Consider the following 144,179-nt stretch of genomic DNA (forward strand, 5'->3'; position numbering starts at 1 on the left):
CAGAAAATCAAAAATATCTTTTTAAAAATCTAGATTATTTCTATTGCTTTCTACTTATTCAGGGTTTCCATTAGTATACAGTAAATTTTATGATGTATGCTATTAATTATAAGTATTGAAACTCACTTCCTGGGCTATCTTTATCCTTTGCTCTCAGATTGACTGTAGGAGTAACGTTGTCTGTAGATGTTTTGGAGTAGTTGTCTCTGAGATGGTCATGATTCTGTTGGTTAAAAATCTTTGAAAAAGGTTAATTAGGCAGGGTGAAAACATTAGTGCTAGGCATATTATTAGGAGATGGCCCAGTGAAAGTTAAATATTTTTTGTAAAATATATTTTGTAAAAGTTACAAAGTTTAAGATATAGTGATTGCAATTGATGTATTTCATTTTCTTTTTATTTAGTTACCAGAAAAAGAAAGTCAAAAATTTTTTTTAAAAATCTAGATTATCTCTATTGTTTTCTACTTATTCAGGGTTTCCATTAGTATACAGTAAATTTTATGATGTATGCTATTAATTATAAGTATTGAAGCTCACTTCCTGGACTATCTTTAGTTATAGTTGTTAAGAGCAATTATTTACTAGACCGAAAATTGCTCAAAGACATCTTTTCTGTGTGTTGTGTGGAGGGAAGAGGGAGTGGAATCTTGATGTTATTGTACCTATACAGCCTTAAAGTATATTCTTTCATTCATTTTATAGTACTAAGTTTAGATAACAAATAGCAATTTAACCTTCTCCAATCTCTATTTCTTCATCTGTTAAAACCACCCGGAACAGTTATGCAGACTAAAGAAGTTAGTATATGTGAAGACACTTGAACCGGTTTCAGGAACAAAACAGTTCCTAATATACCTAATCTTTATTGATTCATTAAGTGCCCACTATGAAGTAGGCAAGGATATATTGGAATATTTCATACTTTAAATTTCTGAGGCACATTCATGACTAGGTCAGTAGCAGAACCCGAAGCATGACCCAGTAACCTTGTTACATACTAGTATTCTGTCCCTAACAATGGTTTGTGAGAAGTCCTTTATGTACTTCCTACCTAGGCTATCGGGAGCCTTTCTACCAGAAACTCAGAACTATTACAGCACTGACTAGTCAGCAATACCAGCATCATCTGCAGCACATGAAGATTCTTGCTGGGCTAGAGGTCTGTATGAGGCACCCTGGCTCTAGTTCCACCATGTTTCTCTTCCCTGACCCATGGTGCTTCACTACCATTCCAGTCATGACTTTGCTTTTCCGCATAGGAAATAGGAGCCTCATAATAAATATGCCATAGAACAAAATGACTGACAGATAATATCCTGCTATAGGAACTAGGGGGATAAGTAACCCATTTGCTAGATTTGTGTGACAATGAGTGTAATTTTTGTGATTTATTTAAGGTAAGAATGTCCATATCTTCTTTAAAAGATTAGGCAACACAATAAAATAAATGTATGTGTTATGCTAGCATCATAAGGACATCTTGACATTTCTTTTCATTTTATGACAAGTGTTTTACAAGTTTCTCTCTAATGTTTTCAGAAATCAGTAGTTAAGTATATAAAATTATGATTCTATATCTCTGGAAAAAATTACAGAAACCTTTCTTTAGGTGATTAACTTCAATATTTTCAAAGTTCATAGATCTTAAATGTTAGCTTAAATTTTAAGCCATCAACCTTCTGACACTTCCAGCTTGCCCTATACATGACACAAGCATACTCCCACAATCAGAGACTCAGGGACTTTCCTCATGGGATGAACTGAAGGGATATGGTTGGGCACTGACAGTATCTTGGTAGAGTAAGGAATGCTTGTAAGAGTTAAAGAAAGAGAAAAGAAACATGAAAAGCAGCTTAACAGTCAAAGACAAGTTTATTTTGGAGAATAAATCTGAGAGGGTCTTCTGGCTGATTTCGATCAGGAGCATTCTCTCTTACAGATTAAAGGTATTTAAGGGTTTAGAGGGTGGGAACTTACTGCAGGCTCGGAATGTTTCTGTGTGAAGGACAGTTTGATTGTGGGGTTGGAATGTCTCTGGTCAGAGGGGAGGTTATCTCAGGATTGGCATGTTTCTGGTCACAGGGAGGTTTATCTCAGGGTTGGAATGTTTCTGGCCATGCTGACATTAGCCATTAGGCTGTTTTGGGGCTGGATTTAGACGGTTTTTAATCAAAGGGGAACTTAAAATGATGGTGTTTGCCCAAGATGGTGATGCTCCTGCTCTGTCAATCCACACCCTATAGTTATAAAAGGACAAGGGGCAGTGTGTTCTTTCCGGCTACTTCCTGCTGAGGTGGGGACGGAGAATTCTTTGGTCTCAGATTGACTGTAGGAGTAACGTTGCCTGTAGATGTTTTTGGGTAGCTGTCTGTGAAATGATCATGATCCTGTCGGTTAAAAATCTTTGAAAAAGGTTAATTAGGCAGGGTGAAAACATTAGTACTAGGCATATTATTAGGAGATGGCCCAGGAATGGGATGACCCATGATATGATTTTGTTCCCAAACCAAGAATCTATTTGGTTGTTTTGGTATTCTTTTAGCATTTTAGCCCTTTCTTTAAGTTTTTCAGCAGCATTTCTTAGTTGGTCCAATTGGATGAGATAGAAGCAACATTCATGGCAATGTTCCTGCTCTGTCAATGCTAATGAGTCAAAAACATTTAAGATTGTTTCAATCTGTGTGACTGAGAGGCAAGTAATAGAATAAGTAAAGTCAAAAAGAACAGCAGTGTTTGGACTCTAAATCTAGTCTTGGTAGCACTGGGCAAGTGAGGCTATTGGGACAATCAGAAACGTGTCTGAAACCTGAGAACTGATGTGGGTAATACACAGCATGAACAAGGCTGAGGTTGGTAACAGGAGAAAAATTGACATCTAGGAGGCAAGAAGAAAAAAGACCCCCTAAAAAATAAGCATAAAGATTGAAAGAGAGCCAGATTTTAGTGGCATTGAACTAATAGCATTACGCTAATTTTGTAACATAGAATTTTTATCCAAGTTAATTTTCTTTGAATATTATTAGGTTGGGGCAAAGTAGTTGTGGCTTTTGCCATTGAAAGTAATAGCAAAAGCCACAATTACATTTGGACCGATAATAATTCAGAGATGTACCAAAGTTTATGGAATATTAAATTTTAGGATATTAAGTTGCACCTATTGCTGATTTAAGAGTGGCAATAAGATGAAATATACAGATTAATATTTACTAAAATAGACACTGTTTCCTGAGATTCAGTTTTCTAGTACTGCTCAATATTTTTCCACTTTCAGAAATATTATCCTCAGGACAGCCATAGAACAAACGTCAAAAACTTACAACTAGATTTTAACTCGATTTTATTTTAGTTAAACAAGGTTTTAGCCACTCGGAATTAACTAAATTCAAACCTAGTTTTAACACCACCTTAAAAGCATTATTTTAAATCACTTGAAATTAACTAAAAAGAGAGAATTTTGTATAAATGCCTGCATAAAAAGGAAACAAGGCCTCAAACAACCTAAATGTTTACCTTAAGGCACTAGAAGAAAAAACTAAGCCCAAAGCTAGCAGAGGGAAAGAAATAATAAATGTTAGAGCACAAATTAATCAAATAGAGAATAAAAAAAGAATAATCAATAAAACTGAATATATTTTTTAAAAAGATAAATAAAATTGACATAACTTTAGTTAGACTAAGAAAGAGGACTCAAATTCATAGAATCAGATATAAACGAGGCAACATTACAACAGATGCCTGAGAAATATGAAGAATCATAAGAGACCATTATTAACAAACACATGCCAACAAATTAGATAAGCTGAAAGAAACAGGTAAATTCATAGAAACACACAACCTACCAAAACTGAATCCAGAAGAAAAATAAAGCTTGAACAGACCAATAACAAAGATGAAGACTGAATTAGTAATTAAAAATCTTCCAAAGAAGAAAAGCATAGGGCCAGATGGCTTCACAGCTGTATTCTATCAAACATTCAAAGAAAAATTAGTACTAACCCTTCTTAAATTCTTTCAGAAAATAAAAAAAGGAACACTTCAAAACTTACTTTATGAGCTTATCCACTACAACCAAGTCGGCTTCATCTCTGGGATACAAAGCTGGTTCAACATATACAAATCAATAAATGTAATTCATCACATAAGCAGAACTAATGACAAAAACCACATGATTATCTGACTAAATGAAGAAAAGGCCTTTGATAAAACTCAACATCACGTCATGTTAAAAATTCTCAATAAACTAGGTATTGATGGAGCATATCTCAAAATAATAAGAGCCATTTATGACCAACCCACAGCCAATATCATACTGCATGGGCAAAAGCTGGAGGCATTCCCTTTGAAAACTGGCATAAGACAAGGATGCCCTCTCTCACCATTCCTATTCAACACAGTATTGGAAGTTCTGGCCAGGGCAATCAGGCAAGAGAAAGAAATAAAGGGTATTCAAATAGGAAGAAAGAAAGTCAAATTGTCTCTGTTTGCGTACAACATGATTCTATATTTAGAATATCACATCATCTCAGCCCAAAATCTCCTTAAGCTGATAAGCAACTTCAGCAAAGTTTCAGAATACAAAATCTATGTGTAAAAATCAAAAGCATTCCTATACACCAACAATAGAAAAGCAGAGAGCCAAATCACAAATGAACTCCCATTCACAATTGCTACAAAGAGGATAAAATACCTAGGAATACAGCTAGCAAGGGATGTGAAGGACCTCTTCAAGGAGAACTACAAACCACTGCTCAAGGAAATAAGACAGAATACAAACAAATGGAAATATGTTCCATGCTTGTGGATAGGAGGAATCAATATCGTGAAAATGGCCATACTGCCCAAAGCAATTTACAGATTCAATGCTATTCCCATCAAACTACCATTGATATTCTTCACAGAATTTGAAATAACTACTTTAAAATACGGAACCCAAAAAGAGCCTGAATAGCCATGACAATCCTAAGCAAAAAGAACAAAGCTGGAGACATCATGCTACCCAACTTCAAACTATACCACACGGCTACAGTAACCAAAACCGCATGATACTGGTACCAAAACAGACAGATAGACTAATAGAACAGAATAGAGATCTCAGAAATAAGACCATGCATCTACAACCATCTGATCTTTGAGAAACCTGACCAAAACAACCAATGGGGAAAGGATTCCCTATTTAATAAATCATGCTGGGAAAACTGGCTAGCCATATGCAGAAAATTGAAACTGGACCCCTTCGATATACTTTATACAAAAATTAACTCAAGATGGATTAAAGACTTAAATGTAAAACCCAAAACTATGCAAACCCTAGAAGAAAATCTAGGCAATACTATTTAGGATATAGGCACAGGAAAAGATTTCATGATAAAAACACCAAAAGCAACTGCAACAAAAGCAAAAATTGACAAATGGGACCTAACTAAAAAGCTTCTGCACAGCAAAAGAAACTATTATCAGAGTGAACAGAAAACCTACGAATTTGAGAACATTTTTGCAATCTATCCATCTGACAAAGGTCTAATATCCAGAATCTGCAAAAAACCTTAAATATACAAGAAAAAAAACATCAAAATGTGGGCAAAGGACACGAACAGACACTTCTCAAAAGAAGACATTCATGTGGCCAACAAATATATGAAAAAAAGCTAAACATCATTGATCATTAGAGAAATGCAAACCAAAACCACAGTTAGATACCATCTCACACCAGTCAGAATGGCAATTATTAAAAAGTCAAGAAACAACAGGTGCTGGTGAGATTGTGGAAAAATAGGAACACTTTTACACTGTTGGTGGAAATGTAAATTAGTTAATCCTTTGTGGAAGACAGTGTGGCAATTTCTCAAGGACCTAGAACCAGAAATACTACTCAAGCCAGCAATCCCATTACTGGGTATATACCCAAAGGAATATACATCATCCTATTATGAAGATACATGCACGTGTATGTTCATTGCAGCACTATTCACAATGGCAAAGACATGGAATCAACCCAAATGCCCATCAATGATAAATTGGACAAAGAAAATGTGGTATATATACACCATGGAATACTATGCAGCCATAAAAAGGAAAAGGATTATGTCCTTTACATGGACACAGATACAGCTGGAAGCTGTAATTCTCAGCAAACTAACTCAGGAAAAGAAAACCAAACACTGCATGTTCTCACTCATAAGTAGGAGCTGAACAATGAGAACATGTGAACACAGAGAAGGGAACAACACATACCAGGGCCTGTCTGGAGGGTGGGAGAAGGGAGAGCATCAGGATAAATAGCTAATGCATGTGGGGCTTAATAGCTAGGTGATGGGTTGATAGGTGCAGCAAACCGCCATGGCATACATTTACCTATGTAACAAACCTGCACATCCTGCACATGTATCCCAGAACTTAAAATAAAATAATTTTTTTAAAAAAACTTTTTTTGTGAAGCTAGCATCATTTTTATACCAAAACTAGAAAAAGACAACACAAGTAAATAAAGCTAAAGGCCAATATCCCTGATAAACATAGATGCAAAAGTTCTCAATAAAATACTAACAAGTCAAATTCAATGGCACATTAAAAGGATCATAACCATGACCAAGTGGTATCTATTCCTGGGATACAAGTATGGTTCAACACACACAAATCCATCAAGTGATACATTACACTAACAAAACAAAATGGGGAAAAATCACCTCAATAAATGAAGAAAAAGCATTTGAAAAGTTCAATACTCATTCATGATTAAAACCCTTAACAAAATAAACACAGAAAGAATTTACCTTAACACAACAAAGGCCATATATAAAAAGTACTGCTAGTATAATCAATGGGGAAAAATGGAAAGCTTCTGTCTCAGATTCGATACTAGACAAGTATGCCCACTCTCACCATTTCTGCTCAGCATAGTACTGGAAGTCCTAAGCAGAGCAATCAGACAGAAAAAAAAAGAAACAAAAGTTATCTAACTCAGAAAAGAAGAAATAAAATTAACTCAGAAATAAACTCAGAAATTAACGCAGAAATGACTCAGAAATAACTCAGAAATAAAATTAACTCAGAAAAGAAGAAATAAAATTATCTTTGTTTGCAGTTGACATAATAATATATGCAGAAAACCTTAAAGACTAAACAGAAATTTTATTAGAACTAAGGAAAATTCAGTAAAGTTCCAGGATACAAAATCAGGATACAAAAATCAGTAGCATTTCTTTCTTTTTCTTTTTGAAACAGTCTCACTCTGTCACCCAAGCTGGAGTACAGTGGTTCAGTGGCACGATTATGGCTCACTGCAACCTCTGCCTCCTGGGTTCTAGCAATTCTCCTGCCTCAGCCCCCCCAAGTAGCTAGGACTACAAGCGTGTGCCAACATGCTCAAGTAATTTTTGTAATTTTGGTAGAGATGGGGTTTCACCATGTTAGCCAGCCTGGTCTCGAACTCCTGGGCTCAAGTGATCCACCCACCTTGACCTCCCAAAGTGCTGAGATTACAGGTGTGAGCCACCATGCCCAGCCAATCAATAGCATTTCTATACAATAATAACAAACTACAGAAATTAAGAAAATAATTCATTATAGCAACACAAATAATAAAATAGGAATAAACTTAACAAAAGAGGTTAAATACTTGTACAATGAAAATTCTAAATTTCATTACTGAAGGAAATTAAAGAAGACACAGATGAATAGAAAGGCATCCATTGTTCATGGATTAGAATTAGTATTGTCAAAATTTCCACACTACCGAAAGTGGTCTACAGATTCAATGCACTCCCCATCAATATCGCAATGCCATTTTCTACAGAAATAGAAAAAAAACCAGCCTTGCATCCCAGGAATGAAGCCCACTTGATCATGGTGGATAAGCTTTTTGATGTGCTGCTGGATTCGGTTTGCCAGTATTTTATTGAGGATTTTTGCATCAATGTTCATCAAGGATATTGGTCTAAAATTCTCTTTTTTGGTTGTGTCTCTGCCCGGCTTTGGTATCAGAATGATGCTGGCCTCATAAAATGAGTTAGGGAGGATTCCCTCTTTTTCTATTGATTGGAATAGTTTCAGAAGGAATGGTACCAGTTCCTCCTTGTACCTCTGGTAGAATTCGGCTGTGAATCCATCTGGTCCTGGACTCTTTTTGGTTGGTAAACTATTGATTATTGCCACAATTTCAGCTCCTGTTATTGGTCTATTCAGAGATTCAACTTCTTCCTGGTTTAGTCTTGGGAGAGTGTATGTGTCGAGGAATTGGGATGCAAGGCTGGTTCAATATACGCAAATCAATAAATGTAATCCAGCATATAAACAGAGCCAAAGACAAAAACCACATGATTATCTCAATAGATGCAGAAAAAGCCTTTGACAAAATTCAACAACCCTTCATGCTAAAAACTCTCAATAAATTAGGTATTGATGGGACCTATTTCAAAATAATAAGAGCTATCTATGACAAACCCACAGCCAATATCATACTGAATGGGCAAAAACTGGAAGCATTCCCTTTGAAAACTGGCACAAGACAGGGATGCCCTCTCTCACCACTCCTATTCAACATAGTGTTGGAAGTTCTGGCCAGGGCAATTAGACAGGAGAAGGAAATAAAGGGTATTCAATTAGGAAAAGAGGAAGTCAAATTTTCCCTGTTTGCAGACGACATGATTGTATATCTAGAAAACCCCATTGTCTCAGCCCAAAATCTCCTTCAGCTGATAAGCAACTTCAGCAGTCTCAGGATACAAAATCAATGTACAAAAATCACAAGCATTCTTATACACCAACAACAGACAAACAGAGAGCCAAATCATGAGTGAACTCCCATTCACAATTGCTTCAAAGAGAATAAAATACCTAGGAATCCAACTTACAAGGGATGTGAAGCACCTCTTCAAGGAGAACTACAAACCACTGCTCAAGGAAATAAAAGAGGATACAAACAAATGGAAGAACATTCCATGCTCATGGGTACGAAGAATCAATATCGTGAAAATGGCCATACTGCCCAAGGTAATTTACAGATTCAATGCCATCCCCATTAAGCTACCAATGCCTTTCTTCACAGAATTGGAAAAAACTACTTTAAAGTTCATATGGAACCAAAAAAGAGCCCGCATTGCCAAGTCAATCCTAAGCCAAAAGAACAACAGCTGGAGGAATCACACTACCTGACTTCAAACTATACTACAAGGCTACAGTAACCAAAACAGCACGGTACTGGTACCAAAACAGAGATATAGATCAATGGAACAGAACAGAGCCCTCAGAAATAACGCCGCATACCTACAACTATCTGATCTTTGACAAACCTGAGAAAAACAAGCAATGGGGAAAGGATTCCCTATTTAATAAATGGTGCTGGGAAAACTGGCTAGCCATATGTAGGAAACTGAAACTGGATCCCTTCCTTACACCTTATACAAAAATCAATTCAAGATGGATTAAAGATTTAAACATTAGACCTAAAACCATAAAAACCCTAGAAGAAAACCTAGGCATTACCATTCAGGACATAGGCATGGGCGAGGACTTCATGTCCAAAACACCAAAAGCAATGGCAACAAAAGACAAAATTGACAAATGGGATCTAATTAAACTCAAGAGCTTCTGCACAGCAAAAGAAACTACCATCAGAGTGAACAGGCAACCTACAAAATGGGAGAAAATTTTCGCAACCTACTCATCTGACAAAGGGCTAATATCCAGAATCTACAGTGAACTCAAACAAATTTACAAGAAAAAAACAAACAACCCCATCAAAAAGTGGGCGAAGGACATGAACAGACACTTCTCAAAAGAAGACCTTTATGCAGACAAAAAACACATGAAAAAATGCTCATCATCACTGGCCATCAGAGAAATGCAAATCAAAACCACTATGAGATACCATCTCACACCAGTTAGAATGGCAATCATTCAAAAGTCAGGAAACAACAGGTGCTGGAGAGGATGTGGAGAAATAGGAACACTTTTACACTGTTGGTGGGACTGTAAACTAGTTCAACCATTGTGGAAGTCAGTGTGGTGATTCCTCAGGGATCTAGAACTAGAATTACCATTTGACCCAGCCATCCCATTACTGGGTATATACCCAAATGACTATAAATCATGCTGCTATAAAGACACATGCACACGTATGTTTATTGCGGCATTATTCACAATAGCAAAGACTTGGAACCAACCCAAATGTCCAACAATGATAGACTGGATTAAGAAAATGTGGCGCATATACACCATGGAATACTATGCAGCCATAAAAAATGATGAGTTCATGTCCTTTGTAGGGACATGGATGAAATTGGAAATCATCGTTCTCAGTAAACTATCGCAAGATCAAAAAACCAAACACCACATATTCTCACTCATAGGTGGGAACTGAACAATGAGATCACATGGACACAGGAAGGGGAATATCACACTCTGGGGACTGTGGTGGGGTTGGGGGAGGGGGGAGGGATAGCATTGGGAGATATACCTGATGCTAGATGATGAGTTAGTGGGTGCAGCGCACCAGCATGGCACATGTATACATATGTAACTAACCTGCACAATGTGCACATGTACCCTAAAACTTAAAGTATAATAAAAAAAAAAAGAAATAGAAAAAAAAATATTAAATTCACAGGAAATCTATAGAGACTTGAATAATGAAAGCAGTCCTGAGTAAGGAAAACAAACCTGGAGGCATCACACTTTTTGACTTCAAAATATGTTACAAAGCTACAGTAAAGTAATCAAAACACTATGGTGATGGCATAAAAACAGACACATAGACCAACAGAAGAGAATAGAAAGCTGAGAAATAAATCCACCTAGTTACAGTCAATCGATCTTTGACAAGGATGCCAAGAACACACAAGGGGAAAAGAATAGTCTCTTCAATAAATAGTGTTTGGAAAATTAGACAGCCATATGCAAAATGAAATTAGACCTTTATCCCAGACAATATACAAAAATGTATTCAAAATGTATTAAAGGCTTAAAAGGAAGACTGGAAGCCATAAAACTATTAGAAGAAATTATGGGAGAAAAATTTCTCGACACTGGTTTGGGCAATGATTTTTAAAATATAACACCAAAAGTATGAACATCTAATGCAAAAATTGACAAATGGGATTGCATCAAACTAAAAAGCTTCTGCAAAGCAAAGGAAACAATTAAAAAACTAAAGGCAGCCTATGAATGGGAGAAAATATTTGCAAGCCTTACCTCTGATAAGAGTTTAATATCCAAAATATATAAAGAGGGCTGTGCACAGTGGCTCACGCTTGTAAATCCAGCACTTTAAGAGGCCTAGGCAGCTGGATCACTTGAGGCCAGAAGTCCGAGACCAGCCTGGCCAACATGATGAAATCCAGACTCTACTAAAAAGACAAAAATTAGCCGGGTGTGCTGGTACACACCTGTAATCCCAGCTACTCTGGAGGGTGAGGCACAAGAATTGCTTGAACCCGGGAAGCCAGGGTTGCAGTGAGACAAGATTGCACCACTGCACTCCAGCCTAGGTAACAAAGCAAGACTCTGTCTCAAAAATACATACCTATGTTTTATTAAAATATACATATATGTATACATTTTTATTAAAATATACATATACACATATATGTATGTGTGTATGTGCGTGTGTGTGTATATATATATATGTAAATGGATCTCACAAAGCTCAATAGCAAGAAAACAAACATCTAATCTTAAAATGGGCAAAGAACTGGAATAGACATTTCTCCAAAGACATACCAATGGCCAACAGATTTTTGAAAAGGGGCTAATCATCACCAATTATCAGGGAAATGCACATCAGATGGAAGTGAGATATCATCTCACACCTGTTAAAGTGACTATTATCAAAAGGAAAAGAAAAGATGTGTTCCAATGATGTGGAGAAAAGGGAACCCTTGTACACCGTTGATGGAAATGTAAACTGGTACAGTCATTATAAAAAAACAGTACAAAGGTTCCACAAAAAATTTAAAAGTACAACTACCTTATAACCCAGGAATCCTACTTCTGGGTATAAATACAAGGAAAATGAAATCAACATCTTTAAGAGATATCTTCACTCCGTGTTCATTGCAGCATTATTCGCAATAACCAGGATATGCAATCAACCTAAGTGTCCATCCATGAATCTATGGATAAAGAAAGTGTGGTATATATACACAATGGAACCTTATACAGTCTTTAAAAGGAAAAAATCCTGACATTTGTGACAATATGGATGAATCCAGAAGCCATTGTGCTAGGTGAAATAAACCAGACAGTAAAAGACAAATATTGCATGATCTCACTTAAATGTGGATTCTGAAACAACCAAACTCACAGAAATAGAAAGTAGAATGGTGATTTCCAGGGACTGGTAGTGGAAGGGAAAAATGAGGAAATGTGAATGATAGGTCTGAACTTTCAGTTATGCAAGTCTCAGTTATGCAAGTTCTGGAGACCTTACATGTAGCAATGTGAATATTGTTAACAGTACTGTATTGTACACTTAAAATTTGCTAAGAGAGTAGACCTTAAATGTTCTCATTACACACACACGCACACACACACACATACACAAATCAATGATTAGGAAATTTTTAAAATTAAAGACAGCATATTTTGTGAAAAGCTAGTTTATAATCCTAGCTATTGTATTCATTATTACATACCCGTAATATAGTCATTTGGTCCAAACAACTTTTGCCTTTCTTTAATAAGAAAGTTGTTTCCATTTTTTCCTAATTCAGAAAGAACTTAAAATGGCACTGCCACTGCAAAGTTAGCTATTGTTGGGATTGCAAATGTTGCTCTCCTAATCGATACCGTACTTCAGGTCCAGGTGCCTAGCAGTTTTGTGACTACAGAAAATATAAGGCAATAAAAGCATGCCAGAAATGTGCTAGCAGGAAGACAAAGGAAAAAGACAATGAGGTCCTTTTTGAGAGATTCTTCAGGCTTATTATCTCTCATTGTAGTATCTTAGCAGCATAAAGAACTGGTTTTCTTTTTTTGTTTAATGTTAAAACTTCTAATATCCAGATATCAAATGAACTCCGTGATAATTTTAGTAGATTAGTTCTCATTTTTTCAGCCTTTTAGCTTAAGCCTGCTTATCAGTAATGGAAAAATGATGATTACTTTCTTCAGAGTGTTTTACGGTAACTTATCCACAGATATTAGGTTAACAAAGCCATGTGGAGCACATAGTTCTTAAAGCCCATATTGAGCCAAAATTTATCTCACATTAAAAAATCACAGAACTTGCCTTTCTGACCAATTCCTGATTATTTTCATGCCACAAGCTGACAATATTTAGTTTTCTATCAAATAAATTTAAGGTCGTGCTTCTGACCATAAAGTATTCTGTCTCCACATATTTTTATTACTTTGTTTAAAAATGTTTACTCCCATAGGATTTTGTGTGTATGTACAAAAGCTAGAAGTTATAATATTTAATCAATTACAAAGCAGATTTACTTTCAAAAACTTTTGCATAGATGCTAGAAATGACTAAATGCATGTCTATAAAAGACTGAAAAAAAACTTGGCAATGAGACAAAAGACTTTTTGCATTCCCTTGATTGCCTAAATTCTTCACTTTGGAGCTGATTATTCTGGCATCATGTAGAGTGTAGACAGAATATTAGTATTCTGTCTATTCTAAATTTCCAGACAAATCACAGTTCTCACAAATTGGCACTTGGACAATGTCTTCAAACTCCATGTTTCACTTTGAGATCCATCCATTTTTGGGCAACCTCATCTTACGTACACAGGAGAAGTAGAGTGAAAGAGGATATCCTACGAAAGGTGTCTCAAAGCTTCAGCAATCACAACTGAAGGAACATTCTAGATATTGCACTAAAAAATTCACTAAACCCTTGTAAGTCATTTTTCCCTTTAAAATAATCACTTCTGCTCTAAGAATCAAGAGGTTGTTTAACTTTTAGTCTTTATCAAAAAATATTCAGTTTGAAATGTCAAATAGTTCTGAAAGCGTAACAAAAACAAGTTTTCACGTATCCCTACCTCTTCACCTCTCCCACACACAATCACCATCCTACTTACCATAGGCAACCATTTTCATGTTTATTGCCTATTTCATGTTATTTATTTACTTCTCTATTACTAAATAATATATTTGTTGTCAGATCTTTGTTCATCAATTCTAGCTATCATCCTTTTGCTTCCCATTATAGTAAGTGAAAATATCAGGTCCCTTACAATCTATCTTGCCCTCCACTGATCTACCCAACATAATATAATTTTTGCCTAATCTCTATTTATTCATGTATTGTTTGTATTACCACATATTTCTTCACCAAATAAGTATATTAAAATTATGTGTCTTTCCTGTCAATCCTTGTGTAGTGTTTGCCTGGCAATTTTTTTTACTTGCATGTTACTTATTTTTGAACCACAGGCAGTTTTTCCTGAAACAGGACCATTTTCCCATAATGAGCTAAAAGCGCTACTTGGGAAAATGTAATTAAAATAAAATCTCGTCCCCGTCCAGAAAACTTCTTCACAAAGGTAAAAGAGAAATAAAGCAATTTTATTATCTAACAAGCATTAAAACCAGAATGTGATGTGCATCATAGCATAATCCACTAAAGAGATTGCAAGAGCAGAAAGGTTTATCGCACTGTTATACAGCCAAATAGATACAACTCACATGCATATTCTCTGAATAAACAATAACTAGTTCCCCAGTAAGAGGACCTATCAGCACCATCTGTCATACGTAGAATTAAGATTTGTAAATTTACTTAATAACTGAATTGGCTTTATCCAAAGGAAAAATAAACTTCTCATATCTTTATAACAGGAGGTAGTTTGAGACCAAGGACCTGACTACCTTAGGTTCCTTCCCTTCCACACAACCTAGGAGATAGGGGCTTTATCTTCCTTGATGATTACATTTCAAAGAGATGGTTCCCAGGTTTTGAAGAAAAAGACATTCCTGGGTCATTAAATGGGCAAAAGGCTCTTTTGGCTTTTGAAAAGATTTACATACATTTCAAAGATACAGAAATAAGTTACAATTACAGGTTTTCTAAAATAAAAGCTCTAAGCAAAGGGAGGGGAGAGAGGTCTCTTACCTTATTTTCAACAGGAAGAATTAAACCTTTTATTTTTAATTTGCATTTGCCTTTACACACCCCATCGTGTAGTAGCAAACTCATAAAAGCCCTGTGGAATATTTAAAAATTTTTAGAAAAGCAAAGCAATACTTCATATCTGTTGAACTTTGTACAAACTGCTAGATTGAGGAATTCAGAGTCTTAACATTTAATTGTACTGTATTCCTTAGGTGACGTTGTATCTTTGCAAAGTTGGGTCTTCAACAATCGCTATGATAAAAAGAAATTACCTGTGAAAATCAATGTGAGATATAAAAGGAGGAAGTCGGTATCCAATCCAGTTTCGAGGTTTAAGTTGTGCAGTCTCCGGAAGGTACACACATTAGTAATTGTGATTATTTAAGAATGAAATAAAAATATATTAATATACTTTATGAGTATTGCTTTCGTATAATTATCTAATTTTAGGAAATAAATATTTACTAATTTTTGGACCTATTTAGTTAATAAAAAAAAATGTTAGCCATTTCTTAGGGTCTAGGTATTCCAGGAAAAAAAATTACGGAAACATTAAGTTTGCTGTGAACAGAGAAAATGTGGTAACCCCTGGACTAGTATCTAATCTATGCAAAACTGCTGTACTAATTTATAGGGTTACAGTAAACTCACCTCGGTGTGTACACCTTTTCTTCATTTTTTTTTCTTTGAGACGTAGTCTCCTCTTTCACCCAGGCTGGAATGCAATGGCATGATCTCGGCTCACTGCAACCTCCGTTCCCGGGTTCCAGCAAGTCTCTTGCCTCAGCCTCCTGAGTAGCTGGGATTACAGGCACCCGCCATCATGCCCGGTTAATTTTTGTATTTTTGCAGAGACAGGGTTTCGCCACGTTGGCGGGGTTGCTCTTCAGCTCCTGACCTCGGCCTCCCAAAGTGCTGGGATTACAGGCGTGAGCCGCCGCGCCCGGCCCCTTTCTTCACATTAATGGCAGAAAGATATTTGCTCCCTCCTATCCTCTGAGAGTTAAGGCTATATTCATTAGAATGGGAAAAATTTGAAGTCAATCTTTTTACCTAGGAGGAAAAAAACACAAATCCAAGATGGCGCCTAACTTATGCTTTGTTTACCCTCCCCACCCCCAGCAGGGGTCCGCTGCTCTATTGTCATAGGAATAACAAGGCTTATTATTCACATTTATATGTGCATGAGAGTGAATTTATGAAAAAATAACTTTCCACCAAAATAGAAACATCCATCCAACAGAGCACCAGACCACCTGGGCCTATTAATTCACTGAAAATTGGGAAAATGCTCTCAAAACACATCCCTTCATAAACCAAATAGTTATTAAAGTACAGCAGTTTTGTGACTGGTGAGGAGGATATGACATTGGAAAAGTCCAATCTTCAGCTAGATAAGTATAGCCCATTGCATTTCCATTCTTGGTGATTTTATGTATACACATTGTGTATCTGCAATGTAGCTAATTATCCAACCCATAAAGGGAAATAGATAAGGAAAGAAACAAGGAAAAGAAAAAAGTTGGCCAGGCGCGGTGACTCACGCCTGTAATCCCAGCACTTCGGGAGGCCGAGGTGGGCGGATCACAAGGTCAGGAGATCGAGATCATCTGGCTAACACAGTGAAACCCCGTCTCTACTAAAAATACAAAAATTAGCCGGGCGTGGCAGCATGCGCCTGTAGTCCCAGCTGCTGGGGAGGCTGAAGCAGGAGAATGGCGTGAACCCAGGAGGCGGAGCTTGCAGTGAGCCGAGATTGCGCCACTGCACTCCAGCCTGGGCGACAGAGCGAGACTCCGTCTCAAAAAAAAAAAAAAAAAAAAAAAAAAAAGAAGTTAACCTGTATGCCATCAACTATTGTATGACTCTGTGTTCTTTTATAAATACTAAATTCATGAACCATTTCCAGAGAAGGTCATTCACTTTAACTGGAATAAAACACAATAGCAAAGTAATTTTCTTAATCCCCTGTATGAGTTTCCTTTCGTGCATCACATTTCCATCCCTCGTTTCTTTTGTCTCATTTCATGTCTTCCATTATAGTGGTTTTAATATGCTTACTCCCCAGTCTCTTATTGGCCCACATTCAAACCATTTACTTAAGTAGCTTTAGTGTGTCTGAGCCTGTGTTATCTCAGCCTGCTCTGTTCACATCAGTCTTTTATGAGTACCCGTCTTATATCAGAATTCAAAGCAGAAAAATAGGATCAATGTCTGTTGAGGACACTGTGGCTTAGTTTTGCAGTTTCTAGCAACTAATTGGTCTGTTATACTCATTTGATTAAAACCACAAATCCATTGACAGATATGCTGTTTAATGAAAAAATAATAGGCTAAGCCTGACTGAAATTTCAGAAGGACTTCTATGTTAGTGAGTCCCAGAATCCAAAATCAAATACCTAGCAACCACAGGATAAGCTACACAACACGTGCTTAGAGAAACTTTAGACAAATTGAAACCAAGTGAAAGAATTTGCACCCCCCTTACTCTCTTAACAGCTTTCACATTTCCCTCAGTTTGACTAAATTTTAGACTTACTTTTTCCTGATTCTAGGCACCTGACATCTCTTTTCCTAGAGCACTTACTCTGAAAAACTTGTAATTCATTCTTTCCCTGCCCCTGCGAGATGTAAATACTTTTAAAGGTCTCTTGCTGATTTTACAATTCAGAAATGTCTTTCTCAAATAGCTAGGGGCCATCCCGTGAAAATTCAATCATCAAGGAAAGTAGTACCCCTATTTCCCAGTTTTTGCAAGAGAATAGGAGCCTAACTTCAGTGGGCTCCTCGCTCTAAGTTGTAAAACTACCTCCTGTCTTGAATATAAAAAAAAATAAAAAAGTTTACTTTTTCTTGGATTAAAGCCAGCTGGCAAACACAGGTGGCCTATGATCTTTCTCTTACTCCACCTCCTAAACACTCTACCTGCTTTTGTTTGAGCAGAGTTGAGTTCTGGTCTTCCTCTTCTATTGCAAATAACCTTGAATAAAGTCGTCCTTGTCTATTTAACTTTGCCTGATGCAGTTTTTGCTTTGACACCCCAAGGCTGGACAAAATTATAAAAATGTTTAAAACTACAAGTTTTACTTTATAGCTTTTTCTGGGACTGGTTCTGGGCTATCAGCCAGGTATTGTAAAGCTGGAAAATAAGAATTCAAAAAGAGCAAGCATTTCCATTTTCAGTTTACATCAAAAAGTGATTCATATTGAAGATTATTAAGTTGTCATATATTCATGAGAGAAATAATGCTTGAAAATAAAATTAAACCAAGAAATTAAATTAAATATTTTGTCACTCTTGATTTTTCTCTAATTATTTCTTGAGAATATATATATATAGGTAATACAGGAAAATGTTTAGTCTATATCTACATACGGCATTCCATTTATTCTGCTTTTACATAGTAAAATCCAATATCTATTCAATGAAGAAATTTTAAATGATGTTTATATATTATCCTTTCTTTGAAATTATAGTCACTACATGCAATATTTGATGCTAGTTTATAGTTCACTGTTGACATAGGGATTGCTGATGGGTTTAGAATGCAAAGGCAACAGGTAAGGTACTGCCATTACTCAAAAAGTAGAAAGCAAGCAAGGTAGAATGGTGGGAAGGGAAGTTAGATGTTGAGTTCAGTTGCTGACAAATTGAGTTTATGATGCTTATGATTTACCCCAAAAGAGATGTCTGCTATGAGCAAAGACATGAGAAGACAGATTAGGCTTGGAATTGGGCATTTGGTAAGCATCGGGGGAGGGGGAAAATATTCTACAGAAGAGAGAACTTGAAGTCTTCAGATGGAAAAAGATGAAAGAGAGAAGAGATTAATATATTCTAGAGAGCAGAGAGAATTTAACTGAGCAAGGTCGCAAAGAAGATCATCACGAAGATTCATAATAGAATGAAAGGACTAGGTTAGTAGATGACCCTGAAAAAGAAGGGGCCTCTTTGCCACTGAGATGAGATGAAATAATAGATATATGTTAATTTGTAAATGGGAGGTAAAGTGGTGTAAATGAAAGCTGAGAATGATCCTATTTAATAATCTGTCTTTTCTCTCTGAAGTAAGAAGTAATACCATCCATGGCAAATAATATTAGGATGCAAAGCACAATAGAAGCTTCTAGATGTCTGCTCCATTATGGAGACAGCTCTAACCAAACCAGTTTCGGCATAGGGCTGTGCAAGTCATTTGTGATCAGGCATTGCTTTGTAACATTATGTCAGTTCATCACTTTCTAAATCACTAACACAGCTGTCACTGTCCTGCATAAAAATCTCAGAGTTGGTGAGTCACTTTCATCATGTGTTGTGGTGACAATTTGAACACTCTCTATTGTATGCTTTTACTGCTTTATTGACTGTATGTAAGCACTGGCTGGCAGGGGTGGAGTATACTTCTGTATAACTGGTGTTAAGCTTGACTCTCTAAACACCTCCTCAATAAGATACCTTGTGAAAAATTGAATTGTTTTAATAAAATTGACTAATTCCACATCTGCAGACATATCTTCCTTACTGTGCTTCACTTTATCATGCTTTGCAAGTTTTGCAATTTTTACAGATTGAAGGTTTGTGGCACAAACCTGTGTTGAACAACTCTATCAGTGCCATTTTTCCAACAGCATAGGTTCCCTTTGTGTCTCTGTGTCACATTTTGGTAATTCTCACAATATTTCAAAATTCTTCATTATTATCTGTTCTGGTGATCTGTCGTCAGTGCTCTTTGACGTGACTATTAAAATTTCTTCTGCAGTTTCCTCACCTCTCTTAGCCTTCAAAAAATTAAAGAGAGTTTGAGCCTTGCCCTGGGTTAGGCTTTGGCTTAAGGGAATGTGGTGGCTGGTTCGATCTTCTACCTAGAACACTCAAACTGTCTCTATATCATTAATAAGGCTGTTTTGCTTTCTTATCATTTGTGTGTTCACTGGAGTAGCACTTTTAATTTCTTTCAAAAGCTAATTCTTTTTGCATTGACAACTTGGCTGTTTGGTGCGGGAGGCTTAGCTTTCAGCCTATCTTCACTTTTTGACATGCCTTCTTCACTAAGCTCAAACATTTCTAGCTCTTGATTTAAAGTGAGAGATGTGTGACTCTTCTTTTCACTTGAACACATAGAGGCCATTGTAGGGTTATTAATTGGCCTATTTTCAATATTGTTGTGTCTCAGGGAATAGAGAGACCCGAGGACAGGGAGATAGATGGGGGAATGCCCTGTCATGGAGCAGTCAGAACACACACAGTATTTGTTTATTGTTTGCCATCTTAGAGTTGTATGTTTCAAATAAGGCAAAACAGCCTTATTAATGATATGGAGAAAGTTTGAGTGTGAAGGCTAAGAGAGGTGAGGAAACTGCAGAAGAAATGTTTGAAGGTCTTTGCCTAAACCAATGTCTAGAAGGTAACAGATATTGGTTATTGAGGTTTAAAGAAATAAGCCATCTTCCTACATAGAAGTGCAATATGAAGCAGCAAGTGCGTGGAAGCTGCAGCAGGCTACTCAGAAGATCTAGCTTAGATCATTGATGAAGGTGCCTAAACTAAACAACAGATTTTCTTTTCTTTTTTTAACATCTAATAATTCATTTTTTTTTATTTCAATAGGTTTTTTGGAATCAGGTGGTGTTTGGTTACATGAATAAGTTCCTTAGTAGTGATTTTGGAGATTTGGGTACATCCATCACCTGAGCAAACTACACTGTACCCAATGTGTAGTCTTTCATCCCTCACCCCTCTCCCACCCTTTCCCCCAGGTCTGCAAAGTCCATTGTATCATTCTTATGCCTTTGCGTCCTTATAGCTTAGTTCCCACCTATGAGTAAGAACATATAGTGTTTGGTTTTTCCATTCCTGAGTTACTTCACTTAGAACAATTGTCTCCAATTCCATTCAGATTCCTGCAAATGCCATTATTTTGTTCCTTGTTATGGCTAAGTAGTATTCCATGGTATGTATATACCACAATTTCCTTATCCACTCATTGATTGATGGGCATTTGGGCTGGTTTCACAATTTTGCAACTGAGAACTGTGCTGCTATAAACATGCATGTACAACTATCTTTTTTGTACAATGACTTCTTTTCCTCTGGATAGATATCCAGTAATGGGATTGCTGGATCAAATAGTAGTTCTAATTTTGTTCTTTAAGAAATATCTACACAGTTTTCCATAGTGGTTGTACTAGTTTACCTTCCCACCAGCAGTGTAAAAGTGATCTCTTTTCACAATATCTATGCCAACATCTATTTTTTTTTATTTTTTGATTATGGCAATTCTCACCAGAGTAAGGTGAGTGTTATTTGCATTTCCCTGATTATGAATGATGTTGAGCATTTTTTCATATGCTTATTGGCCATTTGTATATCTTCTTTTGAGAATTGTCTATTCATGTCCTTAGCCCACTTTTTAATGTATTGTTTGTTTTTTCTTGCTGATTTGTTTGAGTTATTGGCAGCTTCTGGATATTATTCATTTGTCAAATGTATAGACGGCAAAAATTTTTCCCACTCTCTGGGTTGTCTGTTTCCTCTGCTGATTGTTTCTTTTGGTGTGCAGAAGCTTTTTAGTTTACTTAAATCCCATTTATTTATCTTTGTTATTGTTGCATTTGCTTTTGGGTTCTTGGCCATAAGGTCTTTGCCTAAGCCAATGTCTAGAAGGGTTTTTCCAATGTTATCTTCCAGAATTTTTATAGTTTCAGGTCTTAGATTTGAGTCCCTGATCCATTTGAGTTGATTTTTTTAGAGACACGAGGATCCAGTTTCAGTCTTCTACAAGTGGCTTGCCAATTATCTCAACACCATTTGTTGGATAGGTTGTTCTTTCCCCACTTTATGTTCCTGTTTGCTTTGTTGAAGATCAGTTGGCTGTAAGTATTTGGCTTTATGGGTTCTCTATTCTGTTTCATTGGTCTATGTGTCTATTTTTATACCAGTACCATGTTGTTTTGGTGACTATGGCCTTACAGTATAATTTGAAATCAGGTAATGGGATGCCTCCAGATTTGTTATTTTTGCTTAGTCTTGTTTTGGCTATGCAGGCTCTTTTTTGGTTCCATATGAATTTTAGGATTGTGTTTTCTAGTTATGTGAAGAATAATGTTGGTATTTTAATGGAAATTGCATTGGATTTGTAGATTGCTTTTGGCACTATGGTCATTTTCACTATATTGATTCTACCCATCCATGAGCATAGGATGTGTCTCCATTTGTTAGTGTCATACAGGACTTCTTTCAGCAGTGTTTTGTAGTTTTCCGTGGAGAGGTCTTTCACCTCCTTTGTTAGGTACACGCCTAAGTATTTTGGAGTTTGTTTTTTTTTTTTTTTTTTTTACAGCTATTGCAAAAGGGGTTGAGTTCTTAATTTGATTCTCAGCTTGATTGCTATTGATATATAGCTGAGCTACTGATTTGTGAATATTTATTTTGTATCCTGAAACTTTGCTGAATTAATTTATCAGTTCTAGGAGCTTTATGGAGTAGTCTTTAGGATTTTCTATGCATACAATTGTGTCATCAGCAAACAATAATAGTTTGACTTCCTCTTTACCAATTTTTATGCCATTTATTTCTTTCTCTTGCCTGATTGCTCTGGCTAGGATTTCCAGTACTATATTGAATAGAAGTGGTAAGAGTGGGCATCCTCATCGTGTTCCAGTTCTCAGGGGGAATGCTTTCAACTTTTCCCTATTCAATATAATGTTGGCTGTGGGTTTGTCATAGCTGGCTTTTATTACATTAAGATAAACAACAGATTTTCAATGTAGACAAAACAGCCTTCTATTGAAAAAGATGTCATCTAATACTGTACTAGCTATAAAGAAGTCAATGCCTACCTTCAAAATTTCAAAGGGAAGGCTGACTCTCTTGTTAGAGGTAGCCAGCATCTTTAAATTGAAGCCAATGCTCATTTACCTTTCTGATTTTTCATAAAGAATTTCATAATTTCATGAATTTCATAATTCTTTAGGGTCCTAAAGAAGTATGCTACATCTACTCTGCTTGTGCTCTACAAATGGCACAACAAAGCCTGGATGACAACACATAAACAGAAAAAGCTCTTGGTTTCTGAATATTTTAAGTCCATTGTTGAGACCTACTGTTCAGATAGTTTCCTTTCAAAATGTTACTGCTCATTGACAATGCACTGAGTCACCCAAGGGCTCTAATGGAGTCACCCTCATGAATGATTTTGAGACGTTCAAGATTTCAGTGAAGGAAGTAACTATAGATGTGGTAGAAACAGCAAAAGAATTAGAATTAGAAATGGAGCCTGAAGATGTGACTGAATTTCTATAATCTCATGATTAAACTTGAAGGAATAGGAGCTGCTTCTTATGCACAAGCAAAGCAAGTGGTTTCTTGAGATGGGTCTACTCCTGGTGAAGATGCTTTCAACATTGTTGAGATAACAAAGGATTTAGAATATTTCATAAATGTAGTTGGTAAAATAGCAGCAGCAGGGAGTCAGAGGATTGACTCTAATTTTGAAAGTAGTTCTACCATATGTCAAATGCTTATCAAACAGCATCACATGCTGCAGAGAAATCTTTCCTGAAACAGTCAATCAGTGTAGCAAACTTGATTGTTGTCTTGTTTTATGAAACTGTCACAGCAACCCCCGCCTTCAGCAACCAACCACCACCTTAATTATTCAGCAGCCATCAACACTGAGGCAAGAACCTTGACTATCAAAAAGATTACAACTCCCTGAGGGCTGAGATGATTCTTAATATTATTTTAACAATAAACTATTTTTAATTAAGTTTACCCACTTTTAGAAATAATACTGCATATTTGGTAGACTACAGTGTAGTGTAAACATTAACTTTTATAGGCACTGGGAAACCAAAAACACTTGTGTGCCTTACTTTATCACAATATTTGCTTTGTTGCAGTGATCTGGAACCAGACCCACAGTATCTCTGAGGTATGCCTGTATTTACAGAAACCCATGGGCCTCTGAGAATAAATATTGACAGAGTACCTCTCTTTTTCTATCTCCCATTGCTCAATCATTTTTGGAGCTCACAATAGTTCTTTGCATTAAGTAAAGGGTCAATAAATGTTTCTGGAAGATGACTGTATTGTCTTTGACTTTTTGTTTAAATCTTGTATTGCTTTACTTTTAAACTTTTCATATATTTATGCTTTATTTCACCAGTTAGATTTTAAGTTTTTGAGGAGAGTAACTCTAGTTACAACATTCCATATTAAAGCCTGAATTGACTTAAAAAGAAAACTCTGGAAGAGGCATTTTGTAAGAAAATCACATTACATAATTCATCCCATGGCTAGCCAAAAATGGTTTGAGAATTATAAGCACAACTGAAATATTTTTAATCGAAATTATATAATAAGTATAAGAACATATCAATTTTTTCAGATTTGATTTTTAAATTTTATTTTGAAGCAGTCTTACTGATATTCATGGGATGAGATGCTAGTACTAATAGTAGAACATGTTAATATTTTTAGTATATACAGAATTCATGCTCATCAGTGAGAAGACAATCTTGTAAAAATTTTGAAGTTTTTTATTTTTTAGTACATTTTTCCAAATTCTTTTTATGGATGACAATATAAATAGCTATTCGGTATCTTAAAATAAACTATAGAATAGTACAAAAATTTGCTTTTGGTCAATATCTACAGTGAAACTTGTGAAATGAGAAACATGTGCTATTCTATTCCCAACCTAGAAAGGAAGTGAAAATAGTAAAAACTGCATCCACAAAGTAATTCTCATTCGTTACTAGTTTTTCTTTTAACTGGAAATCTTTTCCAATGATCTGCAATGAGAAAAGAATTCTTGCAAAATTAGTAGGAGTATGGGAACAAAGAAAATGAACAACTGTAAATGCAAATGCAATTTTTACTCCATCAAGAACAGAAAAAAAGTTTAGCAAACAAAGCACCTTATTGTCTTAGTATTATAAAAGCAACACCACCACCTTCTGGTAAAAATAGAAATTGCAATCCCAGAAAGACAGGACATTTGACACATTTTTTTCTTTTTTTCTTTTTTCTTTTTTTATTTGTTGATGGTCCAAAACTTAGTGAACATTTTCTTTTCTTGAGAATATCACATTTTTATGTCTAGGGCCTCAAATTTGTTCAATTGCTTTATTAAATATGATTTTTAGGATTAAAAGAGATACTGTATAATACCCATGACTAAAAGTTGTGGGTTGTGTTCCTTTTAATCTAAAGTGAACTTCAGCATATACTAGTGAAAAGCGAAAGCCTGAACTTTGGAGCCACAGATACCTGGATTCAAATTCTATCTCTGATTCTACCTTTGTGGCCTTGACAAATTAATTTTCCTGGGTTTCAGTTGTTTCACTTGCAAAACAATAGTGGTGTCGTGAGCATAAAATGCGTGATACATCTAGTACATTTTGTCACACCGAGTAGATAAGCAGTAACTGATAACTACCTTATTTTCCTTAGAATTACCTGATTTCTGCTATACTTTTTTTGAAAGTGTTTTCATGGATAATGTTATTCAACATGGTTTTACTGCTTTTAATTAATTTTCAGACCTTCAAATCACCTGTCAAAGATACCTGGTAGCTGGGCGTGGTGGAGCATACCTGTAGTCCTAGCTATTGGTGAGGCAGAGGCAGGTGGATTGCTTGAGCCCAGGAGTTCTAGTCTGCAGTGAACGATGAGGGTGCCACTGCACTCCAGACTGGTGTCAAAGTGAGACCATTTCTCAATAAATAAATAAAGACACATGGTAATTATCAATACATTATTTACTTATATAAAAGGAAAGCCAATAATAGATTTATTTGATCTTACCAGGCCCCAGACAGGATGTATATAGGACAAGGAAAAGAGAGGGAAGAAGGAAAAAATTTGAACATATCTGATATTGTGATTTATGTTCCCTTTCCTTGGGTAAGCTTTGCTGACAACAGTCAGAGACCAGTCAAAATATTGTGTCATTGTGCAGCCAGATAGATCAGTTGTTTCCATATTACTAGCAAAGTATGTCCTAGGATGTCTTTTTTTATGTCTGAGTAGAGTGTCTTTAGCACCTGTACCTAGTTATGCCAAATCTGCCCCATTTTCCTTATCAGAATTTCTCATATTACTACCACCGTATATTGCCTGTACTCTGCCAAACTACTTCTGGATCTATTCATGAAATATCCAGTAGTGTCATGTTCATACTATTACTGAAGTAGCTCACCAATGCAGAGAAAGAAGGAATTTACCAAGCGGTGTTCTCTAATTTGTTGTTGTGGTTATTTCTGAAAGGAAGAGCCCTGGGCAAAATTTAAAAACAAAGAAATTTCTCTTTACTGTTTCCCAATTTTCGGACACACTTTCGTCCCCAATTAACCTCATCCATCCCAAAGAGCACATGCTTCCATATTTTCAGATGAAGCCCGAGTAATGTCTTAACCTCAAAATTACCCCATTAATTTTCATGTCTTTTATTTTCAAAACTAAATGTTTATTCTCTGAGACTAAAGTTAGAAATAAGAAATCATCATTAAATCACTGACAACAGAAAGTGAGTCATGTCTGCCTCCTGCACTGCATCTTCTTCAATGCGATAGTTTATATTCAGCAGTTTGCAATCCTAACTTAACTTTAGAATCACCTGGGAAACTTTTAACAAGTTAATTTCATTTGTCCTGGATGGAGCTTGAGCATTGTTAATTTTAAATATTCCACGAGTGACTTCAATTATAGACATTGTTGCCAATCCTCAACCCAAACCCTAGTTAATAAATTTCACGAGGTAAGGAATAAGTTTTTTCATAGGTTTGGAAGGGAGAATTGTACTAAAATTATGTTTATTTTCTCTGTATAAGTAAAGCAAGAATACAAAGATAGTAAAGTAACTGGAAGAGGTGGGGCTGATAGGATTCAATCTATAAAGGGCCTTATTTTTATCCCATTGCTATCTTCCGGTATATTTTGTAGGATCTACCTTCCCCACTCCCTTGACAACAATCTAAAATTTCATAGCTATATGGCAATTTTAGGCATTAGAAAAGTCTCATTTCTCTTATAACCCCAAATTAGAACTCACTCATGAAAAAGGTACCAATAAGGGAAGAGAGGGTAGTTCTTCATTAGTCTGTTTTGTTTTCTGTGCTCTTAGCATCAGGAAAAGGATGAAAGAAATATAGGAAGAGGGACAAAATCCTTACCTGACCAAGGCCTACACCATCTTCTCTTGGCAGACACTGGCTGACTTCCATGCGCTCCGTTATGGCATGGCTTCGAAGACTGCTTCATTTATGAGGTGCAATATTAGGTCCATGTTTACCTCTGACCTGATCAATTCCCAGAAAGATTGACGCTCTTACAGAACTATCCTCCTTTGTTCCTTAATTTAGTAGGAAGGACCTCACAGCAAGGAGCACCTGAGGCAGAGTTCCATCAAGTATAGTAATGCCTCATGGCATCTTATTGCATGGGAAATTCTCATCCTCAGATGTTAGGAATGCAGCTATTCCTGTAAGACTCCCTCTCTTTGCAGTAGGGGCCCTAGGCTTAAGACAGTAACCCATTTCAAAGTTCCTTTACACTTCAACATATTGGGAATGAGATGCAGTCCATTCTGATTGGACTGCAATTCAACAAGCATCCAACTAGAAATATCTTATCAGCCTCCTCTCTTACACCTTCATCACTAGGGCTTTCTCATTCAACTTGGTGGAACCCATCAACAGCTGTTTTGTTGTTGTTGTTGTTGTTGTTTGTTTTTTCTTAAATGGCTTATTTTTAAAAATATAATTGTTTCTAATATTATGTTCTAAAATTTTCAAATCGGTGTTATTAGGGAAAAAATACATTATCACAAAATGCACCATTTTTAAGTACACAGTTCAATGATTTAAAAAAAGACACTAACATTGCCATCACTGTTGTGCCCTTCTCCAATAAAGCATTAGCCATATCGCCAGAGAGCGCTAGTTTTGTTTTTTTGTTTGTTTGTTTGTTTTTTTAATAAAGAATAGTTTTTGTTTGGAAAGCAACATCTGTCTGCTTACATGTGCTCACTACTGCTGGATTACCAGTATCTCTAACCTCTTCAACAAACAGAATCTATTCCATCTTTTCATGCATTTATTTGCCATACGTGTATCTTTTTTGGAGAAATGTCAATTCGGATGCTTTGCCCGTGTATTCATTGGCCCATTTATCTTTTTATTGTTGAGTTGTAACAGTTCTTTATATATTCTGGACGCAAATGAGTCCCTTATCACATATATAATTTGAAAATATTTTCTCCTGCTTTTGGGTTACCTTTTTATTTTTTATGGTATTGTTTACAGCATAAAGTGTTTAATGTTAAGTCAAATGTTTCCATTTTTTAATGTTGTCATTGTGCTTCTGGTGTCGTATCTGAGAAACCATTGTCTAATCCAAGATCATCAAGATTTACCTTTTTTTCCTTCTAAATGTTTTAGAAGAAATATTTACAAACTTTAGCCCTTACATTTAAACTTATGGTCTATTTTGAATTTAGTTTTATATAGACGTGAGGTAGGGGTTTAACTTCGTTTTTTTGCATATGGATAAATTATCATTTAAATCAGTTAAGATAAATATGAGAAAATATATGTTTATATAGTCTTTCATATTCACCCATGTACTTACCTTTTCTAGTGCTCTTTATTTGTTCATGTGAATTAGTTACAATCTAGCGTCATTTCTTTTCAGCCTTTTCAGTACGTCATTTCATTTCTTTCAGAACTTACTTGAGTGTTTCTTGTAAGGCAGGTTTGATAGGAGGAAATTTTTTCAGTCTTAGTTTATCTAGGAATGTCATTTCACCATCACTTTTGAAGCATATAGTTGCTAAATATATATTTTATATTCCTTTTTTTCTTTCAATACTTTGATTCTGTCATTCCCCCTTACCTTGTAGCCTCGATTATTTTTGGAAAGAAGTCAGCCATTAGTTGCATTGTTTTCCTCCTGTGCATGTTGACCGGGTTTCCATTTGCTGTTTTCAAAATGTTCTCTTTCAATAGTTTCAATAAGATGTGTGTAGCTATGAATCTCTTTGTGTTCACCCTTCTTTGGACTTTGATAATGTTCTTGGCTATGTAATTTAAATTGTTCAGCAAATTGGGAAGTTTTTAGCCATTACTTCTTAAAATATTTTTTGTCCCTTTATTTCCTTCTATGATTCCTATTACCTTATATATTGGTAAGTGTCATGGTTTCCCATGGTTGCTGAGGCTGTTATTTTTACTTGTTCTTCTTATTTTCTAGTCCTCTGATAGAATAATTGGGAGATCTTCAAGGTTGCTGATTATTTCATCTGACATTTCTAATCTGATGTTGTTTCCCCAGTGAATTTCTCGTTCATTACAGTTATCATACTTTTCAATTCCAAAATTCCCCTTTCTTTTCTATAACTACTCCTTATTAATATTCTCTTTGAGGTATTTTTATCATAATTTCATATAACTCTTTAAACATGGTTTCTTCAGTTATTTGGGCATATTTGTAATAGTTGTGTTGAAGTCATTGCATGCTAAGGCTAATATCTGCTCCCCTTCAAGACAGGTTTCATTGACTATTTTCCCTGAGTATGGGTGATGATTTCCTGCTTTAGACGCTTTGCAATTTTTTGTTGAACTCCAGACACTGAAGAAAATATACTATAGCAATCTTTGAATTCATTTTCCCTGCTGGGTGTGTCCAGAGATCCTTTCTTGCTAGTCTGCTAGCACTGCATGTTTCAACCAGCATCTCAACCTCACACTAGCTGCAACACTGGCCACTGAGATTGCCAGTGACTGAGAAAATGCCCATGGGCCTTGAGTTTCACTGTATTCCACTCCAAATCAAGTCAGCCTCCTCTACCTGCAAAACTGCTGGTTTTCACAGTCTGACACCCTTACAGTACTACCACGATGATGAAGCTGGTGAAGGAACAAGAGCATCCCCAGGCTAAAATACATCAGAGACTCCTATGTTTTTTCTTTTTTTTTTTTTTTTTTTTCGCCTCAAGACAGGATCTCACTCTGTCATCCAGGCTAGAGTGCAGTGGTGATCACAGCTCACTGCAGCCTGGACTACCCAGGCTCAAGTGATCCTTCTACCTCAGCCTCCCAAGTAGCTGGGACCACAGACGTGGGCGATATCCCCGGCTAATTTTTCATATTATTTGCAGAGACAAGGTCTCCCTATGTTGCCCAGGCTGGTCTCAGACTCTAAGGCTCAAGTGATCCTCCCGTCTCGGCCACCCAAGCTAGTGGGATTACAGACATGAGCTGCCATACAAGGTCCGCTTTTCTTATACAAGATTTAGTAGGGTTTTTTTTTGGTGAATAAATATTTCCCTGTCTGTCATATGCCTGTGTTTGATTCCCAGGGACCTGAAGTGATTGTTTTTGATAATTTTGTATAGTTTTGTTGTATTGCTGCATTTTTGGAGAGGATTTGATGAACCCCTCATTCCATCATTCCAGTAGATCAGGTTTTTACAGTGTATGTGCAGAAATACTGAAACTAATTTATGTGTTTATAAGGTGTATTAGACAGAATTCTAAAGATGCTTCTTCCCCAATATTCCACACCCTGGGCTACTCAAAGAAGCTCTTAACTGGATACTGTGGTCAAGAAACTTTGTAAATGTAATTAAGATGATGGATCTTAAAGTAGAGAGTTTATCCTGAATTGTCCAGGTCGGCCCAATCTAATTACTTGAGCTCTTAAAAGCAGGTAATTTTATCCAGCTAGGGTCATAAAGAAGCAGCAAAAGAGAGAGCAGGAAAGATGAGACAGAGGGGAAGTCAGAGAGATTCAAATCTTGAGAAGGAGTCCACATGTCATTGCTGGTTTTGAAGATGGAGGAAGTGGGGGGAGGTGCATAAACCAGGAAATGTGGATGTTCTCTAGGGCCCAAGAACAACCTCCAGACATTGTTGTAAAAAAAAAACAGGGACCTTAGTCCTACATTGCTATGTGTATTAGTCTGTTTTCACACTGCTATAAAGCACTACCTGAGACTGAGTAATTTATGAAGAAAAAAGCTTTAATTGACACACAGTTCAACAGGCTTAACAGAAACCGTGACTGGGAAGTCTCAGAAAACTTACAGTCATGGCAGAAGGTGAAGGGAAAGCAAGCATGTTTTACCAGGGTGGAGCAGGAGGGTGGAAGGAAGTGCTAAACACTTTTAAACTACCAGATCTCATGATAACTCACTTATAAGACAGCACTAGGGGGATGATGCTTAACCGTTAGAAACTGCCTCCATAAGCCAGTCACCTCCCATCAAGCCCCTCCTTCAACACGTGGGGATTACAATTTGATATGAGATTTCAGTGGGGACACAGCCAAACCATATCATCATGCAACTGAATTTGCCCAACAACCTGAATGAGCTTGGGAGTTAATTCATCCCCAGAGCCTCCAGAAATGAATACAGCCTTGGACAACAACTTGATTTCAACTTGTGAAACCTGGAACAGAGAACTACCTGAACCACACTATTCCTGGGCTTCTCAACTACAAAACTGAGAGATAAATGGATATTATTTTATGACATAAAATTTGTAGTAATCTTTCATGTCAGCAATAGAAACTAATACTCTATCTAGTATTGGACAAATAATGTGTTGTGGATAACAAAAGCCAGTTTTCTCACTCTTTAAGAAAGTATTTACAAATGAGGAAAAGGAAGATTAACATGAACTCTATGGTGTTGGATTGCAGTTGGAGGTATCCATATTCATACACACATAAATTAACATAGAAATAGATGTTATGTATGTTAACATGCACATCTTGGTTTTCAATTGTTTGATCCTTAAATAATGGAAAGTATAAGAAGAGCCTGGAGTATCTTGTGGTGCTAAAAAGTAAGGATGTCCTCAAATAATGTTGTAAAGATGTCCAAAAAACACAGGAGCCAACATAATGTGGCTCCAATGTCTACATAAAAACCATTTGACAAAAAAAAACTAGTGGATAATAACCTAGTCAATTAATGTATATTTGTTCAAATAATAGAGTAACTTTAAATAAACAGAGAGAAAGGGACAGTTCTTTCTTAGATTACAATACCAATTAATACATGTTACACAAGTGATGAATACAGAAAATCACTATTAGCAAAAACCATATTAAGCACGCAAGAATCAAAAATGGATGCTAAAATTAGTGGATGAAAGTTTGCTGAGAAACAGGATATTTGGATGGTCTCAAAGTATCCCTTCAAGAGCTAGTTATTAATAACACAGGAGAAAATAAAATTAGAGTGGTCATTGCTGGCAGATACATACCTTAACCAAGTGATCAAAGTTCTGTCATATTTAGACAACATGTACTCGCTAATATGTGCGTTGAGAAGAGTATATCATTTTTGCCAAAAAATACGTATAATGTTAATATAATCATGAGAAAACATCAGACTAATCCAAATTGATAGATATTCCACAAAATAATTGGCCAATCCTTTTCAAAATTGTCAAGGTAATATATGGTAGACAGCCCCCAATATCACCCCAATGATAGTCACAATATGCATGCCTCTTGGTACTACCTTTTGTCTTTTCTTCCCACTCTATACCAGGCATGGTAGGCAGATTTGTAAAGATGTGTTCTCCTCCCTGGCTTATTCAACCAAATATGAATCAAGGTCTTCTAGTTTACTGCAAAGTTCTTTTAAATCCTTTTAAGGACTTTGCAGCTGGAATTAAGATTACTAAGGTCATCTGTATGACCAGTAGACTGTGGTAGAAAAGATGGTATGTCACTTCTAAAATCAAATCATATAAGACACTGTGCTTTCAGTTTTGGTTGCTCTCACTCTCTTTTGTGTCATTCACCCTGGTAGCAGTCAGCTGCCACGTCACAAGACCTATGAAGAGGCTCACATGTTGAGGAATGAAGTTCTTTTTCAAACAAACATGTGAGCACACTTTCTTACAAGCACATTACTCAATCCCAGAGAACCCTTCAGATGATTACACCCCCAGCCAATATCTTTATTGAGACTTCTTGAGAAACTTCAAACCAGAGCCACCCAGCACAGCTGCTCCTGAAATCCTGACACACAAAAATGGTAGGATAATAAATGTTTCCTGTTTTAAGCCACTGAAGTTTAGAGTTATTTGACACATAGACATAGAGAGGAAATATATCATGAAGAAAAAAGACTGGGTAACCATTCCAGATTGGAAAAGATTAAGAAGCAGTAATAAATAAATTTAACATGGGATCCTTGACTGGGTTCAGATCAGATAAAGACCACTGAAGCAGGAAATTACCCTGATCCCTTTGCAGGGGGGAACTGGAGTGTGGACACTGGAGCTAGCTGGTTGCTTTGGTGCCAGCAGGGGTAAACTCCACTCACTAGAACCTGTTATGCTCAACCCCTTGTGGAAGAGAGCACATAAGTGAGTGGATGCAGGAGCCAGGGTGAGTGCTTTGGGGCACCAACAGGAAACGCCGTGCAGGCTCCATGGAAGCATCTAATGGGGAGTACCCACGACTCCCGAAGCCCCAGGGGCATGCTTTACAGCGTTCTTTTAGCTTTGCTGTCTGCTGACGGCTTAAGTGTGAAACAGCTCAGTAGGCGCTCTGCCTTTTGACGTGAGGCAGTTGCTCTCCACCAGTGAGGGCAGAGGGTCAGAGTGATAGCCTTTAGCATTCGCACCCGTGGCACATGAGCTGTTGTTCAACATCCAGGAAAAATCAGGTTGCATGAAAAAATTGAAGGGTAGTGAATGTGAAGGACTTTATTGCCTATGAAAGTGGCTCTCAGCCGCAAGGGGAGCTGGAAAAGGGATAGAGCAGGAAGATGATCTTTTCCTGAAGTCCAGTGGCCTGGACTTCTTCTCTCCAGCCCCAAACCAGTTTCCAATGTCCAGCTGCTTTTCATCTTCTCCTCGCCTGCTCTGCTGGCAAAGCCTGGGATGGCACAGGATAGGGGGCAGAGTGGGCCATGGGTGGTTTTGGAAAAGGCAACATTTGAGCAGGAAAACAGGAATGCATGTTCTCACTTTGGGCTGTAGTTCCAGGCTTGAGGGTGGGGCCTTTACCAGGACTCGCTCTCTTCTGCCCAGAATTTCCCAGCCTCCTGTCCTTGTCACCACTAGTGTTATGATTGGCAAAATTATAATAAAATCTGTAGATTAGTTAATAGTATCATGCCAATGCTAGTTTCTTCGTAATTGTTTCTAGTTTTAGGTAATTGTTCTATGGATTTTTAAAATATTAACACTAGAGAAAGCTTATAGAGGAATTTTATGTGTACTATTTTACAAAGTCTAAAAGCACTACAAAATAAAATTTTAAATGGAAAGTCAGACGCACTAAATTTGAAAAGAAAAAAATGATCAATTCTTGATAATTTTTATAAGCTAAATTAATTTTAGCTGAAGCACTAAAATGTTATAATCCAACTTACCCATTGAGTTTTTCAAAGTGGATTATCTTTCATCTATTTTTGATTACTCATATGTGCTGTAAAAGTTAGTGTTTATTGGACTTTACTGAAAAAAAAGCTGAAGGAGCCTGGGGGAAAAGAACATTACATTTCAAATTAACATCTAATATTATTTCCTTAAAATATTTTACTATTACAATAAACTGAGATAAATTAAACACATCCCACACTTTTTTATCAGATAGTTTACAAATAAACCATCTGTAAAATGTATCCTACTTATATAAATCTTATATATTAATCTGTCATATGTAGAAACTTGTGTAAGAGAATTTCCCTAATATATATTTCATAATACATGTGGTTTGTATTGAATTAAAAACATCTGTTGAGATACAAGAAATCACTGGATTAAATTATTAATACATTCACCAAGTTCAAAAGCATACTAATTTCCCTTTCCCATCCATAAAATATGCTTATGTTCACAGAGATAAGGCAAGTTTCAAACCTGTGTCATTTAATAAGCTCAAACACGACAATTTTGTATAAACATTCTGATTTAATAAATGGTATGAATATATATTTTGCATACTTTACAATAAAGAAAATTTTGAAAGAAAATGGATCTAAAACTTTGTTTCCCTCCAATTTACATAGTAAAGTCAACTGCATACAGTTCTTTCCATGTGTAAGTTTTACATTTGTATTTTCTACAATTAAGTAAATCTAAATGTTAAATTTTAACACATATATCCAATTATGTACACAATTACAATGTCAATTTATAAGTCAAGCTTACTTAACAATCATAAATTACAAAAAACGCACTATGAATAATTTTGTTCTAGAAGTATCACATCAACTCATATGATCTAGGTGAACCCAAAAGTAAAAAATAATGATTATAAATTATGGTAGTGTCTGTAAAACCCTGTTATAAAGGAGGTATTCTTTTAAAATATGTACCTTATATATAAAAGCTCCTGACTCCTTTTAAGGACCAAAATTATTTTCAGTCTAACCATTTTCATTAAAGCGCTTATTTAAAAAGTATCACCTTATAAAACTGAGTATATAAAATACAATGCAGCCCTTGATAGCTAAGAATCTTTATAAACGCCAATGATTTAGTGACCTGTTTATCAAACTATTTCTATGGATGGGTTGATTTTTTTTCTTCCTCTAAATTAAGTGGCCCTAGACTAATATATTTGTTCAGTTATTCTGTTTTCTTCCTTACTGCCATTTCACATCTCCATCAGTGAGTTCCTCAGGATTTGCCTTTATGTTACAACTATGAAAGTCTTCAATCCAATTCCCTGCTTCCACACAAAGGACAAAGAAAGCCTAAACTTTCCTTTTCCTTTTTTCTGGGCTCCAATAGGAAGCAGCATTTACAACGTGTCTGGCTTGGTGGGAGGAAGATTGTCAATTGAGGTATCATGTGTGTTCACCTGCCTCTCTTGCCCTATTTCTTTGGTTGCTATAAATTTCCTGCTTCTCAAATATCTGGATTTTTGGCTACCTATTTGGCTTCCGTCTTTGGTGTTTATATCTGTCTGGTTTTAGCAGGTCTCTCTGATTCCTGACCCACAGCTCCTCTCCTTCTCTAATATTCAAGTATGCTGCTTCCCTAACTCCTCATTCCTTCTCCTTGAATTTCACTTTACAATTGCGCTAGGTTCTAACATCGTTGGCCATAGATTACCACAAAACATAATTTCTTAAATTCTGCAAATTTCTAATGTTTCTAATCTTGGTTTCCTACAAGATCTAACACTAAGCTTGTGTTATCCTGATTACAGTGTATATAAAACAATGCTTGTGGAAAATTAACCTAGGAGAAAGCTTATAGGGGAAACCTGATGATGAATTTTATTAAATTAATAACCCTTATAACAATTTCAAATGTAATACTATCTGGATTTGAACTTCAATACTTTTCCTAAGTAAAATTCTTAACCATGGTAGAAGTTATGTTTGTTGATGTTCACTCATCTATACCCTCCATATTCTCAGCAAAGTTGGCATAAATCTGACCTGAATAAACAGGGTTATAACATTATCAGGCTTGTAAAATACTTTATCAAATCAATGCATCAGTTAAAGCAGGGGTCCCCAGCCCTGGGCTGTGTGTGGCCTGTTAGGAATCGGGCCACACAGTTGGTGAGCTGAGAGGCAGGTGAGTGAGCATTACTGCCTGAGCTCCACCTCTTGTTAGATCAGTAGTGGCATTAGATTCTCATAGGAGTGCACACTCCATTGGGAACTGCACATGCAAGGGATCTAGGTTGCACTCTCCTTATGAGAATCTAACTAATGCCTGATGGTCTGAGGTGGAGCAGTTTCATCTCAAAACCATACCTTCTTCCCCCATGGAAAAATTGTCTTCCACAAAAATGGTCCCTGATGCAAAAAAGGTTGGGGACTGCTGAGTTAAAGGGTAGGGTTTAATATTCTAATTAAACAATAATAATAGATGACTACACTATGCAAGGCACTGTCTTAGGTGCTATGAGTAATGTGTTAAGTGGTTGGCTTTTCAAATAGGAAAAATTAAAGGTATATAAGTATTGATCAATAGTTTCATGTTTAGTTGGCATTTTTCTTTACTGACTGGTACTTTCCTCTGAAATATATGCAATTGAATAATATTATCACAGAATCATAAATGTGTTAAAAATTGTAATATCAACAAATTACCTCCTGGAATTCTTGAGTTAAAGTGAAAATATGTGTATACAATGCTGATGTTTCTGTATTCACTATATACTAAGACACAAGGATGATAACTAACATATTCTAATAGTTCAATAATTTGCTTGGAGAAAGGCCAGGCTAGTATACATAAATTTAAAAACAAATTACATGGTAAACCTGGTTTTAAATTCATAGGCTTTCAATAATAATTCCCGGAAATCATCACACAACTTTGATTAGTTTAAATTTTTATACCATAAATGTTCTAAGCTCAAAATATTGACAATGAAAATTAAAATTAAACAAGTTGTAATGGGGATAGAAACAACATTTTTTTTAAATGTAAATTTTTCTAATTGTGGGCCTTTTTTCTTGTTATTGCTTGAGGATTTCATACCTAGACAATGGGAATAGGAAATAAGTGTGTATGTGTGCGTGTGTGTGTGTGTGTGTGTGTTCGTGTGTGTGTGTGTGTGTGTGCTCGTGTGTGTGTGTGCTGTGTTTTGAGGCTTTACGTGGGCTTTGAAGGCACAGGTCTGTTTCTTGCATAAAACAAAAACTACATAAGTAAAAAAATACATTTGATTATAAAAACATCAATTTTGTAAATATGATTGTCCATATTGGATAGATAATCCTGCCATGGCAATGTGTGTTCTTAAAAATCGAGGTAAATTTTCCAGGTGTAAAACAGTCTTCTCTTTTCCCATTTCACCCTTCTTTTACTATTTTGTTGAGATCCTGTTCTGCTAAAACATTAGTCACAACTGCATTCTCTTTATGAAATGACACATCTGTGGCTGATGGAGGTGGTTTATACAAAAAGATTGCAAATCCATTGAAGAACATGGTGATAACTTTACAAGTAACACCTAAGTGAAAAAAAAAATTAATCATGTGCTTTTGTTTTTAATTATGATAAAAATTATCACTGAGAAAAATCTTCATGAATAGAACATTTTTAAAGAGAATAATTACATAACCATTATAGTTCTATGTTTAAAATTTTTGAAACATTAAGGGGAAAGAAAAAACATTTGTATACAATTCAAGTCACTAGTACTTATTTTCTTTCTAAGCTGTAATAGAGCACAATAATTAACTTATTCTTGGTTATGCTTGTGCATTCTTGTAAAATAAGTGTTGTATAGAACTAAATAGGAATTGGGCCACCATCTAGATTTGTTAACACAAGCCCATAATCCCAGTACTTTGGGAAGCTGAGAGAGGTGGATGTCTTGAGTCCAAGAGTTCGAGACCAGGCTGGGCACCATAGGAAACCCTGTCTCTACCAAAAAAAAAAAGTGCAAAATATATTCAGGTATGATGGATGGTACAGCCTGCAGTCCCAGCTACTTGGGATGCTGACGTGAGAGGATCGCTTCACCCCTAGAGGTGGAGGTTGCAGTGAGCTGAGATCACACCACTGCACTCCAGCCTGGGTGACAGACAGAAACCCCGTCTCAAAAATAAATAAATAAATTCGTTAACACAATATGATATCTATAAAAAATTGCAAGCAACCAAAAGTCAATAATGAGGGAAAGTAGTTTGTAACATTCTTGAACCTGAATAAATTGAAGAACATTCCCTTCCAGGACAGAAAATAATTCTAAAAATTAAAAAGGTTTTGGAGTTCTTAAAGCCTCTGTGGGAGGATATCACACTCAATACTTAACCAAATCTACTCTTCTTATCAGCTAAAAATAAACATTAAGATTCACTTCACAAACTTTGATTTATTTCCAAGTAAATCTGATTTTAAGTTCAGTTATATGAAGAGAAACTAGTTCCAACCACAGTATAAGCATTTAATAATTGCCAGCCTAATAAATTCAACGTGGTCTCACAGTATAGTTCTTGCAGTAGCTGGTTTCTTTTTGTTGATTATTAATATTTTGTTTAAAAACATGTATTTGAAAAACAGGAATGCTCATTCATCTAGGCATTACTAGACTATAGAATGATTAGTTACATAGGTACAACTTACAACTTTTTTTATTTGTTTCATTCTGAAAATTTTAAGGTTTTATATATTTTGTGGGGGGATTCCCATTCATCATTGACTAGGAAAATGAATGATTTGTTCTATCTATATCTTTGACCAAAAAGTACAAACAAAATGAATTAAATAAATTTTAAACATAAAAACATTGTATGTAGCCATGATTGTGGTAAAAATATATAATTTTAAAAATTGAATAAAAAATGGTTTTTAACAACAGGTAAAGTAATGGGATGATTAATTTTGCCTATACTTGTCAATACTTACTCCCCAAGTGCTATAAGAATTTATAGATTATTTCTTCAGCAAATATTCTATTACTCTATCTCTATCAACTCAGAAAGCATACTCTGGATTTACATGCATGTAAGAGTAATAATAGCCTATCTTGATCAACCTGTGTCAAAATAATCACAATGAAAATCACACATTATATTAGATACATATGTATACATACATTCAGGATTTCTCTAAGCTATTTTAGTTTCCTAGGTTATTATTCAAATTTTAAATTTTTAAATTTCAACTTTTATTTTACTAGTGTAAACTAGATACATTGTTTTACTTAATCTTAATCTTGCCTTAAATTTCATTCATTGCTTAACCAAGACATTACAAACTGCAAAAGGCAAAAAGAATTAAACATCACAGCTAACCTTCTAAACTATAAAAATGTTCCTTACAACGTGCCTTGGAGACAAAGGATACTTCCCTGCCTGAGCCATATGTGTTTGCAACACCTAGATACCTAGATGACAATCATTCCAGGGAGTTTCTCAGAATTCTCTTTTAGCTTTCGAGTATACTTTCCAAAAATGTTTGAGATAAGTTATTAAAAGAAAAGTATATACTGTATGATGTAATGAAAGCTAGAATTTTATTTTCTTGTATTTAGTACTGAGCCTTGCAAACTCCATCTGTTCAAAGCCTTTCATAACATGCTGTGATAAATGTTCTCTGCTTCAGGAAGACTACTGGATGGTTCAACAATGTGGACTGAACATTTCAAAATACCTGTGACCCTAAGTAACCAACAATGAGATTTTTTTTTTTTTACATCCTTAGTTTACTCTAAAATTATCAAGAAGTCACCACTTACTTATGGCTACTAGCATATGGGCCATCTTGATGTTATCATAAATCCAGCAAGCTCCTTTAATTCCACAATCATTTATATCCCAAAGAATACATGTGCTGTCTATTGTGAAACCAAATATAATTGGTCCAGGAATTGTCCCTAAAAGAATTATGGGTGAAATATACAACAGTAAAGATTACAGTTTAGAATTACAGATCTTTTTATACATGATCATACATATATTTTATAGAAATAAAAATAAGTATTCATCTGTCCACATGCAAATTAATTCATGTACAAGTCAAAGAAATATAAAGCAGATACAATATTCTAAAATAATTATATGTAATTACTATGTATTTCTAATCAATTCAAAAAAGTATTTCAATAGAAATATCCAATATATATTGGGCTAAAAGTTAATATTTTAATTCACCACTTTTCTAATATAATGAATAAATATGCCTTTGAAATTAGCTATTATACTTGTTAAAAATCAAAATAAATTATTCATGATGCACAAATAAATCTGCTGAACTATAGTATATGTTGTATCTATGTGGGTGTGCATGTGTATATAAACTAACATGGGCCTCTGTATGTATTAGTGTATGTATATACAAATATATAGTCTTATAATACCATATCTAGGAATATCACTATCTTATATACCCGCCACCATTTCCAAGAGGCCATGAGGTACTCAACTTCCATATAGTTAAGAAACTTCCAATTATTTGAGGTTGTAATTTTTAGACAAAGATTTCAGCTACATCCAGTCTGTTCTTTCATGACCTGTAGCATGATACAAGTCAGAGTACTAGACTCAGAGTTAGGAATCATTTTCCTACTTTCATTTCTATCACTAGTTGTGTAACTATGGGCAAAACCCTGCACTTCTCAGGGACTTAATTTACTCATCTGAAAAAATTGGCAAGTTGGACGAGGTGATCTCTAATGCCCCAACTTTTTGTTTTTGCTTTAATAAATAATCTTAATATTATGTTTACTATGTCTGTCTTTCTTGTAATTTGTCCTGTACCTGGAACTTTATAAAATTCTCTGGTACAAATTCTTTCTTCCAATAATTCTTAACTAGTCACAATATCCATACCACAGTTGCTGTTGAAACATTTTAACATCATTTTTAATTGCTAGTGTAACACAATAGTGTCACGAATAGAGACAAAAGCAGAGAGAAAAGAAATTATGTGTTGATGATCATATTTTATATTTGAAATAGACATGACACACCTTTTAAGATTTTATTAGCAACATAGTTGGAACAGGTAACCAGTCAGGTAGGTTAAAAGTATGCAATAAGTAAATAATCCTATATCTGAAACATTGGAAAATGGCTTCCTTCAACAAGAATGATGTAGCCTTCCACTATAATTTTTTTTGCCACAGGCCATAAATTAAAAAATAAATAACACTAATGAACCAAAATAGCCAACAGTTAGCAATGAATAAAGAAAAATGGCATACCTAATAATCGAAGGACCATAAATTGTATTCCCAAGGCTAGGGACCGTTGTCTGTGATTAACACACCTGGAAATATTAAATATATATGAGACCAAAAAAGGTGGTATAGTATATTCACTCTTTGAGCAAGTTCACATTTATAAGAGTTTAGCATTCCTATATTAAAGTAAATGTTGTAAACGCAAAATAATGCATTTGTAAGAGCTTATAAATGGTTTAATCTTCCTGGGATTATAAAAGAAGAAAAATGTTATCTGACCTAAAATATTGCAAATAACACCAAAGAGTCACTAGTCTTTATTAATTTTAATAAATGTAAAGAGAAAGGGTATTCATTAACAAGACATATTTTCCATAAAAGTCATCAATAAATTATGTATAGAAGGAGTGTACCTCAATATAATAGAGCCCAAATATAACAAATCCACAGCTAACATCATACTCAATGGTGAATACCTGAAAGCCTTTCCTCTAAGATGAAGAACAGGACAAGGATGCCCACTCTCATGAATTCTATTCGGCATAGTACTAAAAGTCCTATCCAGAGTAAGTAGGCAAGAAAAATAAAAGGTATCCAAATTGGGAAGTAAAAGGTAAGATTATCTCTGTGAAGATGACATGGTCATATATGTAGAAAACACTAAAGATCCTGCCAAAAAAGCACTACAACTAGCAGATGAATTTAGTAAAGTTTTAGCATACAAAATCATAATACAAAAATCAGCTGCACTTCTATACACCAACAATGAACAAAAGAAATCAAGTAAACAACAAAATTTACAATAGCATTGAAAAAAAAATACTTAGGAATAAAGTTAACCAAAGAGGTAAAATACTTGTACACTGAAAGCTATAAAACACTGATGAAAGAAATTGAAGAAGCCACAAATAAATGGAAAGCTATCCCTTGTTTATGAATTGGAGGAATAAATATTTTAAAATATTTATCCTACATCAAGTGATCTACAGAATTCAGTGTAATTTCCATCAAAATTCCAAGAGCATCTTTCACAGAAATTGAAAAAACAATCCTAAAATTCATATGGAATGACAAAAAATCCAGAATAGCTAAAACAGCCAGAGGGTGGAACAAGATGATAGACTGAAAAGCTCCAAGTTAATAATTATCTACACAGAAAAAAAAACACAACACTTTAACAAGAATCAAAAGTCAGGTGAGCACTTATAATACCTGGTTTGAACTTTATATTCCTGAAAGAGGCACTGAAGAGATTAAAAAAAAACAGTCCTGAATCTCAGACACCACACCTCCCAACCCAGGCAGTGGCAGTGTAATACAGAGAGAATCTCTTGGGGTGGGGAGGGAGAATAGAGCAATTGTGAGGCAATAAAATCACTGCTGTCCTGTTAGAGCAGAAAGGAAAACCAGACCAACTTACCTGACACCTGCCCACAGAGGGAGTATTTAAACCAGCCCTGGCCAGAGGTTAATCTCCTATGCAGCAGTCCAAACTTGAGTGCTTACAAAACAACTCACCACCAAGGGCTACAGCACTGTGTCTCCAAGTTAACTTGAAAGGCAGTCTAGGCCATAGGGACTGCAACTCTTGGGCAAGTCTTAGTGCTGAATTAGGCTCAAAGACAGTGGACTGGAGGCACACGTGACATACTGAGACAACAGCTGGGACAGACAATGGAGTCCTGGTATTACTCCTCCACTAATCCCCAGGCTGCACAGCTCCAGGTTCCAAAAGAACCCCTTCCTGCCACTTGAGGAGAAGAGAGGGAAGAGTGGGGAGGATTTTGTCTTGCATCTAGGATACCAACTCAGCTACAGGAGGACAGAGCACCAGTCAGAGTTGTGAGGCCCTCCCATTTCAGGCCTTAGGTCCCAGAAAATATTTCTAGACACATTTTGGGCCAGAAGGGTGCTTGCTGCCTTGAAGGAAATACACCAGTCCTGACAGCGTTCATATACTTTTAAGTCATGAAGAGCCCTTGGGCCTGAATAACCAGCACCAATACCCAGATACTACATTGAGGGCGTTGGGTGAGAACTCTGAGACTTGCTGGCTTCTGATAAGACTCAGCACATTACCAGCTTGGTGGCTACGGGGCAAAACTCGTTCTGCTTCAGAAAAGCAGAGGGAAAAGTAAAGGGGACTTTGTCTTACGCTTTAGGTACCATCACTGCCCCGGGGGGTAGAGCACCAAGCAGGTTATTGGAGTCCCCAATTCCAGAACTTGACTCTTTGACATTTCTGGACCTGTCCTGGGCCAGCAGGGAGCTCTCTGCCCTGAAGGGTGAGTCCCAGCCCAGCCAGCATTCATGACAAGCTGACTTAAAGAGGCAGTGGGCCATAAAGGAACATTGGTGGTAGTCTGGCAGTACTCCTCGTGGCCTGGGTTGGAGGGGCCTATGGGGTGAAGCTTCTCTGCCTTTGCAAAGGGGAAAGAAGAGTGGAAAGGACTACACTGTGTGGTTTCCATGCCAGCTTAGCCGCAATACAATAGACCAGGTAGACTTCTAAGGTTTTTGACTCTAGTCCCTGACTTCTGGGTGGCACTTCTAGACCCACCAGTGCCTGTAGGACCTCCCCACCCAAGCGAAGGACACAAGCGTGGCTGGCTTTCCCACTTGCTGATTGTAGGGCCCCAGGTCCTTAAGCAAACAGAACTAGTAACCATGGAGTAGTTACAAAAGACCTTGGAAAAGACCCAAAACTGTGCTGGCTTCAGGTACGACCCAGTGCAATCACAGTGGTGGTGGCCACAGAGGTGTTTGCATCACTCCACCTTCAGCTTTAGGTGGCTCAGAACAGAGGGAGAGAGACTGCAAAAACCACAGCATTACTGGCCTTCGGGTGCCCCTTAAAGCAGATACAACTAAAATTAGAACACCCAAGTCCTTTCAAATATGTGGAAAGCCATCCCAAGAAGGATGGCTACAAATAAACCCAGACAATGAAGACTATAATAAATACTTAACTCTTAAATACCTAGATGCTGAAGAACATCTACTAGTATCAACACCATCTAGGAAAACATGAACTCACCAAATGAGCTCATGGCACCAGAGACCAATCTGAGAAACAGAAATATGTGACGTTTCAGACAGAGAATTTAAAATAGCTGTGCTGAGGAAACTCAAATAAATTCAAAAAACACAGAGAAGGAATTCAGAATTCTATCAGATATATTTTACAAAAAGACTGAAATAATATTGGCCAGGCATGGTGGTTCACACCTGCAATTCCCAGCACTTTGAGAGGCTGAGGCAGATGTATCACTTGAGGTCAGGAGTTTGAGACTCAGCCTGGCCAACATAGTGAAACCCTGTCTCTACCAAAAATACAAAAATTAGCTGGGCATGGTGGTGCACGTCTGTCATCCCAGCTACTCGGGAGGCTGAGGCAGGAGAATCACTTGAACTTGGGAGGCAGAGGTTGCAGTGAGCCAAGATCATGGCCACTGCTCTCCAGCCTGGGCAACAGAGCGAGACTCCATCTCAAAACAAAAAAAGAATCAAGTGGAAATTCTGGAGCTGAAAAATGCAATTGGCGTATTGAATAATGCATCAGAGTCCTTTAGTAGCAGAACTGATAAAACAGAATAAAGAATTAGTGAGACTGAAAACAAGCTTTTTGAAAATATACAGTCATAGGAGACAAAAGAAAAAAGAATAAAAAACAATGAAGCATGCCTACAGCATCTAGAAAATAGCCTCAAAACGGAAAATCTAAGAGTTATTGGTCATAAAGAAGAGGTAGAGAAAAAGATGGGTAAGAAAGTCTATTCAAAAAGATAATAACAGAGAACTTCCCAAACCTAGAGAAAGATATCAATATCCAAGTACGAGAAGGTTATAGAAGACTAAGCAGATTTAACCCAAAGAAGACTACCTCAAGGCATTTAATAATCAAACTCTCAAACATCAAGGATAAAGAAAAGATCATAAAACTAGCAAGAGAAAAGAAACAAATAACATACAGTGGAGCCTCAATACATCTGGCAGCAGACTTTTCAGTGGAAACCTCATAGGCCAGGAGAGAGTGGCAAGTCATATTTAAAATGCTGAAGGAACAAAACTCTTACCTTAGAATAGTATATCTGGTTAAAATATCCTTCAAACATGAAGGAGAAGTAAAGACTTTCCCAAACAAAAGCTGAGGGATTTCATCAATGCCAGGCCTGTCCTATAAGAAATGCTAAAGGGTGTACTTCAATCAGAAAAAGAACATTAATGAGCAGTAAGTAATCACCTGAAGGTACAAAACTCACTGGTAATGATAAGTACAAAGAAAAACACAGACTATTCTAACACTGGAACTGTGGTGTGTAAACTACCCTTATCCTAAGTAGAAAGGTTAAATGATGAACCAATAAAAAATAGTAACTACAACAACTTTTCAAGACATAGTACAATAAGATATACATAGAAACAACAAAAGAATAAAAAGCCAGGGGACAAAGTTAAGGTGTAGAGTTTTTATTAGTTTTCTTTTTACTTGTTTGTTTTATCAATAACACTGAATCTAAAAGAACTAAACTCTCTAATCAGAAAACACAGCCTGGTTGAATGGATGATAAAACAAGATCCATTGACCTGTTGCCAACAAGCAAGACACTTCACCTATAAAGACACACATAGACTGAAAATAAAGAAATGGAAAAACACATTCCATGCCAATGGAAACTGAAAGAGAATAGGAGTCACTATACCTAGAAAAAATAGATTTCAAGACAAAAGCTATAAGAAGAGACAAAGAAAGTCACTATATAATGATCAAGGGGTGAATTCAGCAAGAGGATATAACAATTTTAAATATATATGTAGCCAACACTGAATCACCCAGATATACAAAGCAAATATTAGTAGAGCTAAAGAGAGAGACAGGCCTTGATACAATAATAGCTGGAGACTTCAACACCCCATGCTTTGCATTGGACAGATTTTCCAGATAGAATATCAAGAAAGAAACATCAGACTTAATCTGTACTATAGACCAAATGGATCTAATAGATATTTACAGAACATTGCATCCAATAGCTGCAGAATACACACTCTTTTCGTCAGCACATGGATCATTCTCAATGACTGACCATACGTTAGGTTACAAAACAAGTCTTAAAACATTCAAAGTAACTGAAATAATATCAGTCATCTTCCCTGACCACAATGGACTAAAACAAGAAATTAATAAGAGGAATTTTGGAAACTATACAAATATATAGAAATTAAACAATATACTCCTGAATGACTAGTGGGTCAATAAAGAAATTAAGAAGAAAATTGAAAAATTTATTGAAACAAATGATAATGAAAACAACATGCCAAAATCTATGGGATATAGCAAAAGAAGTACTAATAGGGAAGTTTATAGCTATACATCAAAAAAAAGGAAAAATTTCAAATAAATAATCTAATGATACATCTTAAAGAATTAGAAAAACAAGAAGAAACCAAACCTAAAATTAGTAGAAGAAAGGAAATAATGATCTGAGGAGAAATGAATGAAACTGAAATGAAGAAAACAATACCAATGATCAATGAAAAATTAAACAAAATTGACAAACCTTTAGCCTGACTAAGAAAAAAAGGAGAAGATGCAAAGTAATAAAATCAGAAATAAAAAGACACATTACAAGTGATACTGTAGAAATTCAAAGGATCATGAGTGGCTACTATGAGCAACAATATGCCAATAATTGGAAAATCAAGAAGAAATGGACAAATTCCTAGATACATACAACCTACCAAGATGGAATCAAGAAAAATCCAAAGCCTGAACAGACCAATAACAAGTAGCAAGATTGAAGCTGTAAGGAAATGTCTCCCAGTAAAGAAAAGCCCAGGACCTAATGGCTTCAGTGCAGAAAAGCCAAAGCTACTCTAAGCAAAAAGAACAAAACTGCACATGTACCCCTGAGCTTAAAATAAAAATTAAATAAACAGTAAAAAAAGAAAATGTAGTGAGTAAATACTAAGGAACAAAAAAAGAAAAAAGCTATAATTCATTAGGAAAGATATACAAAGACTGATGACTCTATGGAAGGACAGGTATGAAATGTACAAGTATGGAATGTGTTTGTGCAGTGGGATACAAGGAGGAAGAGCAACTGGAAACATAAAACACAGGTGAACAACACAGGTAATAGCCAGTTTCTTATTGATTAGCACTGCTTAAGGAAGATTTAACGTCACAGTGCCTAATGCATAAGGTAGAATGCATGCCATTCTGATTCTGGCATATTGGAATGCATTTTATTTCTATGATACTCAAAACTGAACGTTTCTCCAGCTCACACCTGAAGCTTCATGAAAGAAGCAGAGAAAACACCAAGCACAAGCCAGGCAGGCAATGTGAAGACACTTTCACCTGCATATCATTTAAATCTCCTACATCTGGGGTTCTACAGAGGAGCTTGTCCAATGCCACAGAACTAATGATCTTGTAAGGGCTGATTGGTATTGAACCAATGGTCAATATGAACCCCAAATGAACCCCGAGTCCATTTGTTTTCCATCAACATGTTGCCTTAGGGAATGAAAATTTCTCAACGTGCTACATACCTTAGGATAGACACAGTTATAGGAGTACCGGCCATAAAGGTAAAAATAATTACAATAAAGAAAATGCAAAGGAATATGGGCAGTTTCGCACAATGAGTTTCACATTTTCCAGCTTTAGCTTCAAAACCAAAAGTTTCTGCAGTGGATGTTATTTCTGTTTTCCTTTCAATACAGGAACAGTTGTAATATACCTAAAAATATTAGACATAAAAACAATGAAAGTGATCATTTAGAAAATAAATTATTGTAAATTAGGTATTCTCTAGACATGGCAAACACTCTCATACTGTCTTAATCCATATTCAACAAATTATGCTGAGAGAATATTTAACCCTTAAGAAATTAAGCAAGTGGAAACAAACCATATTTATGATGTGGAATTATCTGTATTTGACTTTTGTGGCCATTACTTCAGTTTGTAACCTGCTACAGTGATTATTGACTTACAAAACAATTTAATGGGAATATAAGTTACATGACCTTGCACATTCTACACTTCTTTCAACAGTAATTATTTCTTAAAGTCATTTTACATCTCAACTCCATCCTTCCATATCCTTTATCCTTACTATAAATCTTTTTTAGACATTAAGGCCTCAACGAATCAGAGCAGAGCCAGAGAAATCAAAGAGAAGCAGTGCTTTCATTGTTCCAAAGGCCAGAAACTTTTTTTTTTTTTTTTTTTTTTTTGGTGCTAAAGCCATTCTAAGACCACTGGTACCAATTCAGGAAAACCAAATATGCAGATGACACCTCCAAAATTGACTATTACATATTCAGCAATCAGATATATCAAATAATGAGGTAATTCAGCCTTTAAAAATTTTAAGGAGAGAAACTGAGAACAGTATTTTCTATCCTAATGAAACTTTACCACTCTCATTTGCCTGCAATATAGCAGTTAGTCAAGGTCAGATTTTGTAGTTTGGGTCACTGGTGTGAAATATAAGATTAAAACTGTATTGCTGTGAACAAATGTATATGGGTGCTTATTAAAAGTATTATAAATGTATATTGCCTATCTGAAATATTTCATAAGAAAAATATTGTGGATCAATTGATTATTTCATGGACTGATTGGACATAAAAAAGTCAGGACAAATAGAAAATTTGCAAGTCAAAATCATTTGCTCTTCCTAAAAAATTCTAGAAGACAACTTGCTGTGTAAGATAGTAATTATCTTAGCATTTGGTGAAAAATATAAATATTAAATTAACCATATCGAAATAACAAAAACTATTTTAAGTATGCTCTGGGTATTAGATTTTCTGTGTTGTTCCCTTGTGCAGGATGGTATTTGTGTCTATATATATTTAGTTATGTGACTAAAACCCTTCCTAATAACTCCTTGTCATAATCTGCTTCTAATCAAAGTTAGTCAATAGCATTTATTGGTCATATATACAGAAAAAAATTCAAATATTCAAAATTGTCATATAACTCTTACACATCTTATTCATTGTTTTCTTTTATACCACAGTATATATTTCCCTTAGATCCTTTTAAAGTTATCACATTATCTACCAATGCATACTATACTGCGTACTACTCATAATCTGAATATTATTTATTTCCAAGGTTCTTAAGTTTAGCTAAGATGAAATATTTAGTTTCTAAGATATAGTACAGTAAAATTGTACTGAGTTCTTTTAAACTATTTAACTGTACAGAAAAGAAATAACATCTAGGCACACTGATTAGTATTCAGATCCAGAATTAAATATGAATTTGTATTTAAAAATAAATTGATTTGAATATTTTAAGTGTATTCATGGTATATCAAATAAAACAAATACTAAGTTTCTATTATATAAACTGTACCTAGTGAAAATAGGAAAACTCTCTTGCCTTCAAAGATCTTAAATAGTTAGGGAAAAATAAAATTGACCCTTGAACAACACAGGTTTGAACTGCACTGCTCCACTTACATGCGGATTTTTTTTTTCAGCTAAACATGGATCAAAAATACAGTATTCGCAGGATGCAAAACCCATATATACTGAGGTGCTGACTTAAAGCGAGTTCTTCAAGGCCATCGGCAGGACTTAAGTATGGCATATTTGGGTATATGCAGGGGTCCGGGAACCCATCCCCCATGTATTGTGAGGGATGACTATAAAACAATTTGAAAAGGTAAAAGATATTTCATAACTGCAACAAAGTGATGTTACTAAAATGTTTGTAACTTCCAAATTGATTTTTCAACAATAACTGCAAGAGGCATGAAGGAAAAAGAATCTATTTCAGCTGGAGACATCATGGGCTGCTTAACGGAGGCAATGGAGCAGGAAGGCAAGAATAGGCATTGCATAACCCCATTAGAGAAGTCAAGATAATCCACAAACATATTGCCTCATTAAGGGAAAAGTAGGAGACATAAGCTACCTTTGGCTTCCTGTGTGCAACTGGGTTTGAACAGCCTGCAAAGCAGGGAGAAAAATATTGGACTCCATCTCCACAGACAGGATAATAATATGATCGCGAACAGTTACAATTGGCATTACAAGGGGCTATCAAGTTTCCCAATTCTCCAGTCCTGTAAATAAGAAATGAAAGAAGGGTAAATGATCTGTCATAACTTTTAACTAACAATTTCGAAGCACTGTTATATCTTACCATTAGGTCATTTATTCACTCACTCAACACATAATTACTAAACAAATAAAACGTCTTCCTTTGCACATAAAGTTTAACTTCTTGTCGGAGAGAGGCAATAAAAACAATAGTCATATAGTATAGTATCTGTCAGTAATTTAAAATAAAAGGCAGAATAAGTGAAGAAGACAAGAGTTTCCCATCTGGCACCAGGTAATTCTCTTGTGGGGTTGGTTCTATGGACTATAGAATGTTTAGCAGCTTCTCTGACTTCCACCAGATACCAGTAGCACTCTCCTTCATTACAGCAACCAAAATATCTCCATACAGTGCCAAATATGTCCAGGATGCAGACAATATTTTAAACTTGGAAGGATGAACAAAATCATGCTGTTGAACATAATCATCTCATCAATGGGAAAACTGAGGTCCAGGGAGATTAAGTTACTTTTCTTTCCTTACCAAATATAATTTTCCCAGTCCCCAGGCTCAGTGTCATTGCAAGCTGCCTCTTAGAGAAAACATCTTCCCTAATATAAAGGGTTACACTAATCAAAAATGCATCCCTTATACCTCATTTATTTATTCATTCAAACAACATATATTGAGCAACTGCTAGACCCTATGCTGGGTAACGGGAATACAAAGCCGAATAAGACAGTCTCTGCCCTCAAGGATTTCACAGTTTAGAAGTAGAGAGGGACTTAGATAATTATTCAGTAATATGCTAAGTGTGGTTACAGATATCAGCAAAGTGCCTTTTAGAAGCACCAAGGAAGGACACCTAACACAAGCCAAAGTTTAGAGAAAAGGGGCTGGAGGAGCTACTGCCTGAGATGCGATTTAAAAAATGAGTAAGAGGCTGGTGCGGTGGCTTACACCTGTAATCCCAGCACTTTGGGATGCCAAAGCGGGTGGATCACTTGAGGTCAGGAATTTGAGACCAGCCTGGCCAACATGATGAAACTCATCTCTACTAAAAATACAAAAATTAGCTGGGCATGGTGGCAGGCACCTGTAGTCCCAGTTCTCGGGAGGCTGAGGCAGGAGAATCTCTTGAACCCACGAGGCAGACGTTTCAATGAGCCAAGATTGCGCCACTGCACTCCAGCCTGGGCAACAGAGTGAGACTCCATACAAAAAAAATCGTAAAAAATATATAAAGAATGAGTACAAGTAAGCCAGTCAAATGGGGAAGGGGAAACGTACTTCAGAAAAAGCTGGTACAAAGGCATAGGGTAGAGAAACAGCATCCTCTGTGGAGAAATATGAATGATGTCTGAGGCACAGAGTGATGGGAAATGTAGCTGGACAGGAGTAAAGGACCAGTTTAATTGAGAGCCACATGGGCCTGACAAAAGGTAATCGTTAAGGTATTTTTAGAATGGAAAGTGACACTGTCAAAAGTTCGTTTTAAAGAAGTAATTCTAGGAGTTGTACAGAGTATGAATTTGAAGAAAGGGGACCAGTTACAATACCCTAGACAGTAGGTGATGACAATATAAAGGAGAGCTAAGATAGAACATATGATGATAGGAAGCAGATTAAAGAAAACTTTTGGATGTAGAATCAGTAAGATTTGGTGATGGATTGGTTGAAGATGACTCTTCCTGTTAAAAATGGAAGAGGCTACTCAAGAGGCTTAGGCAGAAAAATCACTTGAGCCCAGGAGTTTGAGGCTGCAGTGAGTTATGATTGTGCCACTGCACTCTAGCCTGGGCAACAGAGTGAGATCCCATTTCCAAAAAAAAAAAGAATGGAAGAGTCAAAGGTGACTCCTAATATCTAACCTGGTGTTTAGGTACAGGAGAACAATGATGAGTATGGTATTGTAAGTAATAAGATTAAGAGTATCTCCAATTTGGTGGAGAAGAAATCTTGAATGGAGCTAGATTTCTTAATAACCATTTGGACATAGATGTAGCTGAAACCACGAACATTTATAAGATCAGTCATATAGTGTATGGAATGAGAAGGGTACTGAAGTCTTGGGAGTCCACTTATTTAATAAAGACACAATGGACACCAATTATGTGCTAGACTACTCAAGGTGGTAGAATTATATTTAAAAGAAAGAAGGAGCTAGAGTTAGAACTAGAAATGACAGATTGAGGGAGAGAGAGAAATGGATAGAAGGAACGGAATGAGGGAGTGAAGGAGAAAAGGAGAAAGAGGGAGGGAGAGGGAAGAAGGAAGGGAGAAAAGCGAGAAGGAAGGGAAACGGGGAAAGAAGGAAGGGAAGAAGGGAGGAAGGGAAGGGAAAGAGATAAGGAAAGGGAAAGAAGGAAAAGGAAGGGAAGAAGGGAGGGAGGAGGAGAAGCAAACCTCTGCCACCATGAAGCTAACTTCCTTGCATCAGGGGTCAAACACAGTAAATGAGTGATTTCTGTAAGTATTAGAAGATAACCGACACTGTGTTGGAAAATGATGACATACAAAGTAGGCGGAGAACAAGAAAGTCATGAAGAAAACAAATTAAAGAGAAAAAAATGACTAAATCAGTAGGGAGTCTGAAGGAAAGAGTGATCAAGATAGTAATCTGCCACTCTGCCTGCAGTCTCATCTTATTCAAATCTATTCCACAGATGCTGCCAGATTTATCTTTATCAAGTATGATGATAATATCAAGGGTTGATCACATTCACAAAAGCCATCACCAGAGTGTCCGCTCACAGAGCTCATAACATAGATGCAGAAATAAGACAACCAGAGAAAAACCATCCCTGCAACTCTAGAAATAGCCTTTACACAGCAATTTTTAAAGTTCCCAATATATAATTCTCATGTTATTGATAAATAATTACTGAGATCATACAAAGTATAAGACAGCATGATGCAAATTATAGTATTAACAAAGAAATATAGCTTATATTCCTTAATATCAAGGGGTGGTCACATTAGTCTACATATTTTACAAAGGTTTACTTCTTGAGGTAACTAGAAAGCTATTAGTAGAAAAACGGCAGATGCTTGTGAAGTTTATTAAATTTTCTTAGTGTATACATATTTAAAAATATTAAAATATCCTATTTTGAAATGTTTAATAGATTTAAAATATAATAAAATAAATGTGCATATATAAACATCTTTATGTTTGCCACAAGTAGAATTCAAACATTAATTTCTTAAATACAAAGTATTCTATAATTATGCCTCTATAACAGGCTAAAATTTCCCTAAAACTATTGCAAAATATTGATATGCCTCTTTAAGATGCTATTTCATATAATCAATAAAATTCTAGCTAAAGATCAGATACAGAAAAAAATACTGTGTGTATACACTATGGTATTTCTATATTCTATGAGGTTTTAAGTAAAACATGAATCATCATTACCACCACTGATCACCAAAATAAGACTCAAAGTTCCTATAGATTGTCAAGGCAACAAAAGAGCAGTGGGGAACAGTGGGAAAATAAACAGTATTCATGCAATCGAATTTAGTATTGTGCCCAATTAAAGATTTAATAATAAATTACTTTAAAATATTATTGAAAAATATCCTGACCATTATCTCAAGCAAATTAACACAGGCACAGAAAACCAAATACCACATGCTCTCACTTAAAAGTGGGAGCTAATCACTGAGTACTTATGGAATAAAGATGGCAACAATAGACACTGCAGATACAAGAGGGAGAAGAGAAGAAGTGGGGCAAGTGTTGAAAAACTATTAGCCAGGCACAGTGGCTCGCACCTGTAATCCCAGCACTTTGGGAGGCCGAGGCGGGTGGATCACCTGAGGTCAGGAGTTCAAGATCAGCCTGGTCAACATGGTGAAACCCTGTCTCTACTAAAAATACAAAATTTAGCTGCGTGTGATGGCACGCCTATAATCCCAGCTACTCGGGAGGCTGAGGCAGGAGAATTGCTTGAACCCAGGAGGCAGAGGTTGCAGTGAGCTGAGATCGTGCCACTACACTCCAGCCTGGGCGACCAAAGGAGACTCTATCTCAAAAAAAAAAAAAGAAAAGAAAAACTATTCAGTACTATGCTTGGTACCTGGGTAACAGAATCAATCATACCCCAAACCTCAGCATCATATAATATACCCAGGTAACAAATCTGCACATGTACCCCCTGAATCTAAAAGTTGAAATTATTTATATATATATATATCCCCTGATCTTACATTTTTTGGAAATGCTGTTATATTAAACAGGGACTTTCAAAGAACATATCAATGAACCTAATTCATTAATTCATGGATGCAAAATCTCTTTTTACCCATCTGTGCTTACCATGGCAAAAGTCAAAGATTCTTTGCACCCCTCTACTAGAAACCCTACATCCTCAGAACCTCTTCTGTCTCTCACTCCCTGAAAAGGTATTTCTTGAGCTTCTTAGTCTGTTCTTTCCATAGACAGGCTTACCTAGCTTTACTTTACTTTGTTTTATTGTACTTTGCAAATCTTGTGTTTTTTACAAACTGAAGGTTAGTGGCAACCTAGTGATAGTGATAGTATTCAGTAAGTCTATCAAGTGCCATTTTTCCCAGAGTACACGATCAGTTTATGTCTATTTCATATTTTGGTAACCTTGCAAAATTTCAAACTTTTTCATTATCATTTCTGTTATGGTGATCAGTGATTTTTGATGTACTATAATAATTGTTTCAGGACACCATGAACCATGCCCCTTTAAGAAGTAAAATTTAATCAATGAATGATGTGTGTGTTCTGACTGCTCATTATTGTCTTATTTTAAGAAGCTGCCACAACTACCCCAACCTTTGGCAACCACCACCCTGGTCAGTCAGCAGCCATCAACACTGAGGCAAGACTCTCTACCAGCAAAAAAATTACAACTTGCTGAAGGCTCAGATGATTGTCAGCATGTTTCAGCAATAAATAATTTTTAAATTAAGGTATATACATTGTACATTGCTTTTCTAGAAATAAGGTTATTGTATATGTAATAGACTACAGTATAGGGTAAATATAACCTTTATATGCACTGGAAAACCAAAATATCCACTTGAGTTGCTTATTGCAATATATGCTTTATTTTGGTGGTCTGGAAGCAAACCCACAATATCCTCAACATATGCCTGTACCTTTTCTTTTATACGTGTTTCTTAGATGAGACTAGTTTGACTGACCTGTTTGTAATATACACATTTTAATACTCAGTGTATAGAAGCTAAAACTAAGAATTTGGGGCCATGAGAAAAAAATGATCTGAAAATGTCACACCTACTTTGTGACATTAAATTCTGTTCCTATTTCTATTTATATCTATATACACACACATACATAAATATGAGTAAAAACATATACGTTTAGTGATATTTATGTGTATTCACTTTCAGTTTTTCTCATCACTAAGAAACATGTATGTGTATTAAACACTATATCCCAGATCTTAATATATCTTAATGGCCAACCCCTACGTGAACCTCAGAATTACCCCATCACACATGCCTTCCTTTCTGATTACACACCTGGACAGCACACCTGGTAGTAACTATTATTTAAGGTAGACAATATTAAATGGATTCACATGTACTTTGTTACTCAAGGTGATAAACTATGTGTTAAACTATCCAGAACTTCCTTTTTTTTCTAAAAGGAACATACAAAAAATGTTTACTGGGATAAGTTTGGGTGAAGTTTATAGGGGTGAAAGTCAGGTCTACACAACTTAACCTCTACCTACCTTTCAACATTCCAAAATATATTTCTACTATTTCTAGACACATAATCTAAGTTCCATTCAACCTGGTCTCTGAAACTAGCCTTCACATTTTATAGCATTTATAACCTTGGTTTAGCATATTCCCTCTCCCTTTCTCTCTTCTCAAATCTTTATTTCTCAAAACTCTTTGTATCCTTGAAGGATTTTTAAACCCCATTTCACTATTATGCTGTGAAGCCCTTCTGGATTCTAATCAAATAAAATTGAAAAGCTCACCTTCTTTTCAATTCCATAGCAATTTTTTTTAATCTCCCATTACCTAATTGACTATTTGTTCACTGTTTTCTTTTGCAATCTCTCCTTTAGAACAGGTATTTTGCCAAGAAGATCTGCCAGAGGAAGCATTCAACAAATGTTGAACAAATGTAATGGAGCTTGGCCGGGCGCGGTGGCTCACACCTGTAATCCCAGCACTTTGGGTGGCCGAGCCAGGCAGATCACTTGAGGTCAGAAGTTTGAGACCAACCTGGCCAACAGGGCGAAACCCCACGTCTACTAAAAATACAAAAATTAGCTGGTCATGGTGGCATGCGCCTGTAGTCCCAGCTACTCCAGAGGCTGAGACAAGAATCATTTGAATTCAGGAGGCAGATGTTGCCGTGAGCCAAGACTGTGCCACTGCACTCCAGCCTGGGTGACAGAGCAAGACTCTCTGTCTAAAAAAAACAAAAAAAGAAAAAAATGTGATGGAGCTTAACTAAACACTGCTTTAGAACACTCAGCATTAATGTAAAAGAATCACAGATATATTAGCAGCAACTACAAATCATGATGATTGTCATTGGCAAACTTTTCTGAGCAAAGTAGATTATATTTATATCATCTATATGTCATATTATACAAAATTATGGAGTCCTTGACCTAACGTACCACTTTCCTTGACAGCCTCAAACACATGTAATGAAACAATTAAAGCAGCACTGTGAGGTATAAAATGCACTGCTGTGCAACACCCTCCTGCCTGACCACCTACTTATGGCTTAAAATTTCAAAGCAAAACAAAAAAGGAAAACAAAGAAATATAAATGGTTGAATCAGTTATAGCTAGAAACATGTCTACAGGTGAGAACAAGTTATTTATTTATTTACAATAAACATAAACTTCTAAGTAGATACAATAATGGTAAGTATTAGCAAGGACTAGCTTTATTCTAATTTCTCTTCTTGTCTGTTTGCAACCAACCTAATAAGATAATTTTTATCATAATTATGGAGTTATTTCCATTTCTAAAAACTTAAATCAATAAAAGCATATAATGTGAAATTCTCCCTAGGATGTGAATCGCTTAGAGGCAAAAATCCTACAGTATTAATCTTTGTATCACTGAGGAAGTATAGTGCCCAGTATATGAAAGTTGCTCCTTAAATGTTCTTTGTATAAATATCCCCAACTTTTAAGAAGACATCAATTATCTAAACTAAAAACAAAACCACATGTTCTTACATAGGAAAAAAGGTCTTCCAAATTTTTAAAAAGCCAATTTCTCACCATTTAAGAAAACATATGCTTGGAAATGCTTAGTCTATTATTCTGGTATTAATATCAAAAAGCACTGAATTGTATTTACCCATTATATGATTCAGATACACCAGCAAATGGCTCATTTTCACATTTGGCATACATAAATACAAAACTCAGCGTAAGTGCAACTCCAGATGTGAACAGTGCAAACTTCATTGTGTTTTTACATGTCATTCTGAATTTTGAAACAAGGAAGCCACCTAAAATTTGACCGAGAGCAGCTCCAGGAATTAAAACAGCCCCTAATAAGAAAAAAGAATGTAGATTGTGAGAAACCATACACATATACTCACTCATACTGACAACTGGAAAACATCAAAAACAAGTGTCAATATGGTTTTAACTTATATTTATTCACCTGATATAGAAATACATGTACAAATGACTTAAAGGTCCATCAAGTAGGGAATTAGTCAAATTAATGTATTGAACATTAAGATTAATATATGTTCTCTTTAGGAATTTTAGCCTTTGTCTTTCTCTAGTTCATACAAAAGATTGCCTAATGTCAGAAAATCAGAAATTTTTACCAAAATTAAGTTTAAGTGTCTTTTTTTTTTTTTTTTTAAAGACAAGATCTCATTCTGTCACCCAGGCTGGAGTACAATGGCGCAATCTCGGCTCGCTGCAGTCTCCACCTCCCAGGTTCAAGTGATTCTCCCACCTCAGCCTCTGAAGGACCTGGGACTACAGGTGCGTGCCACTATGCTCGGCTAATTTTTATGTTTTTTGGTACAGACAGGGTTTCACCATGTTGGCCGGGCTGGTTTTAGTTTAAATTTCAAGGAGGGCTACCTCAAATTATACACTATCCTCATAAAAATTTAATATAGTAAAGTAAAATTTTTAGGTTAAGATAAAGAAAATGTTTTACCTCCAAGAGTAGCTGCGAAGCTGGATGTCAATCCGAATTGATTTTCTATAAATTTAGGTAAAAATGTAGCAAATCCAGTAGTAATTAAGGCTTCTGAAGAAGTTGATAGAACTAAACACATAAAGACAGCATTCTTCATCAAATTCTAAAGAAAAAAATACAGTTCCTCAAATGAATAGCTATGATTGTATTGCAAAGTACAGAATTAGAAGGTTAGCATGATGAAATAACAAAATTTTACAATCATCTGTAAAATTTCAGCATTTCCTCCAAAACAAAAATATAACTATGGATAATTAATAGAATTACACATACATGATGAGAAAATTTATATGTGGAAAACCTAGAAAATTGATAGATAATTCCTCAACATGGTGGTTATGCATTTATTGCATTCCAAGGGCTATGGAAAGAAGGTAAAAGCCTTCTTGGAAAAGTTCCCTTCCCCAGTGTTACTGTAAATCTCCACACTATAAATCTACCACCTATTTGATATTTTATTGTGTTCTGAATTCCTATGTACAGTAAAGAAAGAGTTTAAGACTATGAGCAGAGATGAGAATGGTCTCTAAGTATCAAATTAATAGTATGGTTCCATGATTACACTCAGCAATTAAGCACTTTAGAAACACAGTTAAGCAACTTTAAATAGGTGTCTATATGGCTAGACCTCTCATAATCTTATTTATTGACAGAGGGTAGTATGGAGGTTAATTGTGTTAATACATTTAACCACAAAATGAAAACCAAATTATAGTTCTCAAATATTAAATGCCAAAAAATTTTTCATAAAACCAAGCAAAACACAAACACACACACACACCACACACACACGGAGTCACAAAGGAGCAAGATGGGAGCTTTAGAAGTCAGAGCCACATAGACTGACAAAAGGAGGAAAAAGTACCTAAAAACATGCAATAATTTAAAATAATTAATAATAATAAAAATAGCAATATTTTAAAAAATTGTCTTCAGATTGAAAATAATCAAATCTTGAGAAGAATTAATGAAAAAAGACATATACTTCAGCATAACTGAGTAAATTTCCTGTAATCAAAGATAAATGAAAAAACTTACCAACATAAAGATGAAAAGAATAAGTCAGAATCGCACTAACATAAAACTTCTCAAATACAACACAATTAAGTAGAAAAGAGCAAACAATATCCACAGACTACTGGGATTAAAGAGGAATGATCCAAAAGTATTCACCTAGTAAAATATATTATTCAGACATTCAAGGATATCTAGGTGGTATCCTATCTAAGGAAAACCAACAAGAAAATGTTGAATTCATAGAGATTGAAATCAGAATAGAGAGATCTCTAAGCAGGAGGACACAAGGACAAAAAAAAGTAATGGTCAGTAATGACTCTATATGGTAATGTAAATTAAAATTTATAAGATAAACTAAACAGGAATAATGAAATAGAACAGAACTACTGTAAGAGAAAATAACAGTAGTTGCAATTAAAGCATGAACAATATCAGCAAAACACAAGAATGTGCATGTATGGTGTGGAGAGTTGAAAGATGGGCTGAGTGGAGAAGTAAAAACATTTTAAGGCTTTTATTTGACAAGAAACCAAAAACAATGAAAAGCAAACAATTTCACATCTTGAAAAGGTAAAATTATAAAGTCCTTTATGAATAAAACTTTTATAACACTAAATAGAAAGAATACTTTTCTGCTGAGTACAACTTAATGGACCATAACACTTTTGTTCTTTAGCCTCGAATTCAAAAGAAGTTACCACTAACCACCTCTTTCACAAAAGAAAAATATTGTTTCAGAATTCTCAAATATATTTACAATTCAGTGATAATTGACTAATCAATTTCATAAGGAAAATGTCATGGAATAATGGGCTATTAGTGTTAACAAGGAACCACTGAATATGATATTGCCAATAAGACAACTCATGCTCTTTCAACCATTCTACCCTGCAATAGTTTTCATTTACTCAAAAGACAATAAAACTGAATCCAAAGAGTTGTTTATAAGAGCTCAAATTGTAGTAAACAAGCAAACAAAATGCTACTATGAAAAGATGGCATGTGTGTTTGCATGTGTGGGTATGTGTTGGTGTGTGTGGGTTTATGTGGGTGTTTATATGTATGTATACATGTGTGGTTGTATTTGTATATATATATGTGTGTATATATAATATATAAACACATCTACACATATGTACATGTGAGGTGTGTGTGTGTATATGTGTGTGTGTATGAGACTGAGAGAGAGACAGAGAAGAATTTTATTTTACCTTTAGAGCAGCTGGAAAATCTTTAATACTTTTTCCAAATTTCACATCTGCATTACTATTACTCTGATGAGCCTGGGAAGTTTTTCCAGCTTGAATTTCTGCTGTACCTAAAAAAAAAATATATATATATATATAATATATATATTATACATATAATATATTATATGTATAATATATATAATATATAATAAGTAAACGTGCTCTATCATTTTATTCTTCATGTAAAAAAAGTGCTTACTTTTTAACCGACACATACTTCCACTAGTATATAAATTCTATAAGAGGCTAGTTCTTCTGTTAATAAAATTGTTCAAATATGTAAATATCCATGTCTGTAATCAGGATGCCCCAAGAACTAGTATTCATTATTACTAGCTAAGGAAGTTCCAACCAGTCTAAACATTAAAATGAGACAATTTTGCTCCAATCACACATCTATGCTTTTCATTTAAAATCTCTTAACATTTTTTTCTTCCTTTCAAATGGTTCTCTTTTTGATCTTTTACATTAAAGTACTTTTGTGGCTTTTTTCCTCTGCTCTCTTAATCCTAACATGCTTGACAAATGAAATATTTGCCATCTTATTACCATGTCCCTTTGATTTTTAATAATGGTACTGCCAACAAATTTGAGAAAACAGTTAACATATGGAACTATAAATGAATGGCTCAGGGTAGAAAGAAATTAACGCGTCTACCTACTCAGTCTGTCAGATTGTCTCTTGCCCATTTCCAAAAGTTAATAATCTATCCTGCTGCAAATAACAATGTAAACAACTAAATACCTTCAACCTAAAGAAAAATACTTCTACAGATATGAATTTTAACTACATGATTTTACAGAAGCAAGAGCTCATAGAGAAAAATGAATAGTCTTTCTTATTAACCTTTTCTTTTTATATAGAATGTTTAGTATTCAAGCCGGATGTGGTGGCTCATGCCTGTAATCACAGCACTTTGAGAGGCTGAGGCAGACAGATCACCTGAGGTCAGGAGTTCGAGACCAGCCTGGCCAACATGGCAAAACCCCATCTCTAATAAAAATACAAAATTAGCCGAGAGTGGTGGCACATGCCTGTAGTCCCAGCTACTCAGGAGGCTAAGTCAGGAGAATTGCTTGAACTCGGGAGGCAGAGGTTGCAGTGAGCGGAGATCGTGCCACTGCACTCCAGTCTGGGCAACAGAGGGAGACTCTGTCTCAAAAAACATAAAAGAAAGAAAGAAAATAATGTTTAATATTCACATACAGTAAAAAAAAAAAAAGTACGCTACGGAATGACTTCAGTGATAACTTAAAAAAAAAAGTACTTGCACTTTTAACTACAAATAATTAACATGAATGATTTAAGACAGATTGAAATTAATGACTAACTGAATACAAACTAACAGTTTAAAAGACGTTGTACCTTGCATACACATAAAGCAGAATTGCAGATAAAACATAAGAAACAAATTTATTAAGTACTAAAGAGGTAAATATTCATAGTTTTATTATTAATTGGAAATTAAAAAAACATGAATATTAAGATTGTTACCCAATATTTTCTAGAATGAAGAATATTCAAAAGTTTACATAGGCAGACAGTTGAGATTCTATAAAAGAAACAGGGTGAATCTATAGTTCTTATTAATCATATAGAAAATAGCAACTGGCCTACAATTAAAATAAACCTCTCTGGTTTTAAAGAAAGCATGTTTACCTGGTAAATGTTTTGGAAAGCAAGAAAAAGGTATTATTAAAGACCAAGCAAAGATCCATGATAGAAGAAACCCAATCCACCAAGCTCCCAACCATCGCGGATCATCCTCAGTGACATCAGTGCTATATGATAGAAAAACAAGAGGTAAAAGTCAACTCTACCTTATTAATTAAAACTCAGTTAGGATAATCATATACTTTATACTTCAAGTGCATATAGTAGAATATGATTATAATATCCAACAGTTTAATGGTGCCATTGCAAAGAATCAGAAAACAGGTAGCAGACATAATTGAGAGTTATAAGAATAATGGTTTACAAAATGTTTAAAAATGGCAAATATGACACAAAAGTTTAAAATATCTAATAGTAAATATGACAAATATTTGAAAAGATATGTAGAATTTCTCAACATTCTTTTAACTTTGGCTGAATTTTCTTCTCTACTGTATTAAATTAAATATATATCACAGCAAATCACTGATCTGTGTTAAAAGTCCAGAGTGTGCTTCAATTAGAGCATTTCTTTAATGTAAAATTAGTCTTAAAGCAACTATTTATTTGTCTATTTATTTCTTTGAAACAGGGTCTCAGTCTGTCACCCAGGCTGGGGTGCAATTGCATGATCATAGTTCACTGCAGCCTTGAACCCCTGGGTTCAAGTGATTCTCCCATTTTAGCCTCCCAAGTAGCTGGGACTTCAGGCACAAGCCACTCCTGGCCTCAAGTGATCCTTACACTTTGATATCCCAAAGTGCTAGGATTACAGGTATGAGCCACTGTGCCGAGCCAGGAGTCTCATATTTTAATACACTTTGGCCCTTTCCGAAAATACACTAATCCTACAACTCCTGTAATTTTCCACTGAAATTAAAATGTCCTTTCTTAAATCTCTGGGTCACTAATTCAAGAGTTCTTCTGCATGCCTTTTTATAGGCTGTGAAAGATTAACCTAGGACTAACAGTTTAGAGAACAAATCACATACCTATGACCACATTTTTATATTCACTGCTCATGGTCATGTAGAGGATTGTGCAGTTATTATTCCCAGTGGCAAAATGAAAAAAAATATGACCTCAGTAAAGGCACAAATTTCTCTAATCAGGAAATGGAGAAGGTAAGTAACTCAGTGTTGAATTTTGGAGTCAAAGAGATCTACTTTAATTCATGTCTTAGCCACTTACCAACCTGTGCGTATCAACTACTTTGCAGAATACTTGAGAGGATTAAATAAGATAGCACATAAAATAAGTTAACACTCAAAACATATGGTGTCTGGTATATAGCATAGGACAAATAAATATTATCTATTACTATCTTTCATTGTCATCATTGTTAAAATGGCATAATTGTGATCTCTGACATTATCAGAGTTACTATGGAACATTTTCTGAGAATCACAGACTCTTGAGACTCTTCAGACTATCTAGTCCCAACTAAATCTATGGAAAATACTGCTAATTTTTATTGAATTCTTATTTTTGAACAATGCATGGGGTCCTACATACTTATTTTTAAAAATTTCACCAGATGACTTTATTAAATATTATTTATGAAAATATGTTATTATAATAAAAGATGGTATAGCACTGACCCAAAAGGTAATGCAGCCAAATAAGATATTATATAAGAATTCTTTGTATTCAATTTTGTTTCCTGAATAATTCCTCATGCTATACTGAGGGAAGTACTGTGAAAATGTTCTGTCTATGATGCTGGCATAATTAAAATAAAATGACTTTAAATAAAAGAAAAATAGATACTGCCTTGCCTTTCTCCCATAGCAACATCAATGTATATGGTTAGCAGTTGTCCTCCCAATACATAGCCAATAGCAGGGCCTAAGATTGACATAGCATAACCGGTTCCTAGAAGAAGAACAGAGACATTGAATACAGTCATATGTACAACTTCACTTTGCATATCTAACAGTGAAAACAAATATTTTACTACAGAAAAATCTAAACAATTAAACATATCAAAATCACACATATTTTCACTAAAACAATACCATTTGAATTGATAGTCAAGTCAAAAATCCTAAAACACATAACTCAATATAAAAGCTATTTGTAGTAATACTTAGAACAAAACCAAAAATTATAAATCCATGGAAAGTGTTGTTAACTGGCAGTAGAGGTAGTATATCTACCATTTATCCTTTACTGATAGTGATCATAGTTACACTTTACAATATCATGAAGAAAACAATGCAAGCAATGTGAAACAAGAAGTCTTTTCTACTCTGCACAACTCAGACAGAATTTTGTATTTTGCACTACAGCAGCTGACTTCAAATCTGGATGTGCTGATCAGTCTATTTCTTAAAAGTAAGCCATTAGATTTCTTGCTCTTAGGGTAGGGACTCTCCCTATTTTTACTTGCAGTAGAATTAAATTGAGCTTATTTCTATCTGTGAGATATTTAAAATGTTGCCATATATAACTCTGAATTTTCATAAAACAAAAGTTATTTGACCACTCATGTCTTTTTATTGTTGTTGTTGTTGCTGTTTATTTAAGCTCCCAAGTATTTTGGGGAGTCAGTTGAATATAGTTTCACTTTTTTTCCCCTTTTTTAGTTGACACATAACCATTGTACAGATTTAGAGTGTACATGGTTATGTGTCAATACATCTATACAATGTGTAATGATCAAATCGTAGTAATTAGCACACCCATCACCTCATACATTTATGACTTGTTTATGTTGGGAACATTCAACATCCCCTCTTCTAGCTTTTTGAACATATACAATGAGTAATGGTTAACTATATTCAATCTACAGTGCTATATAGAACACCAGAATTTATTTCTCCTAACTGTAGTTTTCTATCCATTAACAAATCTCTCCATATCCTCCCCTTCCCATATCTTCCCCAGCCTTTAATAACCGTAATTCTATTCTCAAATTCTATGAGCTGATATTTTTTCTTTTTAGCTCCCACATACCAGTAAGAACATGCAATATTTATCTTCTGTGCCTGACTTGTTTCATTTAACAGGATGTCCTCTAGGCTCACCCATGTTACTATGAATGACAGGATTCTTTTTTTTTTATGGCTGAATAGTATCCTGTTGTATATACATTTCGCATTTTCTTTATTCATCTGTTGACGAATATTTAGCTTGATTCCATCTCTTAGCTATTGTGGGAAGCGCTACAATAACATGGGGACACATGGTGGTCATCTGTATATCTTATTTTGAAAAATGGCTATATAGATTCTTTGCTTATTTTATAATTAGATTATTTGGACATTTTGCTGTTGAGTTGTTAAAGTTCTTTATATATTCTGGAAATTAGACCTTTGTTGGATGAACAGTCTGCAAATAATTCCTCCTGTTTTATAGGTTGTCTCTACAATCTGATGATTGTTTCGTGTGCTGTGCAGCAACTTTTTAGCTTGATATAGCCCCATTTGTCTAATTTTGTTTTCGTTGCCTATGCTTTTGCAGTCTTAGCCATATAATCTTTGCCTGGAACAATGTACTAAAGTGTTTCCCCTATGTTTTCCTCTGGTAATTTTATAGTTCTGAGTCTTACATTTAAGTCTCTAATCCATTTTGAGTTGATTTTTGTATATGGTGTGAGATAGGGGTCTAGTTGTATTCTTCTGCATATCAATATCCAGTTATTACAGCACCATTTATTAAAGAGTCCCCAGTGTATATCCTTGGTATCTTTAGCAAAAATCAGTTGGCCATAAATACATAGATTTATTTCTGAGTTCTCTATTCTGTTCCATTGGTCAATGTGTCTGTTTTGATACCAACACCATCCTTTTTTGATTACTAAAGCTTTGTTGTATAATTTGAAATCAGATAGTGTGATGCTTTCGGTTTTGTTCTTTGTGCTCAGGATTGTTTTGGCTATTTGGCATCTTTTCTAGTTCCGTATGAATTTTAGGACTGTTTTTCCATGTCTGTGAAAAGTGACATTGGAATTTTGATAGGGATTGCATTGAATCTGTACATTGCTTTGGGTAGTATAGACAGTCATTTCAACAATATTCACTCTTTGAATCCATGAGCATGGGATGCCTTTCCATTTTTTTTCTGTTTTCAGTTTCTGTCATCAGTGTTTTGTAGTTTTCCTTTAAAGATTCTCGCCTCCTGGGTTAAATTTGTTCCTATGTATTTCTTTGTAACCATTATAAATGATATTACTTTCTTGATATATTTTTCAACTAGTTCATCATTGGTGTAAAGAAATACTACTGATTTTTTTAATGTGACTTTGTACCCTGAAACTTCACTGAATTTATTTAATAGTTCTAAGAGTTTTTTGGTGGAGTCTTTAGATGTTTTTATGTAAGACTATGTCATCTGTGGAGAGAGACAATTTGGCTTCCTCTTCTCCAATTTTGATGTCCCTTATTTCTTTCTCTTGCCTAAGTGCTCTGAATAGGACTTCCAGTACCATGTTGAATAAGAGTGATGAAAGTGGGCCTTCAGCCAGGCCTGGTGTCTCACACCTGTAATCCTAGCACTTTGGGAGGCCGAGGTGGGTGGATTATCTGAGGTCAGGAGTTCGAGACCAGTATGGCCAACGTGGTGAAACCCTGTCTCTACTAAAAATACAAAAATTAGCCAGGTGTGGTGGCAGGTGCCTGTAATCCCAGCTACTTGGGAGGCTGAGGCAGGAGAATCACTTAAACCCAGGAAGCAGAGGTTGCAATGAGCAGAGATCGCACCACTGCACTCCAGCCTGGGTGACAAGAGCGAGATTCCATCTCAAAAAAGAAAAGAAAAGAAAAGAAAAAAAACAGAAAGTGGGCTTTCTTGTGCTTCAGTTCTTAGAGGAAAGGCTTTCAGCTTTTTCTCATTCAGTATAACGTTAGCTGTGGGTTTTCCATATACGGCCTTTACTGTGTTGATGTACGTTCCTTTTATACCTAATTTCTTAAAAGTTTTTATCATGAAGGGATATTGAGTTTCATCAAATACATTTCTACATCTACAGAGATGATCATGTGATATTTGTCCTTCATTCTGTTTATGTGATGTATCATATTTATTGATTTCCATATGGCAAACTAATTCTTGCATCACTGAGATCAATTCCACTTGAACATGGTGTATTATTTTTTGATGTGCCATTGAATTTGGCTAGCTATAATTTTGTTGAGGAATTTGTATCTATGTTCATTAGGGATATTGGCTTGTAGCTCCTCTTTACATTCTGTTTTTCTCTGGTTTTGGCATCAGGGTAATACTGGTCTCAGAATAAGTTAGGAAGAATTCTCTCCTCTTCAACTATCTGGAATAGTTTGAAAAGAACTGGTGCTAAGTTCTTCTTTACAAGTTTTATAGACTTCAGCAGTGAAGCCATCCAGCCCTGGGCTTTTGTTTCATAGGAGACTTTTTATTATTGATTCAATCTCATTACATGTTATTTGTCTGACCAAGTTTTCTATTTCTTCCTGGATCAATCTTGGTAGGTTGTATGTGCCTAGGAATTTATCCATTTTCTCCAGGTTTTTCAATTTGTTGGATGTATTTGTTAGTAAGACTAACAATCCTTTGTTTTTCTGTGGTATCAGCTGTGATGCCTTCTATTTTGTTTCTGATTTCACTTATTTAGGTCTTCTCTCTTTTTTTAAGTCTAGCAAATGGCTTTATTTTATCTTTTCCAAAAAACCAATTTTCATTTCATTGATCTTCTGTAGTTTTTTTTTTTTTTAACTCTTGTAACTCTTGTTTAGTTCTGTTATAGTCTTTATTATTTCTTTCCTTCTAATTTTGGGTTTGTTTGTTCTTGCTTTTCCATTTCCTTGAGGTACATCATTAGGTGGTTTATTTGAAATCTATTTTTATGATGTAGGTGTTTATTGGTATAAAATTCCCTGTTAGCATTGCTTTTGCTGTACCTCATAAGATTTGGTTTATTGTATTTCTAATTTCATGTAATTCCTTCTTAATTTCTTCATTGGCATATTGGTTGCTCAGCAGCATGATGATTAATTTTCATCTATTTGTATAGTTCCAGAAGTTCCTCATTATTGATTTCTAGTTTTTTTTCACTGTAGTCAGAGAATATACCTGATATATTATTAATATTTAAAAGTTTTTTGAGACTTACTTTGTGGCTTCATATGGTCTACCCTGGAGAATGTTCCATGTGCTGAAAAGAAGAACATGTATCCTGTAGCTGCTGGATAAAATGTTCCGTATATACCTGTTAGGTCAATTTGGTCTATACTGAAGTTTAAGTGCAATATTATTCACTGATTTTCTGCCTAGATGATCTTCCCAGTGCTGGAAGTGGGGCATTAAAGTTCCCAACTGTTATTATGTTGGGGTCCATTTCTTTAACTCTAATAATATTTGATTTATATATGTGCATGCTCTGGTGTTGGGTGCATATTCGATTATAATTGCTATATCTTCTTAGTGAATTTATTTTTGTATTCTTGGTGAATTTGTAATTGTAAAATGATATTCTTTGTCTCTTTCTTGTATTTTTTGACTTAGACTATTTTGTCTAATTTAAATATAGCTACTGCCACACCCTTTTGGTTTACAATTACAACTAAATATCTTTTTTATCCCTTCACTTTCAGTCTAAGTGTGTCTTTACAGTTGAAATGAGTTTCTTCTAGGCAGCATATGGTTAGATATACTTTCTTAATCCATTCAGCCTATCTATATTTTTAATTAGGGAATTTAAACTATTTACATTCAAGGTTGTTATCATTGATAATTGTTTTCTGATTGTTTTATATATCCTTTGTTCATTTCTTCCTCTCTCGTTCATCTTAGTAGTTTGGCAGTTTCCTGTAGTGATAACATTTGATTCCTTTCTTTTTCTTAAGTATCTTCTCTGCCATTGAGTTTTATGCTTTCACTTGTGTTCAGGGTGGTAATTATTGTCCTTTTGCTTCCAGATGTAGAACTCCTTTAAGCATTTTTTGTAGGGCCGGTCTAGTGATGATGCACTCCCTCAATTTTTGCTTGCCTGGGAAATACTTTATTTCACCTTTATTTCTGAAGAATAGCTTTGCTGGATATAGTATTCTTGACAGACAGCTGTGTCCCTCCCACCCCCAGACCCCTGCCTTTGAGCATTCTTAAATATATCATCCAATTGTCTCCTGACCTGTAAGGTTTCTGCTGAGAAATCTTTCTAATGGGAATTCCTCCATATGTGACTTGACGCTCTTCTTTTGTTATTTTTAGAATTATCTTTGTCTTTGATTTTTGCCAGTTTGAATATAATACACCTTGAAGAGGACCCTTCTGGGTTGAATCTATTTGGGAATCCCTGAGCTTCCTGTACCTGGATGTCTAATTTCTCACCCACAATTTGAGATGTTTTCAGCATTATTTCATTATATGGATTTTCTATACCTTTTCCCATTTCTTCTCCTTCTGAAATTCCTAAAATTCAAATATTTGTATACTTAATAGTGCCCATATGTCACATAAGCTTTCTTTATTTTTTTTTTCATTTTGTTTGCTGTGTTGTTTGACTGGGTTATTTCAAAAGACCGCTCTTCGTGGTCAGAAATTCTTTCTGTTTGATCTAGTCTATTGTTAAAGCTCTCAACTGTAATTTTTCATTCAACTACACTTGTAATTTCATTCATTTAATTCATCAGTTGCATGATTTCTATTTGGTTATTTTTAATGACATCTATCTCTCTTGAATTTCTCATTCAGATCATGAATTGTTTCCTTGATTTCCTTGTGTTGTTTATCTGAGTTCCCTTGATATCGTACTGAGTTTCTTTAAGACCATTAGCTCAAATTCCTTTTTAGGCATTTCACAGATTTTTATTTTATTTTGATTCTGTTACTGTATAATTATTGTATGTCTTTCAAAGTGCCATGTTTCCTTGCTTTTTCATGTTTTTGCTTTTGCTTGTTACTATATTGATACCTGCACAGTTGGAGTAACAGTCACTCTTCCAATTTTACTGAGTAGTTTTCACAGGATAAGACATATTCCTATAGATATATCTATGGTGTTGGTTGGGTAGGTACCCTTTGGGTTTGATTCTGGGTGGGCGCAGCAGTGTATTCTCCATTTGAATACTCTGGCTGTAATCAAAGCCAATGGTATCTGTGAGATCCTCAGTGGCTTAGGCTACACTGAACATACTGTCTTCCAAATGCTGTGGTAATGAATCTCCTATGTTAGATTAACAGACTGATAAAGAGAAAACTCATATGCAAATAAAGTATTCAATAATTAGATGTAGGGCTGTGCATTGTCTAGTTAGCTTTACCTTGCAGGAACATAAGAGAAGGAATTTAAGAGAAACTTATGCTACCAGGAATTAGATCACAAAGGAGAAACAATGGTTTCTTTTGTGGACTGTAAGTCAATATAGGATGTCATAAATCACACAGAATGGCAGAGCTCAATCTCTACACCTTGTAGAGATTTGCCTCTATGTCACTTGTGAAAGTTACCCTAAGATTCAAGCAATCTAAAGAGAATGCTGCTTAAATGGCTATTCCTGTCCTGCAAAGCTGGCATGCCTAGAGCAAGAAATACAGCAGAGGATCAACAAAAATCATTATAATTTATATTTACTGACATTATTTGGCAGGAAATAAAACAAAAGTAATACTGCATTTATTTATTGGGAAAACCTATGGCATTACAACTAACTTTTTAGTAAGCCTATGTTATACTTTACTTCTAAAGTGAACAAATAATAAGATAAAGTGATACTGAGACAGTTTAGAGAGTAAACTTACCTATATAGAGAGAAGACTTGTGTGTGGGCACAGAATCATCAAGAAAGGCTGTTCCCAGAGTATAAAGAGGAGTTCCTCCTGCCCCCAGCAATAGTTGTCCCAAGATGAAGACATACAAGTAGTTAGAAAGTGAAGAAGTTGAAGATGTACAACTGGTGCTATTCCTTGTTGTTACACAAGTGTCTTTGTGGAAAAAAAAATTGTGAATTTATAGAAATTCAGCTAATAATTTAAATTTCTATCATATAAATTACACTTGCCTAATATAATATAACCTTATTTATTTCTTCCAATCATTTTACTTTGATTTAAACTATTTAAAAATACATCAAAAGAAAAATACACTTTCTTACCCCAGCCTGCCCTCACTTTATGAAGGCCTATTCACTCCTATTCACCTCTGTCACTTAGATGGGGGTAACCACTGTCAACAGTTCTTTTCAGTTTTTCAGACATTTACTCACACATTTACGTGTTGTATACCCCATTTAATTTTTTTACACAATTATAGTCATAATAAAACATACTATCTTTATATTCAACAATGTCCAGTTTTCACTTATTATGTCCCGGACGTCTCTGATATTAGCACTTAAAGCTATATTTAAATTTATTTATTGTCACTGTCATAATATTCTATAGCATAAATGTCCTGTAATTTTATTGCCTAGTCCAGCACATGTATTTAATAATAAATATTATTAATATTATATTGTATTATACATAGGTTTAGATCATTTTCTTATTTCCATCAGAATGTTATGATGTACATATTTTTTTAAGTTTACCCTGGCACATTTTGGGCAAGCCTATCTATAGGACAGGTTACAAAGAGTGAAACTGCTAGGTCAAAGTGAATAAATATTTATATTTTGATACTGCCAAACCACTTTATCAAAAAGTCATACAAATATGCAATCCCACCAACAATTCATTAACACTTTACATAATAAAACTTAAATGACTACCAATCTCATTGGTTAAAAATATATATATATAATTTTTTAAATTTCATTTTTAAAATCAGTGACATTAAGCATTTTTCCATACATTTATTGTCACTTGCATTTTTTTCTGTGAACTAATTTTTCAATTAGTTCAATTTTCCTAGGTTCTGAGTTTGGTACATGACTGTTCCTTATTCCATAATTACACAAACAATGGTTTTATCTTAGCATTTTTACTACTTTATTTAGATATAAGATAGGTGGATAAACATATACACACAGAATGGATCACATGGCTATGTCTATGTAATATGTGTGTATATGTTGCGAAAAAGGCCTCAGAAGAAAAGTAGGTCAGAGGTCATCTTTTGCAACTCGGGTAAATACATTAAGCCAATTAGCTCAGCCCAGGTGATCGCAATAAGCCAATTAGATCAGCTCTGGTGAATATAATCAGACAATTAGCTAACTTGAGAAAGCAGAGGCATCCAGGCAGGCCCCAAGTAGAAAATGTGAATAATACAGGCATACATTGAGAAAGGAAGCAGGGCTGTGAAGTGCTAAGTTAATTCATATGTAATATCTTTTAGTGGGAGAAGACAGAGATCCAGCATTCTATTGCATTAACCAAAAAGCACATCTTTTACTAACTTGACTATCTGGGGTTTATTTATGGCGGCTTGATCTTGTGTCACTAATCTGTGCAATCCCACTCCAGCACAAATCTCTTGTTATTACTTCAGCTTTCTAAGGTTTAAAGGCATCAATATGTCAACCCAGCTATAACCCATTTTACAGTGCTTCATGAAAAGCTCTATTTAATTGATCCATTTTCATAATACAGGTGGTCCTGTATTATGAAATCTAATACAAACATCCCACAAAAAGCTGACAAGGAATAATTCACCTCATTCAAAGTTGAATAATAATCAAAAAAGAAAAACAAATGGCTAGTAAGGGAGAACAGTCTCCAGAAAAATACTGTCATTAATGTAGATTTTAAAATTACTATATTGCCATACTTAAAAAAGGAATGGAAACAATTGCCTCTTAAAATCCAGAGCTCAAAACGGGGATTTAATAAGCTCATAGAAATGTGTTGAGGCAGGGCGTGATGGCTTACACCTATAATTCCAGTACTTTGGAAGGACAAGGTGGGTGGATCACTTGAGGTCAGGAGTTTGAGACTAGCATTGCCAACATGGTAAAACCCGTCTCTACTGAAAATACAAAAATTAGCCAAGTGTGGTGGCACACCCCTGTAGTCCCAGCTACTCGGGAGGCTGAGGGCAGAAGAATTGCTGGAACCCGGGAGGAGGAGGTTGCAGTGAGCCACTGCACTCCAGCCTGGGCAGAAAAGCAAGACTTCATCTCAAAAAAAGAAAGAAAGAAAGAAAGAAATGCAGTGAAATAGAGAAAGAAAAGAAAAAAACACAAACATGGGCTAAATAACTCAGTATCATGTTTTGTTCTATAAAACATAAAAGAACAAAACTATCAGAAATGGAGGTCACCCTGGAATGGTCAAAAAAGAATAGAGACTGTGAGAATTATGACAGAGAGAATAGACTTGAGAAATATGAACAAAATTAAATAAAGGAAAAATAAGACACCAAGATTTAAAAGGTTACAGAGAAAATTACAGATATAGAATTCAGACAAAGGCAATCAAACATAGGTATAATCAACCAAAATAGAAAAATAAATATGTTTAAAGGTAAAATTAAGGAAAATTTTCTATAATTAAAATTGATCTATGATTTAAAAAGATATGGAGAATCCCAGGAAAATCTGATGCAGGACTTTCAACACCAAAATATTCCCTTGTAAAGTCTGTGAATTTTAAAGATGAAAAGACTTTTTTGAACAGCTAGACAAGAAGATAAAGTCACTTATGCAGAAGGAAATAAAAAACATAAGCTTACATTCAGACTTCCCTAAAGCAACATTAATCCCATAGAGGCAGTAAAGGGATGCCAAAAAAGTAACCAGTGCAAGATAATGTGACCCTTATATTTTATGCTTAGCCAAATTGTCATTCAAATATAAAGACAAAGAAAAATATTTAAACCTATATTATTTAAACCTATTAAATCTCATAAAATGAACTTGCCCTGAAAAACACTACTAAAGGGTACATTTTAGCCTATAGAGAAATACTTCATTCAGAGATGCCATGTGTACCTTAAGATAATCAGAAGCAAATTGTACTTTTATAATACAGTTTATAAAATAGCTAGATTTACCTATTCAATGAATTTTGTGAGATTATTAGTTGAGGAAACCATTTGAACCTAGAATTTCAACTTCTAATGAAAAATCAAACAATTTCTGACCAAATACAGTTAGCCCTCCATATCCACAGGTTCCATATCTGTGGATTCAACCAACCACAGATCAAAAATATTCAGGGAAGAAAAATAACAATACACCAATAAAAGAAATATAAATAAAAATATACTATAATTATTTACATAGCATTTACACGACATTAGCTATTATTTGTAATCTAGAGATGATTTAAAGTTTATAGGAGGATGTAGGTAGATTGTATACAAATAACACACCATTTTATAGAAGGGACTTGAGCATGCAGATTTTGTTATCCATGGGGGTCCTGGAACCAATCCCCCATGGATACTGTAATTTCAACATTAATTAAAAGGCATGTGATTTGACGATACACCACAAGTGGAAGCTCCTACGTTGTTTATAAATTTAGAGGAACACTGCCAATAAAATTAAGGATTAGAACTGTACCTAATGAACAAAGAAGTGGCCAGTCTTACCCACTAATATTGGCAGGTCTGTGACAAAAAGACAAAAGGAAATCCACATACCATATGTCAAAACATTCAGAAGATAAATACCAAGCTCAGCCAAATGCTTAACCCCAATCAAAGACCCACAGCCTGCTGCTCTCCAAGCATTTGCCCTAAAGACCTAGAGGCTAAAGGTACCTCTTTTCCCCTGGGCCTATCCTGCTGCCAGGGGTAGGGCAGAATGGACTCTGCTGTGATGTGATTCCACTTCCCCAGCCACACATTTGATAAGATTCCCAGGAGATGTGTATCTATGCATCCTGGAGAGGGGAGTAAAGAAGCCTAGTTTTGAGGGAACCCAGTCTCCCCAGTTACCTGCATCAGGTGCTTTGACGTGGCTAACTTTAAACAAACACCATCTCTCTTTCTCCTTTCCCAGGGGGTAGCTGTACTTTTCTTTCCTCAGCCTCACTCCTCATCTCCTAACCTCCTAACCACTGCCCTGAGGAAGGAGAAAGAGCTGCTGCTTTTGTTTATAGTTGACCACCCCGAGTCTAAACAGCATCTTCTGGCCTGGGGAATTTAGCTCAATCCTACATTCCTCTCCTGTCATCTCTGGTACCACATCTCTGGTTACCACGGCATTTACAGAAAGATGTCATAAGAAAAAAAAGGCAGCATAATTTTATTAAAATTAAGATTAGGGCACTGACCACAAAAATATTTTCATGGAGCAAATGAGAAATGTGAACACATAGTTCATCACGAGATGAGGCAATGATTTATATAAATAAATGAAGTAAAAGAAAAGAAATGATGAAGGAAAGAAAGAGGAGATCAAATCCTGACAGAAAAAAGTAAAAGGAAAAAACTAAAACCCCATAGAAAAGAAGATACAACGGAAAGGGGCACATGGGTAAACTGACTGAGAAAACATAGTTATGGGCATATAGAGTACAAATGAGGAAAGTGAGCAAAATTCATGATAAAAAAGAAGAAATGTTAACATAAGGAGGCCAAATAAGATCATATATACGCATAGTTGAAATAGTTGATGTACCTAAGAAAGAAAACTAAAATCATAGAACAAAATACTTAAATATATAATTTAAAGAAATATCACTATACTGTAAAAGTATGTATGTAAATCTCTATAGGTCACCCTGCATAATTGGAGGCCAGGAAACTATGACATGAATGGTCATCACCAGGACATAGTTTAGAGTAGACTTTGAAGAGAGACTCCAAGTCACAAATACACTTGGACTACTGAGAATCTTCTTTGTAGAGAACACCAGCAGTATACTGTATATCACGTGTCACAAGCACTTCTAAATAATTTCAGAATGCACAGGCAAACAAAGGCTTTGTGTGCTTCGTAAATCTTCTTGGTTCTCGAATAACAAGTGGAATAATCACTTATTTATATGTAACATGATAAAGAATATTATCTTTAAAAATCATCTATCATATATTCAAGTTAGTTTTTTCTTCATTAATGTCTAACATCTCCCAGAACTAGTGCTCTATAAATCACTTTTGAAAAAGACTGGTTAGAATCATAACAAAAGTGTCAAAAGAAACAAAACAGTCCTAGGTCATTAAAAATATTTAAATTTAGCCCTTATACAAACAGACTTAAATCCTAGAAGGTTACAGTGGCACACAGCCACTCCAAACCACACCAGTGGGGAGGACACCAGGAAAATGCACACTTGGGACCTCTTTCTTCCCAATATGCAAACTCCTATTAGCTAACCCAACTACAATCCAGGGCAGAGAAAAGTGCCAGATTGACACAGTCTGTTGGATTTTTCTACTAAAGCACAAAGCAAAAGTCATGAATAGTAAATATTGGCCCTGGAAGGACACAGAATATCCAACACAGCTCCCCCTCCTTCTTTAGCATCCACTTTTATCTTCATCTGAATTTAAAAATCTGTATGTCTCCCACATAAGAAACCCACAAAAAGCTATCTGCAAAATATCATCATGAGATAACATGCATTCAGTTATTCTCCCACCTGAAAGCAACACTGAAGTGTTAGCCCCAGCGGTGGTCTGCATCGAAGGTGGCAGACGAAAACAAGAGCAGGGCGACAATTAACCAGCTCCATAGTTCTCTTTCTATAGTTGGTCAGAGGGCCCAACTGACAAGCATAGCTTCCTTCTATCATGCAGTTCTTGTTCCCTTTACCACTGCCTATACCTTAACTAGTCAGGTATTTTACCGTCTTTTACAAGTCTCCAGCTCTTCTTTCCCTATTGAGTTACTGAAGTTTTCTTTTAACAAGTACTATTGGGTATAGGAGTGTTAAGCGGCACCTAAGTGAATCTTGCAGTCCAAAAATATACTGTTCCTTGCAACTGGAAAGGAACAACTCAATTTTCCCTTGGTAACTAGGATCCATTAGCTCTGTCAATTTAGTGAACTCTCCCTGTTGAATATTTACTATGAAGAGATCAAAAAGGATTAGCGAACAGTTATTGTTAAGCTTTGGATTTAAGGGAATAATGACTGTGTGCCTTGATGGAAACTTAAATCCCTTGGGTACTAGAATTCAACAAGGCAGGGTGTAAGAATTCCATTAAGTGGATTATTAGCTATAGTAGTGAGAGGCACCAATCCATTGCCGCTCCTTAGTTCCCTAGACAGTACCCAACGAACATAGTGGTGAGTTTCCTGGGTTTTATTTTTGCTTAATCTATCCCAGATTTTCAGCTGAATAAGTTAGCAACCCACAAATGCCAAAGGCTGCATACAAAACAAAAAAAAGAGGCACAAGAAAATTATCATCATTCTAGCCAAAAGATCAAGAAAGAAGCAGCTTGGCAAGGCAGAAAAATTATACAGTAAACATGCTACTCTAGTCAAATACCACAGAGAAAAACTGCAATCTCACCCACACTCACCCCTGCAATATATGGTGTAACAAGGTGCCCCATCCCCCTTCCAGGGTGGTGTCAGAGAAGGATGAGAAGGGATCCGGGACTTCTACCTCCATCAAGAGGTAATGATCCTCACCCCTCGTGCCAGTGAAATCTACACTGGTAGCCTGGGTTTCCAGCTCTATGTAGCAACAGAAGCACCCCCACTCCCTCTCTGCTAGTACAAGAGGAAGCCTAGTGAAGAGTCAGAACTTACACTGTAGTCTAGTTGGAATTAGGCCATACTTCTTCTCTGTGGTGTCAGTAGAAGAGTAGCAAGTCACTTCTACCATTCCCAGAGAGAATGATATCAGTGGAGTTCTAGTGGAGATCCAGGACTGCCACCACCACCCAACAGTAACAAGGAGCCTGTCTTCCTACTAGGTGTCAATTGAGGCCAAGAGGTGAACTTGGACTTCGATGCCACTCGGCAAATAAGGCCTCACCCACCCCCACCTCAAAGCCATCAGAACAGCGTCAAGTAGTTAAGACAGAAGATTTAAATAAGAACCAGAGTCTAATAATATAATACAAAGACTATACTTACATACATGTAATGCAGTACCTAGAAAAAAACACTCAAAAAGTTATACAAAGAAATATACTCAAAACACTACAGATAAATCAAAATGGAATTCTAAAACTGTTCAAGCAACTCACATTCAGGAAAGCAAGAAGCAGATAATAGAGAAACAAAAAACAAAGAACAAACACAAAACAAAATATTAAAAGTACAGGTTTAAACTTTAACATACTAGTATTTACATTACATGTAAATGGTCTGAATATTACAATTAAAGGATATTGACATAGTGAATAAAAAAAACAACCCAACTATGCCATCTACAAGAAATTCACTTCAAATGCAGTAATGTGGGCAGGCTGAAATTTAAAGATTGGGGGAAAAAACATATCATCCAAGCATTAATCAAAATAATGTAGGAGTAGCCATATTAATATCAGCTGAAACTGACTTTAGAGCAAAAAAATTTACTTGACACAGAGAGACATTACATAATGAAAAAATAGTCAATTTACCAAGAAGAGTAACATGTTTTCACCATCATAGAGCTGTAAAACATGAAGCAGAAATTTATAGAATGAAAGGAGGAACAGACAAACCCACAATTACAATAAAAGATTTCAAAACCCCTCTCTGAGCAACTGATAGAACAGAAAATTAGCAAGGATATAAACTAACTTATCAACCACATCTACCAACAGGATCTAACCAACATTTTTTAAGCACTCTGCCAAACAATAGCAAAATACATTTTCTTTTCAAACGCCCACAGAACATATGCCAAGGCAGATCACATCCTGCGCCATAGAGTAAACCTTAATAAATTTTTAAAAATTCAAATCCTACATAGTATGTTTTCTGACTACAATGGAATCTAATGAAACATCATTAACAAAATGATAACAAAAATATCTCCAAATATTGGAAACTAAACAACATGCTCTCACACTTTCAAATAATCTATGGGTCAAAAAGGAAGTCTCTAAGGAAATAAAAAAATTCACTGAATTAAGTAAAAATGAAAACACAATATATAACAATAGTGAAATACAACTCAAGCAGTACTGAAAGAAAATTTTATAGCACTAAAATGCATACATTAGAAAAAATAAAAATAAAATCAATAATCTAAGCTTCCATGTCACCCACCTAGAGAAAAATAATAATAGAATAAATTTAAAATAAGTAGAAGGAAGAAAATAAAGAGCAGAAATCAATAAATTGGAAAATAGAAAACTATAGAGAAAAATCAATGAAACTAAAAGTTCATTTTCTGAAAAGATGAATTTAATTGGCTACATCTAGCAAGACTGACAAAGAATAAGAAAAAGTAGACAAATACTATCAATATCAGGAATCAAGCAAAGGATTTCACAACAGATCCAGCAGACAAAGAAAATATAATAAATAAATACTAGGAACAGTTAGCTTTATATACATAAATTTGACAACTTAGATGAAATGGGTCAATTACATAAAAAGCATAAATTATATCTACTCACCCAAAACGAAGTATAAGGTTGGTGCAGAAGTAACTGCAGTTTTTGCCATTAAAAGTAATGACAAAAATCACAATTACTCTTGCACCAACCTAATAGATTTGAATTACTATTAAAGATAACTATTAAGAGTATTAACTTTTTTAATTAAGAAACTCCCCAAACAGAAATCTATAGGCTCAAATAGTTTCACTTGCAGAATTCTAACAAACATATAAAGAAAAATTAAAATCAATTTCAGAAAATAGTAGAGGAGGAACATTTCTCAATTTATTGTATGAAGTTTATAATCCCCTAAAATCCACAAAAACTACAAAGCCAAATAGAGACAGTACATAAAAGAAAATAAAAACTAATATCCCTTATGAATATAGACACAAAAATGCTTAACAAAATAGTACCAAACAGAATTCACAAATATATCCAAAGAATTGTACACCATTGCCAGGTGAGGTTTATTCTGGGATGCAAGGCTGGCATCAAAAAAATCAAAAAATGTTAACTACTGTATTAACAGATTGAAGAAGAAAAAAATCGCATGATCATGATCACATGATCAGAAATCACATGAACAATTGATGCAGAACAAGTGTTTGGCAACATTCAACAATGATTCCTGATAAAAATTCTCAGAAAAAGAGGAATAGAGTAGAACTTTCCCAACTTGATAAAGAGTATTTATAAAAACATGCAGCAGTAGTGAAAGACTGAAAGCTTTCTTGCCTAATATAGGGAAGAAGGTAAGAACAATCACTCTCACCATTCTTACTCAAAATAGTACTGGAAGTTCTAACCAGTGCAATAAGGCAAAAAAAAAAAAAAAAAAAAAAAAAAGAGAAAGAAAATTAGTGCCATACAGAAGGTACAGGAAGTAATAAAACTGTTCCTATGTGCAGAAAACATGACTGTCTACATAGAATACACCAAGGAATCCACAAAATAATATCAAGAACCAATTAATTCAGTAACATTGCAGAATACACAATAAAACATACAAAAATCTACCGTATTTCCATATACTGGCAATGAACATATGGAAACTGAAATTTAAAATACAGTACTATTTACAATCATTCAAAAAAAAGCAAAAAGAAATACTTAGATGTTAATCTAACAAAATATATATACATAACTTGCATGCTAAAAATATAAAATACTGATGAAAAAAATTAAAGAAAATCTAAATAAATGGAGTATAAATCCATATATATTCATGGATTGGAAGACCCAACATAGTAACTATATCAGTTTAATCCCAATTAATATCCCAATTAATATACAGGTTGTATTAGTTCATTTTCACACTGCTATAAAGATACTACCTGAAACTGGGTAATTTATAAAGAAAAAAATTTAGGCCTCAGGAAACTTACAATCACGGCTGAAGGGGAAGCAGGTACATCTTACATGGTCGCAGGCGAGAGAGCATGTGAAGGAAGAACTGTCAAACACTTATAAAACCATCAGCTCTCATGAGAACTCACTCACTATCAGGAGAACAGCATGGGGGAAACCACCCCCATGATCAAATAACCTCCCACCAGGTCCCTCCCTTGACATGTGGGGATCATGGGGATTAGAATTTGAGATGAGATTTGAGTGGGGACACAAAACCAAACCATATCAAGGTTTAATACAATTCCTCTCAAAATCCTATTACGATATTTTGTAGATATAGACAAGATTATTCTAAAATTTATATAGAAATAAAAAGGAATGAGGCAAACCAATATGGAAAAATAACAATGAAGTGAGAGCAATGTCTATAGGATTTCAAGACTTATATAAGTATAATAGTCAAGAATGTGATATTGGTGAAGTGATACATATATCAATGGAGCAGAGTAGAGATCCCAGAAATATAGCTATACAAATATGCCCAACTGATTTTTGAAAAGCTACAAAAGTAATTCAATGGTTGAAGGACAGACTTTTCAAATGGAGCTAGAGCAAATGGACACTTATAAACAAAAATCAAACTTTAAACCTCACATCTTTTATACAAATTAACTCAAAATATATCACAGACTTAAATGTAAAATAGAAAACTATAAAACTTTTTTTAAAAATAGAAGAAAATCTTAGGGATCAGAGCTAGGCAAAGGGTTTTTAGTCTTCACAATAAAAGCATAATCTATAAAAGGAAAAAACTGATAAATTCGACTTTATTTAAATTGAAAATTTTCACTCTCTGAAAGACCCTGTTAAGAGGATGAAAAGACATGCTACAGACTGGATGAAAATATTTGCAAACTAGCATGTGACAAGACCTAGTACTCGGAAAACATAAATGTCTCTCTAAACTCAACAGTAAAGAAACAAATATCCAAAGACATGAAAAGACATTTCACCAAAGATGATATGCAGATAGCAAATTCACACAAGCAAAGATGCTCAATGTTATCAGCCATTAAAGAAATACAAATTAAAACACAACGAGATTTCACTGTACACCTATTAGAATGGCTACACCAAATGCTGGCAAGGATTCAAATAAACCGAGTCACTCATACATTGCTGATGGGAATATAAAGTGATACAGTGAATCTGGAAAACAGTTTGGCAGTTTCTCAAAAAACTAAACATAGAATTTTCATATGACCCAGCAGTTTTACTCCTGGGCATCTATTCCAGAAAAATGAAAACTATGTTCACACAAAAATCTGCACACTAATGTTTGTAGCTTTATTTGTAATAACCAAAATCTGGGAACAAACCAGATGTTCTTTAATAGGCAAATGGTTAAACAAACTATGGTACATCCATACCATGGATTACTAATCAGCAGTAGAAAGAACAGAACAATTGATATGTACAACAACATGATGAGTATTCAGAAAATTACTCAGACTAAAAAAAGTCAATTCCAAAATATTATATACCGTATAATTATTGAAATATAGTAAAACCTTTAAACATAGAAATGTTCATCATGAGTTAATTTATAATAAAAAACTTTTTATATGTAAAAATTCAGTTCTATGAGAATGTTTAAAATGTAAAACAGAATGCTATGCAAGAAAATGCTCACAGGTTGCAACATATTTTATTAACTGTATTAAAAATAGGCACAGAAAAACAGTACGACAATTCCGAAGCTGTTTTCCTTGAGAAAAGAAAAACAGTGAATTGAGTTTTTTTCTCTTTCCACTTCTTAGTATTACCCAAATTGTCTGCATGACCCATAGAACCTCTCTAACCAGAAAAATTAAATGTATTAATAAAAAATATAACAAAGGAGGGTTGGTTAAATAAGTCATTTATAAAATGAAATAATAGAAAAGCAAAAAGATTCTGCAACTCCATCTTTACTAATATAAAATGTGTCCAACACATCTTCCAAGTAAAAAGAAGTCAACGTTCCTAGATTAAAAATCTTGTTTCCTTCAAACAAGGATTTTGAATGTGTTTGTGAGAATGTGATGTAAAGATGTGTGAATGTTAATAAAATTATGTGAGTGTGAATGTGTGCATGAATGTGTGTTAATGACTGTGTAGTGTAGTTTATGTATGACAATATACGTATGAATGTGTATATACATTTTTAAAAGACTGAACAGTGTTAACGGTGAATAACCAAGGTGTGTTACCATGAAAACTCTTTCTTTCTTTCTTTATTCCATTTTTGTTTGTGTGTTCCTATTTTCTGAACATTTTACAAAGTACATATCATGTTCAAAGTCAAAAAATTCAAGATATTTTCAAATGGCAACTTGGCTATTTAAAAGGCAATATTTTAATGTGTTATTCTAAGTGGACCCAATTAAGCTGAGCTACACCAAATGAATTATTTTCTTATCTCGTAACAATATGATCTTAGAAATATATCTAATTAAAACCCTTTCTAATGTACTAGTTCAAAAGTGTTTGGTCAGACTTTGGGGATATGTCAACACCAAGTGACATCCACAAAAAAAAAAAGACTTTATTATTCATTGCTACTATTTAATGAGCACTCACCACACACCAGGCACTGCCTTATCACCACATATGTATACTCTTCTATGTGGTATTGATTATTATCAACATAATTTATAGTCAAAGAAACTTATCTCCAGGATCACTGTAGTTCTATCACAGTGTGTGAGCAAAAACTTAAACTCACTTATTTCTGACTCTCATATCTCTGCTAAAGTGCTGAATACTTTCATTAAATAGGATGAACTAATAGCATTAAAATGAAACAGAAAAAATATATTAAAACACACACTGGCAAATTTGTGCGTTTTTAAGAATAGTGACTAAGAAAATAGAATTTCCTCATTTATTTCCTGCCACAAACCACCAACCTTTCTAAGGAAGCTACAAAAAAAAAAAAAAAAAGACATTGCTTAATCATTACCTTCCACACAATATATCTGGTTAGACACAACTACGCCTATGGCCACTTGAATGCCCTATCAGAGCACTTCATTTTATATATTAAGATTTTTAAAAGTCCATGAAAAGAGAATTGCTAACATTTTAACATTAAGAGCCTAATGCCTTGTCCTTCCACAGAAGACAGTAAGAGTAGGTAATGGCAGATAAAGGCAATTTGGGATTCTCTGTCCACATTTTCCATAAACTTGGGCTAAAAAAATGGAACATTAAAAGAGAATTTTCTTAGAAGCACTGAAGTGAAATCAACATCTTAGCAAGTCATTAAGACAAAAACCAAAAGTAGAATATCAAAGCATTCTGCTACTATTTCTGAATATGCTTCTCATTTTAGCTTCCTTTTCACACTGCAAATTTTTCAGATCTCAAATCTTACTCAAAAAGATTACGGAAAATAATTTTTGCCTCTAACAACATAATTTGTCCTAATTCGGTCGCCAGAAAAAAATATGATGAAGAAGAGAGAGAAAGAGAAAATTCTCTTTAAATGTTACCCTATTTTTTTAGCCCAAGTTTATGGAAAATGTGGACAGAGAATCCCAAATTGCCTTTATCTGCCATTACCTACTCTTACTGTCTTCTGTGGAAGGACAAGGCATTAGGCTCTTAATATACCTCATCAAAGGACTCCATTCATTAATATATGTGACAACTCAACAAATAGTTCTTAAGGACCTAGTCTATATCACATGCTGTTCTAGGTGCTGATCATAATAAAGTTTCTAAACTCAACAAGGGCTTTCAAATTCACATAGTTAAACCTAAAGCAGATAGAGCAGATTTTACCAAAGTGTGTTCACTGCCTCATTTACCTAGAGGAAGACAAAGTAAGGGGCGAAAGCAGGATGAAGGGGACAAGTATAACAACGGAGCCTCTTCATCAACTCTACATATCATACCCCTAACTAAAGATTCACAGAATGCATTTGCTTTATAGTGCTGCAATAAAGACAACTGCTTAGCGTTCTTCTTTTTTTTTTTTCCAAACTCATTCAACCATTGAACACATTTTTAACATATTCCTAATGCCTCTAGAAACTGTTCTCTGCAGATAGTACTTTCAGAAATGTTTGGACATGTTTTTCTCTTGCTAAAGGACATGGATTTTTTAAACCTCTACCTACCAGCAAACTATAGCTTGTAATGAGAATGAGTTTGTGCTAAAATTTCATTGACACATTTTTTTCCTACTTATTTTTCTCTGTAAGTTTCCTCTATTTCAGAAGTTTGGTCATTTGCATTTCAACAAAACTGGCTGCATTAGAGCACCTAGCATTTCATGATGATTGTGAAACTCCTATTTTAAAGGAAGACATAAAGCAATAATCTGGAAAGGAAAAGAAACCTTTCTCTCTATATCCACAGTTAGAAGCTTTACAAAGTAATCAGACACTAAAATGGACATGTATGTCCTAAATTAGACTAAGATAACCTGGGTAATTTTTTAAAAATATTGATTGAGTCCTACTCCAAACTTACTGAATCAGGATTTCCAAGAGGCAGTATTAAACAGGAATAGCAACCATCCAGGATAATTCATATATATACATACACACACACACACACACACACACACAAATATATACACACATATATACACACACACACACATATATATTTTTTTTTGTTTGTTTGTTTTTGAGACGAAGTCTCACACTGTTGCCCAGGCTGGAGTGCAGTGTCCCGATCTCAGCTCCCTGCAACCTCCGCCTCCTGGGTTCAAGTGATTCTCCTGCCTCAGCCTCCCAAGTATCTGGGATTACAGGTGCCTGCCACCATGCCCGGCTAATTTTTGTGTTTTTAGTAGGGACAGGGTTTCACCATGTTGGCCAGGCTGGTCTCAAACTCCTGGCCTCAAGTAATCCACCCACCTCAGCCTCCCAAAGTGCTGGGATTACAGGTGTGAGCCATTGAGCCTGGCTCAGGGTAATTCATATTATCTAGGAAGTATGAGAAAGACTGAAAAGCCTCTGATATAAAAAATTGTGATAGTTTTATCTAGAGCATTAACTATTGCTAAAAGGTAGCTCTAGGCCTTTTACTGTATGTATTAAATTTAAAATTGAATCATTTGTTTTATTACACCATTATAGCTTCTAATCTAAAAAAATCACCTCTTCTTATTACTCCTTTATTCATTTCAGTTACAAAGAAGTAAAATTTAAGAAAAATAAGTGACTTCCGTAAAGTAAAAAATAATATCAAAAAAGGAAAAACACTCAGAGGCCAAGCAAAATTAAAGCTTCCTGTATTGAATTTGTGCTTGAAAACCTCTAAAATTCTTTGCCCTAGGTCTTCTCAAATCTAGGCAAGCATTCCATTAAAGAAAAAAGTATTCTAAGAAAAAAAGATAAAATAGTAACCAGAAGTAAAGTCCACTTTGAGTCCTACTGTAATCATTTTCCTAGCACAGCTTTTGTAAGTAGTTACCAAGCATAACCAAAGTCCTTTGATGAAGCATTCTCTCTCAAATGCCAATAAAAAAAAAATTAGAAATTTAGTGCTACAGCTAATGTGAATTTTTATCATTTAAGGTTTCTTTGAGGGAAAGGAGATGGAAAAGAGAAACAAAGATATAGTGCAACGTAGGAAAAATTATCTAATTATTGGTCAATAAATAAAAAGAGCTTTACTAGGCTAAGTAACTACTTTTCTACAATTCCTCAGTATTTAATAATGCCTCTCTCCCAAAGTCTCAAAGAGACATAAAGATTATTTTGCATGGTAACATTAAAATAACACTCATCTAAAAGAAATTAAGATTGCTTAGATGAAAAAAATGTTACGTGGTAAAGATTTACTTATCGCATTTTAAATATTTTAAAGTCATACTACAATATGTTGTGTCATATTAATATTATGTTGAAGTAAGTCAAAATGAATGTCAAATATGACTTATTTAAAAGTGTTTTGACACTATGTTTGGGTTAACTTGTACAAAAAATTAGCCCTTAATAGCATGTATTTGTTCCTCTTAATTTTAATACTACCTCTTTTTTTAGTCCAGTAACAACCACAACTTCCCTTTGATCATCTCCATTCAAAGTTAATCACCTCTAATGCTTATGTCTTTCTAAAAGCTTCCCTTAAAAAAACACTTTCTCTCCAACCTACTTAAATTTATTGTTTACAACACAATAGAAAGTCCACGCTGTTTCAAAATATATCTTCTTAACTTTTGTTCTTAACGTTCTTTTGTGTTATTCTCACACCTGTAGAAATCATACATGTTTATCATATTTTATGTTTTTTTCTACTTACTAGCTATATTACTTTAGTTTCCTCTTACAGAGATTATCCCATCCAAAGTGAGCCCTGATTTTGATTTCCCTTAAGAACAACAGAAAAAGCACAGAAGGGTATGTTAATTTCCTCACTGTCCATCTTAAATTAAATTACATGTATAATTTCAATTAATAAAATCATTTATTAATATTATGCTCTATGTTATGTTAAGTTACTTAAGAAGATTACACATCCCCTTGCCTCTAATTAATTTACAGGAAGCTTTCAACTAATCTGTTTTCTTTTTGCAGTTTCCTTTTCCTAAGTTTTCTTCTCTACTCTCCCTAAAGTTTGACAAATAATTCAGATTTTTCGTTATAGATTCCCATACTTGCAAAAGTAGATTAATATAGACCACTGTACCTGACTACTAGAAGTTGGGGAAGAAATGCTTGAAATTCATAAAAAATATTAAAATCATTCAATATAGTTAATAACTTAGTATGAGTAATAAGCATACACTTTTGAAAAACAATAAACAAACCATAAAAATTAGGATTAGTTTTAGTTGTTGTTAACCATCTGTGAAATCAATTCACCTCTTGCCCTAAGGCTTACACTATAAAAAGAAGAGGTTTTTTCACTTCTTTTTTTTTTTTTTTTTTTTTTTGAGATGGAGTCTCTGCTCTGTCACCCAGGCTGGATGGAGTGCAATGGTACGGTTTCAGCTCACTGCAACCTCGGCCTCCCTGCTTCAAGCATTTCTCCTGCCTCAGGCTCCCAAGTAGCTGGGACTACAGGCATATGCCACCACACATGGCTAATTTTTTTTTTCTTTTTGTATTTTTAGTAGAGACGGGGTTTCACTGTGTTGGCCAGGCTGGTTTCGAACTCCTGACCTTGTGATCCGCCCACCTTGGCCTCCAAAAGTGCTGGGATTACAGGCATGAGTCATTGCGCCCGGCCAGGTTTTATCATTTCTAACATCCCTTCCGTTTCTAAATGTCTGAATTCCTTTAAATGTGTAATGCAATTTCAATCCTGAATTTTGTGTCTGTCATATTATAAACACCTACACATACCACAATGACACTTCTGTTAAGAAAAATCACAGGGGAAAAAAATGCAAAAATTCAACACAACAGTGATGCATTTTCATTCACCAACAATGGGAGAGTAACTAATATATCCCTTCCTGAAAGTCAGTGTGACATTATCTATCAAAAACTAGAATGAGGAAGGCCTTCAAATTCAGTATTTGCACTTCTAGGAATCAAACCAAGTGAATGACTTGCACATTTATGTAAACACGTATTTTGGGGATATACACTGCAACACTGGATATATAATATGCAGTTCATACTAAAAAACTCCAAACCCGAATTCTTAATTTCATTCTAATTCTGTTCTACCTAGTCTTCCACCTTCTAGTAAAAACGGCCCCAGCTGATCAAGCCAAATACCAAGGACTCCTTCATTCCTCCTTCACAATATATCCAACAGAGTCCTATTTCTTTTTCCTATAAAACACACTGAGAATCATTCATCTTCTGGATCTCTGCTGCTACCACCCCAGTCTCAGCCACATTTATCTCCCACCTGGACTACAATAAAAATTTCCAGAGTGATTGGCTCCCATTTACTCTTGTCTCTTAAACTCCAGTAAGATCATGCACTTCCCTGTATAAAACTCTTCCACAACTTTGCATTGCATTTCAAGCACAATCTAAATGCCTCCCTAGTGTCTACCTGCCTCTCCAAAACAGCCTCCCTTGCTTTGACAATGCTGACCAAAACGGACTATTCCTAAAACCTACCAAGCCCTCCTCTGCTCCAAAGCCCTTAACCATATTTTTCTCCAGCCTGGAAATTATCTTTCAAGGTTAGCTCTTCACTATCCAGATATTATCACTGTAGCCTTTCCTGGCAATCATACTTAACCTTTAACACAGTATTACTTCATTCTATTTGTCTCTTTACCCACTCACCTCAATTTTCAATTATCTTGTTCATTTGTTTATTAATTGCATATTTCTTCCCACTAGTACATAAAATCCAGATGGCATGGAACTGTTTTACTGGTGTTATCTCAACACCATGTGTAGTCCATATCAATAAATATATATTGTATGAATGGCAGAATAACAGGAGGGCAAGCTGAGTTTTTGCTTTCATTTGCCACATTTAAGCTATTATTTAAATTATGAGTCAATTTACAGTAAAAATCTTAGATCAGCCAATTCCTCTAACCTATTTCAATAATCTACTAAAATAATGAAAAATGTTAATTAGATCAATAAGAACTTGGTGAAAACCTGCACAGTACACTACTAAAAGTTTATGATCTGGCTTCAGCAATCTTAGCTTCACCTCTGGTCACACACAAACACCTTAATTTGTGGCAATTTTCCTTTAGGAAAATAAGTTCTTCACAATGGCTATAACTCCAGGTATAAATGGCAAGAGAGGAAGCTGAGAAGATCGTGGAAGACAGATCAGGCTTTGTACTGGAAGAAGTATTTACGTTTCAGTTTAGAGAGTCATAGATTTTCGAGCAAGGTTTGTTTACTTAAGAACAAGCAAGGCATCTGAGCAACTGAAAGGTTGAGGGCCCAGAAACAGCACAAAGATTACCACCTAAATGCTATGAACAAATAACTATCATAGAATCAGTATTATGTTTTCTTGTGTGGCAGATGAAAATTTAGATATTCCCTTACGATTTAGATTTCAATAGTGTTATACTAAAGCCTACGCTGCAATATGTGGCTTGTTCCTAAAACTATTCCCAGTGAAATTATGTCAAGTTGCCTTGTGCAGTCTTGTCCAATCTCAGATAATGTGCTAGAATCTATGTAAGTGCTCTCTCTGCTGATAACTTATTCTCCTTATCTTATTCATTCCAAACTCTACCACATTTTAAAAATACTCTCCATTCATCCGCTTACATATTCTATTTTTACTTCTAAAATGAAGCCTACTTACCTAATAAGTGCACTTCTAAAACCATGCTGTGTAATATATAATTTGTTATTGAGAATATTTTCCTGTTTGTTATCATTCTAGAATTGGAAAATTGATCTTGGGAAAGATTAATACTTTAATATTGTCTTAGTCCATTTGCATTGCTAAAAAGGAACACCTGAGGTATTTATATAGAAAAGAAATTGATTTGGCTCACAGTTCTACTGTACAAGAACATACTGCCAGCACCTGCTTCTAGTGAGGGCCTCTAGCTGCTTCCACTCAGGGCAGAAGGCAAAGGGCAGCTAGCCAGAGATCACAGAGATCACATGGGGAGAGAGGAAGCAAGAGAGCTACAGGGGAGGGGCCAGAATCTTTTTTTGTTTGTAGAGTCTCACTATATTGCCCAGGCTGGTCTCTAACTCCTGAGCTCAAGGGATTCTTCTGCCTCAGTCTTCCGAAATGATTTTAGGCGTGAGCCCCCACGCCTAGCTCAAACTCTCTTTAACAAACAGTTTTGTTGGGAACAAACAGAACTCACTGACCCCATTCCCAGGGCATTAATGTATTCATGAATGATCCATCTCCATGACCCAAACACCTCCCTCCAATATGAGGTTTAGGGGGACAAACATCCACACTATAGCAAATACTAATTTTCAATATTAACAAACAAATCTAACAATCTTAACTTCTTAAAAATAATTCCTATAGCATAACAGACTCCAATTATCCTTTGTCTTTTATTTGCAGGGGTTAAGTAAGTGAATAAAGCCTCTGAATTTATAACCATCTGATTTTATTTCTAATTATTTCAATATTTGCTATTAGAAGTCCCAGGAAGGACATTAAAATGTTAAGGTCTACTTTCATTTGTCCACCGTTCTGGCTCTACTATATTTGTTTTTTTATTAAAAATGTCATTGGGAAAAAATATGTATATAATTAAATTTCCTTTCTGAGCCTTTGAATAATATATTTCTCCATCTAACGAGAGCAACTGTAGGTTGCTCTGAAGTTCTATGTTTCTTATCTAGGTCCAAAAGTAGAGCTAGTTTCATTTCTTAGGAAAATTTCCACTTTTCTAAATGTCACCTCTCTTTGTCTCAAATCAGGAATCAACATGTCCAGGGTGCAGAGCTGTAAACACAGCAAATAAAAGTACAAAAGGGAAAAACTAAAGATCTCAGAACTCCAATGAGGTCACAACCTGCAAAGGAAAACAAGTCATCTCTTCTTGAGGAGGACTGTGTATAATATGGGGAATAAGAATTAGAGGCTTAAAAACTTGGAGAACCACTGAAACGATGAATAATGTACAGTCTCTCTAATCTCCTATCTCATACAGTTCACACAATGAACAAACCAGTGAGGTGTGGAAGAGATGTAAACCCTTACCATACTGTGTAAGTGAATTGCAATATAAAGTTAATGACCTAGTTTTATCCACTTCTTCAGATTAAAACAAACATAAACACAATAGAAACTTACCTTCAAAAAGAGACCCCAATTTATATTCTCCACTGAAAAATTGTGGCAATGAGAATACAAGTGCTCCCAGTCCAATCATAAAGGCTGCAAATGCAAGCCATCTCGGCTTATGTCCTCTTTCACCAAAGAATGATACAAATAAAGACAACAAACAGAATGAAATATCGTAGCTTGATGAAATCAGGCCAGTCAGGGAACTCTTCATTTCATAACGCTTCTCAACAGTGGAAATGCTAATATTTACTAGGCCATTAACTACAATACCTAAAAAACAGAAAAGTTGATGTGCATCATTAATATTTTACCATACGATTAAGATTATTAACACAATGAAGTAGAGTTTGATTATTCATTTCTTTTTTTTCTTAAAATGTACCAGTTTTCAAAGCCTCAAAGTTTCAAAGTTAGGCAACCTAAACATATTTCCTTGAAAATCAGTTTGCTTTTTATTTTTGTTTATTTATTTTTTATTTTTATTTTATTTATTTATTTTTTTGAGACAGAGTTTCACTTTCATTGCCCAGGCTGGACTGCAATGGCGCGATCTCGGCTCACCGCCACCTCCACCTCCAGGGTTCAAGTGATTCTCCTGCCTCAGGCTCTGGAGTAGATGGGATTACACGCATGCACCACCACACCTGGCTAATTTTTTGTATCTTGTTAGTAGAGATGGGGTTTCACCATGTTGGCCAGGCTGGTCTTGAAATCCTGACCTCAGGTGATCCACCCGCCTCGGACTCCCAAAGTGCTGGGATTACAGGTGTGAGCCAACGCGCCTGGCCCAGTTTGCTTTTTAAATTGTACACTTGTGAATTTTCAGGTGTCCAACAAGACTGATGCTTGCTACGTACTAAATTATAGTTAACTAGCCTTAATTCATTTTTCTTTAAATGATGAAGTCAAACTGGTAAAGTCCCGTGAAGCCAGTTTGATAGAGTTTCCAAGTATTAATATATCATACTCCCATGGACCTCACTCAGAAGACTACAAAAGGCACAAGAGACCCCATAGGCCACTACAGTTAGGCTCAATTGCTTCCCAAATTATTCAATCCTTAAACATATTTATCTATGACAAGAGATAACTTTGACTATTACTTTATCTCTTCCCTCCTCTCCCCAACTCCAAAAAAAGAGATAACCTTGATTTAGTCTTAGGAAGAAGAAATTGAGCTCTCAAACCCCTATATTTTTCTAACATTCTTACAGATATTAAAGTTACCATGTAAAGGATTCTAGAGCAAAAGTAAACATAAGTCTTTCAACCACTTGCATTCTAAATTGTATGCAAAGTAAAAGAAAAAAACATATATTTATTATAACTATAGTGAAGGAATAGAAGGTAAACAAGGTAAGACTGAAAATCTGAAAATTTTGACTTACTTAAAAATGTCCTGTCCAGATATAGATTAAACTTACAGGAGTTTTAAACATAACTATAAATTGAAAATTTTAAAAATCTGATTGAATTAACTAGAGATTCCTTTTACTTAGGTATGATAAATTGTTTTCATTCATTAACAGTCCAGATATAGATTAAACTTACAGGAGTTTAAACATTACTATAAGTTGAAAATAAAAAACATCTGATTGAATTAACTAGGTATCCTTTTTACTTAGGTATGATAAATTGTTTTCATTCAATACCAGAATGAGTATATACATACAAGTCATGATCTCCACAAATCTCTTTAAATTTTGATTAAGACCGTAGCTGAAAATATATTTCAAAAAAAATAAATTCAACAAATTTAATAAGTTTCAAAACTCATGACATATTTTTTACTTTTATACCCATTTCATAAGACTATAAGCCAATTTACAATTCTTAGGATTTCAAAATAAAGTACCTAAAGTATCTTAGGATGACATTTTTATACGTTATCTAATAATACAAAATTTTCCGCATCCAATAAAATCAACTTCCCTATCACTTGCCATACTGATTAAAAATTAGTTAATAGAAAGAATTGTCTTTATGGTAAAACTTCTCTTTGAAAAAAAAATTTGTAAACTCCTCAGGAAGGATAGCACATTAATCCAATGACTCTTAAAGTGAATTCTATGCTATACAAGTTCCAAGAACACTACTTAAAAAAACAAAAACAAAAAAATCAGGAAACGCTCCATACTACATCTCTCTGTTGTAAATGAATGACAATAGGAAGCACATTAGAAAATTAAGTACTTAGAGAATCCCTGTTTGTCTTTGAGAAATGCTGGGTTAAATAAACTCATTCGAGAAATTTTGTTTTTCTTTCCAATTAAATGTATATTTAAATATACCATGGAAATGATCTTAAGGATCATGTTTGAGAAACATGGCAATAAAGTTTTCAGGCATTCAAACTTAAACTGAAACGTAAACTAGTAATTTATTGGGTCACACTTTTTATTATTATACTTTTTTTTGAGACCTTGCCTCGCTCTGTCACCAGGCTGGAGTGCAGTGGCGCCATCTCGGCTCACTGCAACCTCCACCTCCCGGGTTCCAGCCATTCTCGTGCCTCAGCCTCCTGAATAGCTGGGACTACAGGCGTGTGCCACCGCACCCGGCTAATTTTTGTGGTGTTTTGTTTTGTTTTGAGACAGAGTTTCCCTCTGTTGCCTAGGCCGGAGTGCAATGACACGATCTCGGTCCACTTCAAACTCCGCCTCCTGGGTTCAAGTGTTTTTCCCACCTCAGCCCTCCAAGTAGCTGGGATTGCAGGCATGCGCCACAATGCCCAACTAGTTTTTGTATTTTTGGTAGAGACGGGGTTTCACCGTGTTGGCCAGGCTGGTCTCGAACTCCTGACCTCAGTTGATCTGCCTGCCTCAGCCTCCCAAAGTGCTGCAATTACAGGCGTGAGCCACGGCGCCCGGCCATAATTTTTTGTATTTTTAGTAGAGACGGGTTTCACCATGTTGGCCAGGCTGGTATCCAAGTTCTGACCTCAACTGATCCGCCCGCCTCGGCCTCCCAAAGTGCTGGGATTACAGGCGTGAGCCACCATGCCCAGCCTATTGGGTCACTATTATCTCAGATTAAGCTTCTTAAATTGGGGACCTCTGGGTAGATGCTGCTCCAGACTAAACCTGACAAATTTTCTAGGAGTGACAATTACATTTGATAACAATTTTAGGCAATATTTTATATTAAATATAAAATGTTATATTTTGGAATAATATAGAAATTTCAGAGGAATTTTAAGATAATACACAAGATAAGACATTTTTTACTTGTGTCCAACTTTTTTATCTTCGCATTCCTTTGACACTGAGATGCTTCACAATTACCAATTTTGTAAAACTATGATCAAGACATTAATGGAGGGGAACTTTGGTAGGGACAAGAAAAGTGGACAGGGAAATAATTCTTCAACACAAATCTACCTTCAGTAGAAGAGCTGCAGCGGACTTGCAATCAATAAATGGTTACTTAGCATCTAATGCGCAAAGCAAGGGGCCCTGGGTTCCTTGAAGAGGAAGAATAAGAACAAAAAGTATACTTAGGCTTTGACTTAGTTTTCTATTAACTTAAAAAATGAGCTGTTTCCAACCCTCTAAAATCTATATTTCTAAGGTTGTATTTCTTCCAATTAATCCTTGACTGATTATACAGAAAATATTCTCGGACTATGACTCAAGTGACCAAAAAATATCTACATTCCAATTCAGCTAAGCTTCGGCATGTCCTTCTTGACTCCTCTCCACCTCTTCTCCACCCTTCCTCAAAGTCAACTCAGGTTAACTTCCTATTTTCCTTCAACCTCTGTATTGAACACACCAGAAGCAGCTTTAACCTTCCCTGTGCCTTCTTTCAAGGGAGCTGTTCTCCCTCCAGGATATCACTCCTCCAAACTGAGCTTAGATTGCAAGCCCCTGAGGGTATAAATCTGAACTGAATCTGTAACTCCCAAGAGAACCTAAAAGAGATCCTAGAACAAAACAGATGCTGGATAACTAATGTAACACAATGAAGATTAAGGCTCAACAACGTCGGGAGCCTTTGCTAATTTACTCACTGGGCTCCTCTGGTGACCACATACTCTCAAACTAAATACACTCACAAAACATGAATGTCTGTATCTAATTTATACGATAGATTTTTCATAGCTTTCTTCCTTGTAAGGCATCCCACTCCCACCTGCAAACGTATTACTCCTTCCCCTGAGGCAATGAAACAAATGTAAAAGTAAAATACCTTTAAAGAGTGCCTAGGTAAATTTTTGTCTTTATAATGTAAAATAAACTCCCCAGGGTATACCTTTCCCAAAGGAAGGTTCTTGTAATCTTCCCTGTAAGTCTTGAATCCGCTAAACTGAGGTAAAACACAAAAGAGAAAAAGGCTTGTATTGCAAGTTTGAACTGTAGTGATAAAGGAGAAGCTGAACTTTGGAAGGCTGGCTGGGGGCCGGTAGGTTGACCTTGGTGAGAGCGCAAGCAAGTTCCAAACCCGGGGCCACCTTGCAGGGCGCGTCCACCGTCCCACGGACCCCGCGCACCTGCCCTCTCCCCCGGCTGGCTCGCCGTGCCCACCTCGCTCTCCACTGGCCCGAGCCTCAAGCGGGCGCTGGACTTTACCTTGCGTGACGGCCAAGAGGCAGTAGTGAAGCAGAAAGCCTCCAGGTGTGTTGCAGCGCTGGAGACATTGAGGATGGAAGTTCCTCCAGCCGTAAGACCCCTCCTCAAACTCGGACAGCGACAGTGACCGGAGCTTCTCTTCGGAGACATTGGGAGGGGCTGAAGGCAGAGATGGCTCTGGTGACTTCTGGGGCTCCTGGGGCTTCTGAAGCTCCTGTGGCTGAGAATTCTCTCTTTGGGGGTCAGAGGACAAGGCAGAGACTTCGATTTGGGAGGGCGACGCAGACAAGCGGCGCAGGATGTCTGGGCTGGAGGGGACAAAAGCCAAGTTCTCAATACCTTTGGCGCTCTTCATGTCTGGATGGGTTCTCCCGACTCCGGTGCTTCAGAGCAGCAGAGCCAGGTCCCTCTCTGGCTCCTCCCACAGGCAGGTGACAGCGCCCCCGTGCGGGAAGCTTCCCGCCTCCTGGCCCTCCAGCCTCCAGCGCACTCTCCGCCACCGCCTGAACCTTCCTACTCCAGCTCGCAGCTGTCTGGAGCGCAGAGCGCTGAGCGGGGGCGTTAGCGCCCCAGCCTGTGGCTTTGGCGCTCAGCTGTGCCTCACCCGTCGCCTCAAGGACCAACCGGAAGGCGCGGCGTGGGCGTGCCACCCGGCGGCGGCCGAGTAGAGGGGGCGAGAGTTCTCACCCCACAGCCTTCGACCGGAGTCCGCCTCCGCCCAAGCCCCTGCGGTTCTGACCTGAGCCTTCAGCCCGCAGCGCGCCTCCCTTGAGCCCAAGCACTGGGAACACACAGAGACTGTGGGAGTCTCTGGCCATAAGCTCCCCTTGGGTGCTGACATGAAACCTGTAAACAGTTGCATCAGGAGATTGTTCAGGAAACTATCTTGCGTTTTCTTCCTTTGCTGCTTACCAAAGCAGTCTAGGCTTGGACTCCAAGAATCAAGACGTCAGAGGTATACTTTGGTTCATGAGCATCTTGATAAGACTCTTGCCTGTCATCCTGTTACTGGTAGAAGGTGTCCAGGTTCTTGGCATCTTGAAGAAAGAATTGAAGAAAACGCACAAACAAAGCAAGGAAGGAATGAAGGGGTTTATTGAAAATGAAAGTACACTCCACAGTGTGGGAACGGGCGAGCATAGGGGCTCAAAGGCCCGGTTACAGAATTTTGGGGAGTTTAAATACCCCCTAGAGGATTCCATTGGTTACTTTGGGTATGCCCTATGTAAAGGGAGAAGATGAAGTAAAGTTACAAAGTCATTTATGGCCTACGCCCTATGGAGAGGATATTTCCTGTTACAGCTGAAGTGTGAATAGGCCTTATGTTTCCTGCCTCCAGACCCTATTTTCCTGCCTCAGTCCTCCTTAGAAAAAGAAATCCACCCCACCCCACCCCCATCACCACCAGGATGAACATCACAGCATAACCACTGCTTTGCTTTTCCTTCTCCGAAACTGAAGGACCAGAAATTGTCTCTCTGCTGTATATTGCATATGTAAGATATACAGTGATGACAATCATGTAAATAATTTCTACCGGGCCAGGCGCGGTGGCTCACGCCTGTAATCCTAGCACTTTGGGAGGCTGAGGCGGGTGGATTACCTGAGGTCAGGAGTTCAAGATTAGCCTGGCCAACATGGTGAAACACTGTCTTTACTAAAAATACAAAAATTAGCCAGGTGTGGTGGTGCAGGCCTGTAATCCCAGCTACTTGGGAGGCTGAGGCAGGAGAATCATTTGAACTCGGAAGGTGGAGGGTACAGTGAACCGAGATTGTGCCACTTCAATCCAGTCTGGGTGAAAGAGTGAAACTCTGTCTCTTAATAATAATAATAATAATAATAATACATGTCTAACTGTGGAATAAATAAGAAAAACACTTCGAAGAGCTTAACACCATTGTGTCATGGTAGGTACAATTTAGTCATTCATTCTTTCACTTAACACAGACACAAAAAATTCTTGTGTCCTAGGTGCCAAACATTGTTCTAAGTTCTGGGGGTACACAAGTGAACAAAGACTGGCAAATACCCCTACCCTTATGGTGCTTATGTTTTAATAGGAAACAGACAGTAATAATACATAGTACATGGCACATAATATGATAAATACTATTTTGTGAAACTTTTGTTTCAATTATATATGCTGTGTTTACTGGGTTGAGAGACAGATATAAAATATGTATCTTACTTTGGACAGAGGTACATTCTGTTACCTGTTTCCTCACAATCGAGAAAACTCTAGACTGGCCAGCCGGGCGCAGAGGTGCAGGCCTGTAATCCCAGTACTTTGGGAGGCCAAGGTGGGTGCCTTGAGTCCAGGAGTTTGAGACCAGCCTGGGCAACACGACAAAACCCTGTCTCTACCAAAAATGCAAAACTTAGCCTGGCATGGTGGTGCACGCCTGTAGTTCCAGATACTTGGGAGGCTGAGGTGGGAGGGTCGCTTACAACCTGGGAGGGTGAGGTTGCAATGAGTACTCCAGCTGTGCCATAGAGCCAGACCTTGTCTCAAAAAAATAAGAATTAAAAATAAAAATAAATTCTAGATTGGCCTAAAACATGGGGAAAGAGTAGAAGTAGGAGCTAACATTTAAAATGTCTGCTATATGCCCCATTATTAAAATCTTTACAAAAGCAGCTGCACTGTTATATATAGTTTACATATTGAGGAAACCATATCCCATAAAGAATTAGTAACTGTCCCAAAGTCACATAGCTAATAAGTGAACTGCCACTTAAGGATCTGAACTCGGCTCTCTTAGCCAGAAGTCTTCCCTAAACTTTGCATTTTCTGTCTTTTAATAACTACAGTGTATCTCCATCAGGTTAAATTATTGCATAGCAATTTTAAGAGATCAAAATTCAAAATTCTGTGATATTCGTGAGGCTTAGAAGATTAATGCTGCTCTGAAAACCTAGATTTTGGAGGTATTCAAATTAAGCATGGTATGTAATCTTCCTGGGCTTGCTTTCTACAAAAATGGACTCAAAGTAGGTAACTATTTTGATCACCATTTTATCTATGGAATACGAAGTAATTTACACAACCAGAAAATTTTGTTTTGATGGGATGTGATTACATACAATCATGGCTTAAGACTATTTTGCAGCTGTGACTTAATAAATCCATGCTATACTATCAAAATCAGAGTAGCATAATCATCGTGCACTTAAATTCATACTAAGGAGAAATCTCCACTCTCACAGTGTTAGAGAGAGAATTTTGGTTAAAGATTAGCAAAATTACTATTGCTTCATCTTAAATACATCTTGCTCTTACTGAAAGTTTCAATTTCCTGTTCCCTTACATTCTTTATGCTGCAGTGATGGAAGGGGCTTCGGTTTGCAACAAAAACCAAAAAACAAAAATAGGAAAGAAAAATTGTTAGTTTTCATCCCTGATAATTCTATGGAAAAACGTCCATTTTAAAATTAATTGTTTGGTCAATCTAGGTTAAATCTGCCTCTAATGAACACAGTCAAAATATACCATCTTAAATTTCAGAAGGTAATTGATACTTTACTCTTCTTATAGTACATTTTATTTGCTATGTTTTTAAAGGGTGGAGAATGGGAGAAAGAGAATGTCCAAAATTTATGGTAAGGCTCCCACACTGTAAACAGAAGCAGTCCCTGCCTCTGGATATCATTCTCTGGGATGTGCAGTAGGTCTTTCCTTTCAGGAATTGGATGAAACAAGGTGAAGTGGCTTAATGACAGAAGTTATCAAGATTGTCCTACTAACTCCCCTTGCTCTGATTCCATGCTTAAGAGCGATCTTATGATTTGGGCCTTCCATGTAGATATGTATACTGGATGAAAATGTATTGATATGCCTATCTTGAGTACTTTATCATTTTCCCCTCTGTGTTGTTAATGCTTTATTAGTTCCCTTCTGGTTTTAGACTAAATGTGAACCCTTTAGCAGTATAACACTATGAGCTCATAGAATATTAAAATTAGAGGGATCTTGACAGTGGCTGATTACAAACATGGTCAAATGTGAATATCGTTGAGGTTAATTACAAATCCTAGTATTAACGGTTTATTAATATCACAGCATCTTATATTAACTGAATAAAAGCAACCAGACAATCTAAGTGACCATCTTAGTATTATTGATTTATCTTTTCAGTTTTAAATGTTTCACAAAACATATAGTTAAAAATAATAAGTTAAATCTAAGAAAAAAATTAACACTGAACTGTATTGTTTTTAATACTGTTTTAAATTGCAATTACACATAAATATATAATCATATTGAGAAGAAATGCAACTGTACTTTTTCTTTTCATCTTATTCATCATAAATCATTAAGAAATACATACATAAGCCAGGCACGGTGGCCCATGCCTGTAATCCCAGCATTTTGGGAGGCCAAGGCAGGAGGATTGCCTGAGCTCAGGAGTTCGAGACCAGCCGGGGCAACACGGTGAAAACCCGTATCTACTAAAATACAAGAAATTAGTGGTGGCATGTGCCTGTAGTCCCAGCTACTCAGGAGGCTGAGGCAGCAGAATTGCTAGAACCTGGGAGAGGGAGGTTGCAGTGAGCCAAGATCACGCCACTGCACCACTGCACTCCAGCCTGGGTGACACAGCAAGACTTGATCGCTTAAAAAAAAAAGAAAGAAAGAAAAAGAAATACATACATAAACATGGCTGATAATAATTATTTGAAAAAAAAACATGTCAACATTTAAAACAGTAATCCTATAAGAAAGCAAACAAAGTAGATAGTAAAACACTAGTGTAAAAATTACAGAAGGCCCAGAAGACTCTCCGAGTTGAGGATACAGAGCTGAAAGTCCAACAACACTAAGACAACTGGAATTTGCAAAGCAGAGTACCAAAAAGGAGAAAGCTGTATAGAGGGATGTGCAGTGTCCCCTCCTGTATTCAGCAGATTTGGATAGCGTGTGGGTGTGAAGAAACTGTTCTAGTCCAAGGAAAGAATCATCTTAAGGGATTAGAGGAATAGTGGCTAGTGCTTGCTCACATAGGGCCTTAGGAAGGTGGAATAAAGAAGTTTTCAGACATTGAAAAAAAAACTGAAATAACCAAAAGCACCTACAACCAAGAAATGTTAAAAAGAAGTCCTTCAGGCAGAAGGAAAATGATACCAGGTAGAAATATTTTTCTATATGAAGGAATGAAGAGCACCAGAAATGAGGAGATGGAGCTTAAGATGCATAGATAAATATGTGAGATTTTTTTCTTATTATTTCCATCTCTTTAAAAGATAATTCACTGTTTAAAAATAATAATAAACTATTACAGGGTTTATAAGATATGTAAAGGTAAAATGTGTGACAACAATAGTGCAAAGGCCAGGAAAAGAGAAATAGAAGTATGCTATTGTAAATGTCTTTTACAGAAAGTGATATGTGTGTCTCAGAAGTGAAGTGATGTAATATCAAAGGTAGAATATGATAATGATTGATACTATAAGCCTTAGAGAAACCTCTAAAATGGCTACAATAAAAAACAGTCAGAAAAGGAGATAAAGTGGAGTAATGGAAAATATTCAGGTAATCCAAAAGAAGGCAGCGAAAGAGGACAAAGGAAACAAAAACTGTATTGGAAAAAAAAGAAAATCAGCAAGACAATAAGTTGGGCCTAACCATATTAATAATCACACTAAATGTAAACACTGTAAACATTTTATTTAAACAGAAAGGATTGCCAGATCTGATATAACATGCAAGAACCAGTTAAATACTACCAATAAGAAACACATTTTAGGCCAGGCACAGTGGCTCATACCTGCAATTCCAGCACTTTGGGAGGCTGAGGCGGGTGGATTGCTTAAGGTCAGGAGTTTGAGACCAGCCTGGCCAACATGGTGAAACCTTGTCTCTACTAAAAATACAAAAATTAGCCAGGGTGGTGGCACATGCCCGTAATCCCAGGTACTCAGGAGTCTGAGGCAGGAAAATTGCATGAACCCTGGAGGCTGAGGTTGCAATGAGCCAATATGGCACCACTGCACTCCAGCTGGATGACAGAGCCAGACTCCATTACAAAACAACAACAACAACAACAACACATTTTACATATAAAGGTTAATAGACTAAAAGTAAAAGAAAGTGGGAAATCATGCTTACACTAAAAATGGCCTAGAAATTTGATAGTTAGATGAAATGGACAAATTTCTTATAAAAAAATCACAAAGATCTCTCGAGGTAATATAGAATCTAAACAAGACTTTATCTACTAAAGAAATTGAACTTTCCGTTTAAAACCTTCCCATAAAGAAAAAGTGGTGAATTCTACCAAGCATATAAGAACTAATACCAATTCTAAACAAATTCTTTCAGAAAATCAGAAGTGATTCCAACTCATTCTATGGTGCCAGAATTACTCATCATTTATCTGGACCTCATCATAGTATCCACCCCAAATTACCTTTTATCCTTGTGATTATGATAAATAAATGTGTGTTAATTGATGGTAACTATTAGTATAGTTGAGACAGATAATTCTTTTTGATTGAATGACTATAACAAAACAATGACTGAATAACACATTAGTGTCAACATAGAGAAAGAACTGTAATAAATGCCGAGAACATGTATTAGGATAAGCTATCAAGAATGTGAGGGCCATCTGGCTGCAACATCTTTCACCCCATTGATCATCAGGGTTGATTTGGCTGATGTGGCTGGCTAGGGGGGTGTCCCCTTCCCTCCTCACCGCTCCATGTGCGTTGCTCTGGAAGCTGTGTCCTGGGTCTAAGAGGACAACCATCTCTAGCAGAAGAGGGCGGGTCTTCCCTCAAGAATATAGGAGTAGCTGTGCTTCCCTGCTAGGACCTCCAAACAAGCTCTCAAGGACAGGCTATCAAACAATCCCATGTGGTAAAAACAATAAATAATGGCTCTCCTGGAACGTTTTCCTTCAAATTATGAATTCATGGATCCATCTTCCTCCCGTTTTCTGATTCTCTCATTTCAGAGTTATTTTCTCCCTGCAAGTAAATTGGGGACAGGGTGAAGATCTTCATGCTAGATGTTTCTGCCCAGCACTGAAATATATCATATGGTATTTTTGCCCATATGCCACTGACCAAAACTTAGTCCCTTGCCCTACCAAGATATTAGAGGGGTTGGTTATGTAGTTGTCCTGTATGCCAGGAGGAAAATAAAATAACTTGGTCAACACATAGCAATGTATCTGCCATAAATATTATAAATACTTTGTATAAGAGCATCAGGACCAAACAGGCTAAAACCATGATTCATATCTAACAAGCTGATATAGGTTAAAAAAATTTTTACAAATCAACTTAAATCAAAACTGTAAGATAAGAGAGATTTATCTAAACATCAGCAAATTAAAACATAGGTCAAAAATAAATAAATGTGAAGGACATTAATTAAAGTATTGAATCCAGGTTAATATTTTTCTCTCTATCTGTGCCATTCAGACTATCCCAAAATATTATATAGAATTATAAATGTTGCACTAAAAGAACCATTGACTAATGGGAGCAAGTCCAATAATAACGTAGTAAAAATGAAAAAAAATTGAAATTTGTCATATGAAAATTAGTTGAAATAACTTGAAATTTTATCCTAAAGAAAATATGTAGTGGTTAACATGATAGTTTTCGTAAAATATTTGAGTAGGGGCATCGTTTAATACAGTTATCAGACTTATTTTTTATGAATCTTAAGATTAGTACAAGTGCCTTGTATATAGAAGGAAAATATGGGCTCAATATAAAGAAAATTCCTTTATAAATAGAGCAATTGTTCTCAAAATGTGATCCAGGAACCCCCAAGGCAACTAAGACTTTCAAGGGGTCTGCAAGTTCATAACTATATTAAAAATAATACTAAGATGTTATTTGCCTTTTAGACTCTCATTTTCTTACATAAGTCACTGTAGTATCTGCAATAAAAAAATTTTTAAGAAACAACAAAACAATCATTTTCTTACAAGTGTGCAGTGGAGTTTTCCAGAGGCTACCTGACATGTTGTGTCACAAAAAAGAAAACATAAAAACCCTTTATTAAGATAGAAATTAAAAAGATTTTTTAAAGAGATAAACCATTCCATTCTTCTCACTATAATTTTTGAAAATATAATTTTTTAATTTAAAAAGTGTTCATATATAATGGGTTTATTATTGGTAATTAATTTAGTATTAAAACAACTCATTTAATTTCTAATATAATAAGTATCAATGGCTATACTCCGTTAAATAAAAGTTCTTTGGGATCTTCAATAAGTTTTGGTTTTGTTTTGTTTTGTTTTTTCTTTACAAAACATGAGCTAGGAAAGACTCAGTAAGTTCTAAGAGTAAAAAGGGGTATGGAGACCAAAAAGTCTAAGATCCAGCGAAGTAGAGCTATACAAAATAGGATTGACTGCCTTAATACATAATGAGTTGTCTATCACTAGAGTAGCTAGCTGGTCAGTTATTAGAGGTATTGTGTGAGGCATGCAAACCACAGGAATTGGGTTGGAAACCCACTGAAGCCTACTCCAAAACTAAAATTTAATGATGCTTAAACTCTGTAATCATTGATTAATTTTATAAAATACTGATAAGAACATAAAGTTAGTTAAAATTTTTGTCAAAAATCTACTGTGTCAGAGCCATAATTAGAATTCTCTTGTCTTTCCACTACACCACTTTTATTCCTTCCCCAAATCTTATTCCTTTAGTTATCAACCTTACATCTACCTCTAGGCCTTGGCCAGGCAAACAAATAGACTGTTCTGTCCTAACTGGAACCATTCATGAGCTCAGCATCTAAGATGTTTGTTGGTTTCCATCACCTTCCTTTCTCAGCACTCCTTGACTGAATCAAACATAGACCTCTCAGTCTTCTGATGTGCTGTTTGTTTACCTTGACTCTTGCTCTCTATGTATGTCCAAGGCATTCAAAGTATATATTAGCAAAGAAAGACAAAGATTCAGTCCTGGGATGTGGGTGGGAAGTAAGAAAACAAGAATGAAGCAAATGAAAACAATACCTAATTTTGAGATCATCTATGGCAGCGGTCCCCAAGTCCCCAATCTTTTTGGCACCAGGGACCAGTTTTGTGGAAGACAATTTTTCCATGAACGTGGGCAGGGATGGGGGTGCAGATGATGGTTTGAGGATGAAACTGTTCCACCTCAGATCATCAGGCATTAGATTCTCATAAGGAGCGCACAATCTCACATGCAGTTCACAACAGGGTTCAGGGTTCCCGCTGTTATGAGAATCTAATGCCCCACTGATCTGACAGGAGGTGGAGCTCAGGCAGTAATGCTAGGTCTCCCACCACTACCACCTCCTGTGCAGTCCTGTTCCTAATAGGCCATGGCCCAGTACTAGTCCCTGGTCTGGAGTTGGGGACCCCGAACTATTGGATGAGATGTCATAAAACACTAAGGCACATACAATTGGACACCAACAAATAATTTCCCAAATAACAGGCCTGAATATAAAAGGTATACTAAATGGATGTCCTGCAAGACTTCCTAAAGAAATCAGTGAGTATAGAATTTTATGAGCACAAAAAATGTTGTAAGCATGGACATTAATTAGTTGCTGTGATGTATTTGTCATAATATTCAAGCATGATTGTTGTGTCAATGTTTTGGAATCAATTACATATTGTTTTAAGATTTTCATGGTTCAGAAGTTTATACCTGTATTTCTTTGGGAAAAAAAAAAAATCAAGGCTATAGCCAAAATTCTGAAGTGAAATTAAGGCAGCAAAATAAAACTGCCTACTGGATATTTGAGATGATAGCAGCCAGGAGAGGCTGATCTGGAAGTTGGTTTCCTACTGCCAGTAGGTGCCCTGGAGAAAATTTCAATAATCTCCAAACATTTTTGCAATTAGTATCTGGATATTTAGAAAGAAAAGGACCCATTTATTCTGATCCCTGCTTCTTACGTAGTAGATACAGAAATGTTGTGGGGTTTTTTGAGTCCTAAAACAGCAAAGACCAGAATACCAGTTTGGATATTTTTAAGAGAACGGATTGAACAAAGAGAATAACACAAACTTGGCATTGTCATATAATTTGAACCTCACATAAAAATGTCAAGATTTTTAAAATACGGCTGTTTTGATAGAAGGCAAAACACAAATACTTAAAAACCTTAATAAATAAAATTTTCTTTTAATCTCAGGTCTACTTGCACAAGGAACGTAAAATATACCACTCAAATAGCAATTTCACTGATTTTCAACTTAAAATAAATAAAATTAAACAATAAAGAAAGAAGAAGGAAAGAAATTTCATGTCTTTGTACCCAGCTATTCAATAATACACACTTATTTAGCAGTTATACACTTATCAATACTCACCAATACACTTAGGTGTTGGAAATGTTCTGTGTCATAATTGTGGTTACATGACTATACAGTAAATCCTCACTTAGGGTTGTCCATGGGCCCTTGGAAACCGTGACTGTAAGCCAAACGAGGTATAAGGAAACCAGTTTTGCCTTAGGCTAGTTGATATAAACAAGTGATAAGTTCCTGCCCATGTTTCTGATTACAGAAACATCAACAAACTTCTAAACAAAGACCAAAATATTTCTAATGTTAAATACTGAAAAAAAGTGAGTTATACATATGTATAAGAAAGATTAATAAAAACAAAAGATAATTATTTATAGCTTATTCCAGTTCAGGGTAGTGAGTGGTCAGAGCCTGTCCTGGCAGCACAGGGGCAAAGCAGGAAGCAGCCCTGGACAGGATCCCATACCCCCGCAGAATGCGCTTGCAGGTTCATTCACACTCACTCAGACAGGCACCACTGAGACACTGCAGTTCACCTAACCAGCATGGCTTTCTGATGTGGAAGAAAACCGAGGTATCCAGAGAAAACTCACACAGACATGGAGAGAAAGTGCAAACTCCACACAGGGGCTCCAGCAGGGAGTTATTTTTTTCTTTTTTTCTCATCAATGTCATAACAAAATGATGGTGAACAAAGTGACATTATTCAAAGATCTGCTGTATTCTTGCAAATTTCATCAAATTATACCCATAAAATTGGTGAGCTTTGTGTGTAAATTACACCTAAATAAAACAGATTTTTAAAAATCTGTTTGAATTTAGTAAAAAGGCAAACTAGGCACCATATATTTCAAAAGGTCTTAATGCATTATCTCAATATCTACACTATTGATGCCTTGCCATTTGCTGGCTTTGTGACATCGGGCAAATTATTCCACTTCTCTTAATTTCCTTTTCTGTAAAATGGAGAAAATAGCAGCTGTGGTATAGGACCGTGGTGTGACAATTAAGTGAGTTAATTCATTAATATGCGTGGCAGAATGTCTGGCACATAAGAAGGACTCCATTCAGTTATTCATACACTCTTAAATTCATGATCTACTACATGGAAATTGTTTTACCAAGGCCTTGGTATACAGTGGAGGATAAAATAGATAACATCCTTGCACTTATGGAGCTCTATATCCTAGCTTGGGGGAAAACTATTCATAGTAAAAATGAAAGTACCTGAAGATAACTGTATCTGCTAGGCAAGCAATCAAAACAGGTGCACATGGTAGAGAGAGACCAGATGGTTTCTTTAGTTGGAGTGGTAAGGAAAGGTCTGTCTAGGAACTAACATTGAAACTGAGATCTGAATGGGGAAAATTTAAAGACAGGCTGCACAAACCTGAAGGGATTTGTTAGCCAAGGCAAACTGTGCTTTTGTCCATTAGGGTCACAGGAACATTTGGAAACTTTTAAGCAGATAAATGACTATTTAATTCATGCTTTAAAATACTAACATGGCTCCTGCGTGGCACTGGATTTGGGAAGCCCAAGAACCTATCAGGAAATTGTATTAGGTTCAGCTGTGAGTTACAGAAAAGAAACAAAATCATATTATTTTGAAACACAATATAAGTTTATTTTCTTTTCAAGAGGTCCAGATGTAACCAGTTCATGGTGTTATGGTAGTCCAAGGAGTCAGAGATTCATGCTCCTTCTACTCTATTGTTCTACCATATGGGGTTTCCACTTGCCAAATTAATTTTTGGTGCAAAATGACTCCTGAAGCTCCTGCTATTAAATTACATCTGAATTTCATCCAATAGGAAGAAGGAAAAGAATGAAAAAGGACACTACCTGGAAGTTGCACACGCCACATTTGTTTACATCGCTTAAGCCAGAAATCAGTCACACCTGGCTAAAGGAAAGCCTGTAAGGTAGTGTTTATTATAAGCAGCCATGTGGCTCAGTAATAATCTAGATTTGAATTACAAAGGAAGAAAGGATAAATTATATTTGGAAGATGGTGGTAAATAACAATAACTTAGACTAAAAGAGGAGGATTCACAGTGGTGGTGAAAGAAAGATTGCTGGGTGGGCCTCTTCTTTCTAATGGAACTATGCTGTAGTGTGCAGATTTCTCCTTTGGGATTGTATAGTGTTATACAGCAGATTGCTCCCACCCCCCCACACTTTTCCTTCTTTTTTTTTTTTTTTTTGAGACAGGGTCTCATTCTGTGCCCAGGCTGGAGTGTAGTGGCATAATCTCTGCCCACTGTGGCCTCATCCACCCCAGGCTCAGGTGATCCTCCCACCTCAGCCTCCCGAGTAGCTGAGACTAGAAGTCTGTACCACCACGCCCAGCTAATTTTTAATTTTTTTTTGTAGAAATGGGGTTTCACCATGTTGCCCAGGCAAATCTCGAATTCCTGGGCTCAAGTGATCTGCCTGTCTCCGTCTTTCAAAGTGTTGGGACAGCCATAAGCCACCGTGCTTATGATTCTCTACCCAAGGATGCAGTTCCTATTGCTAGCCCTTCTAACAGCTAAATGCTCTAGCAGGTTTCTACCACTACTGCCTCTATTACCCTTCAGGCTTCCTAGTGGAGAAGCCCTCCTGCTGACCCTAGCTCCAAGGCCTTCCACCTTCTTTTGATGGACTCATGTAACCAAGGTACATAGAGGCATTCAAGAAGTCTGGGAAATACCTGAAGTCACATAAAAAACTTAGTATTTATGTGAATTTCTTCAAAACAGGTTTGTACCTATCATCAAAACTTTGAAGTTTTGAAATCCAGAATGAGATACAGAAAAGTTTGATTATATCTCTACCCCCCAAAAGTTAATATTTACTGGTTTAGAACCAGTTTTGAGATATAATCAAACTTTTCTGTATCTCATTCTGGATTTCTGAGATTTCTCAAGAGGAAGATACTTCAAAACCCCAAAGGCTTTTTGCTAAATGTTCTCATCCAAAACATCATTTCGAAGAAGGAAAGAAAGAACAAAGAAGGGAAATGTTGCCTCCAGGTGAAAGAACTCCTTTGGATACTTGCCTTTTTCTATCAGGTTCTTAAGGTTTTACAGTATGCCCCAACCAAAATAGTGTGAAACCAGGGGTACAGATGTGCAAATGATTTGGGCCCATGAACTAAAACTCCTAGAAAAGGACACTCAGTATTTAGCTTTTAAATACATGAATAAAGGTCAGGCCTAAAGAGCCATAAATTCAGTCTCATAAAAATCAAGAAAATTTAACTAATATTTATTAGGCACTTTATTTTAAAATCACATCTTCTTTACATTTCCCATTTCAATAAGAAAAGAGCTTCAGCTGAACAGTCACTTTGGTGAAGTCTTCCCTCAGTAGCCTCATCTCAGTAAATGGCCTCACTAAAGCCAGAATGCTGATTTAAAAAAAAAAAAAAAACCCTTGACTATTCGTGTTTCCTCATATCTCATATGTGATGGTTAATTTTATGAGGCTCCATGTCCTAATTTGACTGGGCCAAGGAGTGCCAAAATATTTGGAAAAACATATTCTAGTGTGTCTGTGAAACTGTTTCTGGATGAGATTAACATTTGAATCAGTAGACTGAGTAAAGCGGATTGTCATTCCCAATGTGGGTGGGCCTAGTCCAATCAGATGAAGGCCTGAATAGAACAAAAAGACTGTCCTATCTGCAAGCAACAGAGAATTCTCCAGTAGACTGCCTTTGGACTTGAACTGGACATCAGCTCTCCTGGGTCTCCAGCCTGCTGAACCCACCCTGCAGATGTGGGACGTGCCAGTCTCCATAATGTGTGAGCCAGTTCCTGTTAATAAACTTCTTTCTACACACACGCACACACACACACACAGTGATAAAGAGAGAGATAGAAAGAAAGAAAGAAAGAGAGAGAGAGAGATCCTATTGGTTTTGTTTGTCTAGAGAACCCTAATATATTAATCCATCAACAAGCACTTTTTATACTAGCTCCAAGGTATGTCCTGTATCCATATACTTTGTTCCTTACTGCCATTAAACTCTTTAAGTTACCTGTCTTCTGTTTAAACTACTCTAATAGCCTTTTATGGCTCCTTAAATTCTACAGGTTTTTTTTGTTTTTTTGTGTTTTGTTTTTTGTTTTTGCACATAGAACCATAGTGAGTCCTTTAAAACATGAGAAACATTTAAATATCAATATAAAAATTCTAAGAATGGGTTATAATTCAATAAAAAATAAAATATGTGAATATATACCAATATAAATAAGTAAATAAACAATAAATGAAGGAAAAGGGAAAGCCCTTCCGCACAATAAAATGCCAATTAATAATACAGAAAAAAAAATGGACTTAGAAGATGCTAAAACTAGTGGGTGAAAGATTGATGAACAGGATATTACATAATCTCAAAATATCCCTCCACAAATTATATACTAATTATAAAAAAAAGTGGAAGAATACTATAGTGATTATCTTAATCAAGTTATCAAAACTAATATCACAGTATTGGAACAAACTGATATTGATGAGTCTTAATATGCACTGAGAAGGATACCGTGCCTCTGTGTGGCATTCTTGACAAAAACGCATAGCCTGAATCAAATAATAAGAAATTATCAAACTCAAATTAAGAGGCATTCTACAAAATAACTGTCCTGTATTCTTCAAAATTGTTTAGGTCAAGGAAAGGCAAAAAAAGACTGAAAAACTGTTCAGATTGAAGGCAGCTAAAGAAACATCACAGCTAAATCCAAAACCAGAATTCTATTATGAATGCTGAACCAGGAAAAACAGATATAAAATATATTAGTGGGAAAATTGACAAAATTTGAATATAGGCAGTGGATTAAGTAATAGAATTATAATATTAAATTTTCTGATTTTGATAATTATATTGTGATAATGTAAGAGAATGTTTATATTATTAGGAAACACATACTGAAGTTTTTTAAGTAAAGAGATGTGATATCTCAAATTTACTTTTAATATATTGGTAAAGAATAGGAAACTGTAAATGTGACAAAATATAAATAATTGGAAAGACCAAGTAAATGATATGTGAAATTTCCTTGTACTATTCTTGTAACTTTTCTGTAATTTTTCAATTAGACCAAAATTTGAAAATATAAAATTTGAAAAAAAAGGACCTTTCATAAAACCATCCAGTTCTTTCCATCATACACAGAATAAAATAAAATGCCATTCCCATGGCCCACAAAGCCCTATATATTTAGCCCTTGCCTACCTCTCCAACCTTATCTCATACTACTTTACCCTTTTCTCAATATACTTTATTATAAGGATGTTCTGTTCCTTCCTTCAACATGACAAACTCTTTGCTATCTTTAGCCTTTGAATTTGCTATTCTCTCAGGATCTTGTAAAACTGATGTTTTCTCAAATCCAACCTCAGGATAAATGTTATCTCACAGAGGCTTTCTCTGACTTGATTGAAATGGTCATACCCATACAGACACACACACACACACACACATTCTCTGTCATCTTGTCCTGCTTACTTTTCTTGTATCTTTTAAAATAATTTAGATATTTTTTTACTTATTTATCATTATCTCTTTCCTAAACCAGAATAGCTTTATACTTCCAGTTCTAGCACAGTTAGGGTGCAATAAACATGTGTTAAATAAAATGAATCAGTGTGAAAGTGATCCACAAAATAGGTATCATTGTACGAATCATTATGATAGCTACCGTTTATTTCAACAGTAACATGCTAAGTCCTTTATCTTAGCATGTTATTGTGTCCTAACCTTCACCCCACACCTTCCATGATGTGGCAAACAGCTTCTAAAATGGCTGTCAATGAAACATGCCTCCTGGCACTCATGCCCTGTGTCATCCTCTCCCCTTGTGTGTGATGACTGGACCTAGTAACTTATTTGTAACAAACAGAATATGTCAAAAGTGGTGAGATGACAAAAAAAAATAGTAACTTTATTGAAGTGAAAATGGGTAGATATGACCTTGACCATCATCAAAGTCAACAGCACTAGTAATACATACTGACATCATGTACTCCATGATATGATACAAAGGGCAAACCACTTCTGTGTTATCCCTCCTGTAATGCAAAATTTCAGCCTAACTCTGAAAAAATATAAAGCAAACCTAAATTGAGAGGCATTTTACAAAGTAACTACCAGTCCTTCTCAAAATTATCAAGATTTTGAAACACAAAAAAACTTTAGGAATGGTCATAGATCAAAAAGACTAGGAAGACATGACAACTAAATGCAATGTGATGTGGGGGATTAGATCCTTGGAACAGAAAAAATGTTTCCACTGGTAGAGAAAATGGTGAAACCTGAGTAAAGTTGTAATTTAGTTTTATAAAAAAAAGTTACAGGAAGTCAATTTCCTTTTTTTTTTTTTTTTTTTTTTTTTTGAGACAAGGTCTCACTCTGTCATCCAGGCTGGAGTACAGTTGTGTGATCTTGGCTCTCCTGGGCTCAAGCGATCTTCCTACCTTGATATTCCAAAGTGCTAGGATTACAGGCATGAGCCACTGCTCCTGGCCTCTGGCTCTTCTTGCTTACTGCTCTGATGAAGCAACTTCCATATGAGCTGTCCTGTGGAGAGGCCCACATGGCAAAGAACCAAAGGATTCAGTGACTGAGGAACTGAATCCTTCCAACCACCTTATTAGTGGGCGAGGAAGAAGATTCTTCCCTACTTAAACATTAAGATGACTACATTTATAGCTGACACATTGATTCCATTCCTGGGACACCCTGAGCCACAGAACTCAGACAGACTGCATCCAGATTCCTAATCCACAGAATCTGGGATGATAAATGTTGTTTTAAGTCACTAAATTTTGGGTTAACTTGTTACACATTAATAGTTGTTGTTTTAAGCTACTAAGTTTTAGATTAATTTGTTATACAGTAATAGATAACTAACACACATGGTTCTGTATAATTATTGTCTCTATTTTTACAATGAGGCAAGTGGTTTAAAGAAGTTAGATAACTAGTCCAAAGTTACTTAATTAAGCGACAAACTGGAATTTAAACCTGGGCTCTCAGAGACCGTTTATGGTCCGAGTCACTGCATTATAATGCACTCACAAGGCCCTGTACAATAGTAGTTATATTTTTACTAATGAAATTGTTCTAAGCCAGGATAAACTTTTACAAAGCATCTGAACCTATTGCCAAATAAATTTAAGAAAAAAATGCAGCTGGGCACAATGGCTCACACCTGTAATCCCAACCCTTTGGAAGACCAACAAGGAAGGATCTCTTGAAGCCAAGAGTTTGAGACCAGCCTGGGCAACTAATCAAGACCCCACTCTACATAAGTAAAAATAAAAATAAATTAGCCAGGTGCAGTGGCTCACGCCTGTGGTCCCAGCTACTCAAAAGGCTGAGGCAGGAGGATTGTTTGCATCCAGGAGTTTGAGGCTGCAGTGAGCTACGATCATGCCATTGCGCTTCAGCCTAGGTGACAGGGACCCCATCTTTAAAAAAGAATAAAAATAAAATAATAAAGAAAAAATACTTCTTAACATCTGTGTCAAAGTAATACTATGTTTTGGGGAGTGGTTATTCACCATAATCCAAATAATAATATTAAGTAATCTTATTTAACTAGTAAATTCTTTCAGCTACTTTAAGGTACTTTTGAAAATAGCATTTAGTGGGCCTAATAATGATAGATAAAATCATTCTATAAGAGTCGGTAGTGATTTAGAGGAATTTCAGGGCTGATCAAGGCAAATGATATGACATGAGCTTTATTTAGGCAACATTTTGACAGGAATGCATGTGGGCAAAGTCCCCCACAGCATGATACCATCCAAAGGCTATATAGCACTTGCGAGGGTAAGGGATGAGGGCAAGGGAACTCAGAGGGGAGAGGGGATCATAGAGAGGTATTGTGTGTAGGTAATGTTACGCAGCACTCCAGCAGTGAGTCTGGGTCAGAGAGCTACAAAAGGCAGAAGCAGCTTGGGATATTTCATAGCTACAGGGTTGATCTTATCTATGGCTAGCAGATGTTGGGCAGTTTCCTGTGATATACAAAGCAGGCAGGCTCTAATTGGCTAAACATTTATTTGGGCTATGTTGAAAACAACTGGATATGTAAAAATTTGAGTTTGCCACTGGTAGGCTTTTGAGCTCACATATTGTAGACTGCTGTGAAGAAATAAACCAGCTAAGGGTCATCTTTTACTCATTCATGTAACAGATTCACACTAAAGTTCATCTACAATTGACTTGGTCAAATGACAACAACTTACCTTTAAAAGCTAGCCTGATATACAAGAATAACTTTTAGTTCTCTGGCAGGTAACTGAATTGTCAAATAAGTATTTGTTTAGGCATGAGAGGCTCAAAACAGAAAATTATTGGCCTATTGCCAGGCATTGTTGTAGACTGCCCTGGGAACTTCCAAGAGGAGGTGGGATTACCTCTAGACAAAAATAAACAACCTTTTTAATACATATAGTTGCATCATGTATACATATGTAACAAACCTGCACATTGTGCACATGTACCCGAGAACTTAAAGTATAATAAAAAAATGCATACAGTTGCATCTTCTATTTTTTAAAAAACTCTTTTATTATAAATCAGATACACATTTTTAACTTCAGGTAGGAACCAGAAAACACAATTTAGAATTACTAATCTGTGTGCTATAAATGCAGATGAAATATAGCAGTTTAAAGGGAATGATCGCCATGAAGTATTCTAAATTTTTTAAGCCCTGTCTCCAAGCCAGAACTCTAGAAATGAGAGAAATCAGCTCCTGAGTAAAATATCTTTACTAAGCTATAATTTAGCATCTGTATTTTTTAGGACATGCTATATTATGTCACATTACGGTAACACATTACTCCTCAAATTGTGGTGCCTTAACATAATAATGAAAAAAAAAAAACCTATTTCTAGCTCCAGTGCATGTTCAATAAGGATTTAAGGGTGTTTGGTATGCTATATATTTTCACTTAGAAGCTCAGGTTGAGTAAGGATCTATCTGAGCTGTACTATCTGAGACATTACAGATATAGTATCTGATGTACATTACAGATGTACTATCTGAAACATTACAGATGTAGTAGCAGAAAAAGTGAATCTGAAGAGTGACCCATTTCACTTCTGTCACATTTCCTTGGCCAGAATTAGTAATACCTTACTTCAAAAGGACTGGAAAATGTTATGTGGAGGATGCGAATAGAGTATTTGATGAATACTATCTCTGTGACAGTGCCATTTCCCTAAATTTTGTAAAACAAATATGACAATTGTATTGGTTTCTTATTGCTGCTTTAGCAAATGACCACAAACTAGTGACTTTAAAAAAATAAATAAATAAATTTATTACCTTACAGTTCTGACGGTCAGAAATCCAAATGTGTCTCACTGTACTAAAATCAAGGTGTCACCATTACTTGGCTCCTAGACCTCTTCTATCTTCAAAGGCAGAAATGTTTTTTGCCATTTAACATAACATATTCATTGGTTCTGGGAATTAAGGCACAGACACATTTGGGGGGCCATTTTTTTTTTGCCAACTACAATATTGTATGAAAAACCTTTGTACAGCTTCTGCATACCTATTAAGGATAATGCTTATTATGTTTTGCAATTGCTTTCCTATAAAATTCACATTTAAAAAACTGTAAGAACTGATAAGCTTCCTTTCGTCAGTTCATGGGAAAGAAGTAACACAATCTGTTTTCCTTTTGTCTTAGAGACAAGGAAGAAGAAAAACAAATTCAATAATGCAATAGGCGATTCAGTATCAGCTTCTGGAACAAGTAAATCCTGTTTCCCTAGGTCATCCAATTTCTTTCACCATTTAAAAAAAAAAAGTTCCCTGCTATTTCCAATGCTGTTAGAAACAAAAGGTATTGTAAAATATTCATAAAAAAATAGAATATTAATATTGGCACTATGGAATCAGACAAAATCATAGAATACTGGATGCAAAGTGAAAGGAAAAATAAATATTGAACATTATTCTGCAGAATAAACTTGATCTTTTATTTACAACAAAGAGAAAGGCACATATGTAGTTGAAGGAGAGAATAGTCAGAGGAATAAAATAGTGTTCCCTCCCTCAAGGAGCATAATATTTATCTCAGGTGACAAAAACATATAATAAAGGCATAACTAGCTACATCTAGCAGGAAATAAGCAGAAAAGTGTCCTATAAATAAATGCTATAAGAGTTGAGTAGCTGGCAAATATTTTCTCCCATTTGTGGGTTGTCTCTTCACTTTGTTGATTGTATCTTTTGCTGTGCAAAAGCTTTTTAACTTGATGTGATCCCATTTGTACATGTTTGCTTTGGTTGCCTGTGCTGGTGGGGTATTGCTCGAGAAATCTTTGCCCATACCAGTGTCTTGGAGATTTTTCCCAATGCTTTCCTATAGTAGTTTCATAGTTTGAGGTCTTAGATTTAAGTCTTTAATCCATCTTGATTTGATTTTTGTGTATGGTGAAAGGTACGGATCTAGTTTTATTCTTCTGTATATGGATATCCAGTATTCCCAGTACTGTTTATTGAACAGACTGTCTTTTCCCCAGCTTATGTTCTTGTCACCTTTGTTAAAAATGAGTTTGCTGCAGATGTATGAATTTGTTTCTGGGTTCTCTAGTCTGTTCCATCGGTCTATGTGTCTGTTTTTATTCCAGTATGATGCTGTTTTGGTTACTACAGCTCTGTAGTGTAATTTGATGTCAGGTAATGTGATTCCTCCAGTTTTGTTCTTTTTTCAAGTTTGTCAATTTTGTTTAACTGTTAAAAAAAAAAACTTTTTGTTTCATTCACCTGTTGCATTTTTTAATTTCAATTTCACTTATTTCTGCTCCGATCTTTATTATTTCTTTTCTTCTACTAAATTTGGATTTGGTTTGCTCTTGTTTTTCTAGTTCTTTAAGATGCATCATTGGATTGTTCATTTGAAGGTTTTTCACCTTTTTGATGTAGGCACTTATAGCTATAAACTTCCCACTTATGCTGTATCCCATAGGTTTGAGTATGTAGTGTTTCTATTATTATTTGTTTCAAGAAATTTTTCAATTTTCTTCTTAATTTCTTCAGTGACCCCACTGGTCATTCAGAAGCATATTGATTAATTTCCATTTATTTGTATAGTTTCCAAAATTCCTCTTAGTATTCATTTTCAATTTTATTTTATTGTGATCAGGGAAGACGCTTGATATTATTTCAATTTTTCTGAATGTTTTAAAACTTGTTTTGTAACCTAACATATGATCTATACTTGAGAAAGATCCATATACTGAATAAAAGAATGTGTATTCAGCAGCTCTTGGATGAAATGTTGTGTAAATATCTGTTAGATCCATATGGTCTATAGTGCAGATTAAGTCTGACATTTCTTTCTTGATATTCTGTTTGGAGGATCTGTCCAATGCTGAATGTAGGGTGTTGAAGTCTCCAGCTATTATGGTATCAGGGTCTATCTCTCTCCATAGCTCTAATAATACTTGCTTTATATATCTGGGTGCTCCAATTTTTGGTACATATATATTTAAAATTGTTGTATCTTCTTTCTGAATTGATCACTTTATTGTTATATAGTGACCTTCTTTGTCTCTTCTTAGAGCTTTTGTCTTGAAATCTGTTTTGTCTAGGTATAATGACTCCTACTCTTTTTCAGTTTCCATTGGCATGGGATATGTCTTACCATCCTTTTATTTTCAGTCTATGTGTTTCTTTATAGATGAAGTGTGTTTCTTGTAGACAACAGATCTACGAGTCTTGTTTTTTTATACAATCAGCCAGGGTATGTTTTTTGACTGGAGAGTTTAGTCCATTTAGATTCAATGTTATTATTGATAAGTAAGGACTTACTTCTGCCATTTTGTTATTTGTTTTTCCAGTTGTTTTATGGTTTTACCCTTCTTCTTTCTTTCCTTCCTGTCTTCCTCTAGATAAGGTGATTTTTCTCTGGTGGTATGATTTAGTTTCTTGCTTTTTGTTTGTTGTATATCCATTGTATTTTTATTTTTTATATATCCACTCTGTTTTTTGGTTTGAAGTTACCATGAGGCTTGCAAATATTATTTTATAACCCATTATTTTAACCTGATAACAACTTACACAATTTGTATCAAAAAACAAGCAAAAGGAAAACTAATGAAAAATCTTTGCTTACCTTCATCCCTCCACTTTTTAACTTTTTGTTGTTTCCATTTATTTCTTACTGTACTGTTTTTAAAAAGCTGTTGTAGTTATTATTTTTGATTTATTCATCATTTAGTCTTTCTACTTAGAATAAGAGTAGTTGATGCATCACAATTACAGTGTTATAATAGTCTTTGTTTTTCTGTGTACTTTCTATTACCAGTGAGTTTTGTACCTTCAGGTGATTACTTACTGCGCATTAATGTCCTTTGCTTTTCCACTGAAATACTTACTCCCTTTAGCATTGCTTGTAGGACAGGCCTGGCATTGATGAAATCCCTTAGCTTTGGTTTGTCTGGAAAAGTCTTTATTTCTTTCTCATGTATAAAGGATATTTTAATCAGATATGCTATTCCTTCAGTACTTTAAATATGCCATGCCATTCTGTAAGGTTTCCACTTAAAAAGTCTGCAGCCAGACTTTGGAGCTCCATTGTATGCTATTTGTTTCTACTTTTAGGATTTTTTTTTTTTGAGTTTGTAGGTGTGTTATTTTGAGTTTGCTGAGCCCCCAAGGAAACTTTTTTCTTTCGCCAGGGAAGATGTTGAGTTTGTATTCTTGCCATTGTGAAATGACTTGTGAAATGACTTTGTGCAAGGGGTTTTTTTCCTTCTTCTTTTTTTTTTTTTTTTTTTTTTTTGGAGACAAAGTCTTGCTCTGTCACCCAAGCTGGAGTGCAGTGATGCGATCTTAGCTCACTGCAGCCTCAGCCTCCCGGGTTTAAGCAATCCTGTTGCCTTAGTCTCCTGAGTAGCTGGGGTTAAGGTGCCTGCCACCACACCCAGCTAATTTTTGTGTTTTTAGTAGAGATAGGGTTTCACCATGTTGGCCAGGCTGGTCTCGAACTTCTGACCTCAGGTGATCTCCCCCCTCAGCCTCCCAAAGTGCTAGGATGACCGGCATGAGCCACCATGCCTGGCCTAGGATCCTTTTTTTATCCTTGACCTTTGGGAGTTTCTTTCTCTAGGTTTGGGAAGTTTTCTGTAATTATCCCTTTGAGGGAAACTTCTACCCCTATCTCTCTTTCTACTACCTTTTTAAGGCCAATAACTCTTAGATTTGCCCCTTTGAGGCTATTTTGCAGATCCGGTAGGTGGGCTTCATTGTTTTTTCTTTTTTTACTCTTTTGTCTTTTCTAACTGTATATTTTCCAGTAGCCTGTTTTCAAGCTCAATATTTCTTTCTTCTTGTTGATTGATTCTGCTATTAAAGGACTCTGATACGTTAATTGGTATGCCAATTGCATTTTTCAGCGAGAGAATTTCTGCTTCGTTCTTTTTAATTATTTCAATCTTTTTGTTAAATACATCTGATAGAATTCTGAATTTCTTCTCTGGTTTCTTGAATTTCTTTGAGTTTGCTCAACAGAGCTATTTTGAATTCTCTGTCTGAAAATTTGCACATCTCTGTTTCTCTAGAATTGGTTCATTTTTTCAGTTCATGTTTTCCTGGATGGTGTTGATGCTAGTAGATGTTCTTCAATGTCTGGACATTGAAGTGTTAGAGATTCTAGTCTTCACTGTCTGGTCTTTTTTGCATCCGTCTTTCTTGGGAAGGCTTTCAAGATATTTGGAAAGTCTTGGGTGTTGTGATCTAAACTGTATCTACTTTAGAGGGCACTCCAACCCCAGTTAACACTGTGGTTCTTGTTAACTCGTAAGTATACTGGCTTGATGGTCTTTACTAGATCTGGGAGAATTTTCTGGATTACCAGGAAGAGCCTCTTGTTCTCTTCTCTTACTTTCTCCCAAACATAACAGAGTCTCTCTCTCTCTGTTCTGAGCAACCTAAAGCTAGTGGCAGAGTGACACAAGGACCCTTGTGGCTACCACTGCTAAGACTGAACTGGGTCAGACCTGCAGCCAGCACAGCACTGAGTCTCATTCAAGGTCTGTTGTAACCACTCCCTGGCTACTGCCTATTTTTGTTCAAGGGTCTGGGGTACTGCAATCACCAGATGGCAAAGTCAGCCAGGCCTGCATTCTACCCTTCAGGGCAGTGAGGTCCCTCAGGCCCTGGGTGAGTTCAGAAGTGCCATCCAGGATTCAGGGACTAGAGTCAAATTGTGTTTCAGCTGAGCTGGCCCTGAAACTGCAGGACACAGTCTTTACCATTCTTCCCTCCTTTTTCCAAAGGCAAAGGAGCCTCACTCTGTAGACACCACTATCCCAGGCCATGAGGAATATTGACAGACTACCACTAATGTTCCCTTAAGGCCCAAGGTCTCTTAAGTCAGCTTGTCATGAATGCTGCCTGGCCTGGGACTCAAGCTGCAGGGTAGTCGACTCCCATCTGACCCAGGGTAGTTCCAGAAATGCTGTCCAAGAGTCAAGTTTTGGAACTGGGGACCCCAAAAGCCTGCTTGGTGATTCGCCCCCTGTGGCAGTGCTGGTACCTAAGGTGCAAGACAAAGTCCCCTTTACTTTTCCCTCTGCTTTTCTGAAGCAGAGTGAGTTTTGCCCTGTAGCCACCACAGCTAGTAATGTGCTGAGTCTTTTCTGAAGCCAGCAAATCTCACAGTCTCAACCAAGGCCCTCAGTGTAGTACCTGGGTATTGGTGCTGGTTATTCAGGCCCAAGGGGTCTTCAGTTAACAGGTGATGAATGCTGTCAGGACTGGATTCTTTCCTTCAAGATAGTGGGCTCCTTACTGGCCCAGTGTGTCTAGAAATGTTGCCTAGGTCCTTGGGCCTGGAATGGGAAGGCCTCAAAATTCTGACTGGTGCTCTATCCTCCTGTAGCTGAGTTGTTATCCTAGATGCAAGACAAAATCCTCCCCACTCTTCCCTCTCCTCTCCTCAAGTGGCAAGAATGAGTCTCTTTGGAACCTGGAGCTGTGCAGCCTGGGATTGGTGGAGGGGTGATGCCAGCACTTCCTTGTCTGCCCCAGCTGGTGTCTCAATATGTCCTGTGCCCACTCAGTCCACTGTCTTTGGGCTTAGTTCAGCCCTAGGACGGGCCTAACAGTTGCAGTTCTTATGGCCTAGACTGCCTTTAAAGTTTACTTTGGGACACAGAATGCTGTAGGCCTTGCAGGCAATCAAGTTTGGACAGGTGGGATTGATGATTCCCCTCTGGCTAGTGCTGGTTTAAATGACCCTTCCCTGGGTGAGTGTCAGATGAGTTTGGTCTAGTTTCTTGTGTTCTCCCTCCCCCAGCACTGAGATGCTCTCTGCATAATGTGGCCACTGCCCGAGGTTGGGGAGGGGTGGTGTCCAGGATTCAGGATTGTTTTTTCTATCTGTTCAGTGACTCTTTTGGTGAATGTGAAGTTAAAACAAGGTACTATGAGTGCTGACCTGATTTTTGGTTCTTATCAGCATGTTTTCTTCTGTGTAGATAGTTAACTTGGTGTACTTGCAGGAGGAACAATTGGTGGAGTTTTCTGTTTCCTCATCTTGATATTCCTCCCCTGATAATTCAATTTTCAAGAGCATTTCGGAAATAGTTTATAACATTGAAGAGATGCATATCTTATTACACAGCAACTCTTATATGAATATACGTATGCATGTAGTATGTATGTATTTGTGCATGGATGTATGACTGGATGTGTTTTCTCTCAAAGCATTCACTCATGAATTTCAAGAGTTGTAGGAGAAAATTCATAACAGAATTGTTTGTTACAGCAAGATATTTTTAAAAATGGCCAGGCGTGGTGGCTCATGCTTGTAATCCCAGCACTTTTGGAGGCCGAGGCGGGTGGATCACAAGGTCAGGAGATCGAGACCATCCTGGCTAACATGGTGAAACCCCGTCTCTACTAAAAATACAAAAAATTAGCCGGGCGTGGTGGCAGGCGCCTGTAGTCCTAGCTACTCGGGAGGCTGAGGCAGGAGAATGGCATGAACCCGGGAGGCGGAGCTTGCAGTGAGCCGAGATGGCGCCACTGCACTCCAGCCTGGGGGACAGAGCGAGACTCCATTTCAAAAAAAAAAAAAATAGAATTTAAATGTGCATCAACAGAAAATACATAAGTAATTTTAAATTTATAAAGTGGAAATACAACAATCAAAATTAATAAACTAGAGCTACACATATCAAAATGGATGTATGTCAAAGAAATGTTTACTGACAAATTCCAAAACATGATTCATCTGATATCACTTATGTAATATTTAAGAACGTGCAACATTTCATCTGTTACCTAAAGATACAAACATATATGGTAAAAGTTTAAAGTAATAGACAATATACTCAACAAATTCAGAACAGTGAGTATCTCTGAGCTAAGAGGAATGGGTATCAGTAAAATGTAATTTCTTTAAGTGGTGAACAAATGGTTACTTATTTTATATATAAAGATTAATATTTTTAAAAAATTTTATATGTCTCAAATTCTGAGAAATAAAACAATTTGCTTATTGTCCTGACTATATATGGATACTCTAAGATGTCAACTTGATTGAAATCTAGATGTTAATATCAGTAGTTCCTTATCTTTTTAAATACAAAAACTAATATCATCAACTTTGTTGACAACTTTCATTGGGAAAATTTATCATTATTAAGAACCTGCTGTTAATTCAACATTTTAAAATATTTTTATTTTATTAATTAAAATAGTATCCACATGAGTTTTTTATGCTTCAATATTAGGGGATCTAAATTTAAAAGTCAAATGAAAATGCTTAGTGAGTACATGGATTTCTCAAACCTCAGGGAACATCTGTGCCTCACATCTCAGTTCATCAGGGGTCTCCCAGCTGCCAGGTTGTCGACCACTCATCTACATCATGCTTCATTAGCCTAGATAGCTAACAAAGGATATGAATCTATACTTAATCGGCAACATAGGCAGAACAGGAATATTTCTGAAGGTATGTCTTCAAAATCACTGTGCATCAATATTTACTTGAAACTTGTTTGAAAGAATTGTGTATCTGGCATGCTTGCCAGATATGGATTCATTTATTCCTTTAAAGACTTTAAAGTGCATTAGGCCAGACCATCAGAAACTGTGGACCCGAAGACATTGCTTTCACATGATATAGAATTGGTTTTATCGAACTACTCTCTAGAGGTACGTTATCAGTACACATTGGGGAATGAAACTCCTATTTATTATAAGACCATTGCTGCTGAAGTGTTTCTTTAAATTGCATGGTTTCTAGCTTGGTGACGTTGATGTGTGCATCATTACTTATTTGTACAAATGAAAGAAATGAGAGTATTTATATAATATGATTGATGTTAAAATTAATTGTGCTAATTCATATGAAATGCATAAAACAATTTTTAACAGTCAGCAAGCACTCAGTATTATTATTAATATTATTTTCTTTAATAATAAATGGGAATTTCTTTTCTCAAGTCTAAGTATCAGAAATAGTTGTGCATTTTCACATATAGTAGTTGTTCTATAATCACCTGATTAACTATAATACTTTTGCACTAGCTTCTATCTAGAAAGGATATATGATGTCAAAGATAAAATCATTTGAATTTCTTCCTTTTATTACTTCTTGTTGAAGTTTGGAATTTTGATAACAAATTATTTTCTAGTAAGATGATGTTATAAATTGAGTAAATAAACAAATATTTTTTCCTACTACTCCAAGGGCTACTCTATTACAAGTAAACACTTCCTTTTGAACTTGCCAATTTTTTTATTTTTTGAGATGGAGTCTCACTCTGTTGCCCAGGCTGGAGTGCAGTAGCACAATCACAGCTCACTGTAGTCTCGACCTTCCAGGCTCAAGTGATCCTCCCATCTCAGCCTCCCAAGCAGCTAGGACTACAGGCAGGAGCCACGATTCCCAGTTAATTTTTGTAGTTTTTTTGTACAGTCTGGGTTTTGCCATATTGCCCTTGAATCCTGGATTCAAACATCTGCCTTGGCCTCACAAAGTGCTAGGATTGATCCTTAATTCTTTGGTAACTAAGCATTTTGAAATTAAGTGTTCCTTCTCTCTGCACCACACATTTTCTTTCAAGCAAAAATTTTTTCTTCTGTCCCTGAAACTTACAAACTTTTTAAATGCCTGTCATGTGACCAATATGCCTATTTCTAACCAACTTTTAGAAAACAAAATTTCTATAATTGTGGCAGATAATTGTTTGTTGGTTATCCACCATGTATTCCCTTTTCTTTTAAAAGTAACCCCAGTGTTTTTGTTGTTGTTGTTGTTGTTGTTTTACATTGATGACACATGCACTTCAAAATTACATTTCTAGTTTAATTGTCACTAGGGAACTTCAAGTGACAGTTTAGGACAATGAGTTTAAGTATGTAAACAAAGCCACTGGATGGGACTTTTAACATGTGACTTTTTTCATGCTTGTCTTTGCTCTTCTCCTTTCTCCCTTTCTTTATGCCTATAATAAGGAGAAAAAGCCTGGAGCATCCATGACTATGACAAGGGAAGTCAAATGTTGAGGATGGCAGAGGAGAAAGACAGAAAAAAACTGGGTCCTTATTTTTTTGAGCCTCTGAACCAACTCCAAACTCTCTACTCAAGACTTTCTGCTTTGTGAGAAAAGTCAGCCCCTAATTGGTGCCATTTTGTCGTCATCACCATTCTCTGTCTGACCTTTTCATTTTAGGATCATATACATCCTATGTTCTCTTTAATCAAATTTCATTTACAGAAAGCGGGCTCCTGGCTTTGCTCCCAGCTGGACCAGATGTTTTCAGTTAGTTCATAGAATCACCAGTATGTAATTAGTAGTTGTCCTAAAGAAAATAGCCACTGTTCCCAAATTCTTGTTTGAGACTGATACCCCAAAGACATTCATATGCCTAAACAGGTGTTAAATGTTTTAGGAATCCTTCACTACACTATTGCCTTGGTTTTCTCATGGGCTCTTTTCCAATAAGAAATTAGTTTTAATTTCTAAACTAGGATTTTAAAAATATATCTCTCTCTTTACTCACACTTCTGAAACAAAAAGCAATGATTCTTCTCATAGTCACTGCTCCAATGTACATTATCTGTGCTTTATACTAGGAGAGACACACTTTTCATGTGTATAAAAGAGGTATTTATATGTTTATGGGGGCAGGGAGGAAGGTAATTTTTTAGATCTGTTGTACACTATCTGGGATCTTCATAGACAGTAATGGAGATACCAAAGCTATGTACAATATGCCAGAAAGACTAATAAAAACAGCATATTTGGCCCCAACGAAACTATGTAAGATTTTCTTTAATAAATGCAGTCTAGTTTTTGAACAAAAAATCTTTCCAAATTACAGACCACATGAGAAAAAAGAAAATAAAATCAACATTATTGGTTAGTTAGCACTTGAATATTCTAGGAAGAAGACTATTGAAAGCTCTGCTCATGTAAGCAGTTACTAAACTCAGTCTGTCTCATCAAAGATACTGCTAGTTCATAAATTACATTTCTAGATGGTCTTGAGATGGATTTTTATTACAATGTAGGAAAACATTATATATTTCTTCTAAGAGTGAAAATCTTGTTTAAATTCCAATAAGTTGCTTCCTAAGCATGCATGTTTTGAATTTGCACTCATTTTTTATTTCAAGAGTGTTTTTTTTTTTTTTTTTTTTTTTTTTTTTTGAGACGGAGTGTTGCTGTCTCCCAGGCTGGAGTGCAGTGGCGCGATCTCGGCTTACTGCAAGCTCCGCCTCCCAGGTTCACACCATTCTCCTGCCTCAGCCTCCCGAGTAGCTGGGACTACAGGAATCCGCCATCACGCCTGGCTAACGTTTTGTATTTTTAGTAGAGACGGGGTTTCACCGTGTTAGCCAGGATGGTCTCGATCTCCTGACCTCGTGATCCACCCGCCTTGACCTCTCAAAGTGTTGGGATTACAGGCGTGAGCCACCGCGCCCAGCCTAATTTTGTATTTTTAGTAGAGACAGGGTTTCATCATGTTGGCCAGGCTGGTCTCGAACTCCTGACCTCGTGATCCACCTGCCTCGGCCTCCCTAAGTGCTGGGATTACAGGTGTGAGCCACTGCGCCCAGACTGTTGTATCATTTCTTTATGAATGCTGAATTGTTTAGCTACTGAGAAAGTATATTAGTTTTCTTACTTTCATGTTTAACCTTATGATAAATTGCATCAGTGGAATTAACAGTGTCTGTTCCTTTTAATCTGAAAGAGCTTAAACACAAAAATTATCTAGTGCAGTGATTCTGTGGCAATGGACGAAATCTTTTCTCTTTACTACAGCGAATTTATCTCCCTGTGTTTTGGACTCCACCTTATCCCCTCTGTCTTCTGAGAAATCTAGCTCTATTAAGTTATATTTTTTCTCATAAACAACAACCTCCTATTTGCTCCCTGACACCAACCTCTGAACATGCTCAAGCTCATCACAACAGTAATAGCAACAGCCCTCATATCTACCACCCTTTACAAACATCAGTACTCCAGCCAGTTAGTCTTATATTTTCTGTTGACAGCCATATTTATAGAAGTTGTTTACACTTGATATCTCCAATTGCTCTTCTCAAATGCATTCCTTGATCCACTGATCCACTGCCATTTGGCTTCTGCAACTACAATTCCTCGAAAATTGCTTTTATCCTGTTTTTACAACAACCATTTTGTTCATAAATCTAGTAGATCACTTACTTCCCCCTGATGCTCAGCAACATGTGACAATTTTGACTACTCTCACTTTCTTCATATACTGTTTTGCCTTGGCTTTTAGTGTATCCATTTTAATCCTTCCTTCCTTCCTTCCTTTTTCTTTCTCTTTTTCTTTCTTTTTCTTTCTTTCTTTCTTTCTTTCTTTCTCTTTCTTTCTCTCTCTCTCTCTCTCTCTCTGTCTTTCTTTCTTTCTTCACGTTCTTACTTCTTCCCTCTGACCATTTGTTATACGCTATGCTCCTCAAAATCACTTTATACTAGGCCCTTTTCTCTTCTTAGGCAAATGTATCTTTTTCCATGTCTCAAATTATCATTTTTATACATATGATCCCTAATTACTGCTCCATTGAGTTCTCTCTTGAACTTCATATATGCCTTTTTTTTTTTTTTGAGATGGAGTCTTGCTCTGTTGCCCAGGCTGGAGTGCAGTGGCATGATCTCAGCTCACTGCAAGCTCCACCTCCCAGGTTCACGCCATTCTCCTGCCTCAGCCTCCCGAGTAGCTGAGACTATAGGTGCCCACCACCACGCCTGGCTAATTTTTTGTAATTTTAGTAGAGACGGGGTTTCACTGTGTTATCCAGGATCGTCTGAATTTCCTGATCTCATGATCCGCTTGCCTAGGCCTCCTAAAGTGCTAGGATTACAGGCATGAGCCACCACGCCCTCATATATGTATTTTTAACTGCCAAATGCTACTTGGCTGCTCATTGCTACCACAAACTTAGTATGTGCAAAACTGAACTCATCTTCTTTAAATCTTCTGTTCCTCCTGTGTTCCCCATATTTAATACTTGGTAACATTCTCTATGAAAACATACAATCCAGCTACCAGAGTATCAGACTTAATTCCTCTCTTTTTCTCTTTTTCTATCCTCTTCCCTCTTATCTTCTCTTTCTCTCTCTCATATCATCCATATTCTACCCCTAATCCCACTGTTGCTAGTATAGTCCTGGGCACTACAATACTAACTCCTGCAAATTTCTTTTTCCTAAAAAAGAATCCTATCTTATTTCTGTCTCTCGAAAACTGCCAGGTGACCTAAAGGAAGCTGACTCTATCTTTACCTCTAGAGATAAGATCTAATTAAATCATCCAGTTATAGCAATCATGTCCCCCTTGGCAATTATTAATTTAGAAGCACAAATTTAAGTCAATCTGGTTATTACATCCATAATTATTATTGTTATGGAGTGGGCAGGTAACCAAAATTTGTCCAACCAGACTGAGGCAAAAACAAATTTCGTTTTCAGAGTTAGGAAGAAAATTATTTATCTCCCACTGTAAGCAACGCAGCATGTTGCTTCTGTTGCAAATAGATGTTTTATTATTCTCTTAAGCTTCTTTATAATTTTTATTATATAGATCATATTTACATACATTTGTACTAGAATGCCTATAAATGATATTTAGAGGTTTATTAGATGTTACATATGTTTATATATATGATCTGCAATTTGACATTTTTTCTCAAAATTTTATTTAAAGATTTATTCATTTTAATAGCTACACTTCAGTATCATTCATTTTCATATTGGTATTGTTTCCATTGCAAAAAATAGAAACAATGTATTTATGTATTATCTTATTTATTATTATGTGTATTGTTTCCCTTACTTGCCAATACAAACCAAATGCTTTTATAAACATTTCTGAACATGTCTCTTCTTGGACTTAACGTGAGAATTTTCCAAGACATAAATTCCCATGAATGGAATTGCTGAATTATGAGAAAGACTCTTTCAACTTAGAAGATAAAACTGAATGGCTGTTCAAAATGCCTGCTTCATTTTACACTTCCACTAGAAGTCTAAGAGAAGTCTTGTTCTGCCAAATTCTAAATGATAAATTTTGTCATGCCATTTTACTTTTTGTCATTTTAATGAATATGAAATCATATCTTTGTGGTATATTTAGATTTGCATATCTTCATAATTGCTAATTAGCTTGAACATCTTTTCATATTATTCTTAGACAATTATGTTTCTTTTCCTATAAAATGCCCCCCCTTTTTTTCTTTTGGGGTTTGTCTTTTGCTTAGTAAACTTAAAAGTTTTATTATTTTATTTATATTAATATATTTGGTATTGCCCTAGACTCAGGGAAGGAGTACCATTGTCTCCATATTCGTGCTTTATAAGGCCCAACTTACTCTAGCTATACTCCAGCTTCACCCTTTACCACTGGATGAGGAGCCCATTAGGCCAGGAGGCTACACCAACACCTCCAGGAACTCAGAGTTTTCTGACCAAGCAGCTCCAAGCCTGCTTCTTTAACCCACACTGGCCTTTTCCTCTTCCCTAGATTCATCGGCTGGAGGTTATGCCACATCTCTAGTGTGCACACTCTTAATCCCACGGGGTGGCCAAGGGACAACCTAGAGAAGGTGGGGGCTACACAAGAGACAGTTGACATGAGGACTGATGTGCCCATAACTACACACAGTGCAGAAAACACTTAAGCCAACATTTTACTTTAAAAAAGTAGAAAATTCCAGCAATGGGGAAAGGATTCCCTATTTAATAAATGGTGCTGGGAAAACTGGCTAGCCATATGTAGAAAGCTGAAACTGGACCCCTTCCTTACACCTTACACAAAAATTAATTCAAGATGGATTAAAAACTTAAACGTTAGACCTAAAACCATAAAAACCCTAGAAGAAAACCTAGGCATTACCATTCAGGACATAGGCATGGGCAAGGACTTCATGTCTAAAACACCAAAAGCAATGGCAACAAAAGCCAAAATTGACAAATGGGATCTAATTAAACTCAAGAGCTTCTGCACAGCAAAAGAAACTACCATCAGAGTGAACAGGCAACCTACAAAATGGGAGAAAATTTTTGCAACCTACTCATCTGACAAAGGGCTAATATCCAGAATCTACAATGAACTCCAACAAATTCACAAGAAAAAAACAAACAAACCCATCAAAAAGTGGGCGAAGGACATGAACAGACACTTCTCAAAAGAAGACATTTATGCAGCCAAAAAACACATGAAAAAATGCTCACCATCACTAGCCATCAGAGAAATGCAAATCAAAACCACAATGAGATACCATCTCACACCACTTAGAATGGCAATCGTTAAAAAGTCAGCAAACAACAGGTGCTGGAGAGGATGTGGAGAAATAGGGACACTTTTACACTGTTGGTGGGACTGTAAACTAGTTCAACCATTGTGGAAGTCAGTGTGGCAATTCCTCAGGGATCTAGAACTAGAAATACCATTTGACCCAGCCATCCCATTACTGGGTATATACCCAAAGGATTATAAATCATGCTGCTATAAAGACACATGCACACGTATGTTTATTGTGGCACTATTCACAATAGCAAAGACTTGGAACCAACCCAAATGTCCAACAATGATAGACTGGTTTAAGAAAATGTGGCACATATACACCATGGAATACTATGCAGCCATAAAAAATGATGAGTTCATGTCCTTTGTAGGGACATGGATGAAATTGGAAATCATCATTCTCAGTAAACTATCACAAGAACAAAAAACCAAACACCGCATATTCTCACTCATAGGTGGGAATTGAACAATGAGAACACATGGACACAGGAAGGGGAACATCACACTCTGGGGACTGTTGTGGGGTGGGGGGACGAGGGAGGGATAGCTTTACGAGATATACCTAATGCTAAATGACGAGTTAATGGGTGCAGCACACCAGCATGGCACATGTATACATATGTAACTAACCTGCACATTGTGCACATGTACCCCAAAACTGAAAGTATATTAATAATAAAATAAAATTTAAAAAAAGTAGAAAATTCGGAATACATAAAGAACAACATCAAGGTAGTAAAAATTATTAAAAATATATCAATAATTATGTTGAAAGTATTTGGGTTAAATTTGTACAATACAGACATTAATTACATGGTATAGACAAATATATTTAGAATATTAAGACAGAAAATATTGAAATTAAAATATGGAAAAAGTTATAGCAGGCAAATATTTAAAAAAGCTCTATTAATTATAAAATATTGCAAGACAAAAGATAATTGAAAGCAAAGAATACTATATGTGATGTAAAAATGTAAGGTTTTATAATTTTTTCCTCCACTATTATTATTGTTGTATTACTGCTACTAATGACAGCACTGCAATTACTGTAACTATTACTACTACTCTTCAATCAGCCAGGTTTTCTGAGATCGAGCCAGGTTTTCCTTTGTTCATAATCTGTTCTTGCCTCTTATACTGTCCTGGAATTATTTTCCTATTCCGGAAGTACATTTTCAGAAGTTAAGTGACAGTCATTTTTAAGTAAAATCTCTCAATTTTTGTTTGTCTGAAAAAGTATTTTTTTATCCTCATACCCGAAAGGTATTTTTTGCTTAGTATGTAATTTCAGGTTGACAGTTTTTTTTTTTTTTGAAGTCAAATAGTTTTGAAGACAGTTATTTTTTAACCATAAATTTGAAGATCACATTCCACCATTTTTTGGCTTTCACTTTGAAAAGCCTATTGTAATCAAATTTTTCATTCATTTGTATCTAATCTGTCTTTCTATCTCTCATACTTAAAGAACATTTTTATTTTTATATTATGCAATTCTATTTTAAGGTATGTAGGCATAAATTTGAATTTTGGGATTCATGTCTTTTATGATTAAATGAAAAATTTCAATCATTAACTGTCTTAATATTTTATCTCATTCTTTATATTATTTAATTCTGAAACTAAAATTTTTCCTATGTTTGTTCTTTTACTTCAAGCTTCCACATTTTTTTACTCTGTTTAATATTTGTCCCTTTTTTTCTTTTCTATGATTCTTGGGTAATTTCTTTCAATCTCTTCTCCTGTTCATTGATTCTCTCATTAACTGTGTCTTGGCAGTTCTTTAACCCATGCACTGAATTTTTTATTTTAATTATACTATTTTTCCTTTCTACTGCAAATTTGTTTTTAGTTACTTTCAAATCTTCCTAGATATTTTGATACTTTTATTCTTTACTCATTTATTTAGTTATCTTTTTGTTTCTTTAAAATTTTACATAGTTCTAATATTTAATGATGTTAGATGTTAGAAGGAGGTATTATACAATTCTGCTGTTAATTGTTTCTGCTGACTCTCACTTATGATGGCTTATCTCATCATGTGTTTTGTAATTTTTTTATTGTACATGAATGTTTATTTGGTTCAAATCTGTGGGGATCTAAGAAGCCTGGATTGAAGGCCCATGAGGATTTGTTTTGCTTATGACTGGCAGCTTAGTTTGATATCTGCAAATACTTTAAATTAATGGGTTGGCTTAGAATTTCTGGAACATATAGGTAATGTAAATTCTGATCACAATTCCACATGATAGGAGGACTATGAGGACCACATCTAAAGGGGATATTTTATTCTTCACAAGAATGTAAGGCCAAAAAGGCAAGTTACTGTGCCCTCTCCCTTTGCTAGAAGACAGGATTAAAAAATGCTGACCAGCTTTTCACTGATGTTATTGCCCTTCGGTGATTCTGGCTTTACAGAGATAAGGAAATTTCCATTCTATCTACAAATATTGTGCTAGTCCAAAGCCTTGTCATGGATTCCTTTATATTATTGTAAGCCCATTTATACACTTAATGGAATATTTGTTGTATTTAAACCAAAATATTGAGATGCTTTTTCATATTTTTCAGATTATTTAGCCTAGAAGTTTTATTTGAAGTCACCCCTTCTTCTCACTCTAACTCAAAAATAAAGAATATCTTTTAAAAGCATATTATATACAATTGCTTACAGAGTTCAGAGTTTGGCAAACAGTTCAATTTTATTACCACTTTAAGTAATTTTCCTGTGGCTTTGTTATACACATTCCCCTAGAAACAGAGCCTGGGATAAGGAATTGAGTGCAAGTGGTTTATTTTGGAAGATGTACTAAAGGAGGAATGGAAAGTGAAATAGGGAATGGAACGAAGCCCATAGATAGTGTGCTAATGAATAGATTATTACTAAAGGTACATGGGGCCTAATTCTTCTGAAAACCTATGGGAGACCATGTGAAGCATGCCTCCAAATTTTCTCATCTGAATGACAAAGAATATTTTGTGTTTATTCTCCAATTCCCCAAAACTAAAGTACGCTCATGGAGTCATATCAAATAACGAATTTTCTGATATTTTTGGCCTACCTTCATTCACAGGTTGAAAGAAACCTCTCAGATGGAGAATCATAGGAGCTTGTGCTAGGATGCTTTCAACATGCAGTAGAACAGTGAACATCGAGAATATATTGGTAACACATAGACATGTGATAAAGTTTACCCCTTGCACAGCTCAGATTCCCTTGTGCTCTATGTTAAGGTTATTTAAGTTAAATTCCAATATTTTATTTATTGTGTTGCTTCCCTGTATGAGAAGATGAACAATTAATTGGGGGCTATGCCACCAAAAATAAGGAATTGAGTAAAAGGCTATTAAGTAGGCTTGGGCGAAGACTTGGACAGTACATTGCAGTTGATTTTGTTCAATTTCATCTCTTAGCATAGTAGCAGCAACTCATCCCTCACTTCCAACCCTAGGTCAGGCACCTGTGCATGTGTTCCTGGAAAAACATGCACACAGTTACCAGGAACCATGGTGAGAAAAAAAACCACCAATTCCTATAAATATGTGGGACCTGTGCTCTTACCCCTCATTACTGCTTCTAATCACAGAGGTGTAGACAAAGAGGCAGGTAACCGTGGTTGTTACACCTCCTGCCATATTGTTTCAAGCTCCTCTTTTTCTAGCTGAAGTGTCTTTTATAAAATTTAAATGTTTGGAACTCTTTTTCCTCTTCAGTTTTCTCTTCTTACTCCCTTTTGGTAGCAAGGCATTAGAGAGTAAAACATTCAAAAGCAACTGCATAAACAGAGAAAATTAGAAAGTGGCTGCATATGTCCAGGGAATGAGGCAGGCTCAGAAAAGACCTGAGGAGGCCTTAAGTTTATACCTCAGGCAGGTTCTTTGCACAGAGAGCCTAAAACAATTTTTACAACAATAAATAAAAATGACAATCAATAAAAATAAAGCTTAGGGTAAGGTGCAGAACCTGATCTCCAGGGTTACCACATTATTAAATTGTCCAGTTTTCAACTAAAAAATTACAAATCATACAAAAGAATAGGACATCAAGACCCATTCCAAGGAAAAAAGTAGATTGGTAGAAATTTTCCCTGAAAAAAAACATGTGATGGCAGAGCTACTAAAAAAAAAAAACTTTAAAGCAAATCTCATAGAGATGCTTAAAGAGAAAAAAAAAGATGTAAAGAAAGCAAAACAAAAAAAGGCAATATGTGAAAAAAATGAAAATATCAATAAAAAGATAGAAAACCTATAAGAAACCAAAAAGAAATTCTAGAGCTGAAAATTATAACTAAAATAAAAATTTACTAGAAGAATTCCAAAACAGATTTGAGCAGGCAGAATAAAGTATCAGTAAACTTGAAAATAGGACACTAAAAATATGGATTCTAAAGAATAGAAAGATAAAAAGATTGAAGAAAAGTGAACAGAGCCAAAGGGACCTATGGGAAACCATCAAGTGGACCAATGTACAGATGGTGAGACTCTCAGAAGGAGAAGACAGGGAGAAAGGAGCAGAGAGAATATTTGAAAAAACATTGGCTGAAAAGTTTTCAAATTTGATGAAAGGCATAAATATAAGCATTCAAGAAGCCTGATGAACTCCAAGAAAGATGAGCTCTGAAACAGATGCACATTGAGACACATTTTTATCAAACTTTAAAAAGACAAAGATGACGAGAGAATCTTGACATCAGGAAGACAGAAACAACTCGTTACATATGAGGGCTTCTCAATATGCTTATAAATCCATTTTTTTTTAAACAGAAACTTTAAAAGCCAGAAGGCAATGGGCTGATATATTCAAAATACTAGAAGAAAAAAGTCAACTCCAAGAAAGATGAACTCTGAAAAAGATGCACATTGAGATACATTTTTATCAAACTTTAAAAAGACAAAGATGAAGAGAGAATCTTGACATCAGGAAGACAGAAACAACTCATTACATACGAGGGCTTCTCAATATGCTTATAAATTGATTTTTTTTTAAAATCAGAAACTTTAAAAGCCTGAAGGCAATGGGCTGATATACTCAAAATGCTAAAAGAAAAAAGTCAACTATGAATTCTATATCCAGCAAAATTGACCTTCACAAGTGAGGGAGAAATTAAGGCATTCCCAAATAAACAAAAGCAGAGAGAGCTCATTCATTACCAGTAGTCGTGCTCTGCAAGAAAGTCCTGCAGAATGAAATGAAAACACACTAACTGTAACTAAAAACTGTAGTAAGAAATAAATGTCAATAAAGCAAAATAAATGAAAAAATTTTAAATCTAGTGTTATTGTAACAACAGTTTAAACCTCCTCCTTTTGTTTTCTACTAGATTTAACAGACATACATTTTTAAAAACAACTATTAATCTAAAAATTATTATTATTGTAACTTTGATTTGTAACTTTACATTTTGTTTTCTACATAATTTTAGAGACTAATAAATTTAGAAAGAATTATTAGTTTATGTTTTGGAGTACACAATGTATAAAGATGTAATTTTGTGACACCAACAACCACAAAGGTAGGAGATGAATTCATTAAAGGAGCAAAGTTTTTGTATATTATTGATGTTAAGCTGGTATAACTTCAAATTAGAGTGTTGTAACTTTAGGATTTTAAGTGCTATTTCCATGGTAAACACAAAGGAAACAGCAATAGATAGATAGATGATACATAGATAAATAGATAAATAAAGGAATTTAAATGTTTCACTACAAAAAAAAGCTAAACACAAAACAGAATAATAATGCAGGAAATGAGAGACAAAAAAGCTATAACACATATGGAAAAGAAATCATAAAATGACAGAAGTTAATCCTTCCTTAATTACTTTAACTGTAAAAGTAACAAACTCTTTAATCAAAAGATAGAGATTGGGAAAGTGGATAAAAATCATGATCCAGTTACAGACAGCCCCTGGTTTAAAATGGTTCGATTTATGATTTTTGAACTTTACGACAGTGTGAAAGTGACATGCATTAAGTGGCAATTGTACTTTGAATTTTGATTTTTTTTTCCTAGGCTAGCAATATGTGGTACAATACTCTCTCATATTCTCCTGCGATGTTTCCAGTAATCCACAAAATCATGAGAGTAAACAACAATAATGCACTGTGTTCAAAAAATTATATAAGATATTTAACACTATTATAAAATAGGCTTTGTATTAGAATATTTTGCCCAACTGGAGGCTAATGTAAGTGTTCTCAGCACCTTTAAGGTAGGCTAAGCTAAACTATGATGTTAGATAAATTAGGTGTATTAAATGTATTTTTTCATTTGCATTATTTTTATCTTACTATGGGTTTATTGGAATGTAGCTTCAGTGTAAGTCAAGCATTCATATATGCTGTCTACAAGAGATTTACTTTAGATCCAGATACAGATTAAAAGCAAAATGATAGAAAAATATATTCCATGCAAATAATAACCAAATGAGTAGGAGTGGCTATGCTAATATTAGACAAAATAGACTTTAAAAAGTTTACAAGAGACAAAAGGGACATTATATATTAATAAAAGTTTCAATACTGCAAAAAGATATCACAATTATAAAAATTTATGTATCTAATAACAGACTATCAAAATATATAAAGCAAAAACTACAGAATTGAGGGAGAAACATAAAGTTTTACAATAATAGATGGAGAATTTAATATGCCATTCTCAATAACAAGTAGAACAACCAGGCAGAGACAAATGAGAAATAGAGAACTTAACACAACAAACCAACTAGATCTAACAGACAAATACAGAACACAATGACAGCATACACATTTTTTTCAAATCCATATGGACATTTTCCAGGATAGACCATCTATTAGACCACAAATTAAGTCTTAATAAATTTAAAAATATAGATATCATACAATCTTTTTCTCTCTAATGGCAACAGAATAAAGTTAGAAATTAAAAACAGAAGCAAAACTGGAAAATGCACAAAATTATAGAAACAAAACAGCACAGCCTTAAACAACCAATGAATTTTTTTTTAATTACAAGAGAAATTAGAAAATACTTAGAGATGAATGAAATTAAAAACATAACTTACCAAAACTTATGGGGCAAAGCAAAAGCAGTGCTTAGAGGGGAAATTTATAACTATAATTTTTTTATTAAAAAAGAACTCAAATCAGCAACCTAACTTTACAACATAAGCAAGTAAAAAAAGAACAAACTAAATTCAAAGCTAGCCAAAGAAAGGAAATTATAAAAACTGGAACAGAGATAAACAAAATAGAGAATAGAAAAGTAATACAGAAGATCAATTAAACCAAAAGTTGTTTCTTTGAAAAGATCAACAAAACTGACAAAACTTTAGCTAGATAACCTAATAAAAACTAAAATCAGAAATGAAAAGAGACCTTACTACCAGTTCTACAGGGAAAAAGGGTTATAAGACAGTACTGTGAACAATTATATGCTAACAAATTGGATAATGTGAATGAAATAAATTGTTAGAAACACAAAACCTGCTAAGTTTAATCACAAATAACTAGAAAATCTTAGTAGATTTGTAATTAGTAAGGAGATTGAATTAGTAATCAATACTCTCTCAACTCAGAAAAGCTCTGGACCTGGTGCCTTCAATGGTAATTTATATCAAACATTTAAAGAATGATTAACACCAATGCTTCTGAAATTTTCCAAAAAAATTGAAGAGGAAGGAACACTTTCTCACTCATTCTATGAGACCAGCAGGACTCTGATACTAAGTCAAAAAACTACAAGAAGATGAAACTACAGACCAATATCCCTCATAAATATTGAGGCAAAAATCCTCAAGAAAATACTAGCAAATAAAACTCAACAGCATATTAAAAATACCATTGGCACTGGAAAGGGGTCCTGATCCAGACTCTAAGAGAGGGTTCTTGGATCTCATGCAAGAAAGAATTCAGGGTGAGTACGTAGTGAAAAGCAAAAGCAAGTTTATTAAGAAAGTAAAGTGGTGGAAGAACAGCTACTCCATAGACAGAGTAGGGTGTTCCCAAAAGTAAGAGGAGGAACATGCCCACCCTAGGTATGATACTTGTTTATATATAGGATTAAAAAAAGATCATGGAGAGATGTGCTCTACTACAAGGGTTTGTGATAAAAAATTGATTTTCCTTATTTTTTATATGTGAAGGAAAATACAGAATTTTAAAAATTAAGTCAGTTTGTTGCATAGGTAGTTTGTGTTCATGGTACAAAATACAAATGGTATGAGACACTATGAGTCATCCTACTATTTCATAGGAATTAATAAAAGAGAAAAGAACAATTTAAAAATTAATTTTCTTAATTACTATATTTTGTAAGAATTGATATTGTTATCTTTAAAGCAAAATTAGGAATGCTTCTATTCTCAGGATATCAAGATATCAGGACACTCCTAAGTCTGGGTCTGTTTAGTAAATGTTATCTGTCTGTTCCCTTAGCCATAAACATCTAGAGACTAGGAATGCCTAACTTTCTAGGAATGCAGCCCAGAAGTGGGTAGAGAGGAGCACAGTCAGAAAGTGTCAGTATGGTGAGGGTTGTTTAGAACTCTGAGTTTCAACAAAAGGTGATATCTGGAAAATTAATGTGTCCAATTTAAGAAAACATTGAGTAAGCTTGTCTTGCATTCCTCCACAGAGTACAACCACAATATACTCCACAATAGCAAAGCAAAATAAGTAAAATCATTCCATAAACTAAACAGGAAGGCTTTCCAAGAACTGGTTAGTTGTTGGAACCAAGCAGATACAGGGTCTATTGACAGTAAATCAATGGCAGAAATATGAGTGTCTAAAGCTTTCATAGCCTGGGTAATATTATGTGAATAATCTGGAACATACACACAACATTTGGGTTTGATCAAACACATGTTCCTCCTTGGGCTGCTGTTAAAATGTCCAAAGCCATATGATTTTGTAAGGCTACTGAGAAATTTCCTCAGTTAGGAGGGTAAGGGCATGGCATTATTATTGAAAGTTGCAGCCATGTGCTTGGCTAAGGCTTCAACTTGTAACTCAATACTGATTGTAGCTGCCTGTGGGGAAAATATAGCCATTGGGTAGAACCACCAAAATGCCCATTTTTGTCACCTATGGAGAGCCTTTACAATTTCCCGGTTAGATGGGAGAGTCCTATTTAGTGAGGTCGAAGTTTCATCCCAGGAGATAAGGACAACCCCACGTACACCTTCCAGTCCAGTTATAAGGTGAGTATGGCCAGCCATGAGTTCCACAAGCCCATAACCACTCCCAGCGAGAAGGGTAGACACCCATTTTTGGCAAATTATGTTGCCATCCCATCCACATCTGCCTTGTTGAAAGAAGGATCTAATTACATTGTTGAGGTGATAACCATCCCATATCATGAGTTCTAGTCTGGTGGTGACTACTATTGTGACTTTGTAAACAGAGACTCTTTTCTTGGTACCTGTACTTGAACAGCTGTCATTTGCCCAAGTCCATCGTGAACAGTAGAACCTAAAGTTGGGGTGGAGTTTAGCTGTTTCCTAATTAGATGAAAAGGTGCCTTCTTGTCTCACAGTAGGAGAGGAATAGGCTAAGGCCTGCGTGGCTATGATACATGGGAAAAGAGGGGCTATTTTTACAATGTTCAGTTTCTCAATCATAATAAAATCCCCACAAACTTAGGTTGGCCAGTTGAATATGCCAGAGCAATCCGGAAGTGGAGGAAAGTTGCAGTTCTCCACATACTCAACAGTTTGTCTGATTATGTAGAGAGGCTAAAGTCTGTGCCCATTCAGCAAATAAGTTACTTTCTGTGTGATTTCAACTTATACCCAAAAGTAGAATGTTAATCTATATCTCTATGTTACCCATCCCTTTCATTTCTTCTGAACCGGAGCTGGAGGTCCCTGCTTGGCTCACAGCAATATGTGGGATCAGTCTCTTTTGTTCTGTCGGCTTGTGAGACCTCCTCAGAGACAGGTTTAACTCGAGATAAGTGGACCCAGTTGTTTATTCCCGGAAGTTTAACGGCAGTTGGGGTACCATGGACAACTTGATAGGGTACCTTCCATTTGAGGGAAAGTTGGCCTGCTGGGGATATTTCCAAGTTTTTAATAGGAGCCAATTTCCCTGCTGGGTTATAAAAAGATTATCTTCCTTATTAGAGGAAGGGAGTCTTTGATCTCCATATTCAAGGAGTGCCTTTTGTACTTGTCCTACGCTGATTACAGAATTTTGTAGCTTGAAAGTATCTATGTCTATTAGGAAGTTTGTGGTTAAGAAAAGGCTTCCATACATTATTTTGAAAGGGCTGGGCTGGAGATTGCTCTGGAAGCCACTCAAACATGCAACAAGGCTACAAGCGATAAAGACAGCCAGGTTTCTGACGACTCCTGGCATAGTTTAGCACGAGTCCTTTTTAGAGTTTCATGGGCTCTTTCTACTTTCCCTGAAGACGGTGGCCTCCATGCCAAGTGAAGACAGCACTGAATTTCTAGGGGTGAAGATATGTTTTGGGTAATTGTTGCTGTGAAAGATGAGCCATTATTACTCTTCAAGCTCTTAGGCAGCCCAAATCTAGGAATTATTTCCTTTAATAGGAGGTTAGAAATTCAATTTCCTTTTCACACCTGGTAGGAAAAGCCTAGATCCAACAGGTAAAGGTGTTGAGAATACTAATAAATAATTAAACTCTTTACACTGGGGCATCTGAGTATAATCTACTTGCCAATCTTCACCAGGAAACACCCCCCTATGCTGAACAGGACCTACTAAAGGAAGAGGTAAAGATTGGTTATTTGGGTTATTCTGGGCACAGAGTTCACAGGCCTGACTTACCTGCTTTACTGTTGTAAGCCTTTTCCTATAAAAAGCCAAGACATCAATTGAAACAGGAAATCTCTTCCCAAGTGAGTGGAGTCATGCAAATGCTTAACTATTTCCCACTGATTAGCACCTGGTATCAACAGTTTGTTGTCATTCATAAGCCATCCAGAAGACTCTTGAATTAAACCCTGACCTTTAGCCCATTCTTGTTCCTCTTTAGTATATCTTGGTTCTGTCATTACTGGGGCAGACGACACTAATATGCCTACAAGTCCAACTGGCTCCTTTAATGCAGCTGCCTTAGCTGCCACATCTGCAAAGAAGTTTCCCTTTGGCCACACTACAGTCTCCTTTTTGATGCCCTCTGCAATGAATTACAGCTATTTCCTTGGACAGCAAAACAGCATCCAATAGATTCAGAATTTCCAAATAATGTTTTACTGGGGAACCCTTAGCAGTTAGGAGTTCCCATTCTTTCCAGATAGCAGCATGAACATGAAGTATCAGAAAGGCATACTCAGAATCAGTGTAAATGTTGATTCTCAAGTCCTTTCCCTATTCCAGGGCTCTACTAAGAGCTATTAATTCAGCCTTTTAAACCAAGGTTGAAGCTGGTAAGGCCTGAGATTCAAATACCTTGTGTTAACTGACAACAGCATGCCCAGCTTTCCTGTTTCCCTGGTGAACAAAGCTACTTCTATCGTAAACCATTCTACCTCAGGATTATCTAGAGGCTCATCCTTTAAACCTGGCTGGCTGCAGTAAACTTGCTCCATGACTTGTATACAAGAATGATCTAGGGTACCTGTGTGTTCAGGCTAAAAGGCAGCTGGATTCAAAGTCTGGCATACTTTAAGAGTTACATCAGGAGTGTCTAGCAGCAAAGCCTGATATTTCAGTAAGCATCCCCCTGTCATCCACTGGTGTCCTTTAGCTTCTGTTTGGAAATGCATTGGATAGAGAATTAAGAATGTTACAGTTAAATAAGGCACTCTTATCCAATATGTGGATGACTTAAACTTGGACCCTTGTACTTGGTGTGGGGTTAAAACCTCCAGATGTTGTCCTAAAGCCAGTTTATTAGTTTCATTTACTAAAAGAGCAGTTGCTGCAACTACCCTGACGCATCCAGGCCATCCTGAAATGACGTGGTCTAATTGTTTAGAAAAATATGCCACTGCTTGGGGGATATCTCCCAGCTTCTGGACAAGGACACCTAGGGCTGTTCCTTGTTTTTCAGCTGCATAAAGTAAAAATGACTAGTCAAGATTAGGAATTCCTAGGGCAGGAGCTAATCCTAATTATCTTTTGAGAGCATTAAAAGCTTGTTTACAATTACTATCTGATTCAAAAGGATCTACATCTGCTCCTTTCAGGGCCTCCTATAAAGGCTTGGCTATAAGCCCAAATCCAGGCACTCAAATTGCAAAAGCTTGCCATCCCTAGGAAAACCCACAGCTGCTTTCTATTTTGGTATTCTGGAATGCCCAAGGTAGCTTTCCTTTCTGGTGCTATTGCCTGGGTGCCAAGGGTTAGGACATATCCTAAGTATTTAACCCTTTGAGTTGAAATCTGGGCCTTATGCAGCAAAAGCCTATACTCATTAGTTCCCAGAAAATTTAGCATCTTAATGGTATTTTCATCTGAATCTCTTTTGGTGGAGCTAGTTACCAATAAGTCATCCATGTGTTGGATAATAGTGTCTTATTTAATTGTAACATTCTTAATTCTCTAGCCAATGCATTTCCAGACAAATGAGGGCTATCCCTAAACCCTTGGGGAAGAACCGTCCAAGTTAATGACTACCAGAATCAGTCTATTCAAAAGCAAAGATGAATTGTGAATCAGGGTGTACTGGAATGCAAAAAAAACGGCATCCTTGGCCGGGCTCAGTCGCTCACGCCTGTAATCCCAGCACTTTGGGAGGCCGAGGCAGGCAGATCACGAGGTCAGGAGATCGAGACCATCCTGGCTAACATGGTGAAACCCCGTCTCTACTAAAAATACAAAAAATTAGCCTGGCATGGTGGCAGGCGCCTGTAGTTCCAGCTACTCAGGAGGCTGAGGCAGGAGAATGGCATGAACCCTGGAGGCGCAGCTTGCAGTGAGCTGAGATCGCGCCACTGCACTCCAGCCTGGGTGACAGAGCGAGACTCCATCTCAAAACAAACAAACAAACAAAAAACAAAAAAAAAAACAAAAAAACGGCATCCTTAAGATCTAAGACCATAAACCAATCGGCATCCCTAGGGACCTGGACTAACAGCATGTAGGGATTGGGGACTATAAAATGTAAGGAAACAACAGCCTCTTTGACAGCTTGAAGATCTTGAACAAATCTAAAGTCTCCATCTGGCTTTTTAACTAGCAAGATTGGCATATTTTGAGGAGATTCATGGGGACTTAACAACCCAAATTGCAAAA

At 35.9% G+C, this 144,179-nt stretch overlaps 1 protein-coding gene and 1 pseudogene across 4 annotated transcripts, besides 2 other annotated features; one reads left to right on the forward strand and one right to left on the reverse strand.

Annotated features, from left to right (window-relative positions):
- Nucleotides 1-34,991: 34,991 nt before the first annotated feature.
- On the reverse strand, nucleotides 34,992-97,290 carry SLCO4C1 (solute carrier organic anion transporter family member 4C1). 4 transcript variants are annotated; one of them, XM_047417146.1, is made up of 15 exons: nucleotides 96,914-97,290; nucleotides 96,597-96,650; nucleotides 95,723-95,805; nucleotides 92,349-92,612; nucleotides 71,630-71,812; nucleotides 64,690-64,786; nucleotides 62,918-63,039; nucleotides 61,219-61,325; nucleotides 58,949-59,093; nucleotides 58,121-58,316; nucleotides 50,644-50,794; nucleotides 48,258-48,448; nucleotides 41,724-41,788; nucleotides 40,257-40,394; nucleotides 34,992-38,024 (listed from the first exon to the last, which is right to left on the reverse strand). In XM_047417146.1, the coding sequence occupies exons 4-15, from the start codon at nucleotides 92,551-92,553 to the stop codon at nucleotides 37,864-37,866; spliced, it is 1,761 nt and encodes a 586-aa protein (XP_047273102.1). In that variant the 5' UTR covers nucleotides 92,554-92,612; nucleotides 95,723-95,805; nucleotides 96,597-96,650; nucleotides 96,914-97,290; the 3' UTR covers nucleotides 34,992-37,863. The 4 variants fall into 4 exon arrangements, with proteins under 4 accessions (XP_047273102.1, XP_011541674.1, NP_851322.3 ...); XM_011543372.2 differs by having other exon boundaries at nucleotides 96,534-96,650; NM_180991.5 differs by lacking the exons at nucleotides 95,723-95,805; nucleotides 96,597-96,650.
- Nucleotides 91,068-91,268: a silencer, noted in NCBI's record as "peak5379 fragment used in MPRA reporter construct". NCBI's record gives its function as "represses an SCP1 promoter by STARR-seq MPRAs in K562 erythroleukemia cells {active_cell/tissue: K562}" and the evidence as "EXISTENCE:reporter gene assay evidence [ECO:0000049][PMID:32103011]".
- Nucleotides 97,056-97,255: an enhancer, noted in NCBI's record as "active region_22853". NCBI's record gives its function as "activates an Ori minimal core promoter by ATAC-STARR-seq in GM12878 lymphoblastoid cells {active_cell/tissue: GM12878}" and the evidence as "EXISTENCE:reporter gene assay evidence [ECO:0000049][PMID:35858748]".
- Nucleotides 103,510-103,816, forward strand: RN7SKP68 (RN7SK pseudogene 68; annotated as a pseudogene).

Source organism: Homo sapiens, chromosome 5 (assembly GCF_000001405.40).
Source record: "Homo sapiens chromosome 5, GRCh38.p14 Primary Assembly".
Classification (NCBI taxonomy): Eukaryota; Metazoa; Chordata; class Mammalia; order Primates; family Hominidae; genus Homo; species Homo sapiens.

Bases quoted from the DNA above. Each gene is read 5' to 3' on its own strand.
- SLCO4C1 (NM_180991.5), bottom strand. From the start codon at position 97,268: ATGAAGAGCGCCAAAGGTATTGAGAACTTGGCTTTTGTCCCCTCCAGC. The intron at 48,449-50,643 runs GTAGCTTATGTC...TAATATTTTTAG, and splicing joins TTGCACACAGGAAGCCAAAG to GTATATTACAACTGTTCCTG. The intron at 38,025-40,256 runs GTAAGTGGTGAC...TTTTTCACTTAG, and splicing joins CCATATGCTAGTAGCCATAA to GTGTTACTTGTAAAGTTATC.